Source organism: Sminthopsis crassicaudata, chromosome 2 (assembly GCF_048593235.1).
Source record: "Sminthopsis crassicaudata isolate SCR6 chromosome 2, ASM4859323v1, whole genome shotgun sequence".
In the NCBI taxonomy this organism is placed as follows: Eukaryota; Metazoa; Chordata; class Mammalia; order Dasyuromorphia; family Dasyuridae; genus Sminthopsis; species Sminthopsis crassicaudata.
The window spans coordinates 513,568,877-513,677,104 of NC_133618.1; the positions used below are offsets into that span (position 1 = coordinate 513,568,877).

A 108,228-nucleotide genomic window follows, 5' to 3' on the forward strand; every position below is an offset into this window, starting at 1 on the left:
CTGTGTGGACGGAGGGAGGAGGGCTTCCAAAATCAGGCACTAGAGCTGGAGAATACAAGGAAAAGACAGGGAAGAGAAACGTTTTTGTGTGTGAAAATTGGGCTAAAAAGGGCGTATTGATAGGGTGATGTGTCCCATCCCATTTACCTTCCCTGGAGTTGTCCCCCATCTTATCCCTTGAGGAAGTTCAGCCAGTTCACATTCGCTGTCAGGTGGCTCTTGTGGCATCTTCCAGAGAGGTCAAAGTCAGTGCCTTCATCCTCCATCCTAGCTCTTGGATTCCTGAAACTACTCCCCAAAACTCTCTCTCTTTTTCTTTTCCTTTCTCTCTTCAATTCCTTTTCCCTAGTTTGTTCTTGGGAGTAGGATGAGAAAACAGGTGGCATAGCAACAGAAAAAATTAGGTTTATGGCAAAAGGAATGGTCTCATTGGCATGTTACTGTCTATCCCAGCAAGTTGACAATTTTGACAACTCTGATTATGACTTGGCAACAGATTGTGGCTGAAAAAAGGATGTTAAATCCTGCAGAGGGGTTCAAAAAATCAGTTGTACAAGTTCAAGTTCAAGAGGGAAGAAGTTATGGCTAAACCAATAATTCCGATTAACAAAATTTGGGGGTCAGGGACAGAAAGCTGAGAATCTGATTCTAGGACCTTGTTCTGGCTAAGTTATAACCAGCTTCCCATCAAGTCTTCTTTCTGGGACTTTACTTCCCTTCCCCTCCCCCAATTCTTCAAGTCTTCCCCTTCCTTTCCTTGGAACATCTAATTCCCATGCTGGCCCGCTTCTTCTATGGATGTTTCTTATGGGGCCTTCATTTGGGACAGGGGCCCAGGTCAATCCTTGCTTCATTGTGCTTCCCCCTTTCTGAAAACACTAAATCTCAAAGTTGAGTACTTCTGCTCCTAATTTGTGTATTGTTTTCCACTACTAGAATGTAAGGGTGTTATAAATGCTTTTTTACCTAGGTACATTTCCTCCCCTCAATTGCCTCCCTGAAGAACTACTACCTCCTTTGGGAATCCTCTCAGGCCTGTCTGAGAGTCTAGAGGATTTTAATAGTCCTTTGTTACCAGAACCAGAGCTTTCCAATATACTTCCAGTTCATGGCAGGTGTCATAGGAATGTTGAAGGAAATTATGGGGAAACCGGGAGAAGAAGGACAGAAGAACATGGGAAGCAAAGCGAAAGGGGAAATGACAGAGGAGGTTGGTGGATGATTAGAAACCTTCAGAGTGAGAAAGCAGTCTGGGCTGTGGACTGGAAGTCGAGTGGCAAGCTGGAGAAGAAAATGGGTGGCCAGTTAAATTCAAACCTTCCTTTTGATAAAATTCCATTCTCCCATAGCACCCTTGCACCTCTCAGGGCATGCTTTGAGAACTGTAAAGAAAGGACTGATTTCAGGGGGAGAGGAGTGTCAGGTGAACTTCCCAGCTTCTAATGTTCAAATTATGTGTGTGTATGGAAGGGAGATGATATCTATAATCAGTGATTGATATACAGTAAAAACAGATCAACAATTAGGGCTGGATTCCCCTGGGCAGAATCCAGAATCCCCTTGAGAGAATCCAAAAAGGACCTGGTTCTAGGTTTTAAATGTTTAATTATAGTCCAAGTGTAATGGGTCTGTACCTATATTCACACATTTGTGGGAGTCTGTTTGCAAACTAATAATAGCTCACATTCGTGTAGCTCTTTAAGCTTTACAAAGGTTTACATGGGAAGAAGGTGATCGTCACCAGCATTGGCTTATGTACATATAAAAATTTAAACACAAAAATGGCAACACAGATGGAGAGACACATGACACACACATAGCCCCCGCAGTCAGAGCCATGAAAATTGTCTCTAGATTTTCCATGTTCTTTCTCTTGCTCTAGAAAAGGGAAGTGAGGTCAGTTAAAGGTCCCCTTCTTTCTCATTTCTTGACTCCTCAGTTCTGTCCTGGAGAATTGGAGTACAGAAAAAGGACAGGGAAGAAGGAGGCTGTTTTTTAGGGAATTCCATGGAGTTAGTAGCCAGGAGGTCTCTCAGCTGGTAGGGGCCAGTGTCTCAGACTGATCCTCTGCAGATCTGGGTGGGGGGAGAGGGCGGATGGGATGGAAGAGACAAAGACAGAGACAGAGACAGAGAGAATGCAATCTTTCGGCGTCCATGGGGAGGGTCATTTTGGTCCTCTTTGAGCACAAAGGACAAACAATGGGATAAGACTAGGTGACCACTAAAGTCCATTTCACAACTAAGATTCTATGAGCAGACTCAGATTGAGCGGGAGAGGGTATGGGTATGGACCCTTTCTTTCCTTTAATTTCTGTTCTCACCTTTCTTCTTAGGACTATGGATTTAGGACATGTAGTCTATCTCTCATTTTGAAGAGGAGGAAACTGAAATTCAAAGGGGTTTAAATGTCTTGCCCAAAGGTCACAGAGGTAACAAGAAGCAGATTGAGAATTTGGACCTAGGTCCTCTGTATTTAGAGCCAGTTTTTGCTGCTGTGCACTGTTGCCTCTCCTCCTCCTCTATTTTCTCCTTCTTCCCTTATGCTTTTCTCCTACTCTGTCTTTCTTCCTCTTCTCAGCCCTCCCTTAGCTCTTTCTTTTTTCTCCCACTCTCCAGTCCTTCAGATTGGTAAGTTATTTATGAATCCAATGACAGTTCTCAGGGTGGTGAGGCTCTCGTCCACATATCCTTCCCGAGTCCTTCCTGACCTTATTGTTAGTAAAGCAGATGATTATGGGGGCGTTGGGGAGGAGAGAGTCCTAAAAGGGGATGAGTATAGGGTTGGAGAAAGGCAGGAAGGGCAGGCATCTGTGTCGCAGTTCCCATTCTCCCTGCCCTGGGTCTATAGCCATTCCGATGACTAGGAAGGTATCAAGGACTATCTCTTGGATCAGGGTAGAGAAGCTGACTCTCCTGACCCCATCTCAACACATGCTCTTCGCTGGGAAAAAAGAGCAAGGTCCATGGGGAGTGTAAGGGATCCCCAGATGTTGTATTTCTCATCCGTATTATCCTTGATGACCTTTCTCTTAATTGAAAAAGGACTAGTGATCATCTTTTCCAATCCCTTTCTTTTGCCAGACCAGGAATATACACGATTGGATATTTTGTATTGTATATTGTACCTTTTCTTATTTCCAATTTCATTTACTTATCTTATTTAATCTCTTTGAACTCAGTTTTATAATCTGTAAAATAGAGATAATACTTCTACTATCTAAATTGTTATGTTATGTTAAATATGTTATGAGGAGAGTTATATAAACCTGAAAGTTAAGTGAGTTATTTTTTATTCTGCCAGCGGTCCATCCCTGAATTTTTCCCATCTTCTTCCTAATGGTTTCTCTTTTAGCTTCCCCTCATTCCACTTCAGTCCTGCAGTGACTGCTCTCCATTGCCTCTTTCGGTGACTCTTCTTCCAAATCTGAGTCTTGCCAGATGCAAATGGAGACTGATGGAATAGAACATCTGATTGATTGCTAGACTCAGTTCCCCCTTTTCCCGATACAGAATGAGCCCCTGGTCAGCCACCCCCTTTGGTGATGAACCCAGAAGGGAGGGGAGGAAAGGAAAGGCCAGGGACAAGAGCAGAGAGGGAGGAGAGGATAGAGAGCTAAGCTACATCTCATATCAGAAGAAATGGGCAGTGTGGGGACAGGGCTAAGGCCTTCACACTTGGCTTCTTTGTGCCATGAAATCCTATAATGAAACCTTGGTTTAAAAGCACAGCCACCACTAAGACCTTACAAAATAAAGTGTTTGTTTATTATGAAATTAGAGATGAAGGCCCCTCCCTCCCTCCCACTTTCTCTCTTCCCAGCTTCTCCCCCCACCCCCTATCCCCCACATTCCCTTCCCCTTGGGACATGGAAGCACACGATGTGAAATGCCCAGAGTAGGCCAATAGCCAGACCACCCCCAGGGCCATAGCTCCCCAGAGATGTGGCCTGGGGGGCAGACTCAGGATTTTGGCCCCTTGGGCAAGGGCCTAGCTCCCTCTCCCCGCTGGAGGTCAGTTGGGCCAGGGTGAGGCCATGAGTGATGGATGGAAACCATGCGGGCAGGATCTGTAGGAAAATGAAAGGAGAGGTAAAGGTCTACATTCTCCCCTATCTCATTCCCAGTGTGAAATGTTCCCTCTCACTTAGCTCTGCCCCCAAGGAAGTAAGAGATCTCTGGAGGCCCACCCCTGTCCCTCTGCCCAGCTTCACTGATGAAGGGGCAGTGTCCGCTCCCCAGCACCAAGCTCTGGGTCAAGCACTGACCTGGGGTGAAGTATTCCCCATAGGCGGGTGGCATCAGTGGCTGGAAGTTTTCTTTTCTTGAGATGGGTGACGGAAAAATCAAAAAGCTGTTAAAACTTGGTCACAGAGACCCAGAGAAAACCACGGGGGTGTGGGCAGGAGAAACAGAGATGGATAGACATAGGCTGTGCAAGAGAGACAGGCAGGGAGAGCTTCAGGGGGAGGGACGGACGGACACGCTAAGTCTGACAAAAAGACACAGAGAGAAAGGCGGAGGCACACTTGGGAGAGCCAGAGAGAGAGGAAGAGCACACAAAGAAATGTAGAGTGAGAGGAAGAGAGGGAAGCTTATTCAGACAAAGATGTAGGCAGTCAGAGAAGGAGACACACACAAAGAGACAGACAGGGACCCACGGAGTAAGAATTAGAGAAAAGAGACGGCAATAGGAAAAGGATCAGAGACTTGAGAGTGGAAGGACCAGTGGACCAGGGGCTGGTGGCTGCTGCCCACTGGACCCCGTGGAGCTCCCTCTGAGAGGGCATGTAAGTGGGCACAGCTTGGACAGGGGCTCCACAGAAACAGGCAGGATTAGGACTAGTCCTCAAGGGGCAGGGGGCTCCTTTGCCCCATACAGCTCAGCCAAGGTACGAAAAAGTGGCCCCCAGTCATCCAGGGGTTCAGCGGGCCCTGAGGGGCCACCTGCCTCACTGCCTGAGCCCAGAGAACTGAGGGAGCCACAGGAGGAGCCTCGGCCTTCATAGCCATACACCTGCACGGAGTCATAGGGTGGGACACCGGGGTCTTCGTCAGCTTCGCGAAGCCTCAGGGCCAGCAGCTGCACCACATCTGCAGTACCGGGGGGCCGTGGCTGCCGAGGAGGCTGGGCCCTGGGCAGCACGTCTCGGCGTGCCGGAGGAGCGGAGGCAGGAGGGGCCGCCCCGTCGGGGTTCTGAAGGGCCGTGATGTCGAAGGCCTCTGTGTCCTCCTCACCACCGCCCTCATCATCATAGGTGATGATGTTCTCTCGAACGTCCTCCTCCTCCAGCACCATCAGTGCCTCTTGCTTCTGTCGCCGGAGGGCCACGAACAGTACAACCAGGGCTGCGAGGAGGGAGAAGTCAGCTCTCCCGCACCAGAGGCCCCCACTTCTCTGGGACAAGATCCCAGGCCCCACTCAGGGCGTCCCCTTTCTTAGTGTGTCTGTGCCAAGGCTACCCCAGGGATGTCCCGCTCCTGCCTGGCTCCCCCTAATGTCCCACCGTGACCCGCGGGGCCTTTTACCTAGCAGAGTGCCCACACAGGCAAGAATAGCAAGCAGAGCCCCGGTGCTGAGCCCTGCCGGGGAGAGCTGAGCCTCGGGCCGGCACGAGGTCACCGAGCCATCGGGCTTACAGCGGCATATGCTGATCGTCACCGTGGCCGTGCTGCTCAGGGCCGGCTGGCCCCAGTCTCGCAGCTCGATGGGCACCAGGTAGGGCTCCCGGCGGGGCGACACCAGGCGGGGGGGCAGCAACACACTGGCAGATCCATCTACAGAGAGAAAGACAAAATCAGAGATAGAGAGGGAGACAGAGAGAGAGGAGAGACACGGAGAGTGAGCAAGAGGGGGTGGCAAGAGGCAGAGGGACCAGGGCTGAAGGCAAGAGCAGGGTGGCTAGAACCAAGCCCAGAGGCGTTTTAGGCCATGCCAATCCATCTTGGTGCAGTGGAAGTCATGAGCTTCAAGGTCGGGGCAAGACTTAGGAAGGGGAGATGTACACATTTATTAAAAAAAGAGAGAGAAAAGCAGTCAGCAAAACAAAGCACAGGCCCATCCCCATCTGTTATTTTTGGTTGGTGGCAGCACCCTTGCTGGGGGAGGAGGGAAAACAGACAAGGTTAAATTGGGGGTAGGGGGTAATAGAGGTGAACTTGGGTGAGAATCACGGTACGAGGGGCAGTACGTTGGGAGAAGCTGTGCGAGTTACAGAGGGCACATCATTTGCAGTTGCAGAACGGTATGGAGTCATCCTACTTGCAATGAGCTTGCCAGCCCCCTGGCCCAGCCCTTCCTGTGTTCCTGACCCTGGAGGATAGGGCTCTGGAGGAAGGGGGGAGAGGAGGGGTCCTGGAGGGACATACTGATGCACACTAAGGGAAAACTTAAGGCAGAGAGATGGGATATTTGAAGGTATGTGGGGGGGGAGTCACCTACCTCGATTGTCTCGGACAGTGAAGTTGGCATCGGGGCCCAGGGGGCTACTCAGGGAGACATAGCTACTGTTGCCAACTTCATCCCGGTCCAGAGCCCGGACAACCTGAATTAGCTGTGAAGGAGAGGAGGGCTCAGAGCTCTCAGAGCGCCTGGGGACCCTGCCCCACCTCTGGCACGGAAACAAACTGTACTCACCTGGCCAGGGGCAGCCGTGTCACACACAAAGGTGTCGTAGGGCTCGGCCAGCTGCGGGGCATTGTCATTCTCATCAAGCGTCTGGATGGCGACCTGTGCCCGGGAGGCCTGTGCAGAGCTGTCTGAAGTCAGAACACACATGCACATCCCTACACACGGGCCCAGGGGCTCATCTACACACGCACGGAGCCCATAGAGGCCGGCAGCACGGGCTGTGTGCCGGGGCCCACCGAGGGTGGGCCCACCTCACTAGAAACGTGTGCAGGGACTACATTCAGCAGGGTGCACACACATGCAATGTCTGCCTCCACCGTCCTGGAAGCTCATGCACTCCCAGGAATCCAAGCTGCAGCTGTGAGCTGAACTTCCCCTAGGGGCTCAGAATGTATGGGCAAGGGGGGGCCAAAGTCAGAGCGGCCTTTCCACCTTCCTGTTGGTCCTGGCCCTCCCTCCAACACTCAGCCCTCCCTCCTCTGCTTAACTCATGCCCACCCAAACAGCTGGCCAGATGCCCTCAAGAGTCAGCCTGCAAGATCATCAGCTGTCCTCCTGTCACCTGGATCCTACCGCCTCCCCCAGGCTGAGTCACCCTACTTCCATACACTCGCCACCCAGCCCTGCGGCTCTCGCCCAGCCTTCCCTGTATCCCTAATGCTGGGAACCCCAGGGGGGCTCTGGAGAACATGCTGCAGTGAGACTCCAAGACATAGAAGGGAGCATGGGAAGAGACCCTGTCCCCAGCTTTGGGCCCATTAGACCCACGAGAAGGAGACGTAACCTAACGAAAGCCAAGCATTGCAGACAAAATCCCTGGATAGAAGTCTGAGGAGGTTCCCCCCCACCCCCGCCCCAACTCGGGGGCCTACGTTTGATTGCTTCTGCAGTGAGCTCTGACAGGGTGGATGAGAGGGTCTGAGTGTGGCAAGAACAGGGAGAAGAAACATCCCAGACACAGGAAGGGGACAGCCTGTTTGATCCAATGTTTACATTTAACAATTTAAGTAACAAAGTGTTAGTGGGTTTGATGAGGGGAAGGTAGGAACCCTGAGGACAAGAGTGCACATTATAGACTTGCACATGAACACAAATACATTCGTCCGTTCATGTACGATGCACAAAACCGCACCGGCATAGCAGAGCATACACACATATCCATGCACACCCATAGACATACACATCCACAGAGAGCAGGGAATACACAAGGCATAACCTCCCTCCCCCCCCCATCCCTTGGGGATAGATGGTCAGCGTTGGGTCCTAGGAAGCAGGGGGGAAGCAGAGCAGTTATGTAACAGGGAGTGGGGAGGGCAGGGGGAAGGGAGAAGGCAACACTGAGGCTGCCTTGGCCGAACAGAGGTGGGAATACAGCTCTCGGGGGGCCCTGGGCAGAAGCAGTGAAATGCCCAGACTGAGACAGATGGGAGAAGGGCCAGAAATATCATGGCCTGCCCCCTTCCATGCTCTTCTCCCCCCCCCCAACCCCTGCAGATTTGTAGCCCCACCTCTTCCCCTCCTATCTGCCTCTTCTTGGATCACTCTCATTATCTTCAGTCAAATTTGCAAACTTCCTAAAGCTAAATAAATGTCAATGGTTATTACTCTGACTAGTACAGCCTAATGGTTACAGTGCTCAATTCAGAGTTGGGAAGAGTGAATTCAAATCCGGTCTCTTACTAGCTGGATGGGCAAGTCACTTAACATTTCAGCCTCAGCCTTCCCACTTATTTGGGACCTAATTTTTTGATGTTTGCAAACCAATAAATTGCTATAGGGATGTCTTTTTTCTTTTTCTTCCCTGAAGCAGTAATTAGAGAAGGAGTGGGCTATGTCCTGGTTGGGAGTCTCTGGGGATGGACGACATAGTATGGATGGGAGTACAGTAGGGGGTGGTATCCGGGGTGTCAGGGCTGGAATCAGAGTTGGAGAAGGCATATCAGGGTGCAGCATTTGTGGGAGATGGAATAAGAACTCAGAGTAAGAATCAGAAGATTTGAGCCATGCTTCTGGTGGTGAAACAAAGGCTAGACACAGCAGCCTCTGTTGGGCAGCTGCACCACCACTTCTGCTACCATTAGGGTTTCGCCAGCAATCTTCAGATCCTCCAGAAGCAGGAATCGGTTCTCTTTTTGACTCTTCCCTCAACACCCATCTCACTTCCACCAGCCACCGAGGGACCCTTGCTCTCCCTTACCAAGTTCAGTGGCCAGCACAGTGAGATTGTGCCAGGCTCGAGCTTCACGATCCAGAGGCACAGACGTCCGGATGGTGCCGTCCTCAGGCTCAATGGAGAAGCAGCGCTCGGGGTCTGAGTGGGGGAGGATGGAGTATCTGGAGAGAAGGGTGTCGGAATTAGTAGCTGGGGATGGAGCAGGAACTACCTGGAGGGAGGCTCAAGAGCTCATCTAATAACTGACCTCCACTGGGCTTTGTGCTTTTGTCCTTTCTTTACAGCAACTCTGAGTTGCCAGGCTAAGTATTAGGATCAAAGACTTAGAGCCAGAAGGAAATTTAGAAAGCAGAACTTCTGTATTTTACAGATGAGGAAACTGAGGCCCAAAGAGATTAAACTGACTTGTTCAATATCATATTGGTAGTTAAATGAGATAGTTAGGATTTGACCTCAATCCCCCAATTCCAAATAGCCTTGTTTCTCCCATGCTAGATGAAGCCATTCTATGAAGGGGAAATTGGAATACAGAGAACTTAAGTAATTGCCCCTGGTGCCCAAGGAATGAAGAAGGAAGCAGTGATGTTTCCCCAACACCATGGATACTAGGGTTTGGAATATCTCGATGCCAATCTCCTAGGTTAATTCTCATAGCTGCACTTGGCAAAAAAATTGAGCTCTTTGGAATCAGGGCCAGATTCACTAGTAGAATCCACCTGGCATAATTTCTGGAGCCCCAGGAGGGTCCCTTTGCTTTAAATTATCTCCTCACTGGAGGATTACTTTGACTGAAATCAGTCCTCTTTGGGTAAGCCACCTAGCCAGATACATCTCTGGGAGGGAGAACAGAATAAATTGTGAGCAGTCATTAACACCTTAGGAGGAATCACTTAATCAGATCCTTAGAATATGAATAAATAAGTTTACCAGATTTTAAGACTTCAGTATCTATGGGAAATGGTAGAAATGGAGGTATAGAGGGTGAGCTTTACCTGGAAAGACAGGACTGAGTAGGGTGTTATGGTGTGGATTGGGAGGAAAAGGAACAAGGGATGGAGGAGAGAAACAAACTTTCCTGTCTACAGTTTTGCTGAAGGTGGAGGGAAAAGTCCTGCTCCTGGAGTCAGAGGGTATCTCTGTCCAGAAAAGAGATCCAGAGGGACAGGGCAGCCTATCTACAGACTCCCCCAAATCTGGGTTGCCCTTGTGCTCATACAGTCTGTAGTACTTAGGACTGGGGGAGTAGGTCCTGAGGAAGTTCAACCATTGGTTTCTCCTGTCTTAATAGCATTGGGGAAAATGGATGCTTGTGGGGAAAGGGTTGAAAGGAAACCGAAGGAGATGAAAGTCTGGGAAGCTACTGGAGAGGGATAGGTCAGGAATTGAGAAGTTAAAGAAGGCCACAGACTAAAGAGGATACAAGGAGAAGCAGGGGCTAGGGGGGCATGGGGTGGGAAGAGCAGGAAGAGCACTAGAAAGTCTTTAAATTTTGATATTAAATGACTCTGAGAAGCAAATGAGAGTGGGTTTTGAGCTATCATTCGCTATTGAATAGGATAGGGCTGTGGTCCCCTGAGACTCACCTGATGGGGCTGGCAGGTGAATCGAGGTCTGTAGCAGAGACACGGCCCACCAGGGTGCCAGGGGCACTGTTCTCAGGCACAGCCAAATGGTAGGTGGAGTGGGTAAAAACGGGTGGTTCTGGAGCATCCTGGACTGCCACACGGACAGAGGCCACATCCTTGAAGGGCCCACGACGCAGGTAGGCTGGATCTATGAGTGTATTTGTGGCCTCTACTCGGAAGGCATAGGATCTACGGCTCTCAAAATCCAAGGGCTAGGAGTGGGAGAAATCAGGTTGGTAGAGGCCGAGGTGGCACCCTGGAGCCCATTGTGTCCCTCCTAAACTGGATAGACTGCTCTGTCCTGGGCCTGGGACGCTGTCTGACCCCAGAATAAAGCCAAGGGTCTGGGACCAGACATGGTCTGGTGATACAGTTCCCTTTCCTGGAAAGAATGGGAAGCCCTAAGATCTGGGAAGCCTCTGGGGATCCATTAAAGCAGGAGGAAGAATGATTCAATTAGAAGCATATAGATGCTTACAAGCAGGGATGCTGGGTGGCCTGCCACCCCCTTCTCCCCCGCCAAGGTAATTAAATAGATAGGTGTGCATCTGGGGCAACGTCTCAGAAAGTGGAGCACAGAAGGTGGGAATTGGCTTGAAGTGGAGGGAGAGTGTGTCAGGTGGGGCACACCTTGCGAATGGTGAGGAGCCCATCTTGGCCTTGGGCATCAGTGCTGATACTGAAAGTCTCAGCTCCCTCCCCATCCAGGATGCTGTACGCCATGAGGGCATTGTCTCCCAGATCAGGGTCCTGGGCTCGAAGCCTGCCCACTAGGGCCCCTGGTCCTGCAGTCTCCACCACTGAGAACTGGTATAGGCCTTTGAAGAGAAGGAGGAACAGACTCAGAACAGCCCCTTCTCCTTTCCCAGATATTCCCATTTCCTAGAAAAAGTGGAAAGGAGGACCCTGGGAGAATTCCTCATTCCTTTTGCTTCCATTTCTCTAGAAAGCTCCCTTGAGTGTCTCCCTTCACCCTGGTTTGTAGGGAATCATAGAGATGAGCAGAAGGCTTCCCCAGGGCTACCTTCCCCCCTCTCAAGAGAAGTGGCCTGAGGGGAATGATTCAGAGTATGAGGGAAATATAGATAGAGGGGCTAAGAAATAGAAGTCCAGGCCTAGTCAGATAATAGACTCCAAGAGCTAGCAGACTCAGGCAGCCCAGAGAAGAGGACAAAGAGGGATTGGAGTTGGTGGCCTTACTTTGAGGGAATTTGGGGGGGGTTGTCATTGACGTCGCTGAGAGTGACAGTGACCGTGGTGCTGCCCGACAGCCCCCCCATGTGGCCACCCATATCCTTGGCCTGAATCACCACCAGGAACACTTCCTGAGTTTCCCGGTCCATGTTGGGGATTGCGGTCCGGACCACTCCTGAAAGGAGAGGGATATGATGCTAAGTTAAAGACAGAGAGGGGAGTTTTTCTGATCCCCATTCTCACCCTTCATCAGGCATCCTTTAGAGCCTTTCCCTCTGCTGCTTCCAAACCTCACCAGTCTGGGGATCCACAGAGAAGAAAGGCAGCCCATCCAGCACCGTGTACACCAGCTTGGCGCTATTCCCATAGCTAGGATCATCGGCGTCTTGAGCTGTCACCTGAATCACTGATGTCCCTGCCAGGGAGTCTCCTGTCACCCCCAGCTCATAAGGGAGGGAAGGAGGGGGTCAGGAGAGAGGGGTGCGAAGATGGTTTGGGCAAGTGGCCATGGAGCATGTGTGGACTGATGGCCTGGGAGAGGAGGAAGGGAGGCAGTGCCCTGAAGAGAGGAAAGAGCCCTGAGCCATGGAGTGTGCAAGGGAGTATCCTAGAAGAGGGGAGGACATATTTTAGAAAGGTCTGGAGGAATGGGATGAACCTAGTCTGGAGAACATATAAGTTGGGAGTGTATAGCTTGCTACGGGAGAGGCTTAAGGGGGAGAGAAGTCTGGCTTATGCCATAGGAAAAGTGGGGTGGGTGAAAAAAAGGCTTCCTCACCAACATTGGACATCTCTGGCACAGTGGCATGGTAGGGCCCGAGGGGGAAGACTGGTGGGTTGTCATTGATGTCTTGCACTTTAATGATGAACTCAGACGGTGGCTCTAAGGGCCGGTTGGAGGCTCTGTCCACAGCCTGGGCCAGGAGCACATACTGGGCCTTTTCCTCCCTGTCCAGGCTCTTGGTGACGTGGATGTTGCCAGTAGCCTCATCAATCACAAACACGGTACCTGCTCCCTCTCCTGTCAACAGGTATTTGGTTCGACCCTCACCACGATCCACGTCCGAGTGAAGCTGTAGAGGACACGGAGTTAGGGGTCAGATATGAGGGAAACACGGCGAGGAGAGAGAGCACAGCGAGGGGGATGGACACAGGGGATCAGAAGGCCCATGCTTGGCGACAAAGGTCTTGACCAAGGTGAGGGAAGGAAATGACGTGGGTCAAGCTAGGAGGAAGGGTCAAATGGTTGGGAAATTTGAGAATGTTTTGAGGGGTGGGATTAGTTCTTACTCTGCCAATGAGGACGGGTTCAGGGCCAGCATACTCCTCGATGACGAAGAACTGGTTCCAGACCCAGCTCCTTCTTGCCCGAAGCAGTGTGGGCCCCTGGCCCTCCCTGATCCCAGCCCATGCTTGGGCCGGGGCCACCAGCCTCCCTGCACAACCCCAGCTCCCCAGCCAGGCCAGCATCAGCCGCACAAAGACCCACATGCTTTGAACCCGGTTCTGGTGTTGGCTCAGCACAAGCTCTACTCACTGACCCACCAGCCCTCTCCCCACGGTGATGCTGTCCATGTGGTGGGTGGGGCCAGCAGGGCAGGCGTGTGGGGGCTACCCCATCAGTCCAAACCTGCAGAAAAGGGATTGGTTAGCAAGGGGGAAGGGCAAGATGCCCTCAACCCCCCCTCCCCCCGCTGGGCACAGGGTGACCACTCCCCAGCACCCTTACTGTTAGTGGGCTCAGTACTAAGAAAAGGAATTAAGGGTTTGGGGAAAAGAGAACAGATAGGACCAGAGAGGCTCGAATTGGAAGGGAGGCAGGGAAAGAGACAAGAGTCCCCACACCTGCGTGATCTATTCCCAGTCCCAGCCGGCCCCATCCCTCCCCCTGCACCATCCCTATGCTCACCTCTGGCCCTCCAAGTTGCCAAATTTCTGGTCAGTCACAGTGCAGCCGGAGAGCTGGGGAGAAAGGAGAAAGATGGGGAGAGGGTCAGTCCGAGGGGAGGGCCCGAGTGCTCTTCCTCTAGCCCAGCTGCCCCTCCAGCACAGGGTGACCCGGGCGCGGTGACTAGGATCTCTGCCCAGGGAGCCGAGGAGGAGGGACTGGGGAAAAGGGCTGGGGCAAACTGGCCGGGCTCAGAGGGGCTTGTTCCGGGGGGTGTGGCCTAGGATATTGGGGGGGGGGGGTTGAGAGGCCAAGTGGAGGGAAGGGAAGCAAAATGGGGGGGGGGGAGATAAGGCCTAAAGCAAGAGGCGACCCCTGCGCCCGGCTCCTGCGCCCAGCGCCTGCCCCGTTCCCAGCACTGGGGGGCTCAGTCCGCAGCGCGCGGACACCCCTTGGCGCTCCGGCGGGGACTAGCGCGGCCCGGGCTGGGGGGGGGGGGGGCGAGGAACCGCCGAGAGGCGAGAAGAGGAGCGAGGGAGGACCGGGCGAAGGCAGAGGATGGTGGTGGTGGCGAGAGCGCCGGGGGACGCACAGACCGGAGCCGGAGCCGATGCGCAGCTCGTGGTGACGGGATCCCGAGGGCCGGGGTCGGGTCGGGACAAGAGGGAACTTCAGAGCCCGAGAAGCGGGGGCTGCGCGGGGAAGGTACGGAGGAAGGGAGCCCGTCCCGTCCTCCTCCGCCCGCCCCTCTTCTCCCGAGACCCTCACCTGACAGCCGCGCGCCCGCTGGGAAGCGGCACCGGGAGGAACCGGGGCGGGGGACAAGAGGGCGGTTAGGGCAGAGGGGCAGAAAAGGGCGCGCCGCGATGCCCGGGAGAGGGGAGGGATGGGAGCGGGACTGGAGAGAGGGAGAGCGGAGACGGGGAGAGACCGGAGAGGGCGGGAGAGCCGGGGCTGTCCGCCGGGCGCTCCGGTGTCGTCCCTCCGCCGAGACCGCAGAGCCCCCTCCCGGCTCGCTGACCCCGCCGCTCTGGGGCTGGCGCGAGGTCCGCTTACCTGGGCTGGGCGAGGGTCTCTGCCTCCTCTCCCGGCAGGAGGCTGGGGCGCCCAGCCCGGCACCTCCCCCCGCCCCTCGGCCACTCGCGACAGAAGCGCAGAGACCCAGACTGAGGCGGCGATCGGGAGGACGCGGAGCCCGCTCGGAGGGAGCGGGAGCCACGGCTCTGCTGCAGGTCTGAGCGGCCCCGGCGAGAACAAGAGCTAGACGGAGCGGCGGGCGGAGGGGGGAGCGAGAGAGGGGGCGGGGAGGAGGAGGCTCCGCCTGCAGAGGGAGGAGGGGGGAGGAGGACGACGGCGGGAGGAGGGGGAAGACAAACGGGAGAGAGGGAGGGAAAAGAGAAGAAAAAGAGAAGGAAAAAAAGAAGGGGGCGCAGAGGAGGGGGAGCCGGCTGCTCTTTTCCTTCCCAGTAGACCCCCCCAGCCATCACGGCCGCGTTGCCTCCTCTCCCCCCTCAGGGTCACTTTAGGCGGAGGGTGACCCTCAGCCATACTTAGGGCATCACTTTGGGGAGCGCAGACTCCGGGGTGTCCGGATGGGGGCGGCCTGGGAGGGGGACAGCAGTCTTTAGGGACTGTATCCGAGAGGGGCCAAGGGGTCGGAACGGACCCGGGAAGGACGTGATTTCCTGGGGCGGCCATCAGGAGAAAAGGAGCCTGCGCTTCGGGACAGTCAGCCTCGGTATTCAGCACGTGGGGCGACTGCCCCCTGGTGGCAGACGCGGGGAAGTTACCAACTCAGAGCGGGATGGTGCAGACAGTGCCATGGCTGAACTTGTTACGGGGTGAAGGGGGTGTTCTCTCCTCCACACTTCCCTCTCTTTCAGCTGAGGTCATCACGTCTCCCTCCCATTTCCCAAAGACCTTTCACTGGCCCTCTCCAGGTGGAAAGAAATAAGACAATTTTCTAGACTGGTGCAAATTCCGTGCCAAATGCAAGCGTGGAGGGGCTAAGAGCAGCCTGTACAACTCCTGACTTCCGGTAGTGACCTCAACAGTGGTGCTTTGGGACCACCCGCCTAGCCCTCTTGTACCTCTTCTCCTCTCAAGCCACTAGCTCCCAAGGACACCCAACAGCACAATAGGTAAAACTAAGTCAGATTTTTATTTTTTTTCCATAGACCACATCATTTAATAATAAAAAAAATAAAAATAAAAATTGAACAGAAGGAAAAGGTGGATATAAAGTGGAACTTGTGGGCCAGGTGGAGGCTTTAGGGCAAGACTTCAGGAACTGCAGGAGCCTGGGACTTTGGAGGAGAGATGCTGATTCAGCTCATAGGTGCCCCAGTCCTGACCCCAGCTATTCCTGAGGGGAGCTGAGAGAGGACAGGGTAAGAGGGATCAAGTTATAAGGAAAATGAAAGACAGGAGATAGAGATGAGGGAGATGTGGAGGATGCTGAGTCCCCTGGCTGCTTCCCATTGTTAAGATTAACCTTTACCCCCACCCCCCTCCCCCCAGAATGGGTCTTAGTCCTACACAGATCCAGAAATGGGGTCTGGGGAAAAGGCTGAAGGGCACATGGGGCAGCACACAGCCACTTCTCCCTCTCTGTTCTGTGAACAAAAAGAGGGACACGCTTCAGCATGGGTAATTCTGTGCAATACCCTCAGGAGTCAAGGTGGTGGCAGTGTGCCCATCCAGTTGTGGCTCTTACCACCCACCAGCAGGGTGGCTGATGCCTGAGGCTTTCCTTAGGGTAGGGGGTTCCAGCTAGCGGCGCCCACCCCTGTCACGCACTGGGGTGCTGCGGCTGCGGCTTCGACTGTGCCTTTTGGTGTCCCGACGATCCCTCTCACGGCCCCTTTCCCGATCCCGATCCCCCCGGTCCCTCTCCCGTTCCCGCTCTCTTTCCCTCTCTCGGCTGTGCTCGCGACGTTTCTCCCTCTCTAGCTGCCTGCTCCTCTCTCGCTCAGCCTCCTTCTCCCGTTCTTTCTGTTCTTCTTCTTCCTGTTCTTTTCGCCGTTTCTCACGCTCTTTGGCCCGCTCAGCCCGTTCGGCCTCCTTCTGAACAATCTGTGGAGCATGCAGGGGGAGTTAAAGAATGTTTGCTGCCTGTGCTTTTTAGCAGAGTGACCATGCCCATTCCTGTAACCCTGCCCACTCCCTTTTCCAGGGCCCTTGGGCTGTCTCCAGTTTTTATAAAAGAGAACACTAACCTGGCAGTCAGTCAGAGGAAGCCAGTAGATGCAGGGTGCTGCCTTGGTCTTACGGAACAAGTCATCCAACAGCTTGGCAGGTGGCTCCTCCTGGGCTTTTTCTGTACAGACAGCAAATGGTTAGATTCTGGGTGAGCCCAGCCCTGATAAGTGGGCACAACTGCTACGGTCCAGCAGCTAGGGATGCAATACCTTTCTTTTCGCTCTTCTTCTCTTTGGACTTGGCTCGTTCCTTGCGGCGGCGGTCACGGGAGCGAGATCGGGAACGGGGCCCTTCACGAACCTTGTCCCGGTCCCACTCCCGTTCTGAGCGAGTACGTTCCCGTCGCTCCATCTCTCGCTCCCGCTCTGCCCACTGCTCCCGCACTGCCCGCTCCTGCTCCCTCTGCTCTGCCCTTGGATGATGAGGTGGCTGGGCTGGGGGCGGGGGCGGAGGGTGCAGGGGCCGTGGGCCTCCCTGCTCTTCAGTTTTAGGCTCAGAGGGTCGATCTGGTAAGAGGCCTCGGTGAAAATCCAGCTGTTGATAAAGAAGGGCAAATAGTGGGAGTGAAAACACTCTTAAGTAAATCTTAGTGGCATCTCTTCAGCAATTGTTATGAGATCAACTACGGGAGAAAGAATCTTTCTCTGTGAAGATCATGACCAAGGTGTCAGGGAAAATCCTCAATGAAAGGACTCTGGTGCTCTGGGTCCTCAGTTAGAATATGGGAAGATAAGATGCCCACCTTTTTTATCTTTTTCTTTCTAGGTTTCATACCTCATCCTGCTCTGCATAATCAGCACAGAGGAATTTGGGATTGCTCTGGGGCCATTTGACTCCATGTAGAGCTGTTCGAGTGGCAACAGCTTCCTCTACTGTTGAATACTGATAAAAGAGCAGAGAAAACGATCACTTATATAAGCTTTCAGTTCAGTCACCATCCTACATCCAAGACCAGATCCCAAAGGACCCCAATAACTCTCTCCAGAGAGAAGTTCTTCTTCCTCACCGTGACATAGCAATGAGATTTGATTTTATCTATCCAAAAGGCTTCTTCCACAAGGGTTCCTGTACGACCCAGCAACTCCTTCAATTGGCCTAATGTAAAAGGACGAACCTGCCAATGAAAATGGGACGTCAAAAGCCACAAAGGAAAAAAGAGCTGAAATGTAGTCATTCTTTGTATTTCTCCAGACCCTGTAGGAATTCAGGCAGAATGCTTGGGAATGGATAATCTTTAGTGAAGGGTGGGGTTGGAAAAGACTTACCAAATTGGAGATATGGACAATGTTATTGATCTTGCCCCGAGGTGGTGAGGGCACCTGGGCTGTACGGACAGGATCATCAATTGTGATAGACACACCAGACTTCTGCTGGCTGATTGAACGCCGGGTCAGTGTGTCTCCCAGGGTCACTGCAAAAACAAAAAGCAGGAATGGTTGTCAGCAATAATCATACACATAACTATTTGATTATTACCTTCTCCACTACACCTTCTTAGAAATCACCTTTTTTTACTTCATGCTCCACAGGTGGAGGCAAGGCAACTTCTACAGAAACCTGGGGTGCTTCAGGGGGCTCAACTTCAGGTTCTTTTTCTTCCTCCTCTTCTTCACGTTGTCCATTTTCCTGGCCCTCTGCTGGCACCACCTATAGAAGGGGAAAGTAAGAGAGCATCAGGGGCTTGGAGGCATTTCCTAACAATCATGTCATGTTAATAACCCTGACTTTTTCTGGTGAAGAAGAGAAGTATGGTAGATCTCAGAAGCTGTTTCTAAAATGCTAGGAATGATGTTAAACGAGGCTTGTCATCTGTCCCTATTTGTGATAAGAAATACTGAATCAATGGAAAAAGAGACACAGTTCAAATTCTGACTCCTACCTCAACTGCCACCCTGTTCCCAGCCACTTCCAAATAGGGAGCCTCTCCATAACCTGGCTCCTTAGCACACCAAGCCTTTTTACCTGAGTAACAGTCCGGCATATCTTCAGCCCCTTGTCGTGGGTTCCATCCTCACCATTACGTTCTGTCTCATCTTCAGAAATCCTTGAGTCATCAGCATGTAGATCCACAATGGCCTCCTGCCCCGCCAGGGGTTTGATGTCGGGGATAAGGCTCTGGGACACAGATACCCCCCCACCCCGTTACACTGGGCCCATGTCTACTCCCACCTCCCCACATCCCACCCCTCAGGCTTTTCCCACCTCACCTTGAGAGACTCAGTGGTGATACTGATGGAGGGCTTCTTCTGCGTGGTGGCTGTGCTAGCCCCCCAACGCCGCTTCCGTCCTGGTTGTCCTCCTTCTGTGTCACTATTTCCAGCTGGTACCCCTTTGGTAGCCGCTATCCCCAAGAAACAAGGCTCAATTATGAGATGGTCAAGAGCTTTATATTGGTTCCCTCTGTAACCCCACTGATCCATCTTTAATTTGGGATTTTTAACACAGTTAAACTAAGGCAAACCACCTTAGGGAATTATAGAAAACTTGTCTTCAGAGTAAACAAGTAGAACTACCTCCTGATTAAAAGAAACTACCTACCTGTACTTAAAAGCAACAAATCACAATTTGCTTAGTGGGGGTTGTGTGAAAAGGAAAATCCCTAAGCAGTTTAGCTTTTCAAATGGAGGTAGAAATGACATTTAAAATGCAGGGAAAGAAAAGGGCCAAGAGATATATGGTTCTTTAAAAAAACAAACAAACAAAAAATACTACAACTGCTATTTATTAAACCCTCTCTAGCAGAATGAAAAACTCCTCTGTGAGATATTCACTATTCTCTGGCTCTAGGAACTTAAAAGTTTTTGAAGGAATACACCTCTCTCTACACAGAAAAGTACTAAAACTGCAAAGAACAAGAAGGGAGACAGAGTGAATGGACAGTAGGATATGAAACATGTCACCGTATATGTCTGTGGGCAAAGAAGTAATAAGTCTTACTATTACTTGGAAACTAGTATAAGTATAAGGAGTTCAATGGGACTAGAGAAATAGCAAAAACCCATACTCTTGGAGGACAAAGATGCAAAGCAATAGAGAAGTATTATCTGCTCCAACACAAAGTCTGGTTGCTACGGAATCCCTAAACATCAGTGATTTAAGTCTGGACTTACAGACAACGGAGATCTTCCTCTTGAAGGATTTGGGCATCGAGCTCTGTATAGAGAAGAGAAGGGGAAAAAAAAGAGAAAGAGACACACCCCACAGAGAGGGGGGGAAGAGGTTAGATGAGGGTAGTTTCAGCACAGGCTCCAGAGACACAGAGTAAGAGAGACAGAGACAGACAGAGAGACCAAAACAGAAGCGGCAAACGGCAAAAACGGAAGCGGAACCGATGCAAGTTAGAGAAAAAAACAAAACCAAACGTCACATCGGGGAAAGGTCCGTCCAGTCCACACCATGCCTGCATATTAGCTTTACCAGAAATAAGTTGAAAAGAAGACTTTAGGGTGTAGTAGCTTCCCCCGCTCTTCAAAGATGTTGCCATGCCCCCTTCATAGTCCTGGGTTGAGACATACTTGCCCAGATTCTGAAGCCACTGCCTCAATTGCCCAGAGTTGGCTAATGCAGTCCTCCTTGCCCCCTATTAACTCAGGTTAAAAATGAAGGAACAAAGAAAGCCAACTTTGGGATAGGAAAGGCCTTAAGGATCTTCATTTTCCTCCCTTTAATGACCATCCAGTCTACCAATGAAAAAGACTTTAATCCCTCATGTATAAACTATTTTGCTTGTATCCTATTTGCAAAATGCTTTTGTACTATAGAAGGTTGGATTCCAAAGATTTGTTACCTATAATCCTGATATCTTTTAGAGGAAGGCAGCCCGAGACCAACTTGACTGGAGGTGAGTGAAGTAACAATTGTAGAAAGGTCTTGAAAAGGACAGCCTTTTATCACCTGGAACCTCCCTCAGCAACTTACTTGGGCCCATGAGGGACTTACCGTTCCTTCTCCAACCAGGACTCATGCCTTATGGGCTTTAACTGAGGACTAGAAGGTGGCTTTGAGACAACTCCCTTCCTCTTCCCAAAGGAAAGGGACTACGAGCAGAGCAGAAGGGAAAGGCTAAGAATGGGGGACAGAGTCGAGAACCTTTATATTTGCATGCTTATTTCTGGAAAAACTAAGGCCACCCTTCTAAAGGGTAGAGCAGGACTCTTGACAAAATCTCTTCTTTCCACCTCCCTCCCCAACCCTGCTTCTGTCATCTAACCAAGTCTCCTTGGTCTCCGTTAAGGGCCAGCCTGACCCCAGCCGGGCCGCTCTCGACGGGAAAGTTAGTGAGAAAAAAAAAAAAGTCTTAATTAAAACAGGAAAAACATGAACCAAATAAATAAAATCAATAAAGAAATCAGAAAATTAAAGAAAAAAGGGGAAAAATAAAATAAAGATTTTTGGGGGGAAAAAGAAAAAAAAAAAAAAGAAGAAAATAAATAAATTAGGAATATGACAAATGTTCCAGGTACCATCTCACACCTGGGATCTTCAGTTCAGCCAATCGCACCTCACTGTGTACTGTATCTAGTCAACCGCCGGTCCAATCAGAATGAGCCCTCCCTGCTAGGCGCTGTGCAATTGGTGGGGGGTTGGGTTGGCAAAAAAGGTGAGTGCACGGCGTGGTGGTCGGCGGCAGAGCCACAGTCCTCCCGGGGGGCGAAGGGGGGGGCAAGGGGAAAAATTGGGGGGGGCAGTGCCCAGTCTCCAAGATGTCAGACAGTTCAGTGGTGGTGCCCGGGCTCAGCGAGGGGCAGAGGGGGAAAATGAGGGGACAGCAGTCCCAGCCCTGTATGGGCACCATCTTGTAGTCCCTGATGAGGAGGTGGCCACTGAATGGCAGGAGTGGCTCATGCCCTGGATTACGAGAGGCAGGCATGGCCCCCAGGTCCACCAGTGACAAACTGCAGCAATAACAACTCAAAGATTTGCAATCCAGGTGATAGATGACTCCAGGGTCTTTTTTTCCTCTGCCTGCAACTAGGTGGGGAGGCTTTTGATCAGATGTGGCCATGGCGCCTCAGATGAAGGTGCCCCTGGAATTGGGTAGACAGACATTCCAGGTGAAGAATGACAACTGTAAGGCCAGGCTGCTTTTCTTCTCAAGAGGGTGTGGCTTCGCCTCAGAGAGCTCCAGCTGGGACAGTGGCTCCAGTCAGGTGGATGGATGGGTCCAGGCCCCTGCCTCCAAGGATGGAGAAGTGGTAAGAGCTGCCAGCATACTACCCTCCACCATGTGTAGCCAGGGACCAGAGGAAAGTCCATCTGATGAGTGAGCAGTGATGTAGTAGACTGGGATGTCACCAGCATTAAGTCCCTGGGGCTTAGACCTTTGACCTTCTGCAGGATCCTCAGTTGTTGAAGCTTATTCTGAGGGCCCCACTTTGGTATCTTAAAGCCTGCTGCCATGTCCACACATGGCTCTTTAGGGAGGTTTTGTTGCCCTAGAAAGGGAATCCAACAGTCTGTAGAGAACAAGGAAGCCCCCAGCAGAGGCATATGGATAGGGGCCCCAGCACTGATAAAAGTTCTTCTTGAGGCATCCCAAGTAGGGAAATGGCACAAGTCCGCCCCTTTCCAGATGTACTTTGCTTTCTGAATACAAGTCTCTCCTGAACAGTACTCTTCTGGCCCCCTGCTGTAGGCAGGGCAGGGAGGCAGGTGTGGGGAGCCCCCCCCAGGAGCCCACATACAACAACCCCCCTTCTGGCCGAGGCACCAGGATAGCAGACTCGGCTCTTACTGGGCAGCTCAGTAGCAGCGGGTGGGTCCAGAGGAGGAGACAGCAGCAGCAATTGGCCAGTTGGGCAGGGTTATATTTTACGGGCGGATTACCGTACATGAGGTACTTGGACAAAGTTTTACGGGGAAGAAGGACCTTGTAATAAATAATATTCTGCACATCAAATCACTTTCACCGGCCCCCACCCCCGCAACACACACCAGAGAAAGGCTACACACACAACAATCCCACCCACCCTGTGCCCCCAGCTCCCAAACCCAACTAAGACTTTCTCTATTACTACAACAGCCAAGGAGATTTTGCTGGCTCGGATTGGGGCAGTCCTTGAATTGGATGCATGGCATGAATGAATTAAAGAAAAACAGAAAGGATCACCATGGATAAAAACAGAGAAAGGAATTCTCCATGAAGTACACTTATATACATCTCAGCAAAGGGACCACTGGGGGGCAGATAGAGAACTCGAATTTCCTCAGCATGGTTAGTCTATGGTGAAAAATCCCATAAGCCCACTAGGGGGCAATGCTTTCTAACAGGATAAAAAGGAGGGAAAGCAAGGTGACTATCCCCAAGAGACTGAAGATGATAGTAACAAAAACTGAGCTCTGAGTTTGAAAAAATAATTTAAGGAAGGAGGAAAATCCTAACAAGAACTAGTGCCCCTAGTGTCAGCCTACCAGGATATAACTAAGCAGCCCGAAGTAAAAAGAACAGCTGAGATTTAGAGCTAATGTCCTAGAAATCTGTAAAGGAGAAAGGAAAAAGAAAAGCAGAATAGTGTCCCCCTTAATTCAATCTCCAATTGATCAATAGAAGAGAAGAATCCCAGGAGCAAAGCTTTTTTTTTTTTTTTTTTTTTTTTAAACAAGAAAGAAATATTAAGCCTCATTCCCAATACAAGGGGCATCCCTTGCTAAACCAGCAAATTCTCCCTTTTGGCCCTACACTGATTAATGTCCTGTCTGCCGCTGGGACCTACAGGTCCCAGATCTCTACTGAGCAAAGATCTGCCTTGTCCCTTCATTCTGAACTCATCCCACTGTTCAAAGGGGGTCACCAGAGTGGCCTACCCTTTTTCCCCAAGGGTTGTCCCCCACCCTCACCAACAGGAGGCTTTGAAATTTACCTCTTTCTTCTCCTCATCCTCTGCATTGCCCTCAGGGCGCTCTTCATTGCTTGCAGCATCAGCAATGGGCATGGGGGGCTCAGGCACCTCATTCTCAGGCCTGTTTTCAGCTGTCTCCATGGTCACTTCCTCCTTCTCCTCGCTGACAATATGGGGGGAGGAGGGGGGAGGGTAGGAAAGGAAGGGCAGGAAAAGAACCAAGGGGAACAGAGAGCAAGATGTTAGCTCGTGAGTCAGGAAACCCCCATGCTTTGTCACTGGGGATGGGGGTGGGGTGGGGATGGGTTTGGGATACTTTCCCTATCATATAAGTATTTAGCACCTACTGACTGCCTCAGTTCTTTGGGCTTGAGGCCTAACTCAAGTCCAGAGGAAGAGGTAAGATCTTCTTTTACCCTAAGAAAGAAGGGCAATTAGCACTAATCACAAGAACCATATCCTTCCCAGCCAGGCTGTGATGGGTCTGGGGTATTGAAGCTTTAGTGTCTCTGGCACAGTCCAATATCACTAATCAAGGTTCAGTACAGGTTTTTATTCCTATCTTCAATGATCCCTCACGTGATTCTATCAAAACTGTCAGTTAATAAACACTTATTAAGCATCTATGTGCAAGACACTTTTGGGGGTCTTTTTCTCAAAAAGATGATAATGTCTGGTCATGGCTATTGTCACTGATCTTAGGTGAAAGCCTATCCAAAAGCTTAAGTAGCTTTTAAATAGTCCATTCACTCATCTGACCTGGAGATACCAGGAATGAAGGAAAAAAACAGAGGGTTACCTCACCAAAAAAAGGTTTTAAGCCCCCACCCTTTCACCTCCCCTCCATCCTGACCAGCTTAAGGTAGAACTTAAGGTAGAATCGTATACCTTTTACCAAGAAGGTGCAGAGGCCACTCTGATATTCAGCTGACCCAGCTTTTCCCAGTATCCCACTCTTACTTTTAAAGAATTAAAGAGCTAACCACTCTTAAGTCGGAACACACCTATCATTTCCCCAAATACCCTCAATGCTTTGAATAACCCTCCCCTTATAGCAAAAGCACAGAATCCTTGATCCCATTCTAGAATACACAAACTGCCCCCCCCCATTCCCACGAAAGTAATTCCAGAGATCCATCTTTGAATAAACTGCCTCTCAATCTTTAGTCCCCACCCCTAACTTCACTCTCCCTCCCCCACATGCTTTAAAAAAACAAAAAAAAAAAAAAAAAATCAAATCAAGATGACCAGGGGCCTAATTCTCTGGAGGAGAAACCAAGCCTCCTGGCGTGATAATAACCACCAGGAAATCCAGCAGGCTGATAGCCTGACATACAGAGGTCAGAGAGTCTCCAGAGAACAGACTGAAGAAGGCTGTTGGGGGGGGAGGGGAAAATTTATACAGTGCCCCAAGCTAGCAGGCCCCGACAGAAACACTCAAGGATTTAACAGTCTAAATTTAAAGCACAGGCTAGCCTGAAAAATGCCTATTCCCCACATAGAAAGGGCCTGATTGATATTAGGCTAGAAAGACAAAGAAGAGTAAAGCAGGATGTCTAAAAACAATTAAAAAAACAAAAGGAGAAATGAAGGCCACAGGGGACAAGAGAAAAAAAACGAGGAGAGGAGGGACAGATGGGAAAGGGAGGAGAGACATGGAAATGTGAAGATCTCACCCTTCTTTGCTTTCTGATAACATGCTTTTTTTTTTCTCCCCCTGGAAGTGCTGTTTATCCCCTTCTGGAATGGAAGAAATAACAAAAACCAAACAAAAAATCCTAAAAAAAATTAAATTAAAAAAACAAAAACAAAAACAAAAATACCAAAATCCAAAATCACCTTCCTTGTCCCCAGCTCCCACCACCTCCTCCCGGCCCCAGATCCAGAGAGAGAAAATCAAGAGATGCAGCAACTGGGGATCCAAAAAAAAAAAAAAAAAAAAAAAACAAAAAAAGGTAAATGGAAGGGGAGGTGGTGGTGGTGAGGGGAGATTGAAATAATATATCTGGCGTTTAAGAGATAAGCGTTAAGTCCTCACGGCAAACCCCGGGTTGGCTGGGCCAGTCTCTCTGGAGAAGGAGGAGGAGGAGGAGGAGGACGGCCAGGTTGCTAGTAGTGGCTGGCTCTATTGTATTGGAGGAGCGGCAGCGATCAGCCGGAGACATGCAGGGGAGCCATCTTGCCACTTACCCAGCAGTCTGTGTGCAGAGAGGGGAGGGCCCTGCTGCAGCAGGGGAGGGGAAAGCTGAGGAAGGGAGGGAGGGAGGGGGCGGGCAGGCGAGCGAGTGAGCGATCGAGGCTCTTCTCCTTAGGCAAAGCAGGCCACGGGGAACTCGCTCGGGGTTGGCTGAAGAGGCCTGGCCTTTCCCCCTTCGGTACTCACTCGAGTTACAATGGCTACCAGGGGCTGACCCCAGGGGGAGGCCTACTCTCTCCTAGTCCTCAGGAGAAGGGCCGAAGGCGGGGAAAACATCGAAAGTTAATGCTGCTTACTTTACTTGGAAGCTTCCAGAGGACGAGGAAGAGAAAGAATTGGATAAAAGAGATGGGTGAAGAACAAGGCAACAAAGCCAGGGATGAAGCAGATATGGATAGATAGGATATAAGCAGGAGTCTCACTGTCTTCCCCCTCCCACCACACACCCATAGCTCCCCTCCCCCACACTCCCAGGGTGGAACCTGAAACCAGATCAGCCAGTCGGAATCCTAGGGGTTGGGGGGGGGAGGTGTTAATTAACTGTACTACTGAGTCACCATGGGAACAGGTCAGCTTTGCAGCTGTAAGGCCCATGTGTTACTCCCCACCACCCCTTTTCTCAAGGACAGCTGGTTACTGGAAAGTGAGAAGGGAAGAGAAAAAAGATAGGGTCTCTAAAGAGATGACAAAACTTTGTTTGGTAGTGCTTTAATAATGCCATCTTTGCCTCACGGTAGAAACACAAGCAAAGAAAAAGACTGAGGCAGCCTTTAAGTGACTTGAGTGTGAGAGATATTCGGCCCCAGGCTGCTTGTTCCTCTCAATTTGAGGGGAGAGCAATGTGACTGGGAGGGGGGGGGGTCAGATGCTCTAGCTTCTAGTCCCAGTTCTACAACTCCTTTTGCAGTCCTTAAATCAATTCCTTTACTCATCTGGGTCGTTTTCTTCATTTGCAAAATGAGGGCATCAGGATAGATCATTTGAAAGGTCTCATCCAGCTCTAATGATTTATGATAACTAAGAGGGGACCAGGAATGAAGTGAAGTTAAAAGGATGAGGCAGAAGAAAAGCCTATGCTATACAGGAAGGAGCAGCCTGAAGTCCAGAAGACAAAGTCAAGCAGAATCATTACCACCATAACAATGGTTTAGTGTGGAAGTTATTTTTGACAAAATGAAGCATGGGTAGGCATTCAATAAATATGCGTTGCCTTAAGATCTGCTTCTAAGAGTAACCCCAAGTCCAGCATCTCTCTTGCAAACACCAAACTTTTAATCTCAGAAATGAGGCTTCCTCCATACCCAGCGAAGGATACTCTAGGCTATAACCTGGAAAGCTAGTAAAGGCCTCACTTCCTTTCTCTCTGCTTCTCAATGACCAATCTAACCAATCTGTCACTTTTACTTGGCTGGAAGACTTCCTAAATCAGGTTTTTAAAGGCCTTAGCCAACATTAATTCATATGTGAATATTTAATATAGATCTTATTTGAAATGATTCAGGTAATTTTTGGGATACTCTAAAAGTTGGATAGTTCTCTGACATTATGATGATGAAGTGATTGATGGTTTCAAAGACGTCAATCTAGATATGAAGTAGATGCTAAATAAATGCTTGTTGAATATATATACAAGGGATTTCCCTAAAAATATTTTATACAGAATATCCATATAAATCATTACCTTCCAACACCTTCCATTTTGAGCTGGGCTGAGATTACCACCTACTGTCCTGAGGTACTTTCCAACTGGTAATATCCTTCCCCAGAAAAAGCTTCCTTTAAGGAAGAATTCTGTATTAAAAGTGTGAGGTTATCGTGCTGTCCTTCCTCCCTTGTCCTCAAAACTGTAGGAATTCTTACCATCCCTCCATCCTTCTCAAGACACAGCAGGTTTGTGCTTTTCATATGCCCAGATTATCCTATTAGAATAAATTCTGTGAATGTGTTAAGAGATCAAAAACCTCATGAGAAGAAAACAAAACATAACCTGAAAAGTGAGGTGGTAGACTAATCTCTCATAACCTTAGCTCTAAGATTGTTTTAGTGAGCTTTTGCTGTACCACTCATATCTTAGGGGAAAAAAAGACATGTTTTATCCTTTGCATTCATTTACAAATATCCCTAATAAACTTAAAAGTGTGAAAACTCCCTTTTATGTATTTCCACCCATTATTAGTGGTACAGTATAGTAAGATGAAGCCCAGACGAAAAGTACAGTGTAACCTGGAGGTAGGAAATTCATGTTAAGAGTTCAAACTGAAATGAAAAAAAAAATGTAAATAGGAGTTCAAATAAATAGTTTGGACTAGTTAATGGAAAAACAAAATAACACACTACATACACATGGTGGAACTCAAGCCCCAAAGTTATTCCAAACGATTCAAGGGAACTGAAAAAAATTGCTATGGAAAGACCCTAGGGTTTGGTAATAAGGATTCCAGATTAATAATTAAACTTTTAAACTCTAAAATTAATATTCCAAAATCAAATTAAGAGTAACAATAAATGATTCAATTCTATCTCTTGACAAAATGTGGTAATAGGGGACCCAAATACCTTAGGGAGGTTAGATTAATCTGTGAGGTTTTCTCATACACGTGAAGAGAAAATGTGGATCTACACGATGCCAGGCAGCTACACTAATACTGCCACTGAGTTGTAGATAAATAAAAATTATACTTTAAAATGTTCAGAGATAAATCAACTGATAAATTATGAAGATAAGAAATAACTATGCACTCAAGATTTGAGACTGAAATGACTTGAAACTTTTTTTTTCTTCTTTTTAACTTATAGGCAGAAAGACTGGATTTTGGAAAAAGATCTCAGCTGGATTGGGATCTGAGACTCCTGCTCGCTCCTGCTTGATCAATGAGAATCTCCACTCCCAATCAAAGGTCCATCCTACTTGAATAAAATGTAGCCAAAAGTCAAAATAGCAGCCATAGAGGAAGCCAGCCCCTTTCAAGGAAGTAAGGGGATTTTGCAAGACAACTGGTTTTTCTAATGTTTTAAAGAAGCAGCACAGCTTCCATTTCTGAAATTCCTTAACTTGCTTAAATGAATCATGAAAGAATAAAGTTTTCATTTAGTATTGCTGATCCCTCCTATGAAACTGGTTATGGTTCCAGAAGACTATTGAAAGAATGAAAGGCCCAGGAATACCCAGAAAGTATTGTACTGCTTTAAAATAGTTCCTCCATAGATGTAGGTAAAAACCTGAAATATTAGTTTACCAAATCTAATGCCAACATAATGTAGTTTAGGCTTTTAGTTTAAGTCTTTTTGTTAAGAGTGATGAATGGACCACCTGGTGAGCACAAGTTAGGAAGTAGATGTTTGGTGTGCTTTCCTCACTCCTGTCCCCTCCTCAAGCCTATATTGAATCTGTGCTCCAAACACCACAGCATTAAAGCTTACCTAGATAACAATGGACAAGAACATCTTTGCCCCAAGTGGTACCCTTTATCCTCCTCCATCAACCCATCAAATTCAAACTGATTTGAAGATTTCATGTTTAGAATAAAAAGTCAAAATCACTTTTACTTGGGGGGAGAGGGGGAATCCAGAATTGACTCATAGCTCTGCTTAAGGCTTCCTATTGTAAAAGAAAAAACAAAAACAAAAACAAAGTGATAAATTGCCTGCCTCATCTTTCTGTAGAGTACCCTTCCAGGACAAGATCTGGGATTCTAAAAATCACTTGATCTTCAACAAATACAGGAAACAGTTTTCTGGGCCCACTATCACCAGGCTTATAAATACCTACTTCAAAGTTGCAATTATACAAATAAAAAGCTGTACCCCTTTATGGGGTACGCCAGACTGATAGGGCACAGGGAACCCCATATCCTGACTGGAGATGTAAGCTGGGGCCAGCAATCCTTAACACCTTCCAGGATCCGATGGGTTGTCACTTTATGTTCCTAGAAGAAAAAAACTCTTTTCCAGAGAATAATGCACCCATTTAAAGAAGGAAAAACAAACATCTTTCAAAGGAAGTGGTGCCAATCCTGTTTTAAAAATAAAATCTAATGGCCACATGATGGCAGTAGATGCAACTTAATAGCATGATAGCAGTGATGACATTAACATAGGGTCTTATCCAAAAGCAAGAACTACATGGAACATAAAGCCATTAAAATCATTCATCTGTCCCCAATCAAAGGCAAAAAAAAATTATTTTAGAGTCTTCAAAAACAAATTATTTGACTATTACAGACCTAGGAAGAAATGACATCATGTTAATTTAAGGAAATAGGTTTGAAAAAATTTTGGTTGAAGTATTACATTGAAAAGTTATTCATACACTGCAGTCTTCATAATGAGTAACTTATTCCCTTGATGTTTCACTTTCACTTAGACTTTAAGTGAGGCAAAAATCCATCAAAATGGCTGCTACATCTATAACAGTAATCAGTAATACTGAGTTTCTTCCATATGTCAACTATTTTAATGAGACTAATGAGACCTAGAAATGCAGATAAGTCAAAACAAGTAGCTTTAAAGTCACTAAATCTCAGGTTCAAAATATATTGGCAGCTAGTTGGTCTAACCTATAATAGTCATCTATACTATGCCTGAAAATCTCCAATGAGAATGAATCCACTACCTCCCTCAAAAGACTATTGCAACTCTTGTTAGAAATTTTTTCTTCATATCAAGTCTGAATCTGCTTCTCTGAAATTTCTGCTCACTGTTCCTGATTCTGACCTCTGGATCTCAGCAGAACAAACCTAATTCTCCTTTCTATGAAAACTCCTTATAATATCTGAAGAACTGATTTTGTCTCTTCTCTAACGCCCCAATCTTTCCTCCCTTTGGGCTATTTATCCCCACTTCTTTCATCTTATCCTATTCTGAACATGCTTCATTTTGTCAATGTCTTTCCTAAAATGCAACACCCTATACTATAGCTGTTATTTGACAAGGAAATATTATAGCAAAAATGAATAAATCCCTCTTCTAATACTGAAATTCCCTTAAGTTTTCTACAACCTCAGAATCAGATAGTTCTATCAATGGAACATTAGAACTCTGGTGCTTATTAAAATTAAAATATTAACTATGGTTCCTAAAAGCTAGTGTTTGGCATCACACTTGCTAGTTAACAACTATCAAATCTAGAGGTTTTTGAACAATCCCCAAAAGTAATAGATACTTAAATTCTCAGAAATAAAATTCTGGCTTCATATAAACATTGCTATTTCTTTATACTTTATTTCATAATCTTAATAAGACTGATTAGGTCTTGAATTTAGAAGCACAACTCTCTGGTGCCTGACTCTTAACAAAAATGGCTGGTTGTGATATCCACCCCCACTTTCAGTTGTCCTGTTTTCAGTACCACTTCCCACAGTTCTTTGTGGAATTCTGGTAGTAGCTACTAGCACAGTAAAACCAACCTAGACCATGTCCAGATAAAATTTTGCTTCCACAGATGACGCAGTTAAAAGAACAGTTGGATGTGTAGTCAAAAGTTCAGGAAAGCAAATCCTAGCTTCATTCTTCCTATTATAACCTTGAACAAGTAACTCATGCATTAAAATCCTTAATATCCTCTTCTGTAAAAGAAGGGAGCTGAATTATCTGACTTCTAGAGAGCCGTCCAACACTAGATTCTTATGAATTAGGGGAATAACAAGATTACATCCTCAATTTCCAGTTATTCATGAGGATCCAGTTCAAAGGTGTGACTTACACAGTGTGCTGGCTGCTTCCTGGAGCTGGCTGCTGAAGGGTCTGCACCTCTGGGGCTCTGGTCTCTATGATGGCAGGTGCTTCTGCCTCTTCAACGTCAGACTTTTTGGGGCTTCCCTGTCAAAAAGCAAGAAAAAACAAAAATACCACACAGTTTATAAAGTTAACTTTGTATTTCCCTTATTACAGTGTTCTTCAAATATTAAGTGCCAAACAGAAGTTTACCTGTATCTGATGAGCATATTTTGCCCTGGTAGTTCAATATATCCAACATCTAGCTATCCTACATCACACCATCATTTCACTTCAGAAGTGGGTCACTAAGTGGAACATGGCTTAAGGAACTTGGACAATTTCTATAGCAGCATCTTACTGGAGGTTTTTATTAGCTAAGCAGGAAGCTCAGAGTTATGAATTTCAATTCTGTTCTAAAGCAGAAAGGCGGGCTACTTTTGCTCTTAGAAATGGATATAATTTTGCCAGTTAAACATTAGAATCTGCTAACTTTTGTGAGCTAAAGAAGACCAAAACACACTAATTCTATATATACTCAAGAAAGATCATAATAGCTCCCTGATAAAGAGTCCTTTCTACATTCCAGTCAGCACCAAGATGAGATGAGAAAAACTCATATAGCTCAAGAGAGCAACAAATCCATAGGTTCTGCTGAATGAAGGAAAGATTGTTTTTATCTTGTGAAATTCTATAAGAGATAGCTGAGCTCTAAAAGATGAGCAATATAATCCAATTGCTTTACCAAGTCTACTTTAAAGTTACTTAAATGACAATCTAGCATGTTTCAAGAACACTGAAATTATACCTACTGTTCTTTCTTTCATTTCCTCCATAGGCTCCTAACCCTGTCTTTCCCCTCTTTTTCTTCCTCTCATTCAGGTCCAAAAATTCAATAGAAGGATCCACTCTATTCTAGTTCAATTCAGGTACAAGCAGCATGGCTTACAGAAAGAATACTGGACTTAAAAGAGTTAAAAATAGTAGGTTCACAGCTACATCCAGCAAAAGAACACTGGGAAATGAGTATGGACTGCTTGCATTTTTGTTATTCTTCCCAGATTATTTTTACCTTTCTAAATCCAGATTTTTCTTGGGTAACAAGAAAACTGTATAAATATGTACACGTATATTGTATAAATAATGCCTGCCACCTAGGAGAGGGGGTGGAGAGAAGGAAGGGGAAAATTTGAACAGAAGTTTTTGCAAGAGTCAATGTTGAAAAATTACCCATGCATATGGTCTGTCAATAAAAAGCTATATTAATATATATATGAGGTTCAAATTCCAGCTCTGATATGTAAGATTTGTGTGACTTTGAGCAAGGCACAAACTCTCAGCCTAAGTTTTTTTCTTTTTAAAAATAGGAATAATAACATTCACAATATCTACTCTCACAATGTTATGAAGAAAATGCTTTGTAAATCCTAAAATACTACATAATTGTTAAGTTAAAAGACAGATAGTGATCATCTCTTGCCCTCTGGTAAGGAAGTACCATAGCCTACCCGCTCTGGCTTCAACCTCTGGGTCTTATGCTTCTCAACTGGTTCAGCCTGGCTCACACCCCTCACTGGGGCAAAGGCTGGAGAGATGGTAGTCCTCTCTTTTGGTTCAAGGACCTGCTGCTGTGGCACTGACGGACTGCTGAGAGGTGCAATCTCCTGCCCAGGAGAGGGATCTTTGGTGTGAGAGTAGCTGGTGCTGCTATCCCTGGAAACTCCAGGGCTCCGAGACTGAGGAAATCAGAGTGGGGAACATTATAAGAACACAAGTGTTTGGTTCTAGTAAGGTATACTCTAGTTTTCTACTTCCTATTTATTCAGCTTAATAAAGGGATCCTCAAAACTTATTCTACTGTCTCATCCCAAATTTAAGCTAATAACTTATAATTAAAACAGTTCAATCCCCAATGGTAGTCTGTGTATTTTTAATCTGACTACCTTAAGTTCTTTTTAGTGTTAGAATTACTAACTTCTTTGATTCAATAGTCAGCAATGTTCTAGAATTCTCAAACTTGCTTTAGACTGGAAGATGGAATCAGACTCAGTTAGATAGGGGTTCTGAATGAAAAAGGAACCCACCCAGGTGTAAATTATAGGACAGGAAATTTAAAGTGAATTCTAAAGCAAAATGCAAAGTGAGAAATAGGAATAGGCTGGATACTGAGAGAAAGAGAATATAAAGATATAAAGTCAGGGATGTAAATAATGTTGATAATAAAAAAACAAGTACTATAGGGTATATAAATGGAAACTAGAATACCTTGAATTCTGATATACTCACTTTCCTACTATTGCTAGACGCTGAACGAGATCGAGAACGAGAACGGGACCTAGACTCTGATGTTGATCTGGAGCCTACTTGGGTTCCTGAACGGGGGTTGGAACAAGAGCGTGACCAAGATGAATCTCTCTGCTTAGATCTGGGAGGTGAGCGGGATCTAGAGCCTGAGCTGTCTGGAGAGCGGGATCTTGATCGGGAGGTGGAGGAAGATGATGAAGACTGGCTGGAGGGGGATGAGTCAGCTGAACGTTTAGTCCTGTGGCTTGAGAGAGGGGTAGGAGACTCTCCTTTACTTTCCTTCTGAATCAAAGATGGGGGTTGTTCAGAGGGAACCTCAGTGTTTACCTTGCCTAGGTTTGATTCCTCAGCTCTTAGAGCAATCAGTGGAGCAGAACGTTCTGGCTCACTTTGAAGAGCCTCCTCACCTGGGGGTGCAATCACTGTGCTTGTTTCCATTGGAAGAAGGGAATTTCCTTCTTGTGCTATCTCTGTTGGAGACTTTGCTTTGGTGCCTGCAGGGCTTGGCAAGGAAGGCAGCCTTCCTCCCACCTGGACAGTGTGTGGGGGTAAAAGTAATTCTTTGGCCTCAGCCTCTTCACAGGGAGGAGACCTTTGGGTAAGGTCAGGAGGGGCTGGGCCTTCCAAGAGCTCTGTCTCTTCCCCAGTGGGGGGCTCACTTGGAACTGGTGGAGTGGATGCTTCCTTGGTCAGCAGGGGTGGGGGAGTTTCTTCCTCATTGGTAACTTGTTCTGGTTGTGGCCTAAGAGAAACCTTCAGTAGATCTTCAGTCAGTCGAGGTGGGGAAGGAGATTTTTGTTTGTCTTCTGGGAATTTTGTAGCTTTTACTTCTCTTTCTCCTTCATCCTCTTCCTCTTCTTTCACTTCAACTTCTGGTGCTTTCACACCTTTCTCTTGCTGCAGTCTGGCTAGCTGACAAGTTTCCACTTCCTGGGCCCTTGTTCTTCCTCCTCCCTCCAGCTCTTCTTGCTCCTGGATTCCTGTGCTTTTGGTTACTCCCTCAATTACCTCCTGAAATGCTGCTCTGGTTTCCTCCTTTTCCTCTTGAAACTGTTTCAAAACTGGCAGCTCAATAACTTTTTGCATTTCTTCTTCTTCCTCCTCCTCCTCCTCTTCATCTTCTTCCTCTTCTTCCTCCTCCTCCTCTTCGTCTTCCTCTGTTTTCACATTTCGATCTGCTCTGGCTCTCAGATTTCTGGAAGGTGTCTCCCGTTCCTCTTCTTCCTCAGGAGCCTGGCTACTTTCAGAGAGCTTGGCTGCTCTTGCCTAAAATTAAAAAAACAAAAAAACACACCACATAATAAGTAAAGATGTTGGCTCTGCATGTGCTTACTAACAGATCTTATGAAGGGGAAAAAAAAAAAAAGAAATCTAGAAAGACACCCTGGAGGAGAAACCCAAGACCTTAAGTACTATAGAAAGTGATGACAATGCTAAACAATTTCCTTAAAAAAAATAAAATAAAATAAAAAATAAAAAATCTTGTTTTTGTTTAAAAGTAGTATGGCATAGTGGATAATGAGTTAAGCTTTGAGTCAGGAAGTTCAAAGTTGAGTTAAATCTTGCCTCAGACATGTACTAGATTTTATGACCCTGAGCAAGTCATTTAACTTTAATGCCCCAAGTGGCTCTCTTAAGATTATAAAGTTATAAAGTGCTTACCTGTATTGATACAGTAATTTACTTATTGATAGCTCCCTACTAATGAAATAATAGGCCCAAATTTAAAAATTTTTAATTTATATATCTTATTTTTACATAAATTTCATTTTTAACTATAGTCCTCCTCCCTGTGAAGCTAATTTTTTTATACCAGACATTTTAATTAAATATGTGATACAATCATAATTCTAAAGATTGCAAAGGTAGTAGTGCAGTGTTAGAGATTACAATTAGCTAGTATTTATAAAACTTACTATTAACTTTTCTAAGTAGAAGCTGTTTTGGCAATACTGACAATTTGGGTGACATCATAAATAAATTAGGGGAGCATGGAAGAAATTACCTGTCTGATCAATAGATAAGGGAAGAGTTCATAACCAAATAGAAAATAGAGGGTATGGGGGATAAAATGAGTAATTGATTATGTGAAAATAAAAGCTTTTTGCACAAATAAAACCAATGCAGCCAAAGTTATAAGGGAAGTCAGAAACTGGGGGAAAATTTAATAGCAAATTTCTTAGATAATAGGCCTCATTTCTCTAACATATGGGGAACTAAGCAAATTTTTAAAAATGAGAGCCATTCCTCAATTGATAAATGGTCAAAGGATATGAACAGGCAGTTTTCAGAATAAGAAATCAAAGTAATTCAATTATAAGGAAAAAAAATGAAAATAATATGAAAATTACTCTAAATCAATTAGAAAACTAGAAATTAAACCAATTCTGAAGTACCACCTCATACATATCAGACTGAAAAAATGATAAATATTTAAAGGACAATAGGGACACAATTGCACTGATGACACAGGTGTAAACTAGTCTTAACCATTCTGAAGAACAATTTAGAACTTATATGATAAGGAGAATGGTTTCAAAAAAACCTGGGAAGACTTATGAGCTGATGCAGAGTGAAATGAACAGAACTAGGAGAACGTTGTACACAGTAACAGCAATATTGCAAAGATCAATTGTAAGATTTAATTCCAATCAGTACAATGATCCATGACAATTCTAATTTATGATGAAAAATGCTATCCACCTCCAGAGAACTGATAAAACTCTTAAGACTGAAGCATAGTTTTTATATTTTCTTCCAGTGGAAATATTTTGCATGACTTTGTATGTATAATGGAAAAAAAAAAAAAAAAAAAACTTTTGCTTTTTTAATGGGGAAGGGAGGAACATGGATGGAAGGAGAATTTGGAAATTGAAATAAAATTTTACAAAGATAGAGAAAAACTGATGAACTTGGACTAAAGCATTTTTAAAAATATTTTCTTCCAGTGGAAATACTTGTGTGACTTATATATATATATATATATATATATATATATATATAAAATGAAAAAAAAAAAAAAAACTTTTGCCTTTTTAATGGAAAAGGGAAAAGCATAGATGGAGAATTTGGAACTCGAAATAAAATTTTACAAAGATAGAGAAAATATCAATCGTTTGCTAAGGCCTTGAAATCTGGCTTGCCTAATAATAACTGAAATGCCTTTCTCAAAGGTTACTAATTCTCTCCTGCTGAACCCAACAACCTTCTTTTGTTCAGTTCTCATCTTCCATGACTTTACTTTTTTGCTATAGTTTTAGACACTACTGATCACTGTTTTACTGAATTACCTTTCTTTTCCTTGTCTTCGGCAACATATGATACTTTCCTAGTTCTCCTACTTTTAAATTTTTAAGATTAATTTGCTAATAACTTCCTTAATCTTTCCCTTAAGAATCTGTCCTTGGTCTCTTCTTTCTACATGCTGTCCCTAAGCAATTTAATTTCTGAGCAATTATCTATGCTTCAATGCTATATGTGGTAGAGTCTCAAATCTATGCCTTAAATCTTTTTTTTTTTTTTTTTTTAAATAATAATAGTTTTTATTTACCAGATATTTGCATGGGTAATTTTACAACGTTGACAACTGCCAAAACTTTTTTTCCCCAATTTTTCCCCTCCCCCCATGGCAGGTCTACCAATACATGTTAAATATATTAGAGTATAAATTAAATACAATATATGTATACACGACCAAATGGTTGTTTTGCTGAACAAAAAGAATCGGACTTTGAAATAGTGTACATTTAGCCTGTGAAGGAAATCCAAAATGCAGGCGGACAAAATTAGGGGGATTGGAAATTCTATGTAGTGGTTCATAGCCATCTCCCAGAGTTCTTTCACTAGGTGTGGCTGGTTCAGTTCATTACTGCTCTATTGGAACTGCTTTGGTTCATCTCATTGTTGGAGAGAGCCATGTCCATCAGAACTGATCATCATAAAGTATTGTTGTTTAAGTATATAATGATCTCCTGGTCCTGCTCATTTCACTCAGCATCATCAGTTCATGTAAGTCTCTCCAGGCCTTTCTGAAATCATCCTGTTGGTCATTTCTTACAGAACGATAATATTCCATAATATTCATATACCATAATTTATTTAGCTATTCTCCAATTGATGGGTATCCATGTAGTTTCCAGTTTCTGGCCACTACAAAGAGGGCTGCCACAAACATTCTTGCACATACAGGTCCCTTTCCCTTCTTTAAGATCTCTTTGGGATACAAACCCAGTAGCAATACTGCTGAGTCAAAGGGCATGCACAGTTTGATAACTTTTTGAGCATAGTTCCAAATTGCTCTCCAGAATGGCTGGATATATTCACAGTTCCACCAACAATTTATCAGTGTCCCTATTTTCCCACATCCCCTCCAACATTCTGCATTACCTTTCCCTGTCATTCCAGCCAACCTGACAGGTGTGTAGTGTTTTGTTTGTTTGTTTGTTTTTTAAATAGGTTTTTATTTATAAGATATATGCATGGGTAATTTTATAGCAGTGACAATTGCCAAGCCTTTTATTCCAATTTTCCCCCTCCTCCAGATGGCAGGTTGACCAATACATGTCAAATATGTTAAAGTATAAGTTAAATACAATATATGTATACATGTCCAACAATTATTTTGCTGTATAAAAAGAGTCGGACTTTGAAATAGTGTACAATTAGCCTGTGAAGGAAATAAAAAATGCAGAAGGACAAAAATAGAGGTATTGGGAACTCTGTGTGGTGGTTTATAGTCAACTCCCAGAATTCTTTCGCTGGGTGTAGCTGGTTCAGTTCATTACTGCTCTATCAGAATTGATTTGGTTCATCTCATTGAATCTCTCAGAATTGATCATCATATAGTATTGTTGCTGAAGTATATAATGATCTCCTGGTCCTGCTCATTTCACTCAGCATCAGTTCATGTAAGTCTCTCCAGGCCTTTCTGAAATCATCCTGCTGGTCATTTCTTACAAAATAATATTCCATAATATTCATATATGACAATTTATTTAGCCATTCTCCAATTGATGGGCATCCACTCCGTTTCCAGTTTCTGGCCACTACAAAGAGGGCTGCCACAAACATTCTTTTTTTTTTTTTTTTTTTAAATAATTATAATTTTTTTTGACAGTACATATGCATGAGTAATTTTTTAAAATAACATTATCCCTTGTATTCATTTTTCCAAATTTTCCCCTCCCTCCCTCTACTCCCTCCCCTAGATGACAGGCAATCCCCATACATATTAAATGTGTTACAGTGTAACCTAAATACTATATGTGTAAATCCAATTTTCTTGTTGCATGTTAAGAATTGGATTCCAAAGGTGTAAGTAACCTGGGTAGAAAGACAGTAATGCTACTAGTTTACATTCAGTTCCCAGTGTTCCTTCTCTGAGTATAGCTGTTTCTGTCCATTATTGATCAATGGAAGTGAGTCGGATCTTCTTTATGTTGAAGATATCCACTTCCATCAGAATATATCTTCATACAGTATTGTTGTTGAAGTGTATAATGATCTCCTGGTTCTGCTCATTTCACTCAGCATCAGTTCATGTAAGTCTCTCCAAACCTCTCTGTATTCATCCTGCTGGTCATTTCTTACAGAGAAATAATATTCCATAACCTTCATATACCATAATTTACCCAACCATTCTCCAATGGATGGACATCCATTCATTTTCCAGTTTCTAGCCATTATAAAAAGAGCTGCCACAAACATTTTGGCACATACAGGTCCCTTTCTCATCTTCAGTATTTCTTTAGGATATAAACCCAGTAGTAGCACTGCTGGATCAAAGGGTATGCACAGTTTGATAACTGTTCCAAATCAGAATGGCTGGATGTATTCACAATTCCACCAACAATGTATCAGTGTCCCTGTTTTCCCATATCCCCTCCAACATTTTGCATTATCTTTCCCTGTCATTCTAGCCAATCTGACAGGTGTGTAGTGGTATCTCAGAGTTGTCTTAATTTGTCTATGTCTTAAATCTTGACCTTTCTTCCAAGACTTAAGTCACACATTTCACTTTCTAGAGTTAGCATCTTAAGCTCAGCATATTCAAAACCAAACTTTTCTTTTTACCCAAAACTGATCCCCCTTCTGACTTTCCTATTTCTGTAAATGGTACTTTCATTTCTTTACTCAAACACTCAACTCTGAAATCATGGTGTCATTTAAAATTTCTGCCTTTCATTAACCACACAAATCAATTTTAAGATTTTAGGGCGGGGATACAGGATAGAAATTTCATTCCCAACTATACTAATTTTGCAATTCTTTGACTTAACTGTATCCCAGGAAACTTCATTATTAAGTCTCATGATCCTGCAAGATTCAATCAGTCTTGGTACTCACACTTCATCTGTCCTTGGGTTTGAATGGTGGAATCATTAACTCAACTCCCCTTCCTTGTCCCTTCAATATTCATTTTGGAATTCTTTTGACTTCACCATGCCCCTGCCCCAGTGCTGTTCCTTCTCACATTTTTTGCTTTGTGAATTATCTTCCTCCATTATATTGTTAGAGTTCCTTGAGGGGAGGGACTGATTTTTTTCTTCTTCTTCTGTATTTGTATTCCCAGGTCTTAGCACAGTGACTGACATATTATTGGCATTTAATATTTACTGACTAAAAACTGTATCCAAAGCAAGTGTCACCAAATCAACTTAGAAAAGGACAAAGGTAAAACATTATGTCCTCTCTCTATTTGCTCTTTTTTGCCCTACTTATGATTCTACTCATACATATATCACTTTTGTGCCTTTCCTGTTTAATTTCCAAAAATCTTCACCTGTGAAACTCGTCACCTTTTAAGATATATTTATAAAGCCTTTCCTTTCTTATCCTTTTTCATACCCCAGTCAAGAATTTATTTTTGCTCTTAGAATTTCAATTATATAATCTTATATCTAAAGATATGAATTATTGTCATGAATTATTTTATATTTTCCTTTTATATCACAATCTCCTAGTTTGTGAGCTTCATGAGAGCAGATTTGTCATTTAATTTTTATATTTCCTTAACATTTAGCAAAGTATGTTGCACTTAGTGGGTGCTTAATTATATTTGCTAAACCTGAAGTCATTTATCTATATCTTCATACACACAGTATAATAGAAGCCATTCTATTAGACAAGAAGCATTTTTATTCTCTTGGAAAGATAGTATGCATCAAGAGGTCTCACCTGTCTCACCCTGGATGACCGTCTTTCTCCTTTTCTTGGTCTATCATCATCAGATTCACCTTTCTCTTCAGAGAGGGAACAGCTTTTTCCTACCAAAAGGAAAAATAAATGAGGTCAGGATTTTATCCACTGTTGCTTTCCTTATAGAATTTAATTCTAACATGAAATCCACCCTGGCCAGATAGACGAAAACACTGATTTGTTTTGTTTTGTTTTTTTCAGTATTAGTACAGACTCTAGAAATATGCTGCAAAAAAGTTGTAAGAGTTTTCTAACTGGGTTCTCATCTCTGTTCCTATTGAACATTTAAACAATATTCTCAAATCAATTCAGATTCTGTAAATAAGTCAAAGGATGTGTGATCTAATTTCTATGGCGAGGCAGTACAGTGGATAGAATTCTGGACTTGGATTCAGGAAAACTTGAGTTTAAATAGTATCTTAAAGACTTCCTAGATGTGTGATCCAGGCCAAGTCACTCAATCTCTGCTTGCCTCAAGTTTTTCAACTATAAAATGACAATTATCCTGTGAAGATAATGCAAAGGAGTCTTTAGATTGTATCTACTATATGACAGGCATTATGCTAATAAAGGACTTAACCCAGTGCTTGCACATAATAGGAACTATTTAAAAGTTGTACTTCTTCCAACAATTTAAAGCAATCCACTTCCAGCCACCTAACTTGCTGATCTCTTGCTCATCCAACATGCTGGGGGGCAGGAGGGAGGGGAGAGGTGTGATTCCTCAGCATTATGTGGTTATCAGAGGCCATGAGCTGTCCATTATTTATCTTTCCTTCATTCTCACTGGATGATCAGCTTATCTTTGTTTCTAGTCACACATTTCTCTAGGGACATCTTTTATACCATTTCTCCTAAGGAATTCTTTAGCTATAAAGCATGGCAACCTATGATGGAGAGGTGATATGACCAAGCTGGGACATATTTAAAAACAAGCAATTCTGCTCTGCAATTAACTCCAAAAAATATACATGAACTTCCAGAAAGTTTCCATTTGTTTTCCTTATTACTCAAACGCACAAAATTTTCTTAATTTTACATGTCAATCTGCTATTCCTGTGAACCTTTGCTTCTGACTGACTGCTAATTTGTTTTAAACAGATTGTCATGGCACATGCATTTTTGCTTACATAGATCCACATAGATACCACACAGTATAACCACCCTATATGTAGCTGACAAAAAGTTCTTTCCTTTCGTACAAAGGAAATGTACTTTAGGCAAGTCACTTAACATTCTAGTTGGCCACCTGTTTCTTCATTTGTAAAACTAAAGGCTGGATTCAATTCAAATACCTCAAAATGTCAATATGGTACTAAGTTTTTTTAATAAACTAGAATTACAAACACACCTAAGGAAACAGTATATTAAACAGTCCAAAGATAATTATATTCTAGGATGATAGTTAACTTATTTCTATATCACTGCTGAGACTGAAACTACTTTCCACACTAATGGTAGCTTAAATCAAACTTCCCAGTAGGAACTCTTAACTCTTTTTTTTCCCCCTGAGGCAATTGGGGTTAAGTGACTTGCCCAGAGTCACACAGCTAGCAAGTGTTATTAAGTGTCTGAGGCCAGATTTGAACTCAGGTCCTCCTGACTTCAAGGCTGGTGCTCTAACCACTGCACCACCTAGCTGCCCCATTCCCCTTAACTCTTAAGCTCTTCTCTTTTCCTGATTTTATTGTCCTAACAACTTGACTAGAAAGCTTCTTTTAGATTTGTGAGAATTTACTGAAGAATTCCTAATCAGGCTATATGAATTGTCTCAAGAAGGACTGATGCCAAATTTCACAACAGGAAGAAACTAGAAACTTGTAACTTCACACTACCTGCACCTATAATTTCCAAGGTTAAGAAGAATGAACTGTGGACGAATCCTTGAGGGATTCTAAGAACCATCTGCTAGATTCCAGTATTATTAGTGCTATATGATAATCTTCAATGAAAACTCAGAACAATTTAAATTAGAAAATATGACATCCAAGGCAATGCTACTAAAGTAGATAGCAAAGAAACTGGTTATCTAATCAGTCCCTTTGTTAAGACCGGAAAAGAATGTGTCATATATCTATAAAATTATGGAAAAGTACAAGGTCAACTAACTACAACATATGAATTGAATACCAGATAGAATGAAATGTTAATATGTACATAATTGAGATTTGATAAGTGAAAAAAGAGAGGAAACTCATTTTCCCTCCTTATTTAGAAAAGGCAGATAGTTGGTACAGTGTATGCACTATTGAACCCAGAGTCAGAAAGACCAGAGCTCAATTCCAACTTTAGACACCTGACTGGCCTAGTCATAGAAACTTTATCTTAGTTTCCTCTTCTGTAAAATAGGGATAATAGCACCAACCTCTCAAGGTTAAAAAGTGCTTTATAAACCTTAAAGTGCTTTATAAAAACTAGCTGTTATTTTTTATGTAAGTTAAATAAGTCATTTTTTACCAAAATGTGTTATTGTTAAATTATACATCTATAAAGTACTTCACAATTTAAAAAATTCTTTCTTCTATATTATCTCATTTAATATTCCTAATATTGTGATGACAGTGCAGATAGAAATTCCTCCTTTTCAGATCAGTAGCTGAAGTTGAGAGGTTATTGACTTATTCAAGATCACATCCACTCTCCCATACACTAAATGGCTGAGCTGAGCTCTATAACCTGTCTTCTTATTCAATTTTGTGTGACAACTCTGAACCTATAAAATAACATTGTAAAGACAGTCTCTGGAAGATCTGAAGAGCACCAAAGTGAAGAGTTAAAAAGAAGCTGAAGAAGCAGATGGGTCTGGTGACTTGCTAGTGACTGTACTGTACCAATAACTTGCCAGTTACCACTGGTCCACAAACTAACTGAAGCACTAGACACATCCCTCCAATAGAAACCAGGAATCAAATGGTGAATTTAAAAGGGAGATGAGCTCAATGGGATGAGATAAGGAATTAAAAGGTTGCTTCTGGAATGAGAAGGAACTTAGGGGCTTCACCTGGGAAAGATGTCACAGGAGCTGCCTGGGGCTGAGCTGTTTATGACACTAGGATGAAATGCCAGCTTAGGAAAAGGTGTGAGGAAGCTGAATGGTAACAAGGAGTAGAACCAGATTTAACAAGTAGTTGATGCCTCGAATTCTGGAGGATCCAAGTTCAAATCTGTTCTCAGACACAACACTTCCCAGCTGTGTGACCCTGGGCAAGTCACTTAACCCCAGCCACAAGGGGGGAGGGGAGGGAAACCAAGTAGTTGATGAATATGTTACAGAACAAGCAAATAAAAGAAAAATGGATCAGGAAATGTGGTGAAGGTCATAATTTCTTCAAGTCTATGGAATTCAAAAAGAGTGATGAAGACTACTGTAATATTAGTGCAGTGACCTTTGAAAGTTGGGGAAAGAATCTTTGGGAATGGGAAAGGTAAATGATTTCTTAGCCAGTACAGGAATTAGGCTGCATTGACAAGAGACAGTGTGGTTAAATAACAGACAACTGAAAGACCCATAACTAGGAAAAAATAGGAATCAGACTCTGTGAAGCACAAAAATTTAACTAGATACTAGCAATAATGCCCACTGACATCTATTTTAAGCAAGAAATGTAAGTAGTGTGGCCTAACATTCGCCAGCATTATCACCAGTCAGGACTTAAAGAAATGAATAAAGCACACATGCCTATGAAGCTATTTGGTAGTACAATGTGTCACTTGCCTACAGTTAAGAAAGCTATAATCTACAAATTTATAGCTTCATTCTGTCTTTGTTTTATTTTCCTTTTATTTGAACTCAGGAAGACCTGAAACTGGCCACCAATTATTACTGGCTACATGGCCCTGGGCAAGGCCCTTAATGTGTTTGTCTTTGTTTCCTCAACTAGAAAATAGGGATAAGAAGAACACCTATCTTATATTATCATATGAGTTTTATATGTGATAGTACTTATAAAGAGCTAAGTCCAGTAACTGATACCCAGCAGATGCTAAATAATTACTTATTCCCTTATTTCCCTATATTTCCTGGGAAAAGTTCTTTCAGAAAAATTCCAACCTTCTGTTAACTGAACTAAGTAAGGAAAAAGGGATTTTCTTATAAATTGATTAGTGGGAAATAGACGATAGTTCACAGAGATCACAACTACTTTTGAGGCATCATGAGAAAAATAGGCTCCCTAAATATCCAGAAAATTTTTTGAGGAAAAGAAATTTACACCTTTAAAGTAAAACCTGAATTTTTTTAAAGAGGATTTTCCCTTATAATATATACATAGGAGATAAATATCTGTATGCTGACAGCATCTGAATCAATATAACCTGATTAGCATATTGACAAACATCTGACTTTTTGATGACGGTTAAGGGTGCAAATTATCAGAATGATAAATATGAAGACTAAGTAAAAACTCATCGGATTGGTCTGCAAACTATATGTTTATTACAACATATCTTTAAATCAAGAATCATCAAAAATCTCTGGAAATCTATAAATAATCTCTATTATCAACAACCAAAACATCCTTTAAAAAATCTCTCTTGTGCCAGATTTACAACTTTAAGACCTGAACAAAACTATGGTCTGGATATAATCCTGATATTAACACTGATTCCGTCAGGAATTGTTAGAGCTCTATATTATTAATGCTTCACAAAAGATTTCTAACAAATGCTGAACCTATTCTAAAATTTATGTTCAGAGATAATAATTTTACAGCTTGAAAGACAACTGAAAGAAATGTTGGGAGTACCCTACCACTCACTACCAAATATGTATGTATTTCATTATTTGGCTCTCTTCACGATTCCTGGCTATCCTTTAAAAAAAAAAAAAAATTAAGATTATACATGTATATATATATTTTACGTATATCCATACGAATCATGTTGGGAGAGGAAAATCAGAACAAAGGGGAAAACAAAAAAACAAAAATAAAAAAAAAAAAAAAACGAAGGAAAAAAAGATGAAACCAGTATGCTTCAATACATACTCAGTCTCCATAGTTCCCTCTCTGGATGTGGATAGCATTTTCCATTCAAAGTTTACTGGAATTGCTTTGCATCACCAAATTGTTGAGAAAAGCTAAGTCTATCACACTTGATCACCACACAATCTTGCTGTTACTGTATACAATATTTTCTGGTTCTGCTACATCACTCAGCATAAGTTTATTAAGTCTTTCCAGGCTTTTCTGAAATCTGGCTATATATTTTTTTCTCCACTAGTGATGATGACAAGTATAGCCTAGCAGTGAACTCTTACCATTAGACACTGCTAAAACCCTGATCTCTAAATCTTTTCTTGCTATTTTGTTCATTTTTATTATCATCATTATTTACTTAGTATTTTATTTTTCCTGGTTAGATGTAAACCATTTTTAATATTTGTTTTTAAAACTCCTGAATTCCAGATTTCTCCCCTTCCTCCCTTCCCATCCCCCTCCCCCACTGAGAGGGCACATGATGTTATGCAAAACATTTCTATAATGTATTCCTTTTTATTCCATTCTATTTATGCCTTTAATCTTTCACTTTCACCTCAAAAGCATAGTTGATAGTATTCCAATGTGCTCACACCATTCATATACTCAAAAATCTTTGACTCTCCAATATTCAAGAATAATTCTCTAGAGCTAGTAGTAAAGTATAGATTTTATAGTTTAGCATTAAAAATTTCAAATACTTCCAACTTTATCTCTTACTGCTCCCCAAAATGAACCCTTTACTCCAAACAAATTAGTTTCATTTCTTGAAAATGCCATGTACATTTCTACTTTCAACCTTTATATCATGACATTTTTCCTGGTTCTAACAATGCCCTCTAGACACTGATGCATTGTTGGTGGAGTTGTGAAAGAATCCAACCATTCTGGAGAGCAATCTGGAATTATGCCCAAAAAGTTATCAAACTGTGCATACCCTTTGACCCAGCAGTGCTACTACTGGGCTTACATCCCAAGGAAATACTGAAGAAGAGAAAGGGACCTGTATGCGCCAAAATGTTCATGGCAGCTCTTTTTGTAGTGGATAGAAACTGGAAAATGAATGGATGCCCACCAATTGGAGAATGCTTGGGTAAATTATGGTATATGAATGTTATAGGATATTGTTCTGTAAGAAATGACCAGCAGGATGAATACAAGGAGGCTTGGAGAGACTTACATGAACTGATACTGAGTGAAATGAGCAGAACCAGGAGATCATTATGTACTTCAACAACAATATTGTATGAGACTGTATTCTGATGGAAGTGGATGTCTTCAACATAGACAAGATCCAACTCACTTCCAGTTGATCAATGATGGACAGAATCAGCTACACCCAGAGAAGGAACACTGGAAAATGAGTGTAAACTGTTTGCATTTTATGTTTTTCTTCCCAGATTATTTTTACCTTCCGAATCCAATTCTTCCTTTGCAACAATAACAACAACAAAAATTGGTTCTGCACAAATATATATTGTATCTAGGATATACTATAACATATTTAATATGTATGGGAATGCCTGCCATCTAGGGGAGGGGGTGGAGGGAAGGAGGGGAAAATTCGGAACAGAAGGGAGTACAAGGGATAATGCTGTAAAAAAAATTACCTTATGCATGCATATGTACTGTCAAAAAAAGTTATAATTATAAAATTAATAAGAAAAAAAAGAAGGAAAAAAAAAACTGGCATGAAAAAATTCTCCAAATCATTAATACTTAGAGAAATGCAAATTAAAATAACTCTTAAGATTCTACTTCATACTTATAAGATTGGCAAAGATGTTCCAAAAAAAAAAAAAAAAGGAGGGAAAACAACTGCTAGAATAGTTGTGAAAAGATGGGCAAACTGATATATTACTGATTGAGTTATGAAATGGTCCAGCAATTCTAGAAAGCAATTTGGAACTTTCTGTATATACACTGTGCATACATATTCTTTGACATAGTGATACCATTAGTAAGTCTACGTCCCAGAGAGATTAGAAAAGAACTCTCATGGGCTATAAAAATACTCATAGCAGCTCTTGTTGCAGCAAAGAACTGGATCCTAAGAAAATGGCTATCAAGTGAGGAAAGGTTGAACAAATTAAAAATTTCTAAGAAATAAAAAAGGAGATAGTTTCAGAGAAATACAGGAAAATATATATGAACTTATGCAAAGTCAAGTAAACAGTAACAGGAGGATAATTTTATACAGTTAACAACAACACTGTAAAGAAAAACAACTCTGAAAGATTTGAGAATTTGTCAAAGTGCTCACTGATCACTCATGATTCCAGAGGAACCAAATTTGAAACATGGTACCTACCAATAAAAATAACTGCTGACTCAAGGTGCAGAATAAGACATTTTTTGGACAAGGAAAATGTGAATTAGTTGTCTGAATATGCTTTTTTGTAACAGCAGTTGTGTTTTTCTTTTTTTTTTTTTTTTAATAAGAGGAGGGGAGGTTGAGAGGAAAAGGTTGCTAGCAATAATGTTGCCAAAAAAAAAGAAAAAAAAGAAAAGAGGGTCATTGAAACATTTCAAAAAATGCAGAGAACAAAGAAGTTCAGAAGGAAGCACAGACAAGGATGACAGTTATAAAAGTAACATGCTTAATTTATTATATACCTTTTAAAAAAAACAAGTTGCACGTATTAAACACTTGCAGTTCCATATATAATCCTTTTCTGTTTTGCTTTCTTCATGAAAATATTGTTTTTCATGTTTAAGTTCAGAATTAAAAAAAAAATTTTAAAGGAGCAAAAGAGACTCAATAAAACATTTAAAAAGAAAAAAAAATTCTATGTATGATTTAGTAGACGGTTACTTCCACTTGAAAGACTTCAGTTAAAAGTACAGTATGATCAAGGATAAAATTTGCCAAATAATGAGAAGAGCCTAGGATTTTAAAAGAACCTATTAAGTTGTCAAAAAGAACTGCTTTCCAATTGAGCTAAATTGTGGGATATGAGCTGAACTGAACTCTTAAGTTGGCTTTAAAATTTAGCTAAACATGTGTCATTTTAATTACCAATAAGAAACAATTGTTGTTGCTGGCTTAGAGGCTCTTTTAATAATCTACTTCTGTATCAGATCCTTCTTCAAAACAGTGTTTTATCTTTGCAATGTCCTTCCCTTCTTCTAGTCTACCAAACATTCTCATAGTTAAAAAATTCCTAAAATCTTACTTCTATGAAACCTTCTTAGACCAGAAGACTATTTCCCATCACTTTATCTAATCTAAAACCAATAAACTTTTATTTAGCATTTTGAGGTTTGAAAAAACATTTTGTTCATTACAAATCTGTGAGGCATTTCACAGATGAGAAAGGTAAGAAAAGTTAAATGATTTTCTCTTAATCACATAGTTGATTAAATATCTCCAGAAAAATTCTAATTCAAATCTTTTAAGCTAACTTTCAAGTTGAGGGTTTTATCCACTATACCAATGCATAGGTAGGGAGTTCCCTTATCATTATGTCTTTGGCTTCTGTTCATTGTTATTCAGTTGTGTTTTCATGAATGCATTTGGGATTCTCCAGATTTGTCCTTTCTTTCTCCAGCTCACTTTACAGATGAGGAACTAAGGCAAACAGGATTAAGTGATTTGCCCAGGTCACACAGCTGTGTCTTGATAAAATGTCACATTTCAACTCAGGCAGATGAGTCTTCCTGATTCCAAGCCCAATGCTCCATCCATTGTCCACAACCTATCCTTAGACACACTTAATCAAAGTTTATATAAAATGATAATATTTTACTATTCACATATTAGTTTTTTATCTTATTATCTATATATATACTTTATACTAACCCGAGTTATCATGAAAGCATTTGTCTTTAACTGCCAACATACATAGCTGGAAATGACCAGGCTTAAATAACTTTCATTGATAGCATCTTATTAGGTACAAGACACACAATGAATTCTGATGACATTAATTAATGATGGTGAAAACTCAGAAAACTACTGTAAGATACTTATTGGGAAGGAAAGCTGGATGTGAGGTGACAGGTGTGAGTTCTAATAGTATTGCTATGATTACTAACTAAATTCAGGATAGAGGTGGCTAAGATGATTTATTTTAAAAAATACATACACCCCAAACTTTAAAAAAAGTAAAACAGAAATAAAATGAAAGCAGAATCAAAGGGACACGAATTCTATAAGATAAGGTAGTTAGAATTTCCCTGCAATTGTCATGCAGCCTTATTTAAAAAAAAAAAAAAAAAAAGGGCGGGATAATAACTTCAGCCCCATCAGCTTTGCAGTGCAGAGGGGAAAGATGCATACTAGCTGAGTATCTACTGACCTCTAGGTGTGGTGTCTCCAAGCTGCCCTGAAACACAGGAGGCAGCAAGGAAACCACTCCCTCAGGATGGATCATCTTGTTCTCTGACTAGGCTGAGACTTCTACAAAGCACAGAAGGGGGGGGGGGGGGGAAAGGAAGGGAGGGAAACAGCTCAACATGTGGAAATGAAGTGAAGGACAAAAAGCTATGAACACAATCTCTGTCTCTCACACACACACATACCCTCTCAATCTATCTAGCAGACATCTTTTATTCCAGATCTATCTGCTGGATGGAATGGTTCCAATGAAAATAAGTCAACTCAAACTTCTTTCTCTGACAAAAAGTAAGTGGTTAGTCTCATGGGTCAGAGACAAAAAGTAGAAATTCCAACCTGTAATACTTATTAGTGAAACAGTATTGTCAGAAAAACCTATCGATATGAAAAACTCATTTTCTTTTATCTCCTAGAAAAGAAAGAGGCTGACAATCTAAGGTTACCTTCAAGTTCTGCAGCTTCTCGAGCTTCTCGTTCCAGTCGCTGCCTGAGAAGTTCCTGCTGCTTTTCCAGATATTGCTTTATAAAGCTATTCTGGCTCATTTCCTCACCAATCTGTAAAAAACAACAGAAAGAATAAGAATCTCAGAGTACAACACAAAAGAATAAAACAGGAAGAAAGCACAATGGAAGAAACATCTAAAAAAATATGATGGGCTGTGTGTCTCACAAAGTAGCAATAGAAGGAATTAGGTGCAATCTTAATTCTAACCATCCAGTTCAAACTGATACAATCCAACTTGATGTTTTATCTTACATAAATGTTAGCAAGAATTATAGTTTAAAAGATTGTACATGGTTATTAATCTTTATCAGAATGTTTGTGAGTAATGTTCTCTCTAAAATGTAATGTTGTCTGTTGAGGTTTTCTTGGGGTCTCTAAGAGCAGCCTTCCTTGCAGTTCAGGGGTTAAAGTCCAAATCCTTTATTGTCTCTTTCAAAGTCTTATCTCCTTCACTTGGGACTCGGCTAGTTGTCTGGAGGCCTTCTGGAGTCTTGGTTTCAGTGGAGAAGCAAAGGAGAAGAGCCTGCCACTAAGGCAGTGTGAGATGGGATGAATCTGTCTGAGTCTAAGGGTTTGTGCTCCAGCCTTCAGCCCGCTTGTCTCTGAATCTCTGACTCTCCCTGGCTGAGGTTTCTACCTTATATGCTACACACTGAGTATACACCAATCATTATATCACTAGGAAATCATTATTTGTTGCAGGGATAAATCAATGCTAAACTAGATTTAGCCATTGTCTCCTCAATTCCACTTAATAGCTTGTTTCAAGTTCTGGCCCATAACATCTTGTAGGATTATATCAATCATTCTGAACCATGCTAAATTAGATAACTATTGTCTTTATCAATTCCACTGATTTAGTCCCTTGTAAGAATCCTTTGTTTCATGTTCAGAGTTCTGGTCCATAATACTTGTGGTCATGGTAAGGGAGGAAGGGAAAGAAATTTGGAATACAAAATCTTACAAAAATGAAATGCTGAAAACTATCTTAATGTGTATTTGGAAAAATAAAATACTAGTGAGAAAAAACATTTATAGCTACAATGTATGCGGATTTCATAAGCCTTTTTACAATTTAGAATAATTTAAATTATTTGTGTCAACTAAAGAGATAGGCAACTGAAGAGACAAAATTTTCACCATTCTCTATCAACACACAGAAAAGCCTAATAGTCTCCATAATTTAGATTGAGTAGTTAAAAACCTGTCCATCTATATGCTAAGTAAATTTATAATTCAGCTTTTTTGGAGTTGTGGCAAAATTACTGAAAACTAACAATTTAAGGCTCTTTAAGACTCTAAGAACCATTTTTTTAAAAAAGAAAAGACTTCAATAAAGAAATAAAACTTTTAAAATATTTAATATTTCACAAGGCCTGGATCTTAGGTAGAGATCAGAAGATTTATAAACAATTTAAGCCCATGTTTGTAAGAACAGAGCTGCTAGGTTGGAAACACTACAACATAGAGCACGGCTTAGCCTGGGCCAGTTTATTAGGTTGTTAAAGTACCTGAACTAGAGCTTTGTAAACTGGCAGGATTAAGGAAGTGTCTGGCTTAATGAGGAGATAACAAGGGAAAGGTGGGGCCTCAGTGGAGTTTGTTTTTCCCTAGTATCCTGGGACTTAATCTAACAGTGAAACTGTAAATGTTCAAAATAAGAGAGGCTTGTGTTTGTCCTTTAATGTTCTGCTATAGAACCAGACTATCAAAATTGAAAGGAACTTTTACAGATTTAAATACAACTCTTCTCATTTTAGAGATTAAAAAAATGGAGACCCAGATAGCTTTGATGACTTCTCCAAAATCACATAACCAATCAAACAATAGCAAGCTCCTACTATGTGCCAAGCACTATGATAAGAGCTAGGGATATAAAGAGGCAAAAGACAGTATCTGCCAAAGCAAACTACATATAGGATAAACAGGAGATATTAAAAGAAAAAAGACAATGGAATTAAGAGGGATTGGGGAAAGCTTCTTTTAGGTGAGATTTTAGTTGGGACTTAAAGGAAGCTACAGAGGTCAACAGTGTTTCAGACATGGGTGACAGCCAGAAAGAATGAATGCCTGGAGCGAGGAGATGGAGTGTCTCATTTGTGGAACAGCCAGAAGGCCACTATCACAGCTAATTATATCCAGAAGGAAAAGGATTAAAACTTATTTTTTCAAAATTAAATGATCTACAAGACTCTTATTAAATGGGAGAAATTAGTGGGTAACCTAGTTCTGGCTACCATTTATAATTCTATGTCAAAATAAGCTCGTTTGTCCAAACTCTTCTAACAAAATGTCAATTTCAAATTTATATCCAGTATCATCATGATAATTTTTTTTTTCTCTTAAGTGGAAAATAGATGCTCTGACATTCTGAACCCACTCTAGGTTATTCCTCTTAACAATTCTATTAAACCCATATGTGAATGTCAGAAAGTAACATGACAGCTCTTTTCCTTAGGATCTTGTAAATGACTGAAATGAACTAAAGAATTCAATAGCTTTAGGAGAGAATTATGTGAACTGGGAAGGATTTCAGTAATAAAAATTTCAGGCACTGGTATGTCCATATTTACATCAGCAGCCCACTATTATTAAATGAAACCTTTCTCTTACCTGGGAATTTGGCTGGAATGCAGTGTGAGGTGTTGAATGTTTCTGTAAATTCTCCAGCATTAGAGCCTGGGATAAAGACAGAAGAAACTCAGAAACCCAAAAAAGTCAAACCCTCTTCCTCCACCCCCTTTTCCAAATGAAAAACTAACCATATACACTCTAATTAAGCTTATTTTCCAAGGACTTCAAAGTCCTTTATTAATATTGCTTTCATTCAGTTTCAGAAGAACCATAAGGGCAGCCATGCCAATTGTCCTCAACGTACAGATGCAAAAACTCAGAAATACATAAATTAAAGCCAGTTATATACTCCTGTCCAAAAAACCCAAAAAACCCAAACCAAACCAAAACAACAACAACAACAAAAAACCAAGCCAATGACAGATTAGGATTCTCAGTTATTCTACCTTTAGCTCTCAAACCTGGCCTTGCCTGGCCATCACATTCAATTCAAAGATTAAAACTTCCCTTAGAGTTCCAAATTAATGCTTAATTGCTGTTCTTATTTTGACAGAGAGCTGATAAATTAATAGAGCACAAGCTCTTTGAAATGGGCTTGTACAGCAGCGAATTCAAGAGTAAGTGCTTTATAATTCTTTCCAAGAGGTGTACATGCCCAAATAGCTAATCAAAAATTAAATAAATAAATAATAAACTTAAGCCACTTTGGTTTATCACAACTGCAAGTTGGTTTGACTAAACATGAAAGAGAACAATCATTATTAATCCTAGATCCAACAACCCAATCCCCAAAACTATTTGTTCCCCAGACAACACAACCTCAAGGCCAAGGCCAAACACTGTCAACTCAAGCCCATTACTCCCTGTAAAATGTTAACCCTACCCTAATTCAAACACTGACATTATCTCCTAATTCAACTACTCCAAATCTATATTTTTATCAATTAAACTACCTAATGGCAAACCCTCACTGATTACCAATTTTCAATATTATCTACTCAAATCAATCATATCCAAGGTCTTCGAAACCACACTAACCGGTCTTGTTTCCTCCAGTGAAGACAACTCTACCTCAATTGGGACCCCCATAAACAAATAGCCCACAACCAGCCAAGCCCCTTTTCCAGTTTTTTCCTTCACTTCATTCTCCAATATAATTAACCCCTTCAGTGCCAACCTAAACAAGCCCCAGTTCCTATCTACCTTCTTAGTCAGACCCGGTCTTCCCGATAACAACCCCAACCGCCACTTTGCCCAACTATCCCTCTAACTCTGAGTCCTCCTCCCCCCCAACCCCCCCCCCCCGTCGCCAACCCCCGCCTTCCCACGGGTCAATAACACTAGTGGTGGTGGTGGGATTTAACTCCTGCCGCGCATGCGCCGAAACCACAGACACAAACAAGGAGGGGGTGGGGGAGGAGGAAGCGCAAGACACTCTAGGGAAAGCAGCGCGCACCCTCCCGTTTCGAGCTCGCGTAGCTGCCGTTAAAGGCGGGAACCGGCACGGGCTCCCTTCCAGCACGAGCCCCACCAACCACCGCGCGCGCGGATCCAAAGGCTCGCGCTGGCGGCCTGAGCGAGCTCGCGCCGAGCCCGGATACTGCGCCTGCGCCGCCGCCGCGGCTCGTCTCTACCGGGTCCGCTCCCCTCCGACGCCCCTGCGACGCAGTCTCCTTACCCCTTTGAGCCGCTTGACCAGAGCACTCTTCTGTCCACTCTTGGCCAGGCCTCGCTGTTCTAGTGCGGCCTTCAGGTCGGTCACCCGCAGCGCCTGAAGCGGCTTCCCGTCCAGAGTCACCTCCTCCAGCTCCGCCATCTTGTGTGAGGTACTCGGCTCCCGTCTCGACGGCTTCGGGCATCTTCGGTAATTTCCGCCAACGCCCTTCGAACGTGCCGATCCGACCCCGCCCACTGCCACGGCCAACCCTTTTCCCCTCCCTGTAAGATCCGAACGTTCAGCCTTTTCGAGAGCATTCGGGTATTTCCGTCCCTATTTTAGCACCAATCACCGGCTTCCATTCTTTCCATAGGCTCCGCCCCTCGCGACTCCTCTCAGATCTCGGACAAATCCGCCCTACCGAGTTTAGGACTAGTTTTCATTTGTAAACAGTGGCAGCGCAGGATTCGGAGACCCTCGGCTTTCTTCGGCTCCTCTGCTCCGGAGATACTGTCCGACTTCCTGGTGCCGAGGCCCTCGGGGAGTGGAAGGGGGTTCGGTCCTTGTTTGAGGTCCGGAAGTGCGTGGGTTGCCCAGTGGGGTTTGCTGGGAACTTGGCGATAGCTGAGGTAGCCGGAGCTCACGGACTCCTATGACTTCCTTCTGAGGTCCCCCGGGGTGAGAATCGAGAGGTAAGCTAGGAGGCCAAGTCTCCTTGGGACCAGCTCACCTTTTATCTGGGCTCTGGGGTCTGTGCTCCACCCCACTCCGGAGCGGCCAACCTCGCCCCCTGGCTCTTGGTCTGGCGAGGAGCCTCCTGGGGAATGGCTGGGGGGCAGTGTTGGAACTTATATCCCGGATACCCAAACTTGAGCCAGACTTCAGGGAGCCCAAGTTTCTCGCTTTCCCCTCACCCCCATGAGCTCAACATCTAGTCTAAGGGGAAGATTGACTTCAATATTTAGCGCCCACAGATTACAGTATCATTACTTGCATGCTAAAATGAGGTGGGACACAGAGCCCCCGACTTGTGTCCTATGCATTGAAACTCGTATTTGGAACTACTCGAATCCAGACGAGAGAGTTTTAATTCCCCGGGTAGCTGTCCTACATTTCGGTGCCTACCTTAGCGAGACACCTGTGGCAACATTGTAGCGCATAATTCCTTTCTTCTGAGAGCTAAATTTGCATTCCGCCCTGCTCCTCGGTTCCTAGGTATTCCGGCTATTTGGGCCCATGAAGGAAGGACTAGCAGCTCCTTGGGCAGAGAAGTGAGATCTCAGCTGTGGCTGATAATTTAGTCAGGGCTTGCCTTCATTCGGTGACCACGGTTGCTGCGTATTTTTCACTTTTGTCAGAAGTGCCTAGTAGTCACTCCGTAATTGTTGAATTGCGTAGAAAAAACTTTATCTTACCTGACAGCATTTGTAGGCTAGCAGTTTCATATTTTGATTTTTAAGGGATTTAAAATAACTTAGTTGAAATAGGACATAACTTCAGAAGACCCAAAAAAAATCAACTCAAGTATTTGTCAGTATATGTTAGTAAATGAGATGGAAATTCTATACAGTGAGTAAAAATATAAACATCTATTCCATCCCTTCAAATGCTTGACTTACCAAACAAACCATACTGTTTCTCCAGAGCTTTTGGCAAAGAACACAAGATTTATATTTCTTACTAGTCTCTTGCATGACTTTGGATGAGTCCCTTATGTTTGTAAATTTTTTTCAGTTGCAAAATGAAACAATTGCTTTACAGTGAATTAAACAGATAATCCTGCATGAAGCTCAAAGCCATCCAATGGCTGTTTACAATTCAAAGACGACTCTTCATCTGGAAACTTAGTGATGACTTTCAACATTATTTATTCTATTCAGTGACAAAACATTCAAAGTCTTGTGTAGCTATATTCTATAAAAACCTGCTGTTAGATGTTTATTTATTTTAGAGGAAATAAGTTAGATCAAGAAGCTTCTGGCTTTTGCCCTTTTTGGGGGTAGGGGGTTTAGGTAGGAAGGGGTAGAATGAGAGATGTTGGTTGTTATATTCCAAAGGGAAGCTCTGAGTTTGAAGAAGTGGGGAGTAACGTTGGCCGATTTGGCGCAAAATCATTTTAAACCGACCTTTTTTTCAATGTACTGTTATTTGGGGAAAACTAAGCAGAAAGAAATGCTATTTATTTTCCCAAATATTTAAATATGGGGGGGGAGTACATTTATTTATGTATTTGAAGAGCTAAGTTTTGTGCCAAGAGCCTTCATGAGCCTTAGAATTTAGAGGTATTTTTATTTTATTCGTCTTTTTGTTTTACTCTCAGGATGTCACTGAAATCACCTGCTGCTTGGATATCACCATCCTCCTCCTCAACTTTAGCCACTACTCCAGACAATTATTCCTTCCTCTCCATGTCTTACTTCACTTCACAGGAGATGAAGTGTGTTCTACATTGGTTTGCCAACTGGTCAGATCCCCAGCGTGAGCGTTTCCTGCAGGACTTGGTAACTAAGGCAGTGCCAGGCAAATTACAGCCCCTCTTAGAAGGATTGGAACAGCTTAGTGTGTCTGGAGCAGATCGACCACCACACATTTTTGATTGCCAGCTTCGACTCTGGGATCAGTGGTTCCGAAGTTGGGCTGAAGAAGAGCGCAATGAGTTTGTCAGACAACTGGAGGCCAGTGAGCCAGACTTTGTAGCAAAGTTCTATCAAGCAGTGGCTGCTACAGCTGGTAAGGACTAATAGAAGTCAGTATTATAAAAAACAGCATATGGCTCTTAAGGAGTTGAGTTGAGAGCTTTTGATGTGGGAATGCCTAGATGTAAGGAAATGTCTGGGATGACATCCACGTCTGTTTTCAGAGTTATTGTTATTGGACTCCTAACCTGTGGATCACAATAGGTTTTAAAAACTAAGCCAAACCTCATTATTAGCTATTCTGTTTCCTTCACCTTGTCCTAAAATTCTTAACTCTGTCATCCTGATTTCCTTTGAAAGCTTTGAAAAGAAGCCTGATATCCTGACATCAGGAAAAGGTCTCCCTAGAATTGGTCCACTGGAGGGGGTAAAGGATGGAGGAGTAAATGGAACTCCTGAGAAGGGAGCAAGCAATGGACAATAAGTTACCAGGTGGGCTTCAAAAAGCTTAGATAAATCTAGACCAATGATTTACTACTGTACCTTGTCTGGTTTGGTTTGTAAGCTAAATGTTTGGTTATCAATGGGTCAATCAAATGGAGGGATAGAACAGTGATTACATGCCAAGCTTAAGGAGCTTTGGTTCTTATCCAATGTTTACAATATTTTTGGAGTCAGTAACAAAAGTTCTTATCTCAAAACTTTGCTCTATGAAGATTATGAAAACAAATGTCAAGTCCTATGGGATGGAAGGTTTATTTTTATAATTCAAGAAATATGAGGTTCTGGGAATACAAAAACCAAAAATGGCCTTTGCCCATAATGAGCATACAGATACTTGTACAAGAATAAAAGAATGATCTTGTTTAGTCTAAATGACTTCTTTTTTTCCTTCTAGGACTGCCTTGGGCAAGTAGAAATTTGGGATTACAAATATAATCCATCTTCATCTTCTTAGTAGTTCCTCCTAGTTTTATAAAATCTTCATTCCTGATTTAGGGTTTTACCCATTTTTCCCTTCTATATGAATGAAAATATGAATTGTCATCCATTGTTAATTTTTTTTCCTCCCTACCCGTCTGTGGCTGAGGAAAGGCATTCTTGTTGCTCTAGGTTGATCCAGAACCCTGAAAGAATGCTCAAAGATAAGTTCAAACCCACATATGGAAAGATATTAAGTGCCTATTGTGTTTCAGGAATGCTTCTGAGCATTTGGGAATGTAAAAATTATAAGTCCAAAAGTCCAAGCCCTTGAGAAACTTAGATGATTCTCTACCCCTCCCCCCCAGGCTGGGGTTAAGTGACTTGCCCAGGGTCACACAGCTAGGAAGTATTAAGTGTCTGAGATCAGATTTGAACTCGAGTCCTCCTGAATTCAGGGCTAGTGCTCTATCCACTGCGCTACTTAGCTACCCCGGAGAAACTTAGATTCTTTGGGAGTGGGAAGGATATAACATACAGTCAGTAGGCATAGATAACAACTTGTGAAAAAAAATATAGAAATACAGGGTACATCACACGGGTCTGAAAAAGTGAGATTAGAGACAAATTGTAAATGTTAAGAGGGACATACGCTGTTCTAGATCCAAGGTAATGTCACATTATGCTTCTCCCATTCCTTCAGAGAGGCTTCTTATTGATCCTGGGAGTTCTGATGAAGGATTAGAAGCTGATGGTACGACTCGAAGGGAAGCTTGGTATTTCCTGTAGGCCATAGTTCCCCCTGTACCCACCAGAATAAGTAGCATGAGACTGAGGCCTATGGGCAGAATTATACCTGGATTTGGGGAAATGAGACCTGATGAGGTCAGCCACCTAGATATAAAAAAGGAATACTTAATGATTAGTTTTTTGTTTTTTTAATTTTTTAAAGGAATTTTCATTGTATCTCCTGAAATTCTAGGGATATCTCTTTACCACCAACCTAAGTTGTCATCTTCACATAGCAGAGTTTCTAAAGTAAGGGAAGAGAAAACTAGATTATAGAAGACCTTAAGTGTCCTTTCCAAGTCTTATGTAGCAGCAACTAAATTCATATCATTTCAGGAAACTTCAGTATCAGGAAAGAGGTCTACCCTAACCTATGTTGGTGGATTTTGAGGTGAGTCAGGACTACTGATCCCAAAAGCAGGATTTAATAGAAAAGGATCCTGGATGATAACCTTGGAAAAAGTGGGACTTTGATTCCTTCGGCTTGGAAATGGAGAAGTTCTGTAATTTCACCTGATTAGCAAAAGGTAATCACTGTTAATCAGGGGCCATGTCTTTGGATAAGATTTTATATTTTTATAACATAGGGCTGTGTAGGTGTTAAATGCTACTCCTGTCTTTTGGGCTTAAAAGTGCCAAAGAGTATATGTTGGAATGGCTCCTTACCTATTGTAGTCTGTGGTAAAGGTGGCTTCGCCATATTCCACATTTAATGGTGTATCATTGAGGGATTGACTCAGAGCTTTATATAGGATCTCAATTGGGGGACCTTGGCATCCAGGAAACTCCCACATGTGCACAGTAAACACCAGGTTAGAGTTTACTGAGGGACTGTGGAAATGGCACCTGAATTGACATTACAAAAAGGATAGAGTAGATGAAAGAGTTTCATTTTTTCCTCATATTTAAAAATGTAAATCTCTTGAAGAATAAATTTTAGATTTAGGCATTTAGAAAACTGGGTGTCGAAAAACAAATATAGCTTCTTTGGAGAAGGGATATAGAAGTTAGAACCTGGGACCCTTTCAATCCTGACTTAGATGTAATATGAGTTAAATATTTACATGTGGGTGTCTGCTCTGATCACCAGGGCCCGCAGTATAGCTTGGCTCAGTTCCTGATACTGCATCTTACTCAGGTAATAGCTTGTGGGCCCAGTAAGTCCTAGGGGCAACCGGATCAGCAATCCCAGGGAAAAAGGCCTTGTAGTTGAGAGACGAAGAGACATGCGGTCCTTATTTGCCTGGCAGAACCGGACCCAGGGACAGAAGAGGAGGCCATGATACCCAGGGACCTGGAAGGAGAAATAAACATATAGCTAGAGGCTTCAACTACATGTTTCTCATATTCTCAACTATTCCAGATGGGGGGTCTAATTTAGAAGAGAACCATTTTTGTGATCTCTTTATAAATAAGAGATTACTCCCAATTCTTACCTTAATATACCCACCTTGGTATAGTATATTTACCTGAATAGACTTCCCTGGGAGACATAGGACCCAGGGTGATCCTGCTGCCTGCACATAGTATGTACTTCCTTTTGTGCATCGATGTAAGTAGCATCGAGGGACGGGTGTGGTTCCATTTCTGAATACCTGGACTGAGGTGAGGTTAGCCATGAAGCATCGGCTTTTGGGATGGTAGATCTCCCCATGTGGATTTTCTGCTGTAGGAAGGGGTGCATTTTCCTTCTTCCAGCATTCACTCTGAAGGGGGCCAAGAGATGGGAAAGTTTGTGCTTCAGTCCTGTATGTGCCTTAGTCCTGACATGCTCAAATAAAATTGACTTTACCTCAAGCTTCCCAGGCTACTTACTTGATGTGTTAATGGTTTGTATATTCGGCAGCCTTCTAGCAGAGAATCTGATGAGCACTGTCCTTTGTCAAAGTGCAGGTAGTGACAGCCCAGTCCACTGTGGAAAAGGACAAGGAGTCAAATTTAAGGTCAAAGGCAAACCTTTTATCCATCATTGTCTGAATGCAGTGCATATACCTGCCAACACAGAAGAATTCTGAGGAGCCAGATCTACAGGATGTCGCCAATCCAAAGTTCAAACCAGATCCTGCTTAGAGGATTGAAAAGGAAGTTGGAAAAAGGCCATAACATTCCTGTCTTCTATTACTATTATTAAATTTGGGATTAAAATATTTGTACTATGTATTTCAGGTTTGTGAGGCAAGCACAAATTGTACCTGAAAGGTGTTCCCTTTCCTGTAGGATCTTGACTCATACTTAGTGACATTCCTCTTCTCAGTTACTTGCAGAATATCTGATTCCTTACCCTGACCCCACAGCAGTTCCTGTGCAGCACTGAGATTTACTTGATACCAGCCAGAATCAGCAAAGGCAGCTAGAGTGATAAAGTCAATCTGAGTACGGTGAGCACCATCAAAGGTAGCAGTCATCACAGATCCCTGGAATAAACGGGCTTCCCAGTGAGAGGAAAATAGACCCTGCAAATGAGAAAGTATCAGAGAACGTTCAGGTCATTACTTGTAGCTTGTTCTTCCTTCTACACTTCTCTTACTCTAGCCTCTGCTCTCACCTCTTCCTCTAAGGGGACTCCCTGTATGGTTTCTGAGACTCCCAAGTGCCTGGCTAGGCTGTGGATTACAGTGGGGGTGGTGAGAATCAGCTGCCCCCATTCATCTCTTCTGGTCACTTGTCGTCTTGGGGAACATTTATCTCCAACTGGTGAGCAGAATAGGAGTGAAGAAAAAGAAAGGGTAAAAAAGGTGGATTTTTGGGAAGAAGGGGCAACATAAAATAAGGGCATTTGATATGTGTGTGTATATATATATAAAAAATAGGCTTCCCACTGGTTGAGATTACAGGAGTCCTCTAGCTTTTTCCCCTTACTCACTGCTTGAATCTGCTGTACAATCCCTCCATTTCTTGAAGAGTTGTCCAGAAAATCCCAGGATATGGAACAGTTCGTGTATTGTAACCTGAAGAAGGAAAGAACAGATGTAGGGGTGGTGCAACTGGACAGGAAGACCCAAGTCCTCTTTCCACCTCCCAGTTGCCAAGTCTTGTGTATGCCACAAAGATAAAAGGCTTACTTCCCCCTCAGATAAATGACCTTGGTTCTGCCCTTCCTGCCCCCATCTAGTCACCATGACAATGTCACTGTGGCTGTGGTGGAGGCTGCTAATGTGGTGTGTGCAGAAGGTAATGGCTCCTGCAAGAGGCCGATCTTGGCTGTCCAGCTGGCAGCAAGCAGCATAGGCAATAATGGAGGGCTATAGATAAAAGAACATAGAGGCAGTGGTGGAAAGCATAGCAATGTTGGGACAAAATGAGGGAGCTGGGTGATTAAAAGATTCAGACAGGGATCTATAGAAGAGGGAGACAAGACAATTAGGTTTATCCCTCACCTCATGGTGGCATTTCAGAGTATGAGCAACTTGTACATACAAGAGGAAATCAGTATTTGAGATTCCAGGCCCATCTGGTTGGATCAGTTCCGGGGGGCCTTGTTCTGGCCATAAGGAATAACCACGGAGATGGGAATCTGGAATCTGTAGAGAATGGAATATAGGAACAGGCCCAAATTGGGAAACAGGTAAGTAGGAGAGAGATCAGTAATGTGGGGGCCAAGAAGTTAAGATCAGAGATGAGAAGGAAACTTGTAGTAGATCACTGGATTTGGGAGTACAAGATAAGTTTAAATTTTTGCTCTACTACTTCAAATATTAAGCACCTGCTATGCCATAGACCTCTGCTTACAAAAAGGGGCAAAAGAAAGTACCTGCCCTCAAGGAGTTTACAATCCAGTTAGGGAGACAATGGAAACAAACATGTACAAAGCAAACTATATATATATAGGATAAATAGGAAATAGAGGAAAGGTCTGGAATTAAGGAGTTGACAAAGACTTTTTGTAGAAGGTTTAGTTGGGGGTGGGGAGATGGGGTGTTAGTAGTCAGGATAGAGAAAAGAGAAGTCCCAGGCATAGAGAAAATGTCAGGAGCTGGGGAGATGGAGTGGCTTGGCCAGGAGGCCAGTGTTACAGAACCAAAATATGTGTTGGGGAGTAAGTGTAAAAAGACTGGAAAAGTAGTGGGAGCCCAGGTTATAAAAGGGCTTTGAATGCCAAACATTACATTTTATCCTACAAGCAATAGGAAACTGTTGGAGTTTATTAAGTAGGAGACATGATTGGACCTGTGTTTTAGGAAAATCACTTTAAAAACTGAATGGAAGATGGATTGGAATCAGGAGAGATTTGAGGCAGGTAGAACCCACCAGCAGGCTATTACAATAATCTAGGCATGTAGTAATGAGGGCCTGAACCAGGGTGGTATTAGTGTAAGAAGAGAGAAGGCATATTTGAGAGATGTTGCCAAGGTGAAATCGACAGGCCTTAGCAACAGATTGGAGGGTGGAGAGTGAAGAGTCCAGAATGATTCCTAGATTGCCAGCCTGAGGGACTGGAAAGATGATGTTCCTCTGAACAGTAACAGGGAATGTGGGGGGAGGAATTAGGGAGGGAATAATCCCATGTTACTACTAGGCCTTAGTTTCTTCATCCCCAAAATGAAAATTAGAGTTCAGTGATCTCAAAAAGTTGCACTAGCTCTAAATCTATACTTTGATCAGAGATTCAATGATTAATAAAAGTCACTTACCTTTACCCCCATGCAGTTCTCTCCCACATAGCTGGGGTTCAAAAGGCTGCATCTGTCAAGAAAACCTTTCTGGAATGAGCTAGAGAAATTTATGGGGTTTTAGGGAAATAATTTTTCCCACCTTCTTGATAGCTTGCACTCACTTGTAGTGATTTGGGGAGTCTGGGTCTCTCCAGATAGCTTGACAGTACCGTTCTGGATCACGACTCAGAAGAAGGGATCCTTGCACCGGTGGGACTGGGGAAATAGAAGTCAAATTAGCCTTTTCTGTAACAGATTAGGATCCCTGGTCCTTCTGAGTCTTCCTCAGAGACTTCATTGCAATTCAATTGCAATTCTTTTCTGTCCCCTTACCTGCAAGCACCTCCTGGATCCGATGAATGGCCTCTCTCAGAACTGCATCTATCTGAAATTCCCAGTACTTCCAGTCTCTCTCAGGGTACAAAATCTCACTTTTTAAATTTGATTCCTTAGAGTACCAGGCTTGGATACGAATAGGGCTTGGAGCATTGGAATGGGAGAGAGAACCAGAACCAAAGCGTGGCTCAAGGGACAGTGGGGAAACAGGTGGTCCAATAAGACTCACAGATCTCTGAGTTTCCTCATGTAGACAGCGGCCCTTAATCCCCTTCAGAAACAGCAGCAAAAGCAGGAGCAGCAGAGAATTTCTCTGTCGAGAGTATAGTCTTTCCCAGAAAGGCCCCTCACAACCTGCTGTAGGCATTGGTTTTCCCGCTCAGCTTCCTAGCTAAGCTCACAAACAAGGTTACTCTTATTCTCTTCTCTCCCCTTTTATTTCCTTTCTAGTCACTGACAAGAAGTTGACAAACATTTTTTTTTTTTTTAAATGTAAAGCTTGGGAAGAAGGAAGCCTCTTCCTCAGGGGATTAGGAATGAAAAGGTTGGGGGTAGGGAGGCAATTTTTCCGGAAGCCTCAGCTGAGTTTAGTAAAAGAGGTCTTGCTGATTACAGTTCAGAACCTCCTGGGTGGTAATTGCTGTGGCTAGGTGTTAAAGAAACTAGGGGTGTCAAACTCAAATAGAAACTGAGGTTACTAAACCATATACAAGCATCCTTGCTGGCAGCAAAGTGACTCAGTTTTAAAGTGCAATTATCTTATTTCATTGCATTTTTATTTGTTAATTATTTTAAAATTGTATTTAATCTGGTTCATCAGCAGCCTAGAGAATTGTGGAGTCTTTTTTTTTTTTTTTTTTTTTTTTTTGGAAATCCTTTGGACTATACAATAGCTGAATAAATCATTCTCTCAAAGCCCAGAAAACTGGGAAGAGGAGTGAGGAAGTAGTATAGGAATAGAGAAGCACAACAATTGGACCCCACAGCTCTCCTGGTCCAATTCAATCTCAAAATCAGGATGAGTTATTTGCTTTCCCTACCTCAAACTTTTTCTTTTGGGGAAGTCTTTGAGGGCCATATTATAGAATCTCAGTGGCTATTGGGTCCAAAGTACATTTGAACAGATATTCTTCTTTGATGTAATACAGCATAGGGTTATCCAACTTTGACTTGAAGGCCTTTAGTGAGTAGTGAGTGCTCTAATTGTTTGGATTTTTTTTCTTAACATCAAACCTAAATTCTGCAACTTGTATCCCATGTTTCTAATTCTGTCTATCTCCTTCCATGTGACAGCTCTTTAGATACTTGGAGCCAGTAAGCTATTATATCCTCTCTAAATTCTTTACTCGAGGCTAAACATTCCTAGTTCTTTCAAACTCCCCTAGTGAAATAAAAGACCTCAACCCTCCTGGCTTGACCTCTGAAGGCTTTCCAACTTAATAATATCCTTTCTACATCATGATGCCCAGAATTGAACAAAGTATTTCATTTGCAGCCTGACCAGAGCAGAGAACAAGGTGGTCCTCTGCCCTTCCTAGTACTTATATCCCACCTTTCTTACTGTACCATAACTTTGAATCACTTTCTTAGCCAATACATCACATTGCTGAACCATTTTGAGCATATAGCCAGCAATTCCACTCCATAAAACACTTATGTCCATGACTTCTAGCCCCACCTCTGTCATATACCTGTTGTATGTAGAAGGGAGGTTGCTTAACTCTTGAGTTCTGTCCCCTCCCCTGTCTCTTTTTTTGTGATCTTTGTATAAACTGCCAACCAGTTGCTGACCTGTACTAGTAAAGAGAATTTCCTCACTAGGAAGTCCCAACACAATTGAAAACATAGCCATAAAATTGCACACACACACAAAGTACTTACATTCTACTCAGGGATGTAATAAGTACATGCAAAGTTTATACAAAAGTAATCTGATACTCAAGTCTTATAATCTTCCTTAAAGTTGTGGAGAGAGGTAGAAGGAAGATGTTTTTACATAATTGAAACATAATTAGGAGGCTGATTCAACAAGAGCCCAGAATAGACCTCATATAATCATTGGGGACTTAGGACAGGTAAATTGGTCAAGTGTTCCATATAAAGATATGCACCTTTAGATTTGAATAAAATTAAGGATTTGAAAAAAGGTTGTACTCTTTATGGGGCTACATCAGCTTATGTCAAAAATGTTACTAGATGGTTTGTCTTATGAAGTCCTAACCCCGAATGATTGGAAATCCATAGCAAGGACATGTCTGGAACCTGGAGAAAATTTATTATGGCTTGCGGAATTTCATGAATTATGTAAAATTCAAGTCAGATGCAATTTGGAAATAGGAGTTAACACACAATTCACTTTTGAGCACTTAGCTGGTGAAGGTCAATATGGAGAGAATTCGGAACAGATTAATTATACCATGACAATATATGAACAAATTGCTAAGGCTGCAATAAAAGCTTGGGGTGTCCTTCCTGGACAGAAAGATCGTGGAGAGGCTTTCACTAAAATACAGCAAGGTCCCAATGAACCTTTTGCAGATTTTGTGGGACGTTTGCAAACTGCTGTCAAAAGAACTATTGGAGAAAATTCAGCTACAGAAATAATGACCAGACATCTGGCTAAGGAAAATGCCAATGAGATTTGCAAAAGAATTATATGGGGATTAGACAAAGATGCTCCTTTAGAGGAGATCATAAGACGCTGTGCTACAGTGGGAACAAATGCTTTTTACACCCGGACAATGATGAATGTGGAAAGACAGGGTCCCTCCTGGCAAGGGCCTTCTAGAGAAACTCGGCGATGTTTTCAATGTGGAAAAATTGGGCATCTAAGAGCTCAGTGTAGATATGGAGATACAGTGAGAAGACAGGGTGAGAGAAGACCTAAAACTCCATGTCCAAAATGTCACAAGGGTCTCCACTGGGCCTCCGAATGTAGATTGACACAGGGAAATGACAGGTGGGGCCCAGCTTCAGCCCCCCAAGTGGGGCATGATGGCAGCCGAGGTTACATCCAGAGAATTTTAAGACACGATCAATCAGCCAAAAGGCAATCAGATGGAAGAAAGGGATTGAAATTAGGAAAAATAGAGTTGTGTGCAGTAGAGACTACCGAGATACTCCCTGGAGAAGTGAAATCTGTTCCTGTTGAGCCTATGGATCCTTTGCCTCCAGGCACAGTAGGCTTGACCATTTCACCTTCTGAGAGTGCCTACAAAACAGTGTCCATCCATACACTGATGTGGGAGACTGGAGAACGTGTATCTAATATCCCAGTCACTAACACAGGCAGACAACGTGTGATTTATCAACCAGGAGAAGTAGTAGCATCAGGCTTATTGTTACGGACCCCTAATAAGCAACCTAGTGATAGTCGCCTAGATTTTGACTCCAATGAACAAAATCCAGGAATATATTGGACAGCAGCTGTGACAGCTGACCGACCTATGCTTACTATTTATATAAACGGAATACCATTTGAAGGATTGGTAGACACGGGTGCAGATCGTACAGTTATTAGAGGTGCCAATTGGCCCGGTCACTGGCCAAAGATTAAAGCAGACACCTATATGTCTGGGGTGGGAGGATCAATAGCAGCAGAAGTTAGTGCTAGGCCTTTGAGATGGGTATTTGAAGGAGAAACAGGAGCTTTTACTCCTTTTGTGGTTGAAAAAATCCCCATCAATCTGTGGGGAAGAGACATTTTACAGCAGATAGGATTACAAATAAGCACTTCGGCTTTTTAGGCAGGGCTGCTGTTGAAGGCCTACCTGCACTTTCACCAGTTCCTATTCAGTGGAAGACTGATTCACCAGTGTGGGTAGAACAGTGGCCCTTAAGAAGTGATAAAATTCAGGCCTTATTAGACATAGTGCAAGAACAACTTGACCAAGGACACTTGCGGCCTTCTCTAAGTCCTTGGAATTCCCCAGTATTTGTGGTGAAAAAGAAATCTGGAAAATGGAGGATGATAACTGATCTAAGAAGAGTAAATGAACAGATGGAAACTATGGGAACTCTTCAGCCTGGACTTCCATCTTCTACTCAGTTGCCAAGAGAATGGCCTCTATGGGTTATAGACATTAAGGATTGTTTCTATTCTATTCCTCTAGATAAGGAGGATATGAAAAGATTTGCTTTTTCAGTGCCTAGTGTTAATTTGGCTGAGCCTTATAAAAGATATGAATGGACAGTTTTGCCACAGGGAATGAAAAACAGCCCTACTATGTGCCAAATGTATGTTGCAGCTGCTCTTGCTCCAGTAAGAAAAGCCTTTCCAAAAGTAATATTGTTACATTATATGGATGATATTTTGGGATGTGCACCTGAGGAACAAATGTTAGAGGCATGTCTACAAAGGACCATGGAAACATTAAAGTACTACAAACTGCATATAGCTTCAGAAAAAATTCAAAGACATGCTCCTTTTCAATATTTAGGATATGAAGTATATCCTAAAACACTCACAGTACAAAAGCTTTCTTTAAGAACAGAGAAGTTGAACACCTTAAATGACTTTCAAAAATTAATAGGAGATATCCAATGGATGCGTCCAGTGTTAGGCTTAACTACCAATCAACTACAACCTCTATATGACATTTTAAGGGGAGACAGTGCTTTAAATTCACCACGCCAGCTTACAAAAGAAGCACAAAAGGCTTTGAGAGAAATTGAACTGGCTTTATCCAATGTGATTGAAAGAGTCACTCAAAAACCCTTGGAAATAACAGTTTTTGCTACAAAAGAGGCACCCACAGCAGTCCTTCATCAAGGAGACAGAGTGATTGAGTGGGTGAACCTCCCAGCACAACCAGAACAAAGCCTTACACCTTACCCAGTGCTTGTGGCTAGGATTTTATTAAAGGAGAAGCTGACTAAAGACCAGCCAAAGCCTTAAAATTGTGCAAACATACTGTTGCTAGGATGTAACTGCGTTTGACCTAACCACTGCGAAAATTCATTCCGCTGTCATGTTTTCACAATATCTAAAGCAGAAGCGTGTCAATAGGATGTTCTTCTGCCTAAGGTTTTTTGTAGTGTAACGTCTTAATCATAGTCTACCATCAAATATCTTAGAGTATCCTTAATGTTTAGATAGTGTATTAGCAGCATGCAATAATTACATCCTGAGTTCTCACCTTGTAAACTTGGAGACTTGCTGATATGTTTGGACAAATGCCAGGTAGCGGAATTGGTACTGGTCCAGGAGTTATCCAGGATAGATTTTCACCCACCATGGGACGTCATCGATCAAATCAACTCTTTAATGGCCATGGGGGTCATATCATGCCTCCTACACAATCCCAGTTTGGAGAGATGGGAGGCAAGTTTATGAAAAGCCAGGGGCTAAGCCAGCTCTACCATAACCAGAGTCAGGGACTCTTATCCCAGCTGCAAGGACAGTCGAAGGATATGCCACCTCGGTTTTCTAAGAAAGGACAGCTTAATGCAGATGAGATTAGTCTGAGGCCTGCTCAATCTTTCCTAATGAATAAAAATCAAGTGCCAAAGCTTCAGCCCCAGATAACTATGATTCCTCCCAGTGCACAGCCACCACGCACTCAAACACCACACCTGAATTCTCACCTTGTCACTATCCAGACAACCTGAGTTCTCACTTAGTAATCCTAACAATATCCCACCTTTCTTACTGTACCATAACTTTGAATCACTTTCTTAGCCAATATATCACATTGCTGAACCATTTTGAGCATATAGCCAGCAATTCCACTCCATAAAACACTTATGTCCATGACTTCTAGCCCCACCTCTGTCATATACCTGTTGTATGTAGAAGGGAGGTTGCTTAACTCTTGAGTTCTGTCCCCTCCCCTGTCTCTTTTTTTGTGATCTTTGTATAAACTGCCAACCAGTTGCTGACCTGTACTAGTAAAGAGAATTTCCTCACTAGGAAGTCCCAACACAATTGAAAACATAGCCATAAAATTGCACACACACACAAAGTACTTACATTCTACTCAGGGATGTAATAAGTACATGCAAAGTTTATACAAAAGTAATCTGATACTCAAGTCTTATAATCTTCCTTAAAGTTGTGGAGAGAGGTAGAAGGAAGATGTTTTTACATAATTGAAACATAATTAGGAGGCTGATTCAACAAGAGCCCAGAATAGACCTCATATAATCATTGGGGACTTAGGACAGGTAAATTGGTCAAGTGTTCCATATTTTATTCACACCTTTTTAATGAAGTCCTTCTGACTAATTTGCAAGGCCTCTTCTCTGAATTATATTGCCTTCCTAGTGTATCCTGCACCAGTGGGCATTTGGTTGCATCCTGCCTGGCATTGTTTTAAATCTCATCAGCTCGGTATATAGTATACTAAACAAGAGACTTGGTGTCAGAGGCCCAGATGTTGTTTCACAAATAGTTTCCCTACTTGAGATGACCTACATTCTATTGAGGAAAAGCAACAATATATATTTATATATATAAAAGGGATGTGTGTAAGAATAAGTATAAAGTTAACAAATACACACAAATTAAATACAATATAGTTTGGTATGGAGGGTATTAAAAGTTGGGATTAGGAAAAGCTTGGTGCCTGAGCTGCATCTTAAAAAGAGAAGATAGGCAGAGGCAAAGGGGAAGTACATAAAGTATTAAATATAAATACAAGTTACAATATGATAAGGTTGATTGTCGCACTTCTAGCCTTATTCAAACTGGAAGGCTTCCCCAAGGCAGCTGACTATGCATCTCTCAGGGTTTGAGGTAATCCTGTTAGGGCTTCTAATGAGTTCCTGTAATGCTTCTTCCATATCAGTCAGTCGACAATGATTAGCTTTTACAAAAGGATATTTTATTAAGAATTTAGCAAGGAAAGAAGTTATTGAAAAAAAAAAAAAAACACACCTCTCTAAGGGCTCAACTTCCCCTGAGGAACTAGTTATTCTCCTTATTTAGCTGGGCTAGTTCCTTGAAGGACTTGAGGTCTCAGCTGATAGATCAATGCATTGGTGGGATAGGTCAAATAGGTCACCCAATTTGCTTTGCTGGCTCTTCCCTGCATTTATCTCTGCTATTGACTGGTGGTCTTTGTTACTACTCACAGTTTGCTGAGGATTCATCTAATGGCTCCTCCTACCTCCAAAGCTCTGGAGGTGGTAACCTGATCAATTTCCTGTCCAGATACTAATTTGCCTAAGATCAAAGCAGGATAAACATAAAAAGAAACAAGGACAGTACACTTAGGAAAGAAACTTCTAAAGCCTCTCACCCAGAGAGGTTCAAATCACTTTTTGAATCCGGAGGTCTTTGTTTGTTTGTTTTTGGAGGTGGGGCTGGGTTTGTATTTGAAACTAGTTACAGCTGCTCAGCCAATCAGAAAACTCAGCACCATCCAGCAGTAGTCCATAACCCTGCTTCTTCCTCCCTGCCTTTCCTAATGGACAGAAGTAGGCTCAGCAAGCCTCCAAGTGTTGAGTTGGAACAATGCAGGTAAATATTACATGCTCTATATAATCCACTAGAAGAGTGAATGCAAGCATGCTATGAGGAACAAGTACTTTCATTAACCTTTATTAATCAGTTCTCCCATTACATATATAGAGAGAAATTCTAGTAGAACAGTATGAACAATCTGAGGGGAACTTTATGGCTATGGGGATCCAAGGAAGTTTTGTGGAAAAGATGGCACCAGAACTATGCTTTGCCAGATTTTTTTAAAAGAAGGAAATAGGGCAGAGACCACTGTATTCTGTATCTGGATTGCATAACTTCATTTCTATCAGACTTCCTTGTCTCCTTCAAAATTTTGCTCAATCTCCAAACCTTTAAGTATACTCCCTTTCCCCAGCCTCCTATTCATCTTGCATACATTTTATACTTATTTACCCCTATCTCTTTGGGCAACTAGGTGGTACAGTGGATAAGGCACTGGACCTAGAGTTGGGAAGAATGGAGTTCAAAATCAGCTTGAGACACTAGTTGTGAAATTCTGGAGAGGTCATGTTTGCCTCAGTTTCTTCATCTGTAAAATGAGCTGGAGAAGAAAATGGTAAATGACTCCAATATTTTTGCCAAGAAAAGCGGTCATGGGGGGCATCTAGGTGGCGCAGTGGATAGAGCACCAGTCCTAAAGTCAGAAGAACCTGAGTTCAAATGTGGTCTCAGACACTTAACACTTCCCAGCTGTGTGACCCTGGGCAAGTCACTTAACCCCAGCCTCAGGGGAAAAAAACTACCTCTACAAGGGATTTCCTATCCTTTGAAAATTTCTGATGAGGAGGAACTCACTATCTCCTAAACTAGCTTATTCCACCCTCTCTCCCTTCCTTTCTTCATTTCTTTCTCTCCTTTCTTTTTCTTCCCTCTCCCTCTTTCTTGTAGCTCTAATATTAAGAATTGTTTTTGTGTTTACACTAATTGTTTCAAATTCAAATGGAGACCAATTCCAGCAGAATCACACACACATTGATTTAGGAAACCATAGGTTAGCATTTTATTTATATTTATGTGGCTAGCTAGGTGGAGTAGTACATAAAGCTGGGCCTGAAGTCAGGAAGACCTGACTTCAAATCCTCAGACACTTTCTAGTGATGTGACCTTGGGCAAGAAACTATTTGCCTCAGTTTTCTTGTATGTAAAATGAGCTGGAGAAAGAAATTAGTAAATCACTATAATGTCTTTGTCAAGAAAGCCCCCCAAAAGGTGGACACAACCCAGTAACAACATGTCTTATTGTTTTTATTTTTTCAGATATTTCTCAATTACATTTTAATCTGGTTGGGGCATGCCCTGAAGTTTGGCAGGCCCCAAATGGGCCAGCAAGCCAAGACAATACTTTTATACTGTTATGGGAAATTTTGATTTACTTTAATTATTCAGAACTCAGGGCCATTCCTCCTGCAAATTTTAGTTACCTAAAAGTTTGTTATCCTCATCTGGCCAAAACCTGTCCCATGGAATGTGAAAATTTACTTGGAACCTTAAATATTCCTTAGCTAAGAAACCAAAGAAAATTTTTCAACTTTCTGACTCCTTGGCAACATGTACGTCCTCCTCTTCCTCAATCAGCCTATTTGTGTAAACAATGTAGTTTAATCTGTAACCTGACTTAGTTTACCTCTAGAATTTGTTTGACAAAGTTTGTTCAACATTTATGACAGTGAAAGGAATATGGGATTATGGCTCTGGCTCTTCTCTTTAATTTTTATGGCCTAAGAGGATATAGAAGATTTCATTATGTAAAAGTAATTTCTTTGTCACTAATGTAATTTTGCCTATGAAAAGCCTTCCTAAGAGTCCTCTTCAGGATTCAAGTTTTTTCTGAGCTTGAACTTAATGACAAAATGTAGGTTTTAATCTCTATATAATTCCTACATTATGACAAACTTATGTTTGGTAGCAGTTATCTATCACATAAACTCAGAGTCCCATAATGCTATGTCCCATAACATTAAACATAAAATTTCCCTTTGGTACTTTTAAAAAAGGAAACAGGTATTTATTAATCACTTCCTATGTTTTGGGCACTGTGCTAAGTATTTGACAAGTAAGTTTTTCACAGTTCTGGGAGATAGATGTAATATTTTTTTAAGGTTATAAATATATTCATTTTTAATATATTTCCATATGAATCATGTTGGGAGAGAAGAATCAGACCATCTTAGTACTTCCCTCTGGGTACTTCTTAAAGATAGCATCCTCAGTAACAAGTTATATAACCAGTCACTAAGAATATTAATTTTCTAAAACATTTAAAACTTACAAACCTTTTTTCCTTATAATAATCCTGTAAAGCAAATAGCAAAAGAACTACACCCCCTATTCCAGTGTCTTACCAAAGAGATCATTACTCCCTATGCCTCTCAATACAAGTAGAAACAGTATCATGCAATGGAAAGAAACACAGATTTTAAAGTTTTAGAGGATCTGGCTTCTGATCCTGGCTTTGTCACTATCTATGAGATTTGGGGCAAATCATTAGTCTCTTCCTCTAAAATTTGGTGGGGGGGGGGGGAGAGTGGGGAGGAAGAGGGTTTTACCTAATAGCCTCTGAAGTCTCTTCTAATTCAAGCTTGGAAAGTTATGTATGGGCCACAGACTTATAGTATAGTTCAGCTACTCAGTGCTGATGGAGCCATACTGATTAGTGATGAGCACATGATTCTAGAAAGATAAGCTAAACACTTACAGAGTGCTCTCAATCTACCATCATCAATCATTGCTGAAGCTATTGACCATTTGTGTTCCTACCTGAAGTCCCAAATGAAGAAAAGATTTTGAACACCATCAGGCTTTTTTTGTGTGGCAAAACACCTGATGCTGATTCCAGCTGAGACTTACAAGGTGGGAGTCTGTTGCCTTTACAAAAAGTGACTGAAATTTTTCCAGGTTAATTTGACAGGAAATGATTATCCCCAGGAGTTCAAGGATGCCTCCATTGTTCATCTCTATAAAGATAAAGGGAATAGTCCTGTGACAATGGGGTAAACGGAGGACAGGTGGGCTAGGGGAGGGGTCTTTTTTTTAGTTATTGTGGGCAAGATTCTTGCCAGAGTTCTCCTTAATAGGCTGATTTTTCACCTGGAAAATGATCATCTACCTGACAACCAGTATGGCTTCAGAAGGGTCTGAGGAACAATTGATTTGGTATTTGCTGCCTGACAACTCCAGAGAATTGGAAGGAGAAGAGAGGTCTGTATTCAATGTTTGTAGATTTGACTAACGCCTTTGATAATGTGAATATTGAATGCTTATGGAATATTATGTAAAAATTTGATTGCCCAGAAGTATTGTGTATCAGTTTCATGATGGCATGCTCGCCTGGATTCTGGATAATAGATTTTAATGTACTTTTACATTTTTCCAGTCACTAATGGAGTTAAAAACAAGCTGTGTGCTTTCTTCTGTGCATTTTAGCATGATGTTTTCAAACTTATTGTCAAACTTCTTCAATAAGGATGAACTTGCTATATCACATTAATGGTAAATTTTCCAATTTAAAAAGGCTACAAGACAAAATTAAAGCAAAGGGACTGCTTGTAGATGATTTTTATTTTGCAGATGACTGTGTGCTTGGAGCAGCCTCTGAAGATGAGATGCAACAAAGTATGGATAAGTTTACTACTGTTTGTGCTAGTTTTGAATGCTATTGATAAGTTCACTTATCTTGGTAGTATATTTTCCAAGGATGTCCAAGTAAATGAAGATGATAGCATACATTCCTGGAGTTACCTTAGTGTTTGGGAGACTCTGAAGGAAAGTGTGGGAGAGGAGACTTATTAGAGTGACTATCAAATTAAGGATCTACAAATCCATTGTGCTGATCTCATTGTTGAATGCCTATGAACACCTCAGCACCATGCAGGGAAACTCAATCTCTTCCATTGGAATTCTTAGGGGGGCAGCTAGGTGGTGCAGTGGATGCAGCACCAGCCTTGAATTCAGGAGGACCCGAGTTCAAATCTGGTCTCAGACACTTAACACTTCCTAGCTGTGTGACCCTAGGCAAGTCATTTAACCCCAGCCTCAGGGAAAAAAAAAAAAAAAAAGGAATTCTTAGGAAAATTCTGAAGATCATTTGGCAGGATAAGATACCAGACACTGAGGTCCTTTCTCAAACTAAAGTGCCCAGAATTCAGACTTTACTGCAAAAACGGGAAATTCCAGTAGTCTGGCCACAGTGTTCAAATGCCAAATGCACATTTGCCAAAAAGACTTTTATGGAGAATTCACACAGGGTAAGCACTCACATGATGGTCAGAAAAGGCAATAAAAGGACACGTTCAAGGTCTCCCTTAAGAACTTTAGAAATGATTGCATGACATGGGAGACACTGACACAGGAGCACCCAGCATGGTATGCCCTCATCAGAAAAGGTACTATGTTTTATGAGCAAGGCAGAATTGAAGTGGCTCAGAAGAAATCCAGGTTGTCCAAGAAATTCACTCAAAATGTTCATATGGACAACTTATGCCTTGCAGCCAAACATTTCAAACTCATTTTGTATGACTAGCCACAGTCAGACACACTATAATTTGGCTAACATAGTGATGTCACTTTGGTCCTATTCAAGAACAAAGGATACTAACCAAGCTCGAGATCTGTTATCCTCAAATAATATTGCATAAGATTACTTCAGCTTTAAGATAGATCCTGATTAGAGTTTTAAATTTCACAATAATCTTATTCAATATTTGAGTATAGAAGTAAAGTTATATCTTTGTACAATTTTGTACAATACAAAAAACTCAAGGAATGAATTAGAGACTTGGAGAGAAATTGGAGACAAATTATTATGACAGTTCATGTGAGAGGGCCTGAATGGGAGTGTTTGCTGAGGGAATCAGAATGTGGGGAAGAATTGGATGCTAGAGATATCATGGAAGTAGAATCGACAAGACCCTCAATTGATTGTATGAAGGGAGTAAGGGAGACAGAAGAGCCAAAGATGAATTGGAGATCCATAGAATAATTGAGGAAATTATATCATCAATATAAAGAAGAAAGGAGATAATGAAATTTGTGAGGGGGAAAGATCATATAAATTTTAAACATGTAGAGTTTGAGGTGCTGGTGGAGTGATTAAGTGATGATAGCCAATAGACAGAAATAATGGAAGTAGGATTCTAGGGGATGGTTGAGGATACAGATATAAATTTGGGATCATCTGCATCCAGGAAACATTTAAAAGCACATTTGATTGCAAAGAAAATAAGTTTACATAATAGGGAAGATAAAGAATAGACCCTTATTGATGTCTACCTTTAAGAGAACCAAAGGAAGAACCTGAGTAGATCTTGCTTTTAAGATCAACAAGGGAAGTCAATATGGGTACCAAAATAGAAATAAGAAAGGGAGGAGAACAAAGAGATTTGCAGTGCCATAGAAATCAAAGAAGAAAGGATAAAGAGCTTGAAAAAGTGTCAAATGCTTTGGAGAGGGCAAAAAGCATGAGGATGGGAAAAAAATGACTTAAGTGGGAAGGTGATTATTATTCTTGAAGAGCATTTTAAGAACAATGGCGACATGGGATGGAAGTGAGATTGCAGATATGGTACAGAAGTCGGAGCTAAAAGCATAGACTACTTTTTCTGAAAGTTTGTGAACAAAGGAAGGAATTTTTGCTGTGCCTTTTTCCAAGACCCAAATATGTCCATAGACTGAGAGACAGTTAAGATGGATGGCAGAAAAGAGGTAAATGATTGAGAAGATTGGGGAGAAGGCGGGGGTGTTATAGACAGAAGGTAGATATCCTCATTTTGTCAAGGAGGACCATCACTTCTTTAAGCTTGAAAAATATTGAGGAAAAGATGGGTAATTACTGAAAGAAATGCAGGAGAAATGTGGAAGTAATATCTAATAGCATTGATCTTTTCAGTATAGAATGAGGTTATTTGCTTAAATAAGAGAAACATGGATGATGGTGTGGACCTGAGAAATGAACATCTATTGTGGGGAATGTGATAGAAAAGCAACAAAGAATTAATAAAATGATTATTGTTCAGAAGTGAAAATTAGGATGAAGTTAGCATAAATTAGGTGTGAATCTAGTCAATATATCTAGATAGCTAGGTGACACATTGATAAGAGCATTGGACCTGGAATTCAAATTTGTCTCAGGAACAGATTAGCTGTGGCTGGGTAAGTCACTTAACTTTTGCTTTAGTTTCCCAAACTATAAAAATGGAAATAACATGAGTACCTGTCTCCCAACATTGTTATAAGAATGAAATAAGAGACTTGTCAAATACTTTATAAATTTTAAAGCACTATATAAAGATGTTATTATTATACTTTGCAAAAAATAATAGCAGGCCAGCAACTGTTTAATTTTTGTCATTGCACAGTGAGACATAAGGGCATGATGCTTGATTGTTTGGGAGATATGGAAAGCTTATGGTCAGAAAAGATAATTTCAGAGCAATTGATGGGGAGGGGTGGTGAAGTCTTAAGATGTGACCATCTTGATGAATAACTGCAGTAGATGGGAGGGGGGAGTCTTGGGAGTCAAGAAGTTCCAGGACTGGGATAATGGAGTGTTAGAAAGGATCATCAATGTGGATATTGAAGAAGGGAGAGAGAGACTCTGAACTTTGTGCTAAGGTATAGTGTCTAGGATGTAACAAAAATATGGAAAAGGTGACAAGTTGTATGGAATAAAATAAAATTCAGAGGAAGTAGTTGAGTGATGGTTGTGGCATTTAGCTCCATCCTTATTTCCTGAGTGTGCTCCTTTAGAATCATATTGGTTTGCCTTAATGAATCCTATGTCTGGCTCCTATCATTGAAATTCCCAATGCCAGTGTTCAGCCATTCCTTGTAGCTTTGTGAGGTTCTGCTGCCCTCTTAAGGCTTTCTAGAGGTATGGCCAGAGAAGCCGAGAGGTCCAAATGTGGCTCTCGATGTCGGTGAGGGAGGAGCTGGAAGGACAACCGGAAACCGGCACTAGAGGAACGAAATGCGGTGAGGGAAGGAAGTAGTTGAAAAGGATAACGTTGGTTGAGGTGATTGAGGTGGTTGAAGTGAGAGACTAAATGGAAAAGTGAAGGAAGGAGAAAAGGGCAAAGTGAAGAGATGAGGGGGAGAAAGGAGGAAGGAGATGACAGTTACAGGGTTGTGAGGAGGAAAAGACAGGCCAAGGAGAACTGGAGAAGAAAAAACAAACCGTTTTGAAAAAAATGACAAATTTTCACCAAGAGGAGAAATGCAAAATCAAAACAACTCTTGAGGTCTGACCTCACAGCCAGTCAACTGGAAGCCAGAAATTGGGGACTGTTAATGCTGGAAGGGCCCAGGAGAGGCAGGTAAAACGACATATTGTTGCTGGAGCTGTGAGTGGGCCCATCATTCCAGAAAGCAATTTGGAGTTATGCTCAAGAAATTACTCAAATATGTACACCCTCTGACCCAGAAGTTCACGTTAGGTATATAACCCTAGGAGGTTGCAGACAAAGAAAGGTTTCTTAAACACCAGAATAGAACTTACAGAATTTCAGAGATGGGAAGTGCCTCAAGGACCATATTGTCTAACATGCCAGAGAGGAAAATGTCTCGTCATAACATACGAGAAAAAATAGGTCTTTCAGCTTCTTTCTGAAGCTCTCCAGTGATGGGGAGGCAGAGGCAGTGCATTCCATATGTGAATAATTTTCATTGTTAGGAAGTTTTTCTTGACATGAAGACAGATCTGCCCCTTTGCAGGTCCTATTCATTGCTCCAAGTTCTGGCTACCCCAAATTTCGTGGTCATGATTATTTGTCCAATAAAGGCAGCTAAGTGCTTTTGTGGATAAACATAGCCTGGTGCTAGCTTAAGAGTCAGGAAGACAAGATTAAATCCAGCCTCAGACACTCAACAGCTGTGCGATAAGTCACATACCTTCTATTTGCCTCAGTTTCCCTATCTGTATAGTGCTGATAATACTATCTTATGGCATTTTGAGGATAAAATGATGTAATACATATAAAGTCCTTTGCAAACCCTACAATGTCAGTTACAAATTTATAACTTATAAATATTATAATGTAATATTATCCTCAGTAGTCAAATATTTTTAGCCATCTGAAATTCCCTTGTCCTCTCAACTGGATAAAACTTTCTTCCTCATTGGCACTGCTTTCTGCTATGATTATATGCCTGTTTTAAACTCGAAGCTGCTGACTCCTATAACTCCAGTTAGTTTGCAGGTATCAGTTATACTTTGAGACCTCTGAAGAAAGCTCTGTCCCCTAAAATTTCTCTTGAACCCCCATTTCTTGACTTTTATAAAACAGAGTTGGACTAACTAATCTCTTAAGATTTCTTCCAGCTCTGAAATGTGATGACTTTTCATATGCTGAAAGTGTTCTGAGAAACAAATCCAGCCTGTGCATACCTACTTATGAATCTTCTGATAGTGGGGGAGATAATAGTTCACTCATTGACCATCAAATATTTCTATTTTTAAAAAGAGGTGGAGAACAGTTGAAGCATAAAATTGTATTTTGGTAGCAGGAGGCTCAGGAGCAGACCCCATATTAGCCATTAGATTCTGCCTCTTGTTCTCTGAATTTCTTCAATCTGGAATGGGTAGGGAGGGGAAAGGAGAGAGAAATGCTATGCAGGATATTGTACATCTCTGGCATTTTCTCCTCTGACATAACCACAAATAACCTTTTTGAGGGAGGGAAGATGTGAGGAAAAAATATCTTTGTAAAGCCAAAGAAGATACCCATAAATCTGGGCATGGCTAATCAAACTGTGGTTTTAAAATGTTAAGGAATGTTACTGTATTGTGAGAAACAATGAAAATGTTAGAAGCATGAGAAGACTGATATGAACCAAATCAGAACAAAGTAAACAATTTCGGGAAAATTACAGGCAACAACTACAACATTGCAAATGAATAGAAAAATATCAAACTGAGCGCTAATTATAATGACAGAATTTAGCCCCAAAGAAGAACTCTGAGAATGCATTTCCCTCTCTTAAAAAAATTTTTTTTTTGCAAAAATAAGGAATTATGGGTATGGGACAATGCTTATACTATTGGATTTGGCCAATATGTTGGTTAGTTTTGCTGTGCTACTTTTCTTTCTTTTTTAATTATTAAAAAGATGGGTCACCAGAAATACTACTACTAAGACTGTATCCCAAAGAGAAGGAATAAGGACCTCTATGTATAAAAAACATAGCAGCTTTTTTTTTTTTTTTTTTTTTTTTTTTGGTGGTGGTAAAGAATTGGAAACTGAGGGAATGCCCTTCATCTGGAGAATAACTAAACCTGTATATGAATGTGATGGAATATTTTTGTGCTGTAAGAAATGAGTAAGACCTGGAAAAACTTATATGAACTAATGCAGAGTAAAGTGAGCAGAATCAGAACATCATGTACAATAATAACCAATATTGTGACAATGATCAACTGTGAAAGATTTAGCTACTCTGATCTATCTACAAAGAGAGAACTGATAAACAGAGCAAATTGAAGAACATTTTTTCCCTTTATTTTTCTTGCCTTTTTTTCCTTTGTAACTTGGCAGATATGGAAATATATTTTGCTTGACTTGCATCACATGTATGTGTGTGACATTATTTACTTCCTCAAGGGCTGTAGGAGCGTAGAGGAAAAGAGAGAATTTGGAATTCAAAATAAAAAAGTTTATAATAAAATACTTTTTACAAATGTTAAAAACAACCCAGAGATAGGTTCCAGAGGGGAAGGGGGAAGGAAAATGATTACAATAGGAAATAAAGGTGTTATAAAAGCAAAAGATGAATAAACATTACAAATTTAAAAATATAAGAACCAAATTTAGCCCTGAAGAAGAGCTGAAAAAAAAAGCATAGTTCTCCATTTTTTGCATAGGTAAGATCTGTAGATGTGGAATATTGTATATTGTTAGATTTGGCTGATGTGTCTATTTTGTTGATTGCTTTCCCCCCCCCCTTTTTTTTTTTTTAAACAAAGAATGGTTTTTTAGGTAGAGGAAGGAGGAAAGATATATCCCAAGCATGAAGTTGGATCTTCAGGTAAGAAAAACCTCTTTACCACTGCATGTTAGCATTGCAGCTTTTGTCTTGTACCTCTATCACAAAGAAGTTATTTCCTGGTCACATAGCCAATATATCAGAGGTAGAACCTGAGCCCAGGCCTTCCTGATTTTGAGCTTACTCTGTGAATAAAAATAAAGAGAAAAGATATTGGAGATTAATAAAAGAGAAAAAAATGGATAGAATAAAAGAAGAGCAAGATGGTGAGAGGAGGTGTATGGCAAAATGGGGGTTAAGAGAGACAGTAAGTGAAGTCAGAAGACTGGCTGGAAAGAGAGGGGAAAGGATAGAGAATATAAAAGGTGAGGATGACAAGAACAGATGGTTCTGGTGAAGGAAACAAAGGGGGTAGGGGAGAAAGAGTAAAGGATGAGAAGAGTTGGGGTAGAGTATGAGAAGAGAAGATAGGAGGGAGGAGGAAAAATGAAGGTGAGGAAATCAGGTGGGATGACATGAGACAATGGGAATGAAGAAAGGGGATGAGGAAAGAGGGTGAAGATGAACATGGAAGATGAAGAGAAAAGGAATGGGAATAAGAAAACACCCTCATCCCTTCTTGGCTGTGCTATTACAGTAACCTCTAAATTGGTCTCCCCAATTCTAATCTCTCTCTTCTTGCCCCTTTCTATAAAAACACAGATCTACCCAAATCACTCCCCAAATCAGAAATCTTGTGATCCCTCCCCCATCACCTATAAACAAAATACAAAATCTTCCATAATCTAGACCTGCCTAGAATACATTCTTTCTCTTACCTCTTTGTCTTTGCACAGTAAATTTCCCATTTCTGAAAGTCCATCTTTCTCCTAACCTCTTGTAAAATCCCTATTTTCCTTCAAAGCATAGCTCAATTGCCAGTTCCTATATAAGGCTTTTCTGGATCACTCTAATTGTTAGTGCTCTTCTTTCTCTTGAAATTTTCAATATATTTTATATGTATGTGTCTATGTAAAGGTTATCCCTACCTATTAGAATGTAAGCTCCTGAGAGTAAGTACTATTCTAGTCACTTCCTCAGAGCCTCACAGTGTGCTATATCCATAACAGATGCTTATTTACAAATATGTCTTAAAATGAGAAAAGGGATTGGGAGGGATTGGAGGTGAATGGAGAAAAGGTGGAGATGAGGAAAAGAATGGTGAGGAAGCAAGGATTCAGGAAGAATGTGTAAGAGAAAATCTTTTTTTAAAATTAATTTTATAATCATATTTTTTTGACATTACATATGCATGGGTAATTTTTTTACAGCATTATCCCTTGTACTCACTTCTTTTCCAAATTTTCCTCTCCCTCCCTCTACCCCCTCCCCTAGATGACAGGCAATCCCATACATGTTACATGTGTTACAGTATATCTTAGATACAATATATGTGTGTAAAACCAAGTTTCTTGTTACAGGGCAAGAATTGGATTCAGAGGTAAAAGTAACCTGGGTAGAAAGACAATAATGCTACTAGTTTACATTCAATTCCCAGTGTTCCTTCTCTGGTGTAGCAGTTTCTGTCCATCATTGATCAACTGGAAGTGAGTTGGATCTTCTTTATGTTGAAGATATTCATCAGAATACATCTTCATACAGTATTGTTGTTGAAGTGTATAATGATCTCCTGGTTCTGCTCATTTCACTCAGCATCAGTCCATGTAAGTCTCTCCAAGCCTCTCTATATTCATTCTGCTGGTCATTTCTTACAGAGCAATAATATTCCATAACATTCATATACCAAATTTGTCCAAACATTCTCCAATTGATGGGCATTCATTCATTTTCCAGTTTCTAGCCACTACAAAAAGGGCTGCCACAAACATTTTGGCACATACAGGTCCCTTTCCCTTCTTTAATATTTCTTTGGGATATAAGCCCAATAGTAGCACTGCTGGATCAAAGGGCATGCACAGTTTGATAACTTTTTGGGCATAATTCCAGATTGCTCTCCAGAATGGTTGGATTCTTTCACAACTCCACCAACAATGCATCAGTGTCCCAGTTTTCCCATATTCCTTCTTGGATTTTTTCCTGTCATCTTAGCCATTCTGACAGGTGTGTAGTGGTATCTCAGAGTTGTCTTAATTTGCATTTCTCTGATAAATAGTGATTTGGAACACTCATATGAGTGGAAATAGTTTCAATTTCGTCATCTGAAAATTGAGACAAAATCTTAATATGTGAGAAGATGGGGTCAAAGGAATTGAGGAATATGAAGGTCAAGGAACTTTGAAGACAGGAGAAGAGAAAAAGCTGAGGTTAAGGAAAAGGAACTGATGTGACAGAGAAACAAGGTAAGAAAAAAAGAGAGGGATTAGGAAAGGGGTTGAGGATGAAAGAGGGAGTGTTAGGAAAAAGGGTGGAAGTGACAGGAAATTCTAAGGAGTGGGGCATGAACAGAGAGGATCTAGTTGAGACTGAGTAGATTAGAATTGCACTTGGAGAAGGGTCTTTGAACTCAGGCTGGGTAAGGGCTTTCTGAAGCTACAGCCAACTCTTCGCAGACCTATGCTTCTTGTGGTCATGGCTGTTTGTGAGGTTTGTGGCCTGGACAGGTGGGTGGGGCCATGGCTTATCTCTCTGGGACAGTCCTAACCTCAGATGGTGACAGAGCAGGAGCTAACCGGGGGTTTTGCAAACCGTCCCGATTGCAGCAGGGTAGGATGGCTTGGCCAGGAGTGACAGGGCTAGGGGACCAATGTGAGGGTGGAGTTATGACTCTGGATAATAGGGGGCTTTAGAATGCAAAGCCTTCATGAAGGAGAGAACAAGAGAGAGATGATACCTTCTTGGAAAATAAAGGGGTTCATATTAAATGTCTAAGGTCTAATATTGTATGACAATTTTGTCCCATTTCTGCCTAAAAATGGTGGAAAGAGGAATGGAATGAATCTTTGGAGCTGCACATCTCTTCAAAGATTTTTTTTTTTTTCATTTTCATCTCTTCAAAACTATCTTTCTCATAGACAGAGATCTGTGGATCAACATCGTAGGGCCTTGACATTGGCCCTGGAGCCAGAACTGAAAACTGCATCTGGTTTTCTTATCCCTTAGTATTTCTAAATGATGTATTCCCTTTCATGCCCATGATCAATGAAGTTTCTCTTTTTAAAATTTTTTTTTAATTTTTAAGATTTTAAAATTTATTATAGCTTTTTATTGACAAAACATATGCGTGGATAATTTTTCAACATTGACCCATATTGAATTTTTCAACATTCAATACTTCTGTTCCAACTTTTCCCCTCTTTCCCTCCAACCCCTCTCCTAGATGGCAGGCAGTCTCATACATGTTAAACATGTTAAAGTATATGTTAAATACAATATTTGTTTACATATTTATACAATTCTCTTGTTGCACAAGATAAATTGGATTTAGAAAGGTAAAAATTACCTGGGAAGAAAAACAAAAATACAAGCTAACAACAACAGAAAGAGTAATGAAATTTCTCTTGAGTAAGGTTAATTATATGATCATAGAATGTCAGCTCTGGAAGATGATTTAATCCAATCCCTGCCCTCATTAATTTTACGGATGAGAATAATGAGTACTAGAAAGGTGAAATAATTTATTGGGGATGGGAGAGTCACTAGGATAAGTGTTGTTCAATCATTTAGATGTGCCCAATTCTTGGTGACTCCTTTTGGGATTTTCTTGGGAAAGATTCTAGAGTAATTTGCCATTTCTTTCTCTAGTGGATTAAAGCAAATAAAGTTAAATAACTTGTCCAGGATTATACACCTAGTGTCTGAGGTTGGATTTGAATTCACATCTTTCTGACTCTGACCAAGCACTCTAGGTGCTTTATCCACTGAACCATCTAACTGCCTCCTAACTGAAATCTGCTGATGCCCAAATAAGCTTTCTTTTCACTACACTCTGAATGAAATTCCTCCTTGACTGTCTCTGAAGTCCCTCTTTGACTGAGTTCCAGTAAGATTAAGCCTTCTCTCCCCTTAACCAGGGCTCTTCTACTAGCTAATGCTAGTAGAACCCAATCAAAGGATCACAGTATAATATATTTAGAACAAGAAAGGATATTAAAGACCAATGAGTGCAACAGATGAGGAAACTGAGGCAAACTGGGTAAGTGACTTGCTCAGGGTCACACCACTAGTAACTGTAAGGCTAGACATGGACACAGACATAAATATAACCAATAGTGTTAGAATATTTAAGGTTAATATTATTAAGCGGTATATGGGACCTTAAGTAGAGAGAAGCAATGATAGAAATCAAATGTCTATGAAAAGGGATATGAAAGATAAGATGAGGTGAGGATCTAGGCAAGAAGACAACTATATGCAAATTCACACCTATTTTTTTTTTCAATGGGCTGTTCCTTCCATCCAGTTCCTTGCTTGTGGGGGATGGGACTAAGAGGTGTGAGGGGGCCCCTCTGTCTTCACTCCCCTCCCAGCCCCCATAACCCCAACCGGGATCTTGCGACATTGGGATTGGGCTCTGGGATGTGGTAATCATGAGGGGGACCGGCAAGTGAGAAGGGGGAGTAACTTTCACAAGATATTGACCTTGGCAAGCTCACCTTGGGGCAGTTTCCTCTCCTTTTTTGCCCCTTCTTCCCCATAGGCTTCCTCTTCCTCTCCTTGCATTTGGCATTTTTTTACTTCTTATGTACTTGGGACTCCAATTCCAATGGGAAATATATCTTTGTTTCAAAGTCATGGGTGGTCATTTGCATGTTGTTTTGATCTTTGGTTTGCAAGGTATTCATTTAATATGGGTTGTCTCTCCCATTAGAATGGGTGCTCCATGAGAGCAGGAACTGTCTTTTAAACTATTTGTATTCTCAATTCTTGGCAAAGTGTTTTGTACATAGTACTTGATAAATGCTTCATTCAATGTGCAAATTTTTCCCCTCCCATTGTCTCCCAATCCTTGATATATCATATTGGATTGCAAAGCTCAGGAAAAAAATTGCTGCGTGTTCCAGTTTTCACTGGCTTTTGCTTCCTCTTCAGTCTGCTCTCTCTCTTATAGCAGCAATTCATATAGAGGTGGCACAGGTTGAGAATTTGGGGAAAGTGAGGGTAGATAAAAGCTGGTTATCAGGAACAGACTCTTTTAAGTACAGAAGAATTCTTCTTTCTCCTTACTCAAGTTCTTCCTTCTTGGTCAAATAAGTTCTATCTCAAGTACTTCAGGGATCTGAGAAGAATCACCCTATGTTAAAAGGGAGTTTGAGACAAAGGAATAGAAGTTCCATAGCAGGTGGAGTTCTTTCTTTCCCAAGCCCAAGATTGGGAATAGGTACTACCAGGTAAAGCTAGGATGATAAAGAGGGAATGGCTTCATTCTAAAAGGAGGAAAAAAGTTGCAGGGACTTTCTTGTTCAATTAAAAAAAAATTAGAAAGCATTTACTTTATGCAAGTCACTGTGCTAGGCATGGGAATACAAAGACAGAACAAAGCAATCTCTTAACTTCAAAGAGCCCATATTCTACTGAAGGGACTGGAGGTGGGAAAAGGGATATAACTTGTACATAAATATAGTACAAAGTAAGCCGGCAAGGAGGAAAGTATTGATAATTTGGGTTGGGATGGAGTTGTACTAGATAGATCAAAGAAGGTGACATTTGAACTGAGCCTTAAAGAGAAGACAAAAGATTCACACAGGTTAAAAAAAAAAAAAAAAAAAAAAAGTGTACTCCAAGCATGGGGAATGGCTTGTAGCCCAGTTTAGCTGAAAAGCAGTTTGTGAAAGGTAGTAGTATAAATTGGAAAGGTTTATGAAAGATCATTCAAGGTCTTACATAGAAAACTAATGAGTTTGTGTTTTAATACAAATAATAAGTTACTGAAGGGTTATTAACAGGAATTTGCAGTGGTCAGGGTTGTAAGGCTTGGGTGAGAGGAAGATTATTTGTACACATTAAGTACAAAGCACTGTGTTATGTACTTTATAAATATCTTATTTCATAAATTGGAGAGATAAAGAAACTGGAAGCTGGAAGCAGGGAAACCAGTCAGGAAAATCTTAATAGTCTAGGCCAAGATGATGAGAACCTCAGCTAGTATGGTAGCTACATGATTAGAAGATGTAGAGAAAGAACAGAAAAGACATGGTGATTGAATATGAAGAGGGCATAGTGAGAGAGAAGAGTCAAGGATGATTCTGAGATTTTCAACCTAGTCATAATATCTTTCTAGATGATCTCACCCCTATACAAAGATATGAAAACTGGAGACTGCACATTCATTGTCCAAGGAAAGAGTGGAACTTCTAAATACTTGTTTTATCACTAAGATATCACTATCCCAATGATTTTATTTTAAATTGCACCAGTGATTTCATTGGTAGAGGAAATTCTCAAAAGGGAAACTTACTGCTAATGCAGATCAGTACCTACTCTGAAATTTGTTATTATATAATTGCCTGGATTACCAAAATATTAAATATTAAATGATTTGCCCCAGTCATACAATATCAGAGGTGAGACTAGCTCTCTATCCACTAAGCTACCTTGCCTATTTCCACAATGGTTTAAATGAATTTACCTAATCTTCATAGTTAAAATTAGATCAAATAAATGATAAATGAAAAAAATCAGATCAAGTAAAACAATAAGAGTTTGATGTTGATGGTGATGATTATTACACGGATGACCACAATGGAGGTGATATTGAAGAGGATTCCCATAATCTCTAATAACTTTGCCTAGCGCTAAGGGGATTTGGGAGGGACACAGTTCAAGGTCATAGGAAAAGTGAAAGTTTATTCCTAATCTATGCAGGTCTCACTTTACTAACAGTTTTGACAATATAGGGGCAGTAGAATTGAGCTGGGAGGAGAAAAGAGGGGAACTGGTTGCTCCCTGTCCCAAACCACACTTGCTCCGGAGATTGAGTCACTCACCACGCTCTGTACCAACCCCCCCTTATGCAATCTGTCCCTTAGGACTGTAAAGAAGGCATCAGTGTCTTAGAGGGCTCCCGCTAAGGAGCCACAAAGACCTTCTACCTAACCTAAAAAGCTCCCATCAATTCTAAAACCAATTCTTTAACACAGCAAGGAAGTAATTCCCAGATAGCTGAGCTGGAAACCTACTAATACTAACCAGATTGAGGTTCAGGTGAGATCTAAAGAGACCCAAAGATATGAAAGAAATGGAGACCTGGAAAAAGTGGGTCTAGAGAAACTATTATACATGGAAGAGATGGGACAGTAGTTGCCTTCAAAAAAAATTTGTTCTGGGATAAATTTATATAGAAAAAAAATCTGCCCCTCCCATCTCGGTCAGTGAATTCTTTTTGATGTCTGTTACCACTTTTCCAAGCTCTCTTGTAGCAGCTGGGGACAGAGCAGAGATCTCTGCCGCTCTGCCATTCCTTTGCTGCTTTTCATCTTATCCTTGAATTGTTAGCATGGTCAGTTACCAAATACCTATTAAATATTCAGTGTATGCCTAGTTTTGGGCTAGATCCTCTTCCATGTATACCTGTCATAGATGCTCAGTATCAATGATAATAAGTAGATGGAAAAAACTCCAGGAAAAAGATCTTGGATTTAATTTGGGTTTTGCAATTAACAAGCTGTGTAAACTGTCTCATCTCTTTGTATGTGAATTTCCTCATCTGTATGGGTATAATACCCTAACCTGCCTAATGGGGGGGGCTAGATTGTGGGATCACTTAGGAGTCCTATCCATCTATAAGATCTCTGATAATTTTATTCTAATACTGGTGTTACCATTAACTAAATGTGAAACTTTGGGCAAATTCATTTAATTTCTTTGGACTGCAATCTCTTCTCTAAAATTAAGGTGGTCTCTAAAGTCTCTTAATATTCTATGACATTTAATACAGTTGGATCTGGTATTAAGCATGCACTAGAAGACTCTGTGCTAATTACTTGGTCTGCCCAAAATACTTTAAACTTTATAAATCTTAAAGTGCTGTTTAATTTGTCATAATTATGACTTCTAACTTAAACTTACCTGACATAATACCCACACAAAGATAGTCCCCAGGTCTCTTGCTCTCTCTGCCAATTATGGTACCATATATATAGTATGCTAAGGCATCCTGATTTATGATACCACCTCATCACAGTGTGAATTTTGTTTAGTCATAGAAACACTGTTCACTAATCCTTGACACCCTCCTTCCCTGCAACCCTCACCTCCCAATGCTCTCAACAAATTAGCCCAATGATTGGGAGCAAGATACTTAAATTCTCTTAGCCTGTAAAGTGGAATTATACCTACGCTATCTAAGTCACAAGGTTGTTGGTTGGAAAGTACTTTATAAACTTTACCTTGATACAGAAATGCCAGCTAATATTACTGTTATCCCTCTCCCAAACAGTGTCATAGCAAGGGAGACAGCCACCTAGGGTGTAATAATACATGGGGAGGAAATTCAGGGAAACACAGCTTCTAAATATCACTTTTAATAAATCCCCTTTTTTAATGACAGGAAATATTTAGGTCTATGGCACATAAGTATTTATTTTTGCGGTAAGTTGTCATTTATGTTACAGGGAAGGCTAAAAACCTCCGCGGACAAGGGATGCAGTATTTCGGTGTAGTAGGGGAAGTGCAATCTTCAAACCCTGCCCAAGGTGCTGTCCCAATGCCTTGGGACTGGCTCGGCAGCTAGTCCTTTCTTGTCTGTCTTTCTGAGGGCATCCATGTACCCTCGATGTGGGAAGAAAGCCTAGGCTGAGCTGAGGGCTTCCTCCTAGGAATACAGAGGGTTGAGAAGTCGAGAGAATCGCTCCTCTGCCCATCAGCCTTGGGGTTCAGCCACAGCCCACTCCCTTGATGAGGCTGGCAGCTTCGGGGATCTGGCGGAAGAGGTTTCTCAGAGTGTCGAGCTCCTGGGTGAGCTGGTCTACGCGGCTGCGGAGCCTCTCGTTCTCGGCCATGTACTCCAGCACCTTTTGCTGCGTCTCCTGGATGCGCCTTTTGGCTTTGTCCCGGCTTTTGCGGACCGCGATGTTGTTGCGCTCCCGCCTCAGTCGGTACTCCAGGCTGTCCTTGTTCACCGCTTTCTTGCCCTTATGGGGGGGTCCGGCCGGAGAGGGAGTCTTGAGAAGAGGACTGCAGGGAGGGGCAGCTGCGGCAGCCAGTGGGCCCTGTGGTGGGAGGGGTGAGAGGAATCCAGAGATCAGGTACTGAACAGGGGGCTGGGAGAGAGCGGGAGGAATGGGAAGAAAGAGAAGGACCGACCAGAAGGGACTGTCAGATATAGGATAGTGGGGGTGGGAGCAATAAGGACAATGGATTGAAGGGGAAGAAAGTATGCGGTGGATCCCTCCCCCTGTCGCCTTCAATATACATCTTGGTCTAGGAAACACCGCCCCCCCTCCGTATCAAATCATCCATCCCCCTGCCTCCAGGCAAGCCTGCAGCCCTAAACAAGGGTTCCCCGCCTGTCCTACAGATTTCAAAGGAAGAAACCCCCAGCAGCTTTTCTCAGCCACTCATTTCACTTTCTCACACAGCTCGGGACTTTTCCCTCAATAGCTATCCTGAATCTCCCGCTTAGAAATTTATGAGCATTTCCTCTTCTCCAGCCAGCCAGACAGGAGGCAAAGGCAGGCAGCTAAGGCTGAAGGGGGGTTAACAGGACAGGCTGGAATCCACAGAGCCCTTTAGAGCGGTGTTTGGTGGAGTGGGCGCTGGGAACGGTCAGAATTCAAAGTACAACAAATGGGTTTGAGGACCCTCAGAAGATGCACAGCTCTAGAAGACTCTGTTATATTGGAATCTCAGAGCTATCCTGAGGGTTGTAAAAAGGTTCAGAATGCTCAGGATCTAGGGGTACTTTAGAATCTGCAGAACCGTGGAAGGAGGATGGTTTAAAGGGGTTTATGGTACCTCATAATCCTCAGAAGTGTATAGAAAAATGGGCTGAGGGTGGGGCATGGGCGATAATCCATAGCATTTTTTAAAATGACATCTGAGACAGAAAGGTCCAGTTTGAACTTAGAGACACCGGTGTTGGCCCGCTCAACCTCTGATTCCTTAAATAGAGGGGTCCCAAGGAGCCGAGAATGAGTGCATTAACATCTTACCTTGAGGACTCGAAGGGGCTGGTTGGGTGTTCCCAGAGCTGGGGGCAGATGCATTGCAGTCTGCCCACAGTGTGCCACCTGATATTGCAGTGGGTTATAGCTACCTCGACTAGAGCTTCTCCCGCACTCCGGCCCCCGAGGCTCTTCTTTCACGGACACTGCTCGAGGATCATATCCCTCCGCAGGGATATAGGAGTTGGGCCCTAAGCCCTTCCGGTCAGGGCCAAAGGCGTGGGCAGGATAGACGAAGGTTCTGGGGTCTGGCGGGAGGTAGTGAGGGAAGGCAGGGGTTCCAGGACCCTTGAGGCCACGAGGCTCGGATTGTGGTTTGACAGCAAAAAGATCAGAGAGGAGCTGTTCCTCACCGGATTCAATGTAGGCTGACAGGTCAATGGAGGCCTCGTGGTCACACATATCTCCTAGCTCCCCTGGCCCAGTTCGGCTGCCTGGGAACTCGAGCGATTGGCCGCCTCGTTGCTCACAGTCGTAGTAGATCCCGTGGGACATGACCTAGACCGCCCCCTCTACTCCCCGCCCTCTGGCCACACACCCTGGCCGGGGGATCCCCTCCTCTGGGTGTCTGGCTTCCCTATCCCTCTTGCTCCTTCTCTATCACCTTTCCCTCAGGATCTTCCCCTCTCCTGGCTCCTGCCTTCTCTCCTCTTCTCCCCTACTCCTTTGTGGCTTCTCTCCTCCCTCCTTTGTGCTGCTTCCTTTTCCTTTCTGCTGCGGTCAGTGGCTCTCCTCTTCCCTTTCCCCTCCTGCTCTCCCTGGTGCAATGTTGGAGGGGGGGCAGGGGGATAAGGGAAGGCTAGCAGAGGGGGACAAGGTGAGTCCTGGGAGTAGAATAGGTAGATGGTCTCCACCAAATGAGGTCCTTGGCCTGTTAAAATTGTCACTCTTTGCTGATACTCTTCTACTCCATCTGAGTAAGAGAAAAGATCAGGCTCCTGGCATTGACGAGTGTCAGTGCTCCTCCAAGCAGACCCTTTACCCTTAGCCCATGGGACCCTGAGTCCCACTTGCAGGTTACCTTGTCTCTTCCTGTAGCTCCCAAATTGCTTTGAGTAGAATAAGGTTTCAGCTCCTAGGAAAGCATTGAGAACCTTTCTGTGGCAGACCCTTAGACTAGCCTGGGCTCCACCCTTGACATAGCTCTGCCCCCTTCAGTCTGGGCTCCACCTATCTCAGGAATAGCTCCTGCCCCTCCCTTGGAAATCCCACCCCTCTAGACACCATCCTGGAGGTAGGGCAAGATAGGGTAGAACAGGGCTGGGCAATGGAGGGAAATAGATGGCTGACCTGCTGACCCAATAGTGAACCCCCCCCTTTCATGAGGATAATAAAATAGCTAAATGTCTTCCTACCACTAGTGCTGTAGTGCGACAGATGAAACTGGGGGCAAAGGTTCAGGATTTGTAGGCAGAGGTTATTTTTCATGACCCCATTTGGCACTTTTTGGAGGGGAGGGAAAATATTGGAGTTTTGCCATTCATTTCCTTCTCCAGCTCATTTTACAGATGCAAAAATTGAGGCAAACAGGCTGAATTGACTTGGCCAGGGTCACAGAGCAAGAAATAAAGGTCAGATTTGAATTCAGGAAAACAGTCTGCCATTCTAATCACTGTGTCATTTGATTGACCTGGGTTCAAATACTGGCTTTGATGTCCACTTAACCTGTGTGACTTTTAGCAAGTGAGTTCACCTGTTTCCTCATTAATAAAATGAGTATTGGACATACTGGTCTCTTAAAAATTTTTCAGTTCCAAGTTCTCTTTCTATACTCCTTCCCCCATCCATTGAAAAGGCAAGATAATATTCATTTATAATATCCATTATATATATGAAATCATGTAAAACCTATTTTCAAAATATTAGCATATGTTGAAGAGAAAAGCAAGAAAATAAATTGGGGGGAAAAACATGCTTCAATTTATGCTTGGAGCTCATCAGTTCTTTTTTTGGAGAGCATTTTTCATTAAATCCTTTACAATTGTCATGGATCTACTGGTTCCAGTTCTAAATCCTGTGATCCTGCCTGAACTTAGCAATTGGTCTTCCAGTTTCTAGTCTCTTCCTCTCTAATCCAGAATCAAATGGCAGAATCAATTTTGTTTTTTTAAAAAGCTTTTTATTTTCAAAAATATGCACAGATAATTTTTCAACATTGATCCTTGTGTATCCTTGGTGTTTCAGATTTTCCCCTCCTTCCCCCTACTCCTTCCCCTGTTATACATGTTAATATATATGCTAAATCCAATAAATGTTAACATATTTATATAATTCTCTTGTCGCACAAGAAAAATCAGATCAAAAGGAGAAAAAATAAGAAAACAAAATATAAGCAAACATCAAAAAGGATGAAAATGTTATGATTCACATCCATAGTCCTCTCTCTGGGTGATGATGGCTCGCTTTATCACAAGATCATTGGAACTGGCACCTCATTATTGGAAGGAGTCACGTTCATCAGAACTGATCATCATATAATATGGATGTTGCTGTGTACACTGATCTCCTGGTTGGCAGAATCAATTGTGTAAGGCTGACCAACTGACCATTTTACTCTCTTGCTCAAACATCGTAAGAGGCACCCTTGTTGCCTCTACTAAGAAATGTAATCAGCCTGCCATTAAGAACTCTGGACCACCTGGTTCCAACCCATCTTTCCATACTTTATATTACTTTTATAGCTATTTCCTTTTCAGAAGGATGACCTCTCTATTTGGAATATGCTCTTTGCTGCTGACTTTCAGAATTTTCATCCTTAAGGTTCAGCTTGAATACTTTCTCCAATTAACTTTCTCTTATTCTCTCCCCCCATTCCCCAGTAATCAATGTTTTCTCACTTTCATCGTGTACTTATTTCCCCTCAAGAGAATGTAAACTTCATGAAGGCAGGGCCTGTTTCACTGTTTTTATTTTCCCTAGCATCTAGCCCAATGCCTGGCACTTAGTAGGGGCACAGCCTTCAGAGGATAATGACATTGCCCTGTCTCTAGAATAGCTTTCCTTCTACCTCCCTTCCAAGAAGATCTGAGATCTTGCCTCCACGTCTGGCTTGGTTTCCCATTTGCTTAGCAGAAGCACTGCTTCTCTTCTGGGCCCACTTCCTCTTGTGAGGCTCTCTGCAATCACCTCTTTCTCAGGGAAATCTAGGAGAACCCCATGGGCCCCTCTCACTTTGTACTTCCTGGTTTCTTGCAGCAGGCTTCCCCAACCTCCTTTTCTCTCTCCACCACGATTGCCAATATCCCTCTGCTTATAGTGCTTTCCTCCAAAAACATGTTTGCCGACATTAATAGGAATGGGGAAGAAAATGAAGCTGACTTGAAATATGTTATTTTAGGCAGCATGGCTTAGTGGACGTAAAGTGTCCTAGATTCATATTCTGCTCCTGCTACTTGTTACAGTATCTGTATGAACTTTGTCAAGCCACTTAACTTGGGAACCTCAGTTTCTTTATGTGTAAAATGAGACTGGTTTGGCCTCTCATCTCTTCCAGTTCTAAAGGTAAATCTAGTACTATAATTCGATGATCTCAGAAACTGAAAAAGATGAAAAGAATGCGCTATTTTGCAGTTCCCAATTAACTGCATAATTCGGAGTAAAACTTGACAAGTTTAACTTCTAAGTAGAAAACACAAAGTATGGTCAGAATGTTGACCCAAGATTGCTATTGATTTGATCCTGTTCGTTGCTGAAAAGAAGTCTCTCTTTGTATGTGTAAGTGTGTATGTATATGTGATGGTAAAAATGAGAAGGGGGTAGTTAATAAGGACCAGGGTGAATATATTTATCTAAAGATTTGTAGATTTGGTCAAAAGAGAAAAAATTACACAGATGTGTTGAGCCAGATAATACAGAGAAAAGCATGATATAGAAAGAAAAAAAACAAAAAAACAATTGCATGGAAGTGCTTAGGAGAACTTACAGGAAATCACTTCCATGTTGAATAACACAATCTTAGGGTCATAAGAGACCTCAGAGGTCACCTAATCTAACCCAGACCTAACCTGATGAATTGTCTCTATGTTTTCTCCAAGAGTTGCTTAAAAGATCATTAATGAGGGGGAATCTTCTTTCTCCTGAAGGCAAGCCAGTCTACTTCTAGGTAATGGTAACTATTAGGCATTTTTTCTCTTTCAAAATAATTTTCTAAGGATTTTGCAAAGGTCAACATTGAAAAATTATCCATGAATATGTTTTTAAAATAAAAATCTTTACTAAAAATAATTTTGCAAAAATTTTGAACTTAATAAATAATATCTCTTCCAACTCAACCTTGAGCATTTCCACATACAAAGTAGAACACAAAAAAGGATTTTATGTGAAATTTATTGGACATATCACTTAACCTTAACCTGTGTTTGCCTTAGTTTCTTCATTTATAAAAATGGTGATATAATAGTATCTACCTCCCAGGATTGTTGTGAGGACTAAATATGATAATAATTGTAAACACTTAGCATAATACTTGAAACATAATAAGTGCTATGTAAATGCCAGCTATTATTATTATTATTATAGTCAATTAGTGGCATTCAAAACTGCTCCACTTAATCTGTGCTTCTGTGCACTTTAACAATGTTTCCATAGCATTCCTTTTTCTTTGTTTTTTTGCATTATCATTCATAATCCCCCCCCAGAATAAATAAACCCAAATTAAAAAAACAAAAAGAAACCTTTGTGATAAATAAGATATTATCAAGCAAAATAAAACTACAGTGGCCATGTCTAAAAATGCATGTTCTTTTCTACAACTTGTTTCTACCTCTGTCTATAGGTGGGTAATGCTAAATCATGGGGTCTTCTGAGAAAAACAAAATAATAAAGATAGGTCATCTGGAAATGGGACTGGTCATTGCCTTGAGCTGAGTTCTTAAGTCTTTCAATATTTTTAGCAATATTGTCATTATATAAATTATTCTCCTAGTTAAGATCACTTTACTTTGAATCAATTTTTAATTGCCAAGATTATCTGAAATTGTCTCTTTTTGCCATTTCTTACAGTTTAGTAATATACTCACATATCTGAATTTATTCTACCATTTCTCTTTGCTTTGCTTTTCCCTTCTTTTAATCCTCCCTTTAGGATCAGAAAAGGTTTTTTTTAATGTTTATTTCCCACTCACTATTATCCTCTCTTTAAATTCTCCATTCTTATTTGTTTCCCTGTTGTGTTTGGTATATTTCTTCTCCAAATTACATGTATTCGTGTTTGATTCTGCTTTCAGTTAAGAGGGAGTTTGGGTTTTTTTTTTTTTTTTTTTTTTTTTTTGATGGCCTCACTCCCCACTAAACTCTGCTACCTAATTAATATAAGGTCTGTTCAGCCATTTTCTCTAATATAATATTGAAGTGATGATACTTCCTTTTCCTTCCTCCATCTTTGTTCCTCCTTTTCTCACAACCCCAATTATGAGAAATAACAAACTCTACCCTTTTCTTCCTCCTTTCTCTATTCTTTTTTCCTCCCTTCTCTTTCCCCTCATAACAGAGCCAACCCATCCCTAGTTTCTCTGTTTTTGTTACAGAAGAAAAGGGGTTTTGTTTGTTTTCAAGGCAGCTGATGCCATCTTAGATATAATACTGGGCTTGGAATCAGGAAGATGTAAGTCCAAATTTGACCTCAGGTACTTATTAGCTGTATGGTCCTGGTCAAATCACTTAATCTATATCTACCTCAGTTTCTTCAACTATAAAATGGAAAAAATAAATAAAAACACCTCCCTCTCAAGGTATTGTGAGAATCAAATGAAATATTATAAAAGAGGTGAATGCTTATTCTCTTTTCCTTCCCTCTAATTCCTTCATTTTCTTGGAAGACAGTGTTTTCCCCATGAGATTGTTAGCCCTTTACTCCAATAAATACCTTTTTAGGTATCTTTTGAGTCTTGCTTTTGCATTTCAAAGTTTCAACTTAGCTCTTTTCATCAGGAATGCTTGAAAATCCTCTGTTCCAAAATGTCAAGAATTTCAAGAGAATTAATTTAAATTAATGAAAAAAATTCAAAGGAAGGTAGACCTAAAACTATGTTATAAAGCTGTGGTCATTAAAACCACTTGGTACTGGCTAAGAAATAGAGTAGTGGATCAGTGGAATAGGTTAGATTCATAAGACACAATAATCAATGACTATAGTAATCTAGTGTTTGATAAACCCCTAAAACTCCAGCATCTGGGATAAGAACTCACTATTTGACAAGAAATTGTTGGGAAAACTGGAAAATATGGCAGAAATTAGGTATTGATCATCATCTAACACCCTATACCAACATAAGGTCAAAAAGGGTTTATTATTTAGAGGTAAAGGGTGATACTTTAAGCAAAATTAGGAGAACAGGGGCTAGTATACCTCTTAGATCTGTGAAGAAGAAAGGAATTTATAGCCAACGAAGAACAAAGAAAATATGAAATGTATAATTTTGATTGCATTAAATTAAAAAGGTTTTATACAAACAAAACCAATACATCCAAAATTAGAAAAGAAACAGACTCAAATCCAGACTCAGACACTTAAATCTTCCTAACTTCCTACTTATGTGACTTAATCACTTAATCCCAATTGCAAAAAAAAAAAAAAAAAAAAAAAAAAGGAAAAAAGGGAAGCAGAAGGCTGGGGAAATTTTACATCCAGCATTTCTGATAAAGGCTTCATTTCTAAGATATAGAGACAATTGAATCAAATCTGTAAGAATTCAAACCATGCCCCAATTAATAAATGGTCAAAGGATATGAATAATTTTCAAATGAAGAAATTAAAGCCATTTTTAGTCATAGGAAAAAAAAATGATCTAAATCACTATTGATGAGAGAGTTGCAAATTAAGACAATCCTGAGATACCATTCACATCTCTCAGATTGACTAAGATTTTAGGCAAAGATAATGACAAATGTTGGAGGGAATGTGGGAAAACTGGGACACTGATACATTGTTGGTGGAATTGTGAATACATCCAGTCATTCTGGAGAGCAATTTGGAACTATGCTCAAAAAGTTATCAAACTGTGCATACCCTTTGACCCAGCAGTGTTACTACGGGGCTTATATCCCAAAGAGATCTTAAAGAAGGGAAAGGGACCCACATGTGCAAAAATGTTTGTGGCAGCCCTTTTTGTAGTGGCAAAGAACTGGAAACTGAATGGATGCCCATCAGTTGGAGAATGACTGCATAAATTGTGGTATATGAATGTTATGGAATATTATTGTTCTGTAAGAAATGACCAGCAGGAGGATTTCAGAGAGGTCTGGAGAGAAGAACTGTTGCTGAGTAAAATGAGCAGAATCAGGAAATCATTGTACATAGCAACAACAAGATTATGTGATAATCAATTCTGATGGACATGGCTCTTTTTAATATTGAGGTGATTCAGGCCAATTCCAATAGACTTGTGTGATGGAAAGAACCATCTGCATCCAAAAAGAGAACTATGGATGCTGAATGTGGATCAAAGCATAATATTTTCATCTTTTGTTGTTGTTGTTTACTTGTTTGTTTTTTCTTCTGTTGTTTTTTTTTTTATTTCACTTTTTGATTTGATTTTTCTTATGCAGCATGAATATGGAAATATGTTTACATTGCACATAGTTAACCTATATTAGATTTCTTGGAAGGGAGAAAAATTTGAAACATGAGGTTTTGCAAAGAGGAAAGCTGGAAACTATCTTCATTAATTTGGAAAAATAAAAAGCTAATTAAAAAGAAATCCTGCTTTACATTAAAAGTGAACTTCTTTTTCCCCTATACTATATTAAATTTTTCTGGGGAAGTTATTCTTAGTTGTAAGAGAATTTGACCTTCAAGTGTGCAGATCTTCTAACAGGGAGGTGCCAGGCATCCTGCCTTTTCTTATTACTACATGAATGGGAGTAGACTCCTTTGACTGGCTATGTCTAGTCAGAATGGGCTCTATCTTTTAAAATGGCCAGATTGAGACAATTCTCTGCTGTGTGTTCTTTTCTGTTTTGTCTAGAGAGTGAAAAGTATAGTTCACTCATGAACAGAACCTAGGAAGGGGAAAAACTTTCACCCGTAGTTTTTATTAATGGGCCTGAGGGTGTTTGTTTCTATTTTATTTGTCCTCAGTTTTAGATGTCAGTGATGATATCTTTCAGCCAGAAGTTTGAGCCGTGGTGACTTTAGAGTCAGGATTTCAAGAGGTTTGTTGCAACCAGCCAGCCTGAGCAGGGAAGCTTAAAAAAAGCCTAGCTACCTGGGACTTGAGCTTGAGGGGAAATGAGATTATACTCTATAAAAACCAAACTAATTTATGAACCTAATTTTCTACCCTTTCTCAGAGACTGAGATGGTTATAAGGAGTGGAAAATAAGGGAGAAGAATTAAATATGTGTTGAAAAGATAAGTTTGCATATTATTATGAATTTTTATATAAATACTCCTTTGTAAATTAATTGTACTGTTAGTGGTTAAATGGAATGGTGCTACAGGAGGTCTGCTTCTTACAATTAAGGGAACATTATCAGAAGGAGCTAGAGCCAAAGGCAGAGAGAGCCTCAACACCTTCTAATCTCCCTTAAGGCTACCAGAGAACCTAGGGAAGGGATGAAATATACACCTGACCTTTGGGCAATGGGAGCTTGTGATAATCAGTTTTACAAATGAGACTTTGTTTAGGATTAAATTGGGTCCTTCACTTTTTTGGGGTCCCTTGGAGAATTTTTTTTAAGACTTTAGGTATTCCAGACTTCCGGCCAAGATGGCGGCGTGGAGGCAGACAGCTGCTTGAGCTCCTCGCTTTCTCTCAGAACTTACTTCATGACAAGCCTCTGACTTAATGCTTGACCCAGAAAGAAATACACAAATTATCACCAAGAGAAGACATCCTTGAAAGTCGCCAGAAAAGGTCTGTGTTTGTTCGGGGGAGGGTCAATCAGACTGGGCGCAGACTGAGGGCAGACAGCCAGAGCAAGACAGGCAGCTCACACAGCTCAGACCGGAGGGGGAGGGGTGTGATCTCTGCCATTTCTGTGAAAGGGCTTTTGCCCCAGTGTGGATGCTCCGTCTTGGCAGCAAGCCAGGAGCAGCAGAGAGGGTGTAAACACCGGAGGTGAAGATTAAAACCCCAGAAAGCCAGCGTCTCTCAGACCCCGGCCACCCCCAACCCCCACCTGGACTGACTCGGTGCGTTCTCAGAGCCTCAGAGCACAGACTCAGTACAGTCATTGCTGTTCTGTTAGTGGCTCTCTGCTGCCCTACCCCCAGTCTGTAGAGGAAGCCCATTAATACCATCCAGCCCTATCCCCCGCAAAACAGACCAATTGTTTCTCTTGTCAGTTTGTTTTCTTTGATTCCTACTCTGACAAAATGAACAAAAAATTCAAAAGGGCTCTAACCATTGACAGCTTCTGTGTGGAGAGGGAGCAGACTTCAAATGCTGAGGAGACTAGGAACAGAATGTCCCCAGATGTATCCCCTGGGAGGGATATAAGCTGCCCCTCAATACAAAAGAACCTCATAGAGGAAATCAAAAAGGCTCTCACAAGAGAGCTGGAAGAGAAATGGGAAAAGGAAAGGGAAGCTTGGCAAGAGAGCCTGGAGAAGTCATGCCATGCATTCAAAGACAGAATGGATAAAGAAATCAAATCATTGAGAAACAAGATTAGTGAGCTGGAAAAGGTAAACAACTCCAAGGAAAACAGGATTAGTGAGCTGGAAAAGGTAAACAACTCCAAGGAAAACAGGATTAGAGAGCTGGAAAAAGAAATCAGCTCTCTAAAAAATAAAATGGATAAAATGGAAAAAAATTCCATAGAAGATAAAAACTCAATTGGACAATTACAAAGAGATATAAAAAAAGTGAGTGAAGAAAATACATCATTGAAAATTAGACTGGAACAAGTAGAAATGAATGACTCAAGGAGAAACCAAGAGGGAGTCAAGCAAAACCAGAGAAATGAAACAATTGAAAAGACTGTCAAGTACCTTACCAGAAAGACAACAGACCTGGAAAACAGATCCAGGAGAGACAATTTGAGAATAATCGGACTCCCTGAAAAATGGGAGGAAAAAAAGAGCTTGGACACCATTTTCGAGGAAATTATCAAAGAGAACTGCCCAGACATTTTGGAAACAGAGGGTAAAATAGACATTGAGAAAATTCATCGATCACCTACTGAAAGGGACCCTAAAATCAAAACGCCAAGAAATATAGTGGCCAAGTTCAAGAACCATCAGACAAAGGAAAAGATATTGGAAGCTGCTAGAAAAAAACAATTCAGATATGGAGGATCCACAATAAGGATAACACAGGATCTAGCAGCGTCCACATTAAAAGAACGCAGGGCCTGGAACATGATATTCCGAAAGGCTAAGGAACTTGGTATGCAGCCAAGAATAACTTACCCAGCAAGAATGAGCATCATTTTCCAGGGAAGAAGATGGACATTTAACGAAATAAATGAATTCCATCTATTTTTGATGAAAAAACCAGACCTACATAAGAGGTTTGATCTTCAAATACAGAACTCAAGAGACTTCTAAAAAAGGTAAAAAGAAATCTTGAGAACTATACTTCTGTCAAAAAAATATGTAAAGAACATATGTACAATTTGTCTTAGAAACTAGAGGTGGAAAGGAGATTATATCATAAAAAAGTATAAAGTGGTGGTACTACATCTCATGAAGAGGCAAAGGTAACCTATTATATCTGAGAGAAAGAAAGGAGGGAGATGAACATAGCGTGTATCAATAGACATATTCGATTTATGGTGAAACTTCTTCCACTTCATTGAAAAGTGAAAGGGAAGGAGTAAGCTAAGGGGAAGGGAATACAGTAATTTCGAGGAAAAGGGGTAAAATAAGGGGAGGATCTTTAAGGTGGGGGAGGGATCCTAAAAAGGGAGGGCTGTGAAAAGCAAGTGGTGCTTACCAGTTTAATACTGGATAGGAGGGTAAAAGGGAAGGAAAGGGGAAAAGCATAAGCAGGGGTTAATAGGATGGCAAGCAATATAGAATTAGTCCTTCTAACCATAAATGTGAATGGGGCAAACTGCCTCATAAAGAGGAAGCAGTTAGCAGACTGGATTAAAAGTCAGAATCCTACTATATGTTGTTTACAGGAAACACACCTGAAACAGGATGAGACATTCAAACTAAAAGTAAAAGGGTGGAGCAGAATCTATTATGCTTCAGGCAAAACCAAAAAAGCAGGAGTAGCCATCCTCATCTCAGATCAAGCAAAAACAAAAATTGATCTAATTAAAAGAGATAAGGAAGGGCATTATATCCTGCTAAAGGGAAGCATCAATAGTGAAGCAGTATCAATATTAAACATGTATGCACCAAGTGGTGCAGCATCTAAATTCTTAAAAGAGAAATTAAGAGAGCTGCAAGAGGAAATAGATAGCAAAACTATAATAGCGGGAGATCTCAACCTTGCACTATCAGAATTAGATAAATCAAACCACAAAATAAATAAGAAAGAAGTCAAAGAGGTAAATAGAATACTAGAAAAGTTTGATATGATAGATCTTTGGCGAAAGCTAAATGGAGACAGAAAGGAATATACTTTCTTCTCAGCAGTTCATGGAACCTATACAAAAATTGATCATATACTAGGGCATAAAAACCTCAAAATCAAATGCAGTAAGGCAGAAATAGTAAATGCATCCTTTTCAGACCATAATGCAATCAAAATAACATTTAATAAAAAGCCAGGGGAAAATAGACCAAAAAATAATTGGAAACTAAATAATCTTATACTAAAGAATGATTGGGTAAAACAGCAAATCATAGACATAATTAATAACTTCACCCAAGAAAATGACAATAATGAGACATCATACCAAAATGTGTGGGATACAACCAAAGCAGTAATTAGGGGAAGTTTTATATCTCTACAGGCCTACCTGCATAAAATAGAGAAAGAGAGGGCCAACGAATTGGGTTTACAACTAAAATTGCTAGAAAAGGAACAAATTAAAAACCCCCAGACAAACACAAAACTTGAAATTCAAAAAATAAAAGGTGAGATTAATAAAATTGAAAGTAAAAAAACTATTGAATTAATTAATAAAACTAAGAGTTGGTTTTATGAAAAAACCAACAAAATAGACAAACCCTTAGTAAACCTGATTAAAAAAAGGAAAGAGAAAAAGCAAATTGATAGTCTTGAAAATGAAAAGGGTGAACTCACCACTAATGAAGAGGACATTAGAACAATAGTTAGGAGCTACTTTGCTCAACTTTATGCCGATAAATTCGATAACTTAAATGAAATGGAAGAATACCTTCAAAAATATAGCTTGCCCAGATTAACAGAGGAAGAAGTAAGTAGTCTAAATAGTCCCATCTCAGAAAAAGAAATAGACCAAGCTATTAACCAACTTCCTAAGAAAAAGTCCCCAGGACCAGATGGATTTACAGGTGAATTCTACCAAACATTTAAAGAACAACTAACTCCAATGCTATGTAAACTATTTGAAAAAATAGGGATTGAAGGAGTCCTACCAAATTCCTTCTATGACACAGACATGGTACTGATACCTAAACCAGGTAGATCAAAAACTGAGAAAGAAAACTATAGACCAATTTCCTTAATGAATATTGATGCTAAAATCTTAAATAAGATATTAGCAAATAGACTTCAGAAAATCATCCCCAGGATAATACACTATGACCAAGTGGGATTTATACCAGGAATGCAGGGCTGGTTTAATATTAGGAAAACTATTAGTATAATTGACCATATTAATAATCAAATTAATAAAAACCATATGATCATCTCAATAGATGCAGAAAAGGCATTTGATAAAATCCAACATCCATTCCTACTAAAAACGCTTGAGAGTATAGGAATAAATGGACTATTCCTTAAAATAATAAGGAGCATATATTTAAAACCTACAGTAAACATCATATGTAATGGTGAGAAACTAGAACCTTTCCCTGTAAGATCAGGAGTGAAACAAGGTTGCCCACTATCACCATTACTATTCAATATAGTACTAGAAACTCTAGCCTTGGCAATAAGAGCCGAGAAAGAGATCCAAGGAATTAGAGTAGGAAATGAAGAAATCAAATTGTCACTTTTTGCAGATGACATGATGGTATACTTAGAGAACCCCAAAGACTCTGCTAAAAAAAAAGACTTTAGGTATTCTAGACTCCAAGATCCTAGAGAAATTTCCCACTGTTTATTCCCTCACAAATCAGTTCCATTGGTATCATTGTGCAGATTTTTTATTTGTTAATAACTTGATTGTTTAAATATTGATATTTTTAAAATTATTGAATTCTGTGTATTACTATATTGATATAATGGTTCTGTATTACTGAATCCTGAATGAATACTGGTATTAAGTTTAATGAGAAATCTGTATTCACTTGGCTGTTATCCCCTAGGTGAAATGTTTCTTTTTTTCTTTTTCCTTTTTATTTATTTTTATTATTATAGCTTTTTATTTACAAAACATATGCATGGGTAATTTTTCAGCACTGACCCTTGCAAAACCTTCTGTTCCAACTTTTCCCCTCCTTCTCCCCCACCCCCTCCCCTAGATGACAGGTAGTCCAATACACGTTAAATATGTTAAAGTATATGTTAAATTCAATAAATGTATACATATAGTTATCTTGCTGCACAAGAAAAATCAAATCTAGAAAGAAAGAAAAAAACTTTAGAAGGAAAACAAAAATGCAAGCAAACAATAACAGAAAGAATGGAAATGCTATGTTGTGGTCCATATTCATTTTCCACAGTCCTCTCTCTGGGTGTAGATGGCTCTCTTTGTCACTGAACAATTGGAACTGGTTTAAATCATCTTGTTGAAGAGAGTCACATCCATCAGAATTGATCATTGTATAATCTTGTTGCGGTGTATAATAATTTCCTGGTTTTGCTTGGTGAAATGTTACTATTGTTCTTTTGCACTTAAAGAGATTTATACTACTTGCCTTTTTGTGAAAGCAAAATATCTTTTAGCTTCTTAGAGTAAAATACCAGTGCCTAAAAACCTACAAATTGCTGCTATTTTGTTACTCCATTTAATAAGTCTATTTTGGACTAATGGATTGAATTCCATTTGGTTTACTCAGGAACTAGACAGTCTTTGGATCTTCCCGATCCTGGAGGTGACTCAGCAGATCTCGGCACTGTGGGTGCGGTCGACATAGGAGGTCCTAGCTCTCACCTGTGAGTAGCTAAGAGATTGAGAAGGGGGCGGATATGGCCCAAGGCAACACATAGTGCCTGGCTCACCTGTAGGCTGTGGAACTCAGCCCCGGAAGTCCCAGAGAAGCGGAACCTTTGAACTAGGGACCGCAGTTTCTGGCAGACACTTCCAGTTTGAGCGCAGACATCCACGCCCCACCGGGATGCATAGGCTAGGCTTTGAGTCGCCTTTACTGTTCGATCTCAAACCTTAGGGAAGCCGCTAGAACACAGCGCCCTCTAAGCACAGCAGTGCTGATCACCTGTGAGGCACCTCCAGGGAGGGGGTGGGGAACTCTCTCCCAGAGCTCTCTCTTAGCTCAGGCGCAGGGGCCGCTGCATCCATCCAGTCTGGGAGGAAGCTGGTAAAGAAATAAATAAATAATTTCCTACCCCAGGGACAGACCCCAAAAGATTTTTTAAGTATGAGTAAAAAGCCAAGAAAAACTATCAATTCCTTCTACACAGAGAAAGAGCGGGTATCCAACCCCGAGGAAGTTAACAGCAGAGAGTCAGCAGATAACAACCTAAAGGGGAACGATTCCTGCCCCCCATAACATAACTCTCTCCATGAAGAGACTATTAAAAAGTTAAGAGAGTTTGAAGAAAAATGGGGAAAGGAAAGGGAAGCTGTGATAGAGAATAACAACGTCCTGAAATTGGAGTTGGAAAAAATAAAGAATTCACAGGAGATGCAGGGAAACAAAATTAGTGAATTAGAAAAGGTAAAAAAATCACAGGAAAGTAGGATTTCTGAATTGGAGAAGATAAAAAAGTCTCAAGAAAATAGGATTTCTGAATTGGAGAAGATAAAGTCTCAAAAAAAATTAAGGAAAAGGAACTAGACAGTCTTTGTGGGAGAAATTGGGGGTACCCTTTGGAATGAGGTTCCAGAAGAAATTACCTAGACTTTTTTTGCAGATAGCCTATGGTCCACAAAATCCTGGAGTCAGGATTTCAGGTGAGATTGACGAGGGTTGGACTATTAGAGAGAGATTGGAACTCTACATATAGAATTCAGGTGTTAATGTAGCCATTCTCTAAAAGGCAGCTTGAGGGAGAATCTATTCTTAATTCTATATCCCTGACTTCCTGGACTGAAGCCAGAGAAGTTCAGTCAAGAAAGAGACAGTTTAAGGAAACTGAGGCAGTAAAAAAAGAGCTGTTGCACATCAGAACAGAGAAAGAGTCTAGCGAGAAGCCAAATTGAAAGTAGTTAAGGAGCATTTAAATAGTTTCAATCACTAATTCACCCCTGCCTGCCTGCAGTCAGGATGGGGGAAAAAAAAGGAGAAATCAAAAGAAACTATTTTCACTCTCTTAACAATTAATTTGCCTGGATTCAGAATTTTGTTCCCCAGCCCAAATTACAAAGATGTCCTTTCTGAAGCTCTAGCCTGGCCAGGACTAGAACTTCAAAAGGGCATCTTTTAATTGTCAGCATATGAGGGGGCAAAGGGGGCATCCAAACGAGAGAAAGAGTGCGCTAGGAGCTCCCACCTGCAAGGTTACTGAGACAGAGAAAGGCTTGAACAGCTAGTTTAAATTCTGTCTAGGCTGTAGAAAGCAGGTAAGTATGCCCTGAGGCTTAGAAAGAAAATGGGCAGTTTTAAAATCCTTTATCTAGCCTAGAGAGCATGGTCAGGAAATTGAGTCCCATTTTAAAAGGTATGGGACAAGCTAGTTCTCTGAGAGTGCTGGAAGTCTTGGCTCCTTTTAAGAGCCAGGTAGAAGCTATGAGAGGGGTGTTCGGAGTTGCAGCAGAGCACCTTTTAAAAGTGAATAGGAGACTTTTCTAGAAATCTTGAAGAGTCCCCAAATCTCCCCACTGTACCCCAAGAAGGGGACAGGATGGGAGCATTTAATGTCAGGTTAAGCCACATGGGAGAAGTTAGAAAAGAGAGAGGATGGGGGAAGGGAGAGATGTTATCTTACCCAGTGCTTCTCAGGTGGTGAAGGTGAAGGCTCACGCAGTTGGGTAGAGACATCTCCAAGTTCGCCCCGATCCATTGACGGTCTCCTCGTGGCTACAGCCTGACCACTATGGTGGAATGTGAGAGGGTTCAAACACACATATCTCCCCCAGAAGAGATCAAGGAGACTGCCGGCCTGGGACCCGAGAGGGATGGCTATGTGGTGGGGGGAGGGGTGAAGACACTCTCCCCTCAGAGGTGGCCTGTG

At 41.7% G+C, this 108,228-nt stretch overlaps 5 protein-coding genes across 10 annotated transcripts; 1 reads left to right on the plus strand and 4 right to left on the minus strand.

The window, feature by feature from the left end:
• Window positions 1-3,841: 3,841 nt before the first annotated feature.
• Window positions 3,842-15,520, minus strand: CDH24 (cadherin 24). The gene is given in 15 exon segments (XM_074294257.1): window positions 3,842-4,069; window positions 4,268-5,348; window positions 5,529-5,777; window positions 6,442-6,553; window positions 6,637-6,758; window positions 8,828-8,964; window positions 10,387-10,640; window positions 11,059-11,246; window positions 11,629-11,647; window positions 11,649-11,797; window positions 11,918-12,037; window positions 12,401-12,695; window positions 12,913-13,252; window positions 13,532-13,584; window positions 14,567-15,520. Coding segments are annotated over 12 exon segments (2,346 nt in total). The 5' UTR covers window positions 13,114-13,252; window positions 13,532-13,584; window positions 14,567-15,520; the 3' UTR covers window positions 3,842-4,069; window positions 4,268-4,848.
• A 132-nt stretch (window positions 15,521-15,652) lies between these two features.
• Window positions 15,653-55,170, minus strand: ACIN1 (apoptotic chromatin condensation inducer 1). Of its 4 annotated transcripts, none has more exons than XM_074294254.1 (18): window positions 55,033-55,170; window positions 53,394-53,459; window positions 50,719-50,830; window positions 40,940-41,028; window positions 33,746-35,029; window positions 32,968-33,195; window positions 31,449-31,564; window positions 23,572-23,713; window positions 19,822-19,864; window positions 18,919-19,052; window positions 18,674-18,790; window positions 18,217-18,358; window positions 17,977-18,122; window positions 17,718-17,825; window positions 17,486-17,593; window positions 16,921-17,245; window positions 16,729-16,829; window positions 15,653-16,585 (listed from the first exon to the last, which is right to left on the minus strand). In XM_074294254.1, exons 1-18 carry the CDS (start codon window positions 55,168-55,170, stop codon window positions 16,283-16,285), a joined length of 3,702 nt encoding a protein of 1,233 aa, XP_074150355.1. In that variant the 3' UTR covers window positions 15,653-16,282. The 4 variants fall into 4 exon arrangements, with proteins under 4 accessions (XP_074150355.1, XP_074150354.1, XP_074150356.1 ...); XM_074294253.1 differs by having other exon boundaries at window positions 18,674-18,826; XM_074294255.1 differs by lacking the exon at window positions 32,968-33,195 and having other exon boundaries at window positions 18,674-18,826.
• On the plus strand, window positions 54,756-58,523 carry C2H14orf119 (chromosome 2 C14orf119 homolog). 2 transcript variants are annotated; one of them, XR_012486918.1, is made up of 3 exons: window positions 54,756-55,218; window positions 55,385-55,703; window positions 57,332-58,523. XR_012486918.1 is itself a non-coding variant. In XM_074294261.1 (2 exons), exon 2 carries the CDS (start codon window positions 57,333-57,335, stop codon window positions 57,750-57,752), a length of 420 nt encoding a protein of 139 aa, XP_074150362.1. In that variant the 5' UTR covers window positions 55,258-55,703; window position 57,332; the 3' UTR covers window positions 57,753-58,523. The 2 variants fall into 2 exon arrangements, 1 of the variants encoding a protein (XP_074150362.1); XM_074294261.1 differs by lacking the exon at window positions 54,756-55,218 and having other exon boundaries at window positions 55,258-55,703.
• A 1,557-nt stretch (window positions 58,524-60,080) lies between these two features.
• Window positions 60,081-65,179, minus strand: CIROP (ciliated left-right organizer metallopeptidase). 2 transcript variants are annotated; one of them, XM_074294258.1, is made up of 11 exons: window positions 64,343-65,179; window positions 64,132-64,225; window positions 63,989-64,040; window positions 62,735-62,878; window positions 62,221-62,599; window positions 61,903-62,048; window positions 61,639-61,810; window positions 61,350-61,419; window positions 61,173-61,269; window positions 60,827-61,063; window positions 60,081-60,651 (listed from the first exon to the last, which is right to left on the minus strand). In XM_074294258.1, the coding sequence occupies exons 1-11, from the start codon at window positions 64,710-64,712 to the stop codon at window positions 60,418-60,420; spliced, it is 1,995 nt and encodes a 664-aa protein (XP_074150359.1). In that variant the 5' UTR covers window positions 64,713-65,179; the 3' UTR covers window positions 60,081-60,417. The 2 variants fall into 2 exon arrangements, with proteins under 2 accessions (XP_074150359.1, XP_074150361.1); XM_074294260.1 differs by lacking the exon at window positions 62,735-62,878 and having other exon boundaries at window positions 62,221-62,305.
• A 25,103-nt stretch (window positions 65,180-90,282) lies between these two features.
• On the minus strand, window positions 90,283-93,001 carry CEBPE (CCAAT enhancer binding protein epsilon). The gene is made up of 2 exons (XM_074294233.1): window positions 91,874-93,001; window positions 90,283-90,931 (listed from the first exon to the last, which is right to left on the minus strand). Exons 1-2 carry the CDS (start codon window positions 92,378-92,380, stop codon window positions 90,596-90,598), a joined length of 843 nt encoding a protein of 280 aa, XP_074150334.1. The 5' UTR covers window positions 92,381-93,001; the 3' UTR covers window positions 90,283-90,595.
• Between the last annotated feature and the right edge of the window lie 15,227 nt (window positions 93,002-108,228).

What these genes read in the sequence shown, in the direction of transcription:
- ACIN1 (XM_074294253.1), bottom strand. Translation starts at nt 55,170, where the DNA reads ATGGCGGAGCTGGAGGAGGTGACTCTGGACGGGAAGCCGCTTCAGGCG. An exon ending in CATTCCAGCCAAATTCCCAG is followed by an intron (nt 50,831 to 53,393) that starts GTAAGAGAAAGG and finishes TGTTTTTTACAG; the next exon opens with ATTGGTGAGGAAATGAGCCA. An exon ending in GGAAGCAGCCAGCACACTGT is followed by an intron (nt 23,714 to 31,448) that starts GTAAGTCACACC and finishes CCATATTGTCAG; the next exon opens with CGAGGAGAAGGAGGAAGTGA.
- C2H14orf119 (XM_074294261.1), top strand. Translation starts at nt 57,333, where the DNA reads ATGTCACTGAAATCACCTGCTGCTTGGATATCACCATCCTCCTCCTCA.
- CIROP (XM_074294258.1), bottom strand. Translation starts at nt 64,712, where the DNA reads ATGCCTACAGCAGGTTGTGAGGGGCCTTTCTGGGAAAGACTATACTCT. An exon ending in GATCCAGGAGGTGCTTGCAG is followed by an intron (nt 64,226 to 64,342) that starts GTAAGGGGACAG and finishes CTATTTCCCCAG; the next exon opens with TCCCACCGGTGCAAGGATCC. An exon ending in TTGTACAGCAGATTCAAGCA is followed by an intron (nt 62,049 to 62,220) that starts GTGAGTAAGGGG and finishes TCTGCTCACCAG; the next exon opens with TTGGAGATAAATGTTCCCCA.
- CEBPE (XM_074294233.1), bottom strand. Translation starts at nt 92,380, where the DNA reads ATGTCCCACGGGATCTACTACGACTGTGAGCAACGAGGCGGCCAATCG. An exon ending in AGCCCCTTCGAGTCCTCAAG is followed by an intron (nt 90,932 to 91,873) that starts GTAAGATGTTAA and finishes CTCCCACCACAG; the next exon opens with GGCCCACTGGCTGCCGCAGC.